The 144,179-nt window shown below is 41.3% G+C and overlaps 1 long non-coding RNA gene across 1 annotated transcript; it reads right to left on the bottom strand.

The window, feature by feature from the left end:
* Positions 1–26,421: 26,421 nt before the first annotated feature.
* LOC307100527 lies at positions 26,422–131,614 on the bottom strand. The gene is made up of 3 exons (XR_013813610.1): positions 131,595–131,614; positions 49,972–50,034; positions 26,422–26,489 (listed from the first exon to the last, which is right to left on the bottom strand). It is a non-coding gene; the product is annotated as an uncharacterized lncRNA (long non-coding RNA).
* Between the last annotated feature and the right edge of the window lie 12,565 nt (positions 131,615–144,179).

Raw genomic sequence — 144,179 nt, 5'->3', positions numbered from 1 at the left:
ACAATAAAGAATTTTTTTAAAAAAGAGGTAAACGAAAAAAAACAAAAAACAAAAAACAAAAACACAACACAGTTTGGAGAGTCTTTTGAAATCTTTCCACCTTCTCCCTCCAGCCTCTCAAACACTTCTCTGCAGCCCTTCATTAGATGTTTCTAGTAGCCTTCCAGGAGAGCTATCTTCAGAGAATATTTCAAATTTCATTACACATACAGCTTTAAAATATTAACTCAATCTGTAGGAGTTTATTAAAATGTACTGGATTGGAAAATGACACAAAAATAATATCCACTGGTTTTCCTTTATAATATCATACAACTAAAGTGACATATTTTGGAGTAGCTGAGTTATTAAAATGCAAACTTGTGCTGATATGAATGTCACTTATATTTAAAAGGAAGGTAATTTTACATGATTTTCTCTCTTATTTTCTGTCCTGGTGATGCCAAGAGATTCATGGATTCAGTGGCTTCATCAAATGCTCTTGTTCCTTCTACCAGAGTACTTTAAATGGAGACTTCAAGCTTTTAGAACCCTTCTTCCCAGGGGAAATTATGAAATGTCAAAATGGTCACATCAGCCCCTTGGACTCGCCTGGGAATGAAGACTTAATTTGGTCATGGGAATAGAAGAAGATTTCCTTGAGTTCTTTCATCCTCCTGGTCTTTCTCCTCTGAAAACATTCCATTAAGCTGTATCATTGTCCAAAATGGAATGCTCACAACCGAACTCAATTTATCAGAGATATCATTTAGACTCTTAGTATTCCAAGTGGCAGGAAATCCAACTTAAGTGACTTAAACACTGAGAGGTTATGAGTTCATGTAACCCAAAAGAAACAGGGTGGGCTTCAGATGAAGCCGGATCCAGGAGTTCAGACAATTCAGACAATGTCACCAAGCTTTCCATTTCCCTCTGTCTTTCTGTGCTATAAGCTAGTGTTAGTTTTATTCTGAGCGTGCTGTCTGGCAGGTCTGGATTCTATAGTTATGCTGCCATAGGACCTTTAGAGATCTATATCGCCCATCCTTACCCCACATTGTCCAGAGGAGGCCTGAGGGTTTTCTCTAGTAAAGCTAAAGAGCATCCATCCATCCCTGAAGGTAGAAGAGGCACCCATCCCTCCCAGATCACATGGTTGAGAATGGGAAAGGGTGTTTTCCCTCAGGACATTCCAGTGTTGTTTCCAGGACAAGGGAAGATCATTCTTAGCAGCACACAACCTGTGTCTGCTGTTCCAGGCAGGTTCTGAGCAATGCAGAGCAGCCGTGACCCTTCCCTCCTTTGTTCTAGAACAATGCTGTCCAACAGAACTTCCTGTGAGGATGGCAATGTCCTAAATCAGCGATTTTCAACCCTTTTCATCTCATGGCACATATAAACTAATTACTAAAATTCTACAGCACACCGTAAAATATTTTCTTTTTTGCTGATCTGACACCCCCCTCCCCCAAATAGGCATAATTTTGATTCATTGACACTGGATGGCTATTGCTGTGTTGGCTGTTATCATTTTTTTAATTTGACAATCTAAGGGAAAAGAGGTCAGTGCCCCTGACTAAACAGTCAGGTATTGCATGTGTTAGAACTTCTTGCAGCACACCCATTGAAAATCGCTGCTCTAAATCAATGCTGGCTAATACAGCAGCTACCTAAGCAAAGGTGACTTGAGCAGTTGAAGTGTGGCCACTGCGACTGAGGAACTGGGTTTCTGATAATATTTAAACCCAAGATAATTAAATAGTCACACGAGGCCAGGGGCTGCCATATTGTGTGGTGCAATGTTAGAAACTTACACTTCCATTACGGCAACTGAAGATCACATTGGTTTTTTGGCAGGCACATAATATTATTTATAGTACACAATGGAGCTTATTATCAACAACATTCCACAACTTTTTTTTTCTATTTATGAGGCCACTGAGTCATCTTTGTCATTCTGTACACTTGCAGTTAATTATTTAGACCTAAATGCATGAGATTACGTTTACTAAAGATTGAATTACCAGGGCATCCCACCTTTAAAGAAAGTTTTTATTCTGATGTTCCAAGCCACGCTATTACTTGGTCTACCAACCTCATGTTGGTCTGTATGGTGAAGGGGCCTGCCCTACAGCAGGGCTTTTGAGGTTGAGATTGTGAATGGCTTTTAAGAACCTGTGGCACTTCTGTAATTGCATGAAGATTTCAGTGTGCTTCTGCTAATGTTCTCTTTTTTTAAAGGAAAGAAACTAAAACCTTCATTAAATTTTCAAAGGTTAAAAATCAATAATCAATAATTTGCATCTTTGCACAAATTACTAAACCAAGGCAGAAACCTGTTGCCTACTGTTAAGCATGGCCCCCCAGACTAATACCGGGGTTTGCCCCAGGCTCTGTGTCTGGTCCCTTAGACCACAATGATAGTGAGCTTTTATTTATATTTTTGAGCTTTAGTTACCCTGCTCTGTGCTGAAACTCCACCCCACCCTCCCCCCCCCCCCGCCCCCGCCCACACACACACAACATAAGGCAAAGCACAGAAACCAGAAACTTATAGCTTTGACTTCTTTCCAAAATCTGCCAATTGTCAATCACTCTCTAGAGCCCTTAGGTAAGTGTTTTTGTATTTTGTCCACAGTTCATAGTTGTTATGTGTGAGAGGGTCATTCTTATATCACATTATATACAATTCCCTATCTTACTATCTCATTCTTAAGTCTTATTATCTCATTCTTATATACACAGAATTTATTTAACCAGAACTGTAACAACAAACATTTAGAATTTTACCAATTTTTTTTTTTTGCTGGTGTAATTATTGCTGCAATGAAGATCCTTGTTTGTGTCTCATTGAGCACATGTCTAAGTAAATACTAAGAACAGGAAATGTGGGTTATAGGGTACATGCATCAAAATTGTAATACATGGCAGCTGAAAGTCTAGAAACATTAATAGTATTTTATCATGAATTAAATCATATCAATAAACCATCTGATATATACTAAATACATAATAAAAATGCAAAATTTATCACGTGTCAAATGCACCAAAACATTTACAAACATGGTGGCCATCCTACCAAAATGTTTTCCAAAATGTTTATGAGTGCTGAATACTCTACTCTGACATAAGTAACCAGGGGAAATTTGAATTTTCTTTCTCTGGAAGATTGGGAAAAGAGGCCTTTCTATCTGAGGTCGGTTAAAGATGGCCATCAAAAGCCATGCGGCCAAAGCAACTGGAGGTAGACGGGCAATGCAAAGCACGTGGCTACCTTTGGTGCTCTCGCTCTCATCTAAAATTGGGGCTCAGCTCTGCCTTGTCTCACTCTGTGAGGCCACTGGGGAGACATATTTGCACAACCCTGGAGCAGGAAAGTTGCAGAAATGAGCACTACAAGAGCAGAGTGACGAAAAGGAGCCTGGCCTCAACTGTCCACCCCCTAACGTATGCCAGCCTTGCCCTCAACAAATAGAAGACTCCCCAAGGAGTAAACATGAAGGATTATTAAGCCTTAATTTCTTAATTTCCAGTTTGATTCAAAACAAACGGGAGACTATGATCTTACTTTGTGGTGCATCCTACCCCCCACCCCCACCCCCATGCAGCTGGAATAGGGAATCTGACATTTATTAGCTGGTAAAGGTTGGGTTTTTCTTTATGACATTAAATATTCTTTCTCATGATGGTGTTTTACTTTACTTTACAAATGGCAAACAGATCATGATGTGACCTGTGTAGGAATATTTTCAAAGGAAGTCTGAGAACTCAAATCTCGGCTTATTGTGTAATGGGTTGAAATCCCACTATCCTGTTGGATAATCCTATGCTGGCACCACACCACTCACCACAGTGGTAAGAGAAAGTTAATTGAACATGAAAAAAGATGTTGTGCGTCCATTTCACATTCAGCAAAGTTGTTTTTCATGAATTTTAAGAACATAACAACGATCTATTGCTATCAGGCTTTTTCACATTATTTTAATCAGGTGTTTACTTGTGAAATATTTACTAACCATCCACACTGTGTCTACTAGAACCTGAGGGGAATACAAACATGAACTATCCTGAGACCAGCACAGAGCGGGGTCCCAGGATAGTGTCAGGTGTCAAGTTCTTTAGAGAGACCAAAGTAACAATGTTGATATTTTAGAAGAAATAGAGTTTCTGTCCTCATGGAGTTTATAGTCTAGTAGAAAATGTAAATATTAAGTAAAAAAATTACAAGTTTATGAATTCACATGAAGTGAAAGTTCTAACCTTACATTATAACTTAAGCCAGCTAACTTCTCGTGCCTCCCTCATCAGATAGCCGACATCCTAGAAAAATGAGTTCCTTGCTTTTCAGTTCCTCCCTCTGCTTCATTCTTTCTCTTACTTCGTTCTCCCTTCCATGTGATATTTGTTTATGGAGTGTCTCCTATGTGCCTGTCAGTGTCAACAAGGAAATGTCAGTGTCAACAAGATACGCAGTGAGTGTGGAACGATGCCCACGGGCGCCCTTCTCATAGCACCTGAGAGTCCGAGGGTAGGTTTTCCCTTCATAGGACCTGCAAGTGTCTTAAGTATTTTCATTCTCAGATCAGAAACCTAAGAATAATGAGGACCATAAATCAGAAGGTTGTCCCACAACAAATACTTTACTGGGACATGAAGAAGCTGGACAGTATTTCCCATGAACTAAGGCTCGCCAAATGGACAAAGTTTACTGAAGCTCTTCATACCCTGCTTAAGTCTAGAATTTACAGTCAACTGCTTGGGGTGGCTCTCACTCCATCCTTCCTTCCAAGACCCACAGAGATGAAGTAAATGAGCCACAGAAAGAGGGATTTCTTCCAGGCTGGAGATATTACAAACCTTCTCTGAATATAAGAGCTGGCTTTACAAGGCAGCATTCACTATTGAGGGGATACCTCCGAAGAGGTCTTGTGGTCATAATGGTTTTATGATTATTTTGGATCTCTGTAAAGACTCCTGTGTTTGGGTAACTGATTCCACACTGGAGAAATCACACGAACATTCCTTAACACTAGTCTGTGGCTTTGTTTGACAGAAGTAAAAGAGCTCTGTGTCCATTCCAGTCCCCAGTACACCCCCAATTCACATGACTGTGGATTCTTTCAGAATTAGACGCTGGGTCTTCTGTATTTTTAAAAATCACATATGCAAAACAGTCTGGGGAAAGTCTACACTATGTTGAAAATAAAATATATTCAATGTCAGATTGCTCTCCTCCAAAAACCTATAGCTGAAGAAATTCTATTTGTGAGTTAAAATGTACACGCATACATACACATATATACAAACATACACATATACATACAGACATGCATATATAAAAAATAAACAGATTGGAAAAATACCTGCCCCTTTTCTTCTACTATCAACCAATTAATTAGGCATTATTGCCTTAGCACCTAGCCTTTAGGAGAAGTCTATCCTATATGTTGAAAATAAAAAGTTTAAGTCAGGTCACAATCTTCCAAGAGCCTTTAGTTGAAGAGATGAGATTTGTTAATTAAAATATATAATACATACCTACATACACACAAAGAAACAAAAAGTTTGGAAAAAAATATAAAGGATGACAAAAAGGAATACATTCAACAAATATTTATGAAGTGTGTATTTATTTACTAGGCATGCCCGAGGGCCAATACAGAGCTTTATTATATTGAGATAGGCAGGTAATAAACCAGTATAGATATAATTTCAGGCCATGGAAAAGTTCCTGATGAAAAAATAAAGCAGGGTAAAAAGAACTACGGAAGAAGTATGATATTTATGAAGAGTGTAGTCAGGACAAGGTGGTATTTGAGATTAGACCATGTGAAAACATGTACAGGAAGTAGCCATAGACCCAGATCATATAGGCCCTGCAGATGAGAGAAAAAACGTGGGCTTTCATTCTAAGTGAGAAGGGGACTCTTGAGCTGAGACTGGCATGATCTGAGGTGTGTCTCCTGGTTAAGAACAGACTGCAAGGGACAAGGGCTGAAGCAGGAGACAAGGAAGAAGGCTGGTAATGATAAGCAGTGATGACTGTCTGGACCAGGGTGGCAGTGGGGTGATAAGAAGTAGATGAATAATGACAACGTTCTGAAGGTAGAATTAACAGGAATTGTGGATACAACAGAAGTGAGGTGTGAAAGAAGGAAAGAAATCAAGGATGACACCGAGGTGTCTGGCCTGAGCTATTAGAAAAATTGCTAGTGGTAATAAAGACAAAAAGGTGAGCTATCATAATGCAAAGCCATATGTTCCCACTAGAATAACTAAAATTTATGAGACTGACAACATCAAATATTTGTGAGGATGTACCAGTAAAACAATGAGAATTCTCATGCATTGCTGATGGGTGTGTAAAATGGTATAACCACTTGGAAATCAGTGAGTACTTTCTCATAAAGTTAAACTTATACCTACCAGCAATTTATTCATAGATGTATAACATGAAAAATGAAAACATAACCTCAAAAAGATATACATAAGAATATTCACAGCAGCTTTACTTATAATAGTCCTAGAATGGAGACAAACCAAATTTCCATTAAGAGGAATGGGAAAGTCTGATCTATACTAATAAAAGGGTAATATGCAAATTGGTCATGATGCCCTCACAGTAACAACTGAACAGCAGGCTACATGGGGCAACCAGCCCGGCAGAGGGGGCAGTGAGGGGCGACCAGGCCAGCAGGGGGGGCAGCTGGGGGTGACCAGGCCGGCGGGGGGGATAGTTGGGGGCAACCAGGCCAGCAAGGGGGGCAATGAGGGACAACCAGGGCGGCAGGGGGGACAGTTGGGGGTGACCAGGCCAGAGGGGGGGGCAGTTGGGGGCGACCAGGCCAGCAGGGGGGCAGTTAGGGGCTACCAGGCTGGCAGGGGGGGCAGTGAGGGGTGACCAGGCCGGTGGGGGGGCAGTGAGGGGCAACCAGGCCAGCAGGGGGGGGGCAGTGAGGTGCAACCAGGCCAGTGGGGGCGGGGGTCAGTTGGGGGTGACTAGGATGGCAGGGTGGGCAGTTAGGGGCAATCAGGCTGGCAGGCAGAGGCGGTTAGTGGTGATTAAGCTGGCAGGAGGGGTCAGTTAGGGGTGATCAGGCAGGCAGGCAGGTAGGCAGGTGAGCAGTTAGGAGCCAGAAGTCCCAGATTGTGAGAGAATGTCCGACTGCCAGTTTCAGCCCAATCCCAGGGATCAGGCCGAAACCAGCAGTTGGACATCCCCCGAGGGGTCCCATGTTGGAGAGGGTCCAGGCTGGGCTGAAGGTACCCCCCCCACCTCACCCGCCCCCCCCCCACCTCACCCGCCCCCCCCCCCCCCCCCCCCGTGAATGAATTTCATGCACCGGGCCTCTAGTATAATTATAAAAATGCAGTCCTGCTCAGCAATTTAGAGGAATGAACCACTGTTATACACAGCAACATGGATAAATCTCTAAAATATTTTTCAGAGCAAAAGAATTCAGATGCAAAAGAATATAGGGTGTCCCACAAAAATGCATACACACATTTGAGCTGATAGCTCAATTGCTATTTCTTTCTTTTCAGATTTAATCCATTGGAATTAATAATTATTCAAAGTTTGTATACATTTTTTGGGAACATCCTGTATACATTGATTGGTTCCACTTAAATGAAGGTCTAGAACAGGCAAAGCTAATCTGTGTTGATAACTCAGGAATGGACACGCTTTGCGGGGAGGGGACGATGGGAGGTTTAACCTGGATGAAGCACAGTGCAGCCTCCTGGAGTGATAGAAATTGTCTCTGTCTTGATAGGGGTACAGTGTACATCCATGAATGAATATTCTGAAACTGATCAAACTGTACACCTAACTATATACTTCATTTCACTATAGAATTATTATACCTCACTAAAAATTTTTATATAAACATGAAATTTTTTCAAATAAATATTTTTAAATTAAAAATATGGATACCCAATAATACATGCCACTTATGTATAAAAAACACAAAAATCTATATATCCATATAGATATATATATATGTATACATGTATAACTAAAAGCAGTACTTTTACATTAAAAGAATATGGCTTGGTAGCATTTCCTGTCTGACCCAGCACTAATAATAATAGTAGCATTATCTTGTTTAAATTTTATGACAGGCTTTATAAAGTGGCTAATTTTACTTGCCCCTCTTCACACATAAAGCGACTGAGTATTAGAGAGGAACACAAGTTGCCCAAGGACCTATCACTGTGGAGCAGTAGAGTGGAACTTGAACCCATAACCACATCACACCAGAATTTATACCTTTAACTATTGCACTATATTTCTCTGCACAGCAAGGCCTTGGGCACTCTCTAAGGAATCCTTGGGTCTCTCTAGGACCTCAGATGATCTCTACGGGTGCTGCCCCTGCTTCCACCCACGTTTTACCAGCTGTCCTATCCAGCTCCTTCCCAGTGATGCCTCATTTAGAACATCTGCTTGGCTTTTGGCTTTGACTTTAGGTTTAGATGTTGTCTTTTAGCTCTATCATGGCTGAACACGCTGAAGCTCTAGGGTCAGTCATGTCCCACCACCGTAAGATACCCAGGCTCTCAGGACCCTACCTACATCTAGAACCCTAAGCCCAGATATGCCAAGAAGGAACTTAGGATAATTTATCTCATTTTGGAACTGAAACCTCTTGTCATTCAGTGAGGAAATGCTGGGAAAATCTCCTTGCTGAATTCATTTGATGAGACTGGACTTCTATTTCTTTTTCTATCAAGAAACTCTAAATCAGTTTTTAAGCCACAGAATAGAGATGATTTTACTATGAACATATACAAAGTAGTCCTTATCTGTTAGAGTTTTAAAAGTCTGACTTGTCAATTCTGAAAATTCGACCACTTCATATTTTCCAAAACTCAAAAAATGATTCTGAACACTAAGGCTAGATCTGGCAAGAAAGCAAGAGAAACAAGTAATAGGTTAGAATGTAAAACAAACAACCTTTCAGCAAGCTGTGCCTCTTAACCCTGGGAAACACTCTGGTGCCTTGGAGAACACAGGTCAATGTATTGGTCTCTCACTTGATTAAATTATTAGTATTAAAAAAATAACTCTGAGCAAGCAACAAAACACACCGCAGTGCTTTCCACAAATAAAATTTAATTTCCTATCTCAAGAGCTGCTGGCTTTTATCGCCAAAGATTGGAGCATGGTATTTTCAGGGAGAAAGTTTTTTTTTTTTTTTAAATCTAGTTTGGAGGAAACATGGCCAACATTAGCTCCAAATATTTTATTTCAAACATAAAGCACAGAACCAACACTAATAAACAACAGGCTCTTATGCCAACATCGGTGCATGTTTTTGTTATTGCATTATATTCCATGAGAGTTATTGTGCATAATTAAATAGGAAAAAAATCCTTGAACTTAGAATTATAAAACCGTCACCACAAACCAACAATTCCACTTGATGTGTATTAAGTCATTAAATTTATTATGAAAAAAAAAAGGAGGGGAAAATATCTTTTCCTTGTAAATCATTAAAAATGCATGAGGGTTGAAGGCAGAGCAAACAGCCCATACGTTTGCCTAGAGAACTACTGCGGGAAAAGGCACTGTGATACAGAACAGAAAATGAGGTTTTCTTGAAATCAGAATGGTCTGTTATCAAAATGACAACCACGTGGGCTCTTGAGAAGAGGGGATTTAGAAATCCTAAGAACGCGAATGTTGGTCTCAGTGTTCTGGATAAAGAATGTTTGGAGGACTGGTTGTGGTCTAAGGCGTCTCACCGCGGAGCAATTCAGGAGAATGGGCCACCCTGGGAACTGTGAAAGGCAAGAAGATCCAGGAAGCACATGCCGAGTTAGGACCTGGCTTCTGGACAAGGGTCAATCCAGAGTGCACCACATCCACACCAATGACTGACACAATGATTTAGCAGCCAGTTACTTAGGCATCAGGAGCTATGGCAGTCTGTTCATTCACTGCACAGTGCTTGTCACAATCCAGCCAGGCTCAGGATTATAAGTGTGCTTTAAAAGCTTTTTCTTCAAATATATTTTTATTAATTTCAGAGAGGAAGAGAGATAGAAACATCAATGATAAGAGAGAATCATCGATCAGCTGCCTCCTGCACACCCCCTACTGGGGATTGAGCCCACAACCCAGGCATGTGCCCTGAGAATTGAACCTTGACCCCCTGGTTCAAAGATCGATGCTCAACCACTGAGCCACACCGGCTGAATGAAAAGTTTTTCCTTTTTAAAAAAATAAATAAATATTTTTATTGATTTCAGAGTGGAAGGGAGAGGGAGAGAGAGATAGAAACATCAATGATGAGAGAGAATCATTGATCAGCTGCCTCCTGCATGCCCCCTACTGGGGATCCAGCCCGCAACCTGGGCATGTGCCCTTGACTGAAATTGAACCCGGGACTTTTCAGTCTGCAGTCGAAGCTGTATCCACTGAGCCAAACCAGCTAGGGCTGAAAGCTTTTTCTTAATGTGTTATAACTGAGGCATTAATAAAATGGGCAGGAGTAGAGAGAAGAGATCTAAGTCACCAGGAACAAATACCATTCAAACTGGCTTAGATAAGAGCATCTTTATGAAGGGAAAGTCAAAGTCATCCACAGACTGGAAACTGAGTTCAGTCAGAACACCTATATTGGAGAGTGAGGTATGCACGCTCCTCCCTCTGCCTCCCATGGAGTTACGTGTGAGAATTTTGCGAGAAGGGGCTGTAAGTGAATAGAGAGTTTTTCTATTTGCTCATCTATTTTTTCTGGTGCTCACTAGACATTCACTTTTCTTTTTCTTAATCCATGCCAGCTCTTTCCACTCTATTGATGGCTTTGCTGTCCATTACTAATTTAGGCATGTGGCATTGATGCCACCACCCAATACTGGCCTCAGCTTCACATGACCTCCCATATAAATGACTGCCTCTTTCTCTTTGGGTTCTTTTTAAAATGAATGAATGAATGAATGAATGAATAAAACTTACTGGCCTCATTTGAATCACAGTTTGTTGTTTATTCCTGGTCCAAATAGTAGTGACCAGAAGACTTGGTCAACTTCTTAGTCAATCACCAAAATGGGAATACATTCTCTGAGAAGAGGATGAGGACACAGCAAGCAAATTGAGTAGAAGATCCACAATCAAACTATTCAACTGGCCCTTGAATAGTCAAGAATTGAACCCATAGAAAATACATATGCTATCACAGGAATGTGTATGTATATCACTTAAACAACTACTGCAGTTCTGTAATTCTAAAACAAATGTATTTTTCACATTTTCACATTTTTCAAATTGAGATGCAGATTACAATCAGCCTGTACATGTAATGCAGAGGTGTTTTTTTTTTCCTCCACATAATAGCTGCTATTAGATTGATGATACATCTGAAGTTCAACTTTCTCTAAGAACTGAGGAAACATGGAAAACATGATTTTATTGGTTCATAGTGTTGTCAAAAGCTAAAATTCAAATCTCTTTATATAAAATTACTATTAAGTACCATCTTCCTAATTGTTCTGTTTTTGTCTCGCTCTCATTTGAAAGATGACACTTTCGTCATTTCAACAGGTAATTCCCCAATCCCATCATGTTATCCTGTCCTCTGATATCATGCCTAAATCATCTCCCCCTGGATTAACTCATTATTCCAATTAAAGTCCTTGATATATGTCAAAGACATGCCCTTATTTGTGACAGAGCCGTAAAAAATGTGTTGCTTTAGTTCCTTCTATAAATCAGTTTCTCTGTTCCATTTCCTTAATTATGTGCTGTTTGTCTCTGGAATCCCTCCAATGTCTAGGATTTTTTTTTTTTAACCTAGAAGTATTTTCAAAAGTAGGGGATGCCAATATAGTCTGACAAGCCTGCCCTTCCTCTTTTGTGATGCTGCCTTACAAACAGTTCCGAGTGAGGTCTTTCCCTTTGCCAGATGGTTCCACAAAGAACTAGACTCCCCTCTAGATTCATCCAGTGTGCTTACTTGGAGGGTATTTGCCCGCCAGTAAAGATGGCCATTTGTGATTATTTTTACATAGAGCATTAATCTTTCACATTCTCCTTCAATGGAATTTCCTCTCTTTTCTAGCACTGGAGTTTTTTATTCTGCCTAGTAGTCAGTAACAGATGCTGCAAGATGGCATAATCAGGAAATGGAATAATGTGATATGAACACCACTCCCACCAAGATAGTTTAGTTCTAGTAAATGGTTAAGATTATGAGCAGGACTAGGTGATTCCTAAAACTCCTCCTACTCTAACATTCTGCAATATCATTTCTTAATGGCCTGGCTAATATTTCTCTGAGTTCGTAGAGGCTCAAAATTATACCAAGTCCTTGACCCACACCTGTAATACCTCACCAACCCTGCTTCATTGCTCAATTCTGCATCTGTCAGAAGAGATCACGCAGGCTCTTTCAAAGTCCCATCTTCCAATAAATGTGCACGTGCACATACATATGCACAACACACAAGTGCACACACATGTGCACATATGCACACACGTACACATTTTGCTTTGGAAGTGGACCTTTACAGAATCCATTCCTATAGGAGTTTGGCTCTTTCCCTTTCTTTCCTGATGAATAACCAGGAGAACAGAAATGATGTCCCTGTTCTTCACCCTGGAAAGATTGCACACAGACTCCCCCTGATAACCTAGAGAAGGAACTAATGATCTGGAACGATTTCTGCTATTTTCCAATAACCTGATTATAGAGCTAGTTTCTATGTCATAAGCTTGCCTTAATAGCCATGGCCTGCCCTTTGAATTCCTTTTGTGTTTTTGTTTTAGGACATCCTTCCTTCAGGCCAATCCCTTTGATACTCACCAACCATGGCTGAGCTGAACCATTACCATTGTGTGCCCTCTCCCTGAATATAGGTTTGGAACCCTGTTTATCTGGCTTCTGGGGTCATTGCATATCATATTCTGCTTGCTAAGTGAAGAAGTAACTGCAAAAATTTGAGTAGGCAGGAACCCAACTTCTATAATCTCCTTGGGGGTAACCCCTTCTGACCTGCTGATTTGCACAGTGTGTTCCATAGTGGCTCTAAATTCAAATTACTAGAGAAATCCCTCGCCAGCCTTTTGTCAATAGTTAATTTTTTGCAAGGTCTTCATTACTTCCTAATTGACCAAATTTATTTTCTTCATTTCTCCCATTAAAGACAATTTTAGAATTGTATAGCTTTTCTAATGGTTTTATTCCTCCAAGCCTGTCCTCATTCCTAAACAGACCTTTGGTCTACCTTCAGTATCTATCTATCTATATCTATCTATCTATCTAGGTCCAATGTATTTGGAAAATTCACCAGTAACTAACTGTATGTCTAGCTTTATGACCGTGGGTGTGAATAATGTTCTTCCCAATAGCATCTCTCCCTCCCCAAGTACAATACGCGTAGAACAACTTGCCTAGCTTAGCAGGAACCCAGCCCCTCTATCTGCTGACCTTTCTAAGATGAACTCATGCTTGGTCTTTCTTGCATGGAGCCAGAATTCTAATGTGCCTTCCTGGACCTAGAAAATTCTCCTACTGCTGCAAAGCTCTGGTCATTCCAGAATGAACTACACCTGACCGGGCTCCAGGTGCTCCATAGTCACCGATGCAAATTCCTACTAAAGACCCAATAGGACTTTCATGCTACATTTGTTTTGTTCCATGGCAAAACTGTCCTCAGCTCCCAAATTACAGTTTGTGCAAAAAGCTGTTTCCCAAGCTTTTTGCACAGATGCTTTCCACTCAAGGCTCAGTACTGCACCCAGATCTGAATCAGGGTCATGTTCCAGCATCCCCTACCTTTTGGGCCCAGAAGAGCCATCCCATTCTACCATTGTAACAAGGGCTGGAAGTCCTGCATCCATGTACTTCAACCCTCTGAGCTATTTATTTCAAAAATCCCAAGGCCTCTCTTCCACCAAGTGAGCTGGAAGTCCAAGTCTCTCTGGCTACTCCAAAAGATTCAGATGGCTTAGAATTTTAGAAAAAAAGGAGGGGCTCAGTCCTGACTCTCTCCGAAGGCCTTGGGGCTCCCATGTCAATGTCCTCCCTCTTCCTTTGTGCCTACTTAACATTAGTTTCTTCAGTTAGATGCCAAAGCACACGCTCTAAATGTTCTCCACGGACATGAAAGCCTTTTGCCAATGGTTTCTTCCAGCGTTTCCCTCTGAGACTCTATCCACACCTGGTTCACCATTTTAACTGTCTGCTTGGCTGGCCAACTTGGCTGAACAACCACAGTGAGGATGTGGGTGTTTTTCATTGAATAAACTGCTTGTACTGTTTTTACTGGCTTGACTAGTCAAGCAGATGAAAAGAAGTTACATGTGCTTTTAACAAAATTAAACCATTTTTGGCACTTTGATCGATGGTTTGATGAAATCTAACTGATATTTACTTGAGTTTGATACAAGTTAAAGCTTATAATTTCTTTCACCTCTGGGCCTCCTCTCCTTTCTATGCATAACCCATGGGACTAGTCAACCCAGTACTGATTCCCAGTTTGTCAGTTTTCTCATCTGTTACTTCGCCATGAAACCTGATGCTTCCCACTCATAGCTTAAGATCAAGGCCTTTGAATATAGTGGGACCCAAGGGGTCTTTATCCTGGCTTGTACCCTCCCCCCTTCTCCTGGTTGCTACAAAATCTTGGGGAAATTACTTCATCTTCTTTGTACATTAATAGAACTTGCTTAATAGAGCTGTTATAAGGAATAAATTTTCTAATCCATGAACTATCATAGTAAACTATGCTATGTAATAAAAAGGTAATATGCAAATCGATCAATCAGCTGAACAACCGGTCACCATTATGCACACTGACCACCAGGGGGCAGACACTCAACGCAGGAGCTGCGCCCTGGTGGTCAGTGTGCTACCACAGGGGGAACACCGCTCAGCCAGAAGACAGGCTGACAGCTGGCAAGCACAGCGGAGGTGGCAGGAGCCTCTCCCGCCTCCGTGGCAGCGCTAAGGATGTCTGACTGCCAGCTTAGGCCCGCTCCCCACGGGGACATCCGCCGAGGGCTCCCAGACTGTGAAAGGGCGTAGGCCAGGCTGAGGGACCCCCTCCCCGAGTGCATGAATGTCGTGCACTGGGCGTCTAGTAAATGATAATTACAGCTAACAATTATAGAGCATTTTCTATGAAAAAAGCCCTGTGCTAAGATTATCCCATTCAATGGTATCTATTATTATTATTGGTTCAAGTTATTTAAATTCTACATTTAATCATTACTCTATTTTGTGACCATAAAGATTACTAAGATAACATCCCACAATCTATTAGTTTATATTATAAAAGAAAGACTAAGACAGAGACACAAAAAAGCATGTTGAGTTCAAGAGAGATTCAAGTGTTATGGGGCATAAAACAAGGAGAGATTACTTCTCTAGGGCATGGGTGTTACTAAGAGGCCTTCTTGAAGGAGGTGGTATTTAATGATGGGTTTGTTTAAACAGGCAGGAGTAAAAATAAGAAATCAGCAATAATATGAGCAGTTAACATTGCAGAGTGGCTCCTGCTTGCCAGACACTATGATAAGCAGGTGACTTACATTAGCTCACTCCATCAATCCCATGAATTTGATATTATTATATCCCTAATTTATTCGCAAGGCTGAGAGAGGTTAAATAACTTTCCCAAGAACACATATCTTGGAAGGTTGTGTTGGATTTGAATCTAGAGCCTGTGTTCCTGACCACTATGGATACACTCTTTCAGGTACTTAGGAAGGGGCGACTGCCACTGGCAGGACAATTAATATACACACAAGAGGGGCTGCTCCTGTGGCTGCAGGAGTGGGGGAGGGAAGGGCAGTGGTGGGTCCCTTGCTGAGAGTGATGGTCTTTAGGAACACTGTAAGCAGACAAAGTCACACAGTCAGACATGTATCTGAGGAAGACTCATTTGGGAAGGGACTTCACTAAGGCTGAACCAACAAGACTTGGTGACTGGTTGGGTTCAGGGAGGTGAAGGTGAGGCAGGTGTTGAAATAATCCCCAGATTCTCACCGGGGCATAATGTGGGAAAAGCATGGGGATAATTAATAAGTGTCAATAGGATATGAAATTTTCACTATGCTCTTCTCAAGTCGCATAAGTGTGGGGGTTCACTACCCATTTATCTCCCTAAAGCACGTTAAGATCCTTCACAGACTTTCCCTATGGAACAGGGGAAGGGGGAAGCTTCCCAATGTCCTTTCTGGAGGTCTGTGTTCATGCAGTTTCCTTAGTCGTGACCATAATGCACATTATGGTGACTGCATCCTTGCCAGGAAGGGGGGATAGAGGTAAAATAGGACTAGGGGCGAGACCTGAAACCTATCCTTGTCACCTCCAATTTATATCACTTTGGGCCAAGTCACTAATTTCTATGCACCAAATTACCTCATTGAATCTTCCTAACCACTCCAAGAAGCAAGTATGGTTGATCCCTTTCTACAGACTCAGTAAACTGAGGTTCAGAGAAACTAAGTAAACATGGTAGAGCTGGGGTTTTAACTGAGATCTGTCAAGTTCTAACATTTGGGGGTTATCAGTCCATTGAAATTAAAAAAAAAACATTTATTTCTCTGTAGTAGTAAAATTCTCTACTTTAACTGCTCTCAAGTATTATGTGCACCTTCTTGGGTGCCCTTCAAGTTCTTCCTAGCCTTTTAACAAGCAAGTTTCCAGAGCAATTTTCACAAACATCTTAGGTTTTGCTGAAAGCGGCTCTTGCATAATTTCAACCCCTGGCCAAACTCTCTTAACGATGTTATTTCACACCATATGCATTGAGGTTGGCCTGAGTCAGCCATTTTTCTCACTTTGGATTTTTTTCTTCCCCCACCCCCTTCTTTCCCAGTCAATATTCATTTTAAATGCAAGAAGTCAGCCTCCTTTTTAGCTGACAAGGCTGGTTGTTCACACACTTTTCGGGTGCATAACTGACAAGTGTCCACTTAGGTGTGGGGCTGACTCTAAACTAGTCTTCAGAAATGGTCGAGGGAGAGAAGGCAGGGGAAGCCAGCAATTTGCTGAGCAGAGGATGTGGTGATCATTAGAGCCAAAGTGATCCCTAAATGCTGTTCTGAAAAAGCCTCTTGATTAGGAGAGAGAAGATTGACAGCCTCCGAGCATCCCCACGGCAGCCCCTGTGGCCTCTGTCCTGGCTCCTTCCTGGAGTGAAAAGAATCCGCCCACCCAGGGCAGCCCCTCTCCCAGAGACAACACCTCATTCAGCCCTAATCTGACTCTCCTTTTCCCTCCGAAACTCAGGAACTCTCTCTTTCTGAGGAAAAATGCCTGCCCGGTGATCTTTGGATCTTGGTTACACATTTGAACCACCCAGGAGCTTTAGAAAAGGCCAGCACCTTGTCCTCCTTGGGACCAGTTAGTGTCTGCCAAGTGGGCCTGGGCGCTGCATTCTCAGGCAGTGTGCTGGTCAGGAACTTTGTGGAACTCCATAGAATTGGGGTCTGTCTGATGATTTTTTTCATGGTTGCACTGGCTCTATGGGTTTAAAGAGGAAGATCACAGAAGCAAAGTAGCTTTCTCATCATAGAGTAGCGCCATTCTGGTCACAACTTTGAGCCTTGCTTTTGAGAAGAGCTCTGTTGCAATGGTATGTTTGGAGTCATATAGCCTGATCTCACCCCTTGGCCTACCACCTACATACGTGTGGCCTCAGGCGAATAAGTTTTGCTCCTCAAGTCTCAAGGCTTTATTTGTAAGCTGGAGTGACAATCCTCTACCTTCTGCATTTATAGCATTTAGACTAGAGCCTGGCACATGGTATTAAATAAATGAGAACCAGTCTTATATTTATCATTATGAATCATTATCTTGGGCCAATTTCTTCAGTGTTTATTTAAACATGAAATATAGGAGTTGCACTTGGTGATATTTAAGGTGCCTTTAAGTTGTAATATTCATGGATTTCAGATGAACCTATTCAGATGGTTTGCAGATGAAAATAAAAATGGACCCATCACCCTAGCCAGTTTGGCTCAGTGGATAGAGCGTTGGCCTTCGGAGTGAAGGGTCCCGGGTTTGATTCCGGTCAAGGGCACATGCCCGGGTTGCGGGTTCGATCCCCAGTAGGGGGCATGCAGGAGGCAGCCGATCAATGATTTTCTCTCATCATTGATGTTTCTATCTCTCTCCCTCTGCCTTCCTCTCTGAAATCAATAAAAATATCTTTTAAAAAATGAACTCATTATTGTATGCTGCTTTACCAGTCCCCATTCTAATTCTCTAATTACCCTTTGTAACTGAAAGCTGGATTAACAGCTCTGTTAGTACTAGTTCAGTTAGTTTTTCTACATTTCAGAAGCAGCTACAATGTTTAGGAAAACCCTGGACATAAAACTAGGAGATAGGAGTTAAATTGGGAATGAGAGTTGGCACCACTAGTTGTTAAGTTAAGTTGGAGTTGTCCTGGAGCTGGGTTTACCTTGACCTGGCCAAACACTCTTGAATGGTCCCTGTTAGGACCACCATGGTAGATGGAGGGCTGGTTAGGGGTTTGACCTCGGATGGTGGAGATGACCAGAGTGTGACAGAGCAGAACGGGAGGGAACCACCTTGAGGGGAACTTGGCAATCCCACTCTAGCAGGTGGGAATTGGCCAGCATGGCTTCAGGGTTCTCTCTAAAGTGTGGCTGGCAGTTCAGCTGCAGGATCAACCTCGGATTTCTCACCTGTCAAGTGAGGATAATAATTTGCAGCTCCTGGAATTACTGAGCAATGTTAATGGAACCATATATTTGGAAAAACTTGGTAAGCATGAAAAGTGCTATGCAGATGTAATTCTGAAGATCACTGAGTATTATTTGTGAATGTCTAGGATGAAAAACAGAGAGCAGTGAGTGGCGATGGGCTCATCATCTTTATATAAGAACGTATGCTCATCCTGTCTCCAAAGGTCAATGTGTGATGTGACCCAACACACAAGTGTGGCAGAGGCGAGCCTTGCTCTCTGCCGTGTTTAGGAAGCATTCCTCTTAAAATCTTGGGGCCATTGGGGTAAACCCTGAACCAACTCAATCAAACAAAAGATGTATAGGGGTCTAGATTCAGTGTGGCTGTAAACTAATGGCAAACTTGCTTCTCTCAGATAAGAGCCTCTGTTAATTAACATTTTAAAATTTAATGTGTCAATAATTTAGAAGCCCAGTTTGCCTGAATTGTGGGTGTTTTTTTCTTCCTCCTATGAAGAATAATTTTGCAAGAGTAAAATCACTGAGTAGGGCATTCCTGCAAAGTTCATTAGGAAGGTGGTTCAAGGTTAGTCTGTCTCAGGATGTCCGTTCTTTTGTTATAAAGGCAGGTTCCTGGTTTTATTTTAATACCAGTCTTATGAGATTCCGGGGGATGAATCCGATCTCAAAATCTGAGACACATGACTTGAAATTGGGATGATCTCGGAAAACAGAGGCAGAATGCAAATAAGAGTTTTTGCTGTTCGATTGTTGCCTAGGTTAATGCATTTAGATTGTACCTAATGAACCAATGTAGTCACTTACATGGTGAAATGTCAATAAGCTCGTTGTTTCATCTAGAGCAGAGGTCAGCTAAGTCCAGCCCATCAGCCAAACCCGGCCCTCTGCCTGTCTTTATAAATAAAAGTGATGTTGGAACAGAGCTATGCCCAGTCATTTACTTGTTGTCTGGTCTGTTTTTGCAGAATAACAAAGTTGAGTAATTGTGACACAGACTGTGTGACTCTCAAACTCTAAAATACTTACTATCTAACCCTCTGAAGAGAAAGTTTGCCAACTTGAGACCTGAGATAATTTTAGCTATTTCAGAAGCAAAAAGTTTTATTTTGAAAGTTATGTGCTTATTTTATATCTACTAGGAAAAGATAAAACTGTCAAATCTGTATTTTTTGCAGACTTTTTTGTTGCTGTTAAGGACAAACTAAAGAAGACATATAAGAGAAACTCTCAGTCAATTTAAGGAAAAATACCAAATAAATAATACAATGAGAAAATATAATAGTAGTATGCAAAAGTCTAATATTTAAGAAACACAGACCCACTAAATATAAAAAAAGGTTGATTTTTATATTTCTCTGGCCTAAGAAAACTTACCCTAAGAGTAGTTTTAAACTAACATACTTTTAACTGATTCTCTATTTGAGTCTTAAAATAGTTTGGGGCAGAAATCGAACAGGTAAAGTGACTTTGCACTCAAACACATGAAGATGAGACAGAGATGAACCTTTCATTTGCAACCACATAGTCATTCGCTGACCTGTTTATGAACTTATTGACATAGGAAATTGTTCATGATATATATCTAAGAGGAAACCGCTATTAAATGGTATTCACAGTATCCTACTTATTAAAAATTATAAAAGTGAATAAACATGAATACTGTTTAAAAGACTTAGAAGAAATCTAAGTAGTGAGATTAATTTGGGTGATAAAATTTGGGGGATGTTTACCTTCTTTGTGTTAATATGTTAATATGTTTATGGTACAGAGTGGGAACAGAATAGAGCTATTGGGACAAAGCCTTAATTCTAATCTTTGCTCAGCAGAAAATGATCTTCCTGGAAAGCTCCGTAAGGCCTGAAATCACAGTCCTTTGTCATGTGACCATGGACACAAGAACTCCCTCTGAGCTGGCCCTACCACCTGTGGTCAAGTACATGGGCGTAAAGGAAAACAACATACAGCCCCATAATGTACCACCTTCAGCTTACTCTGGGTGGGTGGTTCTCTAAGTGCATACCATGGAATATATGTAGGCCTGGATGTTTGTTTGTTTTTTAGTAGTTTGGTGGCCAAATAACCTTAGGAAAGAAAACTGACTTGAACTTTCTCAAACTTACTGCGGGATTTGTCCAGATCTGCATAGAGAGGGAAGATGCACCTTTGCCCATGGAACACAGAACTCTCTTCTCATGGGACGCTGGGAAATGCCACTTCTAAGGATCTAGAGGAAAGTAAACATAATCAGATGGGTATCAATGTGATTTGGAATCTACACTTCATTTCATTTTGACATTTGTGGGGGGAATTCTTTCCCTTTGGGGTGTAACATCAACCTAATGGGAAATACGTTTTGTGATAGTAGGTGGCACAACTTCCAAACATAAGATTTGTGTGCAGAGATTATTTGGGAACTTTGAAAAACAGTCTGTGCTAAAACTTTTCAAAGCCTAACTAAAAATAAATAGCCAAAACTTTAAAAAATGTGCTTTATCTTTGAGTAAGCAATTCTGCTTTTACAAATTTATCCTTTGGAAAAATTAGAGACATATGCACCAGGGAATCCACGTAGAGTGATTTATAATACCGAAAAAGTGGAAACAATTTAAATGTCTGATAATAGAGGATTGTTGGAAGGGTTTAAACATATTAGAATACTAAGTAGGCAATAAAAATCATATTACAAAAGAGAACTTATTGACATAGGAAATTGTTCATGATATATATCTAAGAGGAAATCGCTATTAACTGGTATTCACGGTATCCTACTTTTTAAAATTATATAAGTGAATAAACATGAATAATGTTTAAAAGACTTGTAAGAAGTGTAAGTAGTGGGACTATTTTGGGTGATGAAATTTGGTAGGGAAGTTTACCTTCTTTGTGTTAATATGTTTGCAAACTTTCTTGCATTGAGCTTATATTATATAATTGGGGGAGGAGGGTAGACTCAATTATAGTAGAAAATTCTACAGAAAGAAGATTTCTTCTTATATCACTTTTTCCAGAAAAACCTATGACATGACACACTGTGCAAATGCACTAAGCTCTATATTAGTGGGACCAAAAGGATTTTCTCTCAGGTTCAAGTACATATAAGATGATACCAGAATCCTGGAGGCTTCATGACTAAAAATCACTCCTCTTTTGTTGTTCTGTTCAGAAACATGTCAACATGAGGAATAGTTGGGCCAGGATCTCAGGAAATGAGCTCTGGTTGCTAATCCAGGTGGGCCATTTCCCTGCAGCACATTAGCTTGTCCTACTCCACCTTCACACAGCCCAGATCTCCATGGCTTTGTCACTTCCTTCCCCATCCCCATCCCTCCCAACCCACCACACCCAGAAGTCTAGTATCTGAGTCAGAGTTGCTGCGAAAGGGATTTCCTTAGCTGGAGAGTGTTCCAGCCAGGACCAGGTTTGCATCACAGTTGCTTCTGCATGAGGTACTTAGCTCCTTCATGAACTTTTTGAGCATGATTATACCAGCATGCACAAATCTATTTTTACTGCATTTTCTACAAATTCCCCCAATGTCATAGATTATTTAAATTTGTATCTCTGCTGTGTGACACCTGCCTGAGGATCTATGCCATGACCTGACAGTGTGACCTTGGGTAAGAAGTCTCCTACTCTGGACCTCAATTCCCCTGTCTATCAAATAAGATGCCTCGATTTACTCAACAAATGTTTATTGAGAGTCTGCTCTGAGGTCAAACAAAGGTGCAGAAGACAGATATAGCCTTTGTCTTAATGGAGCATACAATTTTGTGGGATGGGCTATATATATATATATATATATATATATATATATATATATATATTATTTTTTAAAGCAAATTCAAAGGAATGTGGAAAGTCTTATAGAAGAAAAAGTGTGGAAATTCTACTGGATCCACTGGAGGGGCATCTGGGCCAGACTCAGGCATTCTAGGATAACTTCTCAGAGCTGGTGACACTTAAGAACTGACATCCACAAAACATACTGAAATGTAAGAGTTAGCAAAAGAAATGTGGTAGAAGAAAGCAATAGCTTATTGAAGTCCCAGAAACAAAATGATGAGTGATTAATTAAAGAAAGTAAAGGAAATTCAAAAGGCCAAAATACGTATGGGAGAAGGAGATGCAGCAGCCATATTCAAGACCTTCGACCAGCATTGTCAAGACACATCATGTGGGCCACATGTTTAGTTTCAAAACTTCTAGTTGCCACATTTTAAAAAGTAAAAGAGAAATAGCTGAAGTTCAATGTAGTCATATATTTTAGTTAACCCAATATTTATAAAATATTATTTCAACATGCAATCGATATAAAGTTACTATTAACCCTTTGCACTCGCTTGCTTTTTTCTCAATTCCTTTATTCTACTCGGGATTTAATTTTTTAAATACCCCATATTTTACAAAGCACTGCAGTAGAATTAAAAAACTGGAGTTTCTTTTCATACAAAATTATTTATTTGGATTTTTTTTATATTTCAAATTATTGATACATTCAAAGAGTATAAAAAGAGCTGCTACCGATGCTAACGGTGTGTCAAGTCACACTCGACATCCGAGTGCAAAAGGTTAAGATACTTTTCACCCTTTTTTCTACTCAGTCTTTGGAATATGTTTACATTTATGGTTTATCTCAATTTGGATTCATCACATCTCAACTGGTAAACTTCCCTATGTGCTGGTGGCTACCGCGTGGGACACCACAGGTTTAGAATTCATCTGTAAATGCAAAGCCACCAAGGGCTATAATGAGGAGTGGACTATGGTGATCACCCAGGCTATTCCATGGATAATGGGTTTGATGGGGAAACCAGAAAGGAGGATATTGTAGAATCTACGGGAAACATTAGGGAAATAATGGAAGAATAAATAGATAAAAGAGTCAAGAGATATTTAGAAATAAATGTAACTACTTTGACGTGCACATGAGTCCCTGGAGCACCCGGTCTCTATGCACAAGGCATCATGGTGCGTTTCTTTTTTCCTCTCTGGCCTCTTCAAGCTGACAGTCCCAGAGCCATGCGAAGACTCACAAAGGCCACACAGTTTCCTGGGAGCCACACAGAGAATTGTTTGGGTACATGGTTTGTGGTGCTGTTTTGACCTTTTCCCCTCTGTACAGAATGAAATAGAAGAATCACCCAGAAAGTCTGAGAGTGGTTGTCGCTTTTCTTTTCTCTCCATCACTAACACATTGAATCTACAGAGAGAGGAAGGAAAAATGTGGCAGATGGAGAAAAATGCTTTTTAGGGGTGATTACAGCCAGAGAGGGGCCTAAAGAGACATCCCTGGGCCCCATATTTCTTTTGCCACCAGTGACTTCCAAATCAAATGAGCCCAATCTGCAGATCACAATGAGATTTTTCTTATTGACTTCCCTGAAAGCGTGGCCGGCTCTGCAAATCAAGTCACGGGGACCCTGCATCATCATCAACCATCACCGATTTCAGGGATGTTGCAACTGGGCCGATGTTGGCAAATATGTCACTGATGCATGAGGCCAGGGAAAATCCAGTGCTTATTGGCCTGGCAGTGCTGACCTGGTTTGTCCATAAATGAAGAGTAAATGTAATTTGCAAAACACACAGAACTGATAAGGGATACAACAGGGCGGGGCTGGAGTCACTTTCCTAAGAGCAGGCATGCTGGGAGAGGAGACAAAGCAGATGTCAGACTCGAAATCAGACAGACGGTGTTTCTTAACATCTACTCTGTGCACCATCTTTGTCATAATAATCTGAGAAGTTAGTTAAAAATACACATACCTGGGTCTAACTCTAGGCCTGCTGAAACTGTGTGTAAGGAGTGGGGTCTGAGGAACCCCCATGTTTAACAAGCCCTCGGGTGATTCCTGTGCAAGATAAGGTTTAAGAATTCCTTTAGGGAGGAAAGAAAGACAAGAGGACTTCCATTTGTTTGTCGGAAAAAGCACTGAACTTGGAATTAGTCTGGCCCTGCATCTAAACTGCTGCTGGACTGGTGGGATGACCACATGGTGAGGGGAAAGAAATCCGAGTGTGAGATCAGAAAGGGCTCAGGCCTGCCTCCTTCACATAAGAGCTATGAGATGATGGGCAACAGCTAAACTGAGCCTTGCTGCCACTAGCAGCAAATGCAGACATGGGAGCCAGTGACTTTGAAAAGTCAAGTTCTGACATTCTAGCTTTGACATTTTATTTTTTTAAATCACCTAACCTCAGTTTCTTCATCTGTAAAATGGGCAGGTTATCTTTCATTTGAGCTTTGATCTTTTGGGGTCCAGTGAAACAATGCACATACGTATATTTTGAAAACAAAACAACAATTTAAAAGGTTAACACAAATATAAAGTGGCAATATCTATATATATAAAAGCCTAAGCAACCGGTCGACCAACCATTAGCTGTGATGTACACTGACCACCAGGGGACAGACACTCTCACTGGTAGGTTAGTTTGCTGCTGGAGTCCGGCCAATTGAGACTGGGCAAGACAGGCCGGACATGCCCTGGAGCCCTCCCGTGGTCCCTCCCCGGCCCCCAATCGTGCACCGGTGTGAGGGGCCCCACCAGTGCACAAATCCATGCACTGGGCCTCTAGTTAATTTATAATAGAGTTATCTCTACTTAGGCCATTATTTGTCATAAGACTTTCTACACTGATAAAGTCCCCTTCAAAGCACAGTACTTTATTTTTCTTAATGAAGCACAATATAAAGTGCAATAGGATATTTTTAGCTGTTTATTATAGTTCACACTAATGTGAAATGAGCCAAATTAACTTCTGCTGACCCTCTCTTTAACCCCCCACTAGCCTTGCAAAGGACAAAGAGATTCAGTCTGTGATATTCCAGGTTTTCTGTCTACATACAGAAAACAAAAAGCCCTCACTGATGGCTGTACTTCTACTTGGCATTCAAGTCTATCAGTAATCTGGCCACTGTCTCCTTACCATTGGCCAACACTAGCAAAATTTGATTATCTGATGACATGACTTACTTTTTTCTACTTCACAACTTTGTACTTATTTCATGCCATAGATTTGGTCAGAATCTTCTCTCTTACCAAATACCCTCCTATCAGACTCCTACCTACCTATAAAAATATCATGAATGTATGCAAATATTTAACTTCAAGGATGTTGAGTTTGATGCGGTATATAAAAGCAAAACAAACACAAACAGCATGGAAAATGGTCATGATGTATTGTTACCTGAAAGAATGAGTCTCATTTAAGAATCATGTATAGACATAATACAGAACAAAGATAAGGGAAGGTGCACACTATGTTGGATAGACTCTAATTTTTTGTCACATCATAGGCAGTTTTTTGTAAGGCCACCCAAAGAAGTAGGAAAAGCAGGGAAGGTCTAAGGACTCACACAGCCAGAACTCAGAGAGACCTTGACCCCTTTCTCACCATTCAAAAATTCAATACTGCCCTGGGTGAGGTAGTCAGGTCCTTCCATCACAGACATTCACATCATGTAGGCTCTCTCAGCCGCAGCTGCTCCCTCAGTTCCTTTCTACTGCCCTCTGTGTGTCTCAAATTCAAACATAAATGAGAGGGTCTGAGTCCATCATTTAGTCATCACCCAACAGGAAGCCTCTACACTGGGCAGAGCCATCAGGCCTGACCATTCCATCCCTGTGGTCTGCTCAGCCTGCAGACAGGTGCCTTTGGCCTTGGTCAAATTACTCACATGCAGGGTGGTGTGATCACATGACACATACCTGGAAATACACAGACCAGCAACTGCTGTGGCTGCCCCTCTCCGAAGCTCTACTCAAAGTTCATGTCTCCTCTCCGGTCTATTCATCAAACAAATCAAAGCTTATACCTGTATGGTGGGTGAGAAAGAAATGAGCTGGATTTGGCTCCATCTAACAAAACCCCCAAATTAAAATGATTTAAATGCATGAGGGTTTATTCTGTCAAGAAGTCTGGAGGTGGGCAACCCAGGACTGGAATGGCAACTCGCAAATTCATCAGGAGTCCAGGAACATTCTAACCTTCTGCTCCTTGTTCTAGCATGCAGTACAGAGGTCATTATTCTGTTCACTAATAGTCTTTCTTCTCTCATTTCAAATAGACAATGGGACCACGCTTTCCCCCTCCTTTGAATTTTGGTGTGGCATGTAACTTGGCTTGACAAGTGAACTGCTAGGGGAAGTGACGTGTGTCATTTCTGAGCAGAAGCTTTAAGAGCCAGTGCACAATTCATTATGTATGTCTTTCCACACACTATTTGATTCTAAAAGCACACATCAAGAGGAAGCCTCCATCAGCTCGGGTAATGAAGTGACTCTAGTTAGCACAGGTTCTTTGCTGAACTCTATTGAACATTTAGGTGAGAAAGAATTAGAAAACCAATGAGATTGAAGATTGTTGTTATTGGAGCAGAACCTAGTCTATCCTGACTCATAAATATGGGCATCCTCAAAGTCACTTCCTGGTCTATGTTGGCTGTTGGAGATTTAACCATCGTTTTTATGTGCCAGGTGTCCAAAAAGAAAAAAAAAAATAGTGAAGGAAAAAAAATGGGGAAGGGCAAAACCTCCCAATAAATTCATTCTATTAAGGAGCTCCACAGACATTCAAGAGGAGAAATGATGCAACACATGTGAAAATGTGTGGACTGGTTGAATTTAGGTCTGATCTAGCTCAGGAAGCACATGAACGGGTTGTACTGGTGGCTGCATGGCATGGAGGCTAGCCCATAAATGTCCTCTAGAGTGTGCCAGAGCTTCCTCCACACTACCTGGACCTCCGTCACCTTATATGTGAATCTTCTTTATAACTAAATGCACAGTGACTGTCAGTGACGAAAGACCCTGAAATGTCATTAAGAAAATATTCATACAAAATTCCAATATACAGACCTAGCCGGTTTGGCTCAGTGGATAGAGTGTTGGGCTGTGGACCAAAGGGTCTCAGGTTCAATTCCGGTCAAGGGCATGTACCTTGATTGCAGGCTCTTCCCCAGCCAGGGCCCTGGTTGGGGCGCATGCGGGAGGCAACCAATCGATGTGTTTCTCCAACATCTATGTTTCTCTCTGTCTTTTCCTCTCTTCTACTCTCCCTAAAAATCAATGGATCAATGGAAAAATATCCTCAGATAAGGAAGGAAGGAAGGAAGGAAGGAAGGAAGGAAGGAAGGAAGGAAGGAAGGAAGAAGAAAGAAAGAAAGAAAGAAAGAAAGAAAGAAAGAAAGAAAGAAAGAAAGAAAGAAAGAAAGAAAGAAAGAAAGAAAGAAAGAAAGAAAGAAAGAAAGAAAGAAAGGGAAAGAAAGGGAAAGAAGGAAGGAAGGAAGGAAGGAAGGAAGGAAGGAAGGAAGGAAGGAAGGAAGGAAGGAAGGAAGGAAGGAAGGAAGGAAGGAAATATTCCAATATACAACAAAGAGTGCTGTGGGAAGAAGCTGATGTACTGACTTTACCCTCTGGGCAAAAGTATTTTAAAGTAGCAGTCGCCAACCGGTGGTCTGTGAGGTCCAAAAGGTTGGCAACTGCTGTTTTAAAGGATAAATAAGAGGGAGTTGAAAAAAACTCCTGAATAGCAGGAGAGGAAAAAGGATCCTTTTCTGGAAGGATGATCCAAAGTAACAAGTCTAAGAGTTACCACCCCGAGTACGTGGTACATGTGCTAGGTACCAGGCATTATGCTAAGCACTTCACATGCACTGCCTCATTTTATCCCCACAATGTCCCCATGTGACGGACACTATTTTAACCCTTATTTCTAAAATGCAAAAACAACAGAGGACAGGGATTCTAGAACATCAATTACACTAATGGCCATTTAATGGTTTCCTTGCATGCACACCCTGTGTGAGGTGGTTTTGTGGCTCCTCTCATCAAAGGATGGAGTCTATTTCCCCATCCTTTAAATCTAGGCTGGTTTGTGACTTTCTTTGGCCAAAATGATTTCAAAGAAGTGACGATGTGCTGGTTCTGAGCCCACACCTTAAGAAGGCTTGCATGACTCTATTGTGTCTCTCTTAAAACTGGGCTACGGCCCTTGGAAAACCGGGGCAAGCCTGCTGTATTTTGAGAGGCACGTGGAGCAGAGCCCAGTCATTCTAGATGACTGGCCAACCCACCAGCTGACCGCAGATGCATAAACGAGCCCAGCCCTGATCAACAGAACCACCAATCTCTGAACTCTTGAGCAAAAATAGGTATTTATTATTGTATGCCACTGAAGTTCTGTAGCTGCTTGTTAAGCGACATTACTGTGGCACTAGATAGCTGGGAAGGGGGCAAATAAGCAGCTTCTTTAAAGGCACCCACAAGTAAATGGCAAAGCCAGGATCTGAACCCAGTATGTCTATCTTCAGAGCCTGACATGCAGGGGGAAGTCTTGAGAAAGAACAAATCACTTAGCACATATCTGAAGTTTCTTAGGATCTCCAGTCTTCAAGTCAGAGGTCCTGTGCTTAATACTGGGGTCTCATTAACTAGTCCAGGCTTCTGGACCTTGCTTTCCTTATCTTTCCAATGGGCAGAACAAAATTCCTACTAGGGTCCAATGAGACACCTCTGTGGAAACACTTCACAACTGGCTATGCAGACGTCGACCTCACATTCTCCACCTCAGAAAGGAGCTCAACAAGCCGGGGCTGCTCTGCCTACAAGGGCCTTTGCTAGGAAGTCCTCCCGACTTCTCCACACACAGACTGATTACGGGGTGCGTGCACCTGTAAAGGACAGCGTAGTGGACGGTTTGTCTTCATAGCTTTTCCCCTCCCATAGCAGGAAAGTTTGAGCTGAGTTGTAAACGGGAGAGAAAAAATAAAATAAAACAACCAACAACACTAAGCTGCTGTTAAACTCCCAGAGGCCTTTAATGGTGATTTAATGCTCAGAGATCTAGCTTGCCACAAGATTGTGACAGGGCTGTGTTTTTTTGTGTTGGGCTTAGGTGAGTGGTGGTGTGGCCACATTTAAAGGCAGTGGGGAGCGGGTGGTGTTAGGGCCATTAGTCATGTGCCTCGGAGCATGGTCTGGATTATGAGCAAAATTAAAGGGACAGGGAGAGTGGGAGGTGGCGGGAGAATGACATTGGGGGAGGGGGTTGTCAAGAAAACACAAAAAGAAGGGTCAGGATACACCTCACATGTACTTACCCCTCTCATTTTTCTAACTAAATTCCTCTTCCTGGTCGTCCCCAAACCCACCCTTAGCTTCCATGGTGGTTCCAGATGTGGTCTCGCAGAGGCAGTCACTATTTTCAGTTTCTGTCCTATTCTTTCATACATAGGTAAATCTATAGCTTTATTCTTATTTCTATCCATATCCATCTCCAGCAAGCTATATACAGGCTGAGGGAAATGAAATGGCAAAGTCTATTCCCTATCTCAATCCTTTCCTCACAAGAGGTGCATATTCGCCATGGAGCCTAGTCAACCTCAAGCAAATGCACGCACATGCCAGGAAATGCGAAACCAGTCAGGTAAGCCAAGAGCTGACACTGGTCATGCTCACAAATGAGCCAAGCTTGGGACCGAGACAAGAAAGCAGGCAGCCACCAGGTAGACCAGGAACATTTCTGAGGAAATGAGTGCATCCTAAAGAAGATGATGTAGCTAAAAAAGGATGGAAAGAGTGGTAGGGACCCAGTGGCTAGCAGGTTCCATGCATGTGAACTGCCACAGCATCACTGGGCCTTTGTCAGTAGGATCCTGTTGAGTCTGATAAGCAAAGTTAATAATTTCTGTGACTACATTCTGTTTCCTGCTGGAGTCTGTGACCATCCGTTGAAGCCAATATCACGGTCTTTCAGCAGAGGTGGAGAGATGATGAAGCACACACTTAGCCATGACATTCACCTCTGCTGCTGATGACAAACCATCCCTCCCCTGCAACTACCTTTTTAGAGAAGAGACTACTTCCTAAGAATTAGGGCTGTTATTTTTTTAAAGTTTATTTTCATTTAATTACATTTATTTTGAATGGGGAATATAGGCATGTGGTAAAAAATTCAAATGTCATCAAATATACATAAAAGAAACAGTAAACTCCCACATCCCTATCCCCTGGCTCTCCAGGCTCCCTCTCCTTCCCAGGGGAGCCACCACTGTTATCTGTTCCTTTCCTGTCCTTCCAGGGATATTTTGCATACACACACTCACACACACACACACACATACATACATATATAGACATTTTTAAAAATACAATAGTAGTACATTATACATAATTCTCCGCATTCTGCTTTTTTCACTTAATTATATATCTTAGTACTATGGTAGTGACTCATGTTTAATAGCTATGTAGTATGATTTGAATGTAATATAATTTATATAACCAGCCCCTATAGCAGATATTTAGTCTAGTTTCCATCTTTCGCTTTTAAAATAATGTTTTAATAAATTATTTCATACTTCACAATACCACTTAAATTCATAGTCCTTTTAAAGATCAGTAAGAGGTTATTTCTAATATAATCATGTTTTTTCTCTATGGATTTTCATCTATCAAAGAGCAGGACTATACTTCACAGCAGCTATCAAACTGAGGTCTAAAGCAGAGGTCCAAATTGATAGCCACAGGCTAAAACTGACATATAGACGTGTGTTTGGTCCACACCATTGTTTTTCTAAATGAAATAAACTGTCAGCATGAAAACTGTCAGAATTTTGATGTGATTTAGAGAAATCACATCAATTATAAGATGTGGGTGTCTCTTGAATAATTAAATTTTAGCAATGCTCGGCTCCCAATCTGGCCCAACAGTGGTCAACTGGAGCTGAGTAAAAGCTGTTCAATTCTGAAGTAGTCTGGGCTTCCTCTCACCCACATGACCACGAGGAGAACCAAGATTGCTCCACATCTTTGAGGTGGTGTCAATTGTCATTTATCATCGCACATTCTCTACTTTTACCTCTTTAGCAGAGTTGAGAAAAAAGCAAAACATTTTGTACTCAAATGTCCCATAATAGTAGAAAAAAAAAAAGAAAAGACTCACCACCACTCCCTACTGCCTTATACCCAGATGTTTCCTCACTTATTTATGTAACTAGCCTGGCACCTGAAAGCATTGGTGAGAGGGACAGAGGGAGAGAGGGAGGGATGGATCAGGAGGGAGGGAGAAAAAAGAAGAGAAAGAATACATTGGAAAACTAGAGTGTATCTGAATTTGACCTCTGCCTAGGACAGTGTCAACATCCAGATGAAGAGCTAGGCATGAGTGTCCTTACAACCACATATTCTAAGAAGTAGTAGCCAAGACAAAGGATTCTGAAACTTATTATGGTCCTAAGAAGGGAGATCTGGGAGCGGGAGGTCAGCAAGAGAGGAAGGAGTAATCAGGTCAGACGTCAGGCGGCCAGGGTATCAGCATGGCCTGGCAGTTCCTGGCTCTAGCAAGCGGAGAATCCCCAAATGTTTAAAAGAACCAGACCCTCCCAAGGGCAAACATTTTCAGAAAAAGTCTAGTAGAGCCCTATTTATCTCTCTCTCTCTCCTCTTTATTTAAACACTCCTTCCATTTGTCACCCCTTTTGGCAGGTTTGACCTGAAAAGGATTATTTATTTTTTTAATTCCATTTATATATAAAAAAATAAATCACCTTAATCTGCCCAGTGGACTTTGCAGCAAAAGTGGCCAATCCGTTGATTCTGGAGGAAGAAGAGCAGCTGGCAAAACTAATCAATGTTGGACATTTGCATATTTCCCCCTTTTTATGGTCTCCCCTGGTGCTGGGAAATTGGTTTTCTGTGTTGGAAGAGGAGCGTGGAGAGCAGCTGCTGCCTCCTGGTCCAGTGCGTAGTAAAGGAGGGAGCGTGGAGCAGAATTCATCTACCAAATATCCCAACAGGTTAACCAGTTCTGGAGCGAGCAAGTCACAGCTCTTGCTTTTGAAGGTTCTTTGTATTGAGTATAAACAAGTCTGTGTTTCTGGGAATAAGGTATCTCTCTTCAGATTCCCTCTCTATATATACTATATGCAGCAGGATGATGCTTCTGAGGCTTGATCCCCTGCTGATAAGATGCTAACCCCCCAAATAATTTAAATACAAGTGTAAACTTGGAAAAAAACAACAACACACAAACAAAAGAAGCTATACATGCCACGGAAATTAGGCAGCAATGCAATGCCCACTCAAATTACTGTTTCCTACCTGCCAGGCATTGTGTACTACACAAGCATTATTTCATTTAATTTTCTCAGTACCGAAAGATATGGGCTATTGTTAACCCTGTTTTATAGATGGAGAATCTGAGGTCAGAAAAGCATAGCGGTTTTCTCATGGGCTCTAGGCTTGTAAATGACAGAGCTGATACTGATCTAGGTCTTTCTGACTCCCTTGCATGCTTAGCTAAGTCCCTGGCAAGCTTCCTTCCTAGGACAAGCATTCTAGAAGGATGTTGGGGTTGCATTTTTAATGAGGTCCACTGAGTGTACTCCCTTTGGAATCTATAACCCTGCGGATGGTAATCGCTCAGGGAGAAGAAACCTTTGCATCCTATTTGTTACGTGATATTTTCCCTCCCACATCTTCTCCACAAGAAGCAGTCCATTGCTGAGCCCTTTCTCCTCAAACAACTCACAACTGAAGTAGCTACCCCCTGACCTCACTTCTGTTCTGAAAGAATATTTCTTCTATTGGCCACTTCTCTTCCTGGCAACTCCTATGTTCTCTTCGATGTCCTTAAAAGTGAAGTCATCGTTCACTAGCTCTTGCGGCTGACAGCATTCCACTCACTGCAATTTCCTGGTCAGAGAGCCACACCTAACGCAGGTCACCTGTCCTGTGATCCATGAAGCTTCAGGCTTCCCAGCCCATGTCTCTCCAAACAAATCTTTAGTGATAGTATTTTTTAATAATTCCTTTTCGTTTGCATACAATACAATACACTCTATGTGGTGTTTTTTTAATGTATAACTACATAACCACTACCTCAATCAAAATAAGAGTATTTCTATCCTCTCCCCAAAATTCCCTCATGGCACCCCTTGGTTGTCACCGACCCCTGACGCCAACCACTGATTAATCTCTGTGCCTATTAGTTTGCCTTAGAACATGCACTCATACATTGTGTTTCCCTTTGAGCCTGGTTTCTTTCATTCAGTATAATTCATGTGAATTCATCGTGTTTGTGCGTGTTAATAGCCCATATTTTTATTGATGAGTAATATTCCACTGTATAAATGTTCCATGGATTCTCAATCCCTTTATAAATTGAGGAGCAATAGGATTGTTTTTGGTATTTTTTTTAATTTTTATTGTCCAGATTATTACAGATGTTCCTCTTTTTTCCCCCCATACTTCCCCTCTACCCGGTTCCCACCCCACTCCAGGCCTTCCCCCACCACACCCCCAGCACTGACCTCGTCCATAGGTATAAACTCTTTGTCCAATTTCTTCCCGCACCCCCGACAACCCCTTCCCCCTGAGAATTGTCAGTCTGCTCCCTTTCCATGCCCCTGATTCTATTACATTCACCAGTTTATTCTGTTCATCAGGTTTTTTATTCATTTGATTTTTAGATTCACTTGTTGATAGATATGTATTTGTTGTCACTTTGTTGTTCATAATTTTTTTATCTTTACCTTTTCCTTCTTCTTCCTCTTCTTAGAGAATACCCTTCCACATTTCATATAATACCGGTTTGGTGGTGATGAACTCCTTTAGCTTTTTCTTGTCTGTGAAGCTCTTTATCTGACCTTCAATTCTAAATGATAGCTTTGCTGGGTAGAGTAATCTTGGTTGAAGGTTCTTGCTATTCATCACTTATTGTATATTTCTTGCCACTCCCTTCTGTCCTACATAGTTTCTGTTGAGAAATCAGCTGACAGTCATATGGGTACTCCCTTGCAGGTAACTGTTTTTCTCTTGCTGCTTTAAAGATTCTCTCTTTGTCTTTTGCCCTTGGCATTTTAATTATGATGTGTCTTGGTGTGGTACTCTTTGGATTCCTCTTGTTTGGGACTCTCTGTGCTTCTTGGACTTGTAAGTCAATTTCTTTCACCAGGTAAGGGAAGTTTTCTGTCATTATTTCTTCAAATAGGTTTTCAATATCTTACTCTCTCTCTTTTTCTGGCACCCCCATAATTCAGATGTTGGTACGCTTGAAGTTGCCCCAGAGGCTCCTTACACTATCTTCATATTTTTGGATTCTTTTTTCTTTTTGCTATTCCAGTTGGGTGTTTTTTGCTTCCTCATATTTCAAATCTTTGATTTGATTCTTGGGATCCTCTAGTCTACTGTTTAACTTCTGTATATTATTCTTTATTTCAGTCAGTGTATGCTTAATTTCTGACTGATCCTTTTCCATTTTTTGGCATTCTCACTAAGATCCTTGAAGGTCTCACTAAGTTCCTCGGAGGTCTAAGTTCCTCAGAGGTTTCTAGAAGATTCTTGAGTAATCTTATAACTGTGGTTTTAAACTGTCCAGTAGTTTGCTTTCCTCCATTTCTTTCATTCGTGACATGTTTCTTTGTCTCTGCATTTTGGCTGCTTCCCTGTGTTGATAGAGTGGCCTTGTGTGGTAGGTGTCCTATAGGGCCCAGTGGCTCAGCCTTTCCAATCACCTGAGGTGGACATTCTTGGTGCACCCCTTTGTGGGCTTGTTGTAGTTAACCCTTAATTGCTGTTGGTATCACTGGGAGGAATTGACCTCCAGGCCAACTGGCTGTGATGACCAGCTGTGTCTACACTGGAAGATCTGTTGCGCAGGAGACAATCTTATGGGGCAGGACTTGCTTCAGTGAGGCTTTGGTGCTCACCGAGTCTGCCCCTTGAGTGTGTCTCTTATGGATGTGAAGAGTTGTAATCCAGTATGGTCTCTCACTGACCACTGTGTACACTGGCTCTTGGATCTCCAAGGAGATGCAAGGTCAGCCACTGTCTGGGGCCACCCAGCAGGAGCTACAGAGACATCTGCAGATTCCTCCTCTTTGTATGGGGTTTGGAAGTGCCCAGACAAGGCCCAGCTGTGAAGCAAGGCCAGCTGCTGCTGCCGGGCCTTGGGCCTTTTTTTGGAAGCTCTGGGGCTCTCTGACCCAGCTGCAGTTTGACATGTTTTAGGTGGATAAAGGACAGGCCATTCATATGCAAAAGCCGATGTGCACAGCTTGGGTGGGGTTGTAAATTGGGTGGGGAGAGGTCTCTGGGAATCACCAGGGCGGAACAAACAGCAATGGCTGCCAGTCAGCTCTGCACCAGAGAGGTACCCGGGTCTCCTGTCCCGCACCCCCGTGCATAAACAATGATCACTGTGAGCACCTCTGAGAGAAAGCCACCCTCGCATTCCTGTCCCAATGCCAGACAGTCCAGTTTCTCCTTGTATGTGTCTGGGTCCCCCAGAGTCTCGCCGGGAACTGGAGTTCAGAGCAAGTGGGAGCTTGTATCTCCCTCCCGATTAAAAGAGCAGCACATCCAGGTGCCAGCACTTTCCGTGCCTCTGCACCTCTTACCAGTCTCAATGCGCTTTCTTCGCCTCTCTAGTTGTGGAACTTATACTCAGCCAGCTTTCCCATGGTTCTGGGTGCTAGTTGTTCTGCCTTTTAGTTGTAATTTTGATGTGGTTGTGAGAGGCAACAAGTATAGGTGTTTACCTATGCCGCCATCTTGGTTCTCCTGTTTCCAGTTTTTGATGACTATGAATAAAGCTGTTATAACCCTTTGTGCACAGGATTTGTATAAACATAGATCTTTATTTCACTTATGAAAATACCTAGGAATAGAATTGATGGTTCATATAGCAAGTTCATGTTTCACTTTATGAGAAACTGCTGAACTATTTTCCAAAGCGACTATAACATTTAGCATTTCTGCCAGCAACAAATGAGAGTTCCAGTTGTTCCACATTTTTGTCAGCACTTGATATTGTTAGGGTTTTTTTGTTCTGTTTTTAGCTATTCTAATAGGTATGTAGTGGTGTCTCATATGGGGCTGTTTAAAAATATGTTTTTATTGGATTTTAGAGAAAGGGGAAGGGAGAGATAGAAACATTGATGATAGAAAAACATCCATCGGCTGCCTCTTGCATGCCCCCTACTAGGTAGGGATCGAGCCTGCAACCTGGGCATGTGCCCCGACCGAGAATCAAACAAGTGACCTCTTGGTACATGAGATGACACTCAACCAATTGAGCCATACTGGCTGGGCATCATATGGTTTTAATGCAATTCTCATATGCTTCTTATACTATTCATATGTCTTCTCTGGCAAGGTGTCTCTCAAATCTTTTGCATATTTTTAACATTGGGTATGTATTTGGGGTGATATTCTTATAATTTAGGGATGGATTCATTTTAAATTGGTCCTCTTTAAAAAATTTAAATATCCTAGAATGGCAACCCATTAAGCTTTTATAGATCACTAATGTCTCAGTATAAATTACTTTATTTTTTTATAAATAAATATATATACATATATACATATACATAGATATATATATATATATATATAGATATATATATATATATATATATATATATATATATATAGATATAGATATAGATATAGATATAGATATATACACACACACACATATACAGCTCTTTGTACTAGGGATGTGAAATACAAAATAAGTAAACAGTCCGCTTTCAAAGAGACTTGTTTAATCGGATTGCTATCCACATAGCTAAGTAAAGCCAATGCTGGGGTAAAAGGGAATTTATAAAGTAGAGCTGAGATCAGCACAGTCATTTCAGAGCAGGGGTTCTTGCAGTGAGCTCACTGCACCAGCAGCATTCAAGTTACCTAGAAATTTGATAGAAACCTATTGAATTAGGAAGTCTGGGGAGGGTCCTTGTAATGTGTGTATCAACAAGCTCTCTGGGTTATTCTGAGGTACATGTGAGAGCAAGGGGAACTGCTGTAGATATCTAAAGGAGGAACTGAGTGGAGAAAAATTTTTCTTGAGGCTCAAGTTTCAGATTCATGTGCTATTGAGCAGTTTTGTTGTTTTCTGACTCTTATCCCTTAGTATTTAAACTTAAAAATCTGGTGGGTAAAGCGCCCCCTGGTACTTCTGAGTTAGCATCATACTCATGGGATAGTTACTTGGTCCTGTATGTTAATTCTGAGGGTAGTCAGCTGGTCACGTCCAGAGAGGTGTGATCTCTCCCCTCACCATCCTCTTTCATTTCCAGATGGATCAATCATATCAAGAGAAAAAAAAGGTAGTACCTGGTATGTTCTGAGTGAACAGAAACATAGCAATAGGTCCAAGCCTATTTTAAAAGATTAATAATCTTGCCTCAGTACTTCTCTCCTGATTCCAATAATTTTTTTCCATTATATTTTTGTTGTTGATATTGTTTCTCCTTCAGAAAATTTTTGAGGATTAGGAAGTTCTTCGAGGAGTTAGTCATTCTTACCTTGTACACACTGCTATAGAACGGTTTCAAGAGGATAAAATATTTTCGTAAGAAACAAGAGAAGTCAGAGACCACTTATCTTTTTGAAACATTTCATCTAACTCCAGTTCTACTCTTTCTCCGCTATATAATTTTGCTATTTTCCAGAATGACAGGCATCCACTCAACCTGGGGTATATGCTAAACTCTTGCTGTGTACCATGATCAGAAACAGGAGATGGCTTGCCAGAGTAACCTCACAAAAAGCTATAGCAAAAGGTGGAATTTGCTAAGTGCTTTGTGAGCTACATAAACAAATCATCAGAGAGATTTCAGGGTGCGGGGATGATGTCTGGTGGGGCATTTGGCCTTGACTGATGGATACTGTATTTAAAAATAGAGATATGAAGATAGCATTCCAGTCGTATATATATATACATATCCAACAAAATTAAATTTATGTCAACCAAAACCTGTCTATGAATGTTCACAGCAATATTATACAAATAGACCAAAAGTAGAATCACCAAATGATGGATGGATAAGCAAAGGTAGTGTCTCCATACAATGAATATCATTTGGCCTAGAAAATGATCGCATCCCACCAAGCCATACCAAGATTTTTGTCATGGAGTTCTTCTGCCACTGCTTATTCCACACTTGGTCTTACAGGCGAATGGGTGGATATACTCTGCACAGAGCAGGGACAGTCAGTGAAAGGACATGAGGAGGAATAATCCAATGGGCAAAACAAGGAGTGATTGAGGGTGAAAGACAGCAGAGACCCCTGCCCTGCATTCCTCTCTACTCTCTCAGCATTGGAATCTAAGTCTGTGTTTGTAGACAAAGCTCACACACGACTGAAACCACAGATGCAGTTCGCTTACTCAGTCCCAAAGGCCCCCATCAGCCCTCATCCTTGTGTAGGAGCTTCCAAACCCCTATCCACGGTTTAATTAATTTTCTGAAAAAAAAGTGATTGGTTGACATGACTACAATAAACATCAAATCTCATTAATTAATGCTGAGAGATCAGGGTCTGTACCGTCTCTCAGTCCTTGTGCCGGCATCGGTTTGGTGACAAAGCCCAGAAAGGGCCGTTACAATGGAAGGAGGACCAAAGGCCATGGCCGCTGCATCTGCACTTACACTGAGATAATCAGCTTGGAGGAATTCACACTCCAGAGCTCACTCCCAGGAGAAGGGTTTGGGAGGTCTCGATGAAAGGATTTAAATGTGGTTGGTGAGGAGGCATTATCATTTTGATGATGGCCTGGAAGGCAACTATCAGCTTGATGAACAGTGAGCTTCCCTGGGCTCCAAGGCACACTCTTCACACTGGTTTTCCCAGCCTTCTTCCCTTGCTTCTCTGTCTCTCTCTCTCTTTCTCTCTCTCTCATTTCCCCACCCATAACTACAGTCAACTTCAATTTCATGTTAATTCAGAAGAGAGTAAAAGGGGAACAAAAAGCAATCTTTGCTTCTTCCACTCAAGTTAAAAACCCTAAAGGGACTACTACAGCTCCCCACCGAGGCACATGCTTCAGGGCCTGGAGACAATGCAAAATGTTCTGTGAACACTCAGAGGTTAGGTCCTGGAGATAAAGCAGTGTGATTAAATCTTGATAGATTTTTGTTTTAAGAGTGAGAGAGGGTGGGGAGCTCTGTTTGCCTGGTTACGAAGAGTGCTCTTGGCAATCCCTAATTAATCAGGGTCTTGATGAGCACATTTTCCCTCCCAGGACCCAGACACCAAGCAAGAGTCTATCTGAGGCAGCCTCTGACCCACTCCCATGTAAATGCTCCATCCCCGCCACTCCACTGGACCCTGCCCTGAGAAACAGCTGTGTCCTGATTCCAGCAGTCTTAGGAAATTGTTTGTGACTCCTGAAAATTAAACCCTAGCCCCACCCAGCCCCAGAGGGCAGCAGGCAAAGTTGATTGTTGTTACATGTCCTTCATACCTTCATAAGGAAGTACTATTCCCTTATTAATAAATTAATCATCTTTTCTACTTCAAGGATGGAGAAATAGAGACTCAAAAAGTAAAGTTATTTGCCTAAGGTCACTCCCCAAATGGATGACAAGTCCCTAAATGTTCAGAACCAGGAGGGAGTAGATGGGCCAAAACGAGGCCATGCTTGCTGGATGTTGAGGCTGGGCCTCCAGAATCCAGGTTTTGAAATTGGTAGTGTTAATACAGGGAGGATTCTTTCTCTTTATTATTTTTTATTTCATGTCACCATATTTCAAATAATTGCAGCGGTGACAGCTCAGGACTGAAAAGCACAGAGATGCACCCAGAGAAATTAAATAGTAGAGGTCTTGATAGCATGATGTCCCATTCAGGTGTGTTCTGGTTACAGACAAATAAAAGGAGAGAGAGGTCCTAATCCAAGATAAAGGACTGGAATTAATGCCGAGGAAGGTCCCATCACCCGTTTCCAGAGCAATTGTGATTGTGTCCATTAACCTCTCTGCTCCACAGCTCATTCATTGGTACAGGGGTTTTCTCAGTTATACCTGCCGTACCGTCAGGGTTGGCATGAGGTTAGAACTAAATGGTATTTGTCTAGAAAACTTCAAATGGACCCCCATACGGGGTAGCAGCTAGATCCCTACCACTTAGAGAATAATGGCTAATGTTAATGAGTTTTTAATATGTCCCAGGCACTAGGATACTTTGTAAACTATCCCCATTCAATCTTCAAATGTCACCTGAATTAAGGCCTCACTTTTCATGGTCAGTAAGTTCTGTGACTTTAAGTGAAATAGTGTATAATGTATAATGAAACCAATTTTACCATAGGCTAATCGATAAAAGCAAGAGTTATGTTCCTATGGCATCTCATCAATGTTGTAACAAAAGGATGTTGAACAGAACGATGCTGTTTGAGGACCTACTGTCCTAGCATGGCTCTAATTTAAAGGATGAAGCAGCTGAGGCTCAGAGATGGTTAATTTGCCTAAAGGTCACACAACTAGTAAGTTGCAGATTCAGGAGTGAAAGCTAAATGTGTCTAATTCTGGAGCAGGAGCACTCACACACTAAGCAATTAATTCTACTGCACAAAAGCACTCCAGCATAATCCATACAAGCTGTACACACCTCCATGGAGCACAATCTGGGAAAGACCGAGGTAGAAACACACTCATGCAAATGGAATATAATTTCTGGTCCTGAAAAACCCCACCAGTAAGGCTCAGTGTCCCCTCTCAGATTGGAGCCTACAGGCAAAGAGGGTGAGTGGAGGGGCTTGTTGGACGAGGCAGGACTTGAGGCAGGCACAACCCTGCAACAGCCCAGCTACCCCACAAATCAGCGGTGGCTCCCTCTGCTCTAGTTCATTCCAAACAAATCCATTAAAAGCACCATCTTAATGAATATTTTATACAGTTATGACATAGTGAGTCCCATTTAGGAGGGGTTCTTACTAAAGGCTGAGATAATCAACTACTAAAATAGCCAACTAATCATCAAGGCCAATAGAAATCTGGTCAGGGGACACAATTTTACACAAAGAAAAAAATGAAAGTCATATACTCCCTTCTTGCTGATTTCAAAATCCGTTTTTAAAACTCTATCTAGCATGTTCAAATACAGCCTCTTCATAGTTTCTGAAGAGAGTTAATGTACATATTTGTGTGTTTGTTTTCCTTAAATTAGGTCCATTTCTGAACTCTGAGCAAGCATGCATGCACACATGCACACAACTTCATAAACACATCTTAATCTACTTCCCCTAGAAACAGAAAGTGAAGAGAAAACTCCAATTCTACGGCATCCCATGCACCTACAGCACATCACCTCTCCTGGGAAGGCATGGTATGGCTCAGAGACTTAGGGTGAAAAATAGAGCTCAGCCTGCAACACATAAAGCAAACCCATGTGTAAAATGCAACTTGCAGATGTGTTCAGTTTGCTCTGCCAGTGTTGGCTTGAGAAATTTGTATTCATTGTTAACATTTTAAAATCTGGAGATTTCACAAGCATTTCTGGGTTTCTTCTGACTTCTTTTGAATAATTGGGAGAGCTGACATTTGGGGCCTGCATTCCTGCACAGTGACAGCCAGCTGGAGCTGAGTCGTAGCTCACAGAGGGCCCAGCCTCCCCAGTTCCCAGCCTCCGTCACGTTTCCCTGACAGGAAGACAGGATCGATTGCCATCTGCCATTACCCTTGAGTGGCTGTTTTCCTTAGAGTTAAAGGAAAGCACAGGCATTAGACCAGGAACAGAATATAGAGCCCAGACATAAAAGCATGTATGGTCAACTAACTATTGACAAGGGTGCCAAGAGCACACAATGGGGAAGGGACAAGCTCTTCAATGTATCCGCATACAAAGGAGTGAAATTGGACCACTATCTTACCCTACTCATAAAATGAACTTGAAATTAAGTAAAACCTGAAACCATAAAAGCCCAAGAAGAAACAGGGAAAAAGGCCTTGACTTTGGTCTTGCCAATGAGTTCTTGTATAAGACACCATCAGCAAAGGCAACTAAAATAAGAGGAACTGCATTAAACTAAAATGCTGCTGTACAACAAACAAACATAAATTGAAGAGGCAACCTACAAAATGGGAGAGAATCTTCACAAACTATATATCTGATATGGGGTTAATATCCAAAATATATAAAGAACTCATACAACTCAACAGCAAAAAAAAAAAAAAAGGAAATAACCTATGGACACACAGACAATAATGCTGTGAAGGCATGGGGAGGGGATAGAAGCAGGGTGGAGGGGGTCAATGGGAGAATATGGGGTGCATCCTGTAACACTTTCAACAATAAAGATAAATATTTTTTGTATGGGCAAAGAAACTGAATAGACATTTTATCAAAGAACACATATAAATGGATATATGAAAAGATGCTCAACATTACTAATCATCAGGTAAATGCAAATCAAAACCACAATGAGATATGGCCTCAAATCTGTTAGAAAGGCTATAATCAGAAAGTCAAGAGATAATATGTACTGGCAAGGAAGTAGAGAAAAGGGAACCCTTACACACTGCTGGTGGGAAAGTAAAATGGTACAGCCATTATAGAAAACGTCAGTTCCTCAAAATATTAAAAATTGAACTGCCATATGACCCAGCAATCTTACTCCTGGATATATATCTGAAAGAATTCAAAGCAGTAACTCAAAGACATATCTGCACACCAATGTTCCTTACAACATTATTCATAATAGACAAGCTATGGAAACAACTAAGGATCTGTCAGAGGACAAATGGATAAAGATGTAGCATATATATATATAATGGAATATTGTTCTGCCATGAAAAAGAAGATTCTGCCATTTGTGACAATGTAGATGGACCTTGAGGATATTATGCTAAGTGAGATAAGTCAGACAGAGAAAACAAATACTGTATAATCTCATTTATCTGTAGGAACTAAGAAAAAAAGCTGAACTTGTAAAATCAGAGAGTAGAAGGGTGGTTACCCAGGACCTGGGTGGTGAAATTGGGGAGATGTTGTTTAAGGGTAAAAACTTGCGATGAGTGAATACATAAGTTATGGAGATCACCACATAGTGATTAAAGTCAACAATACTGTATTACAAACTTCTAAGTTGCTACAAGACAAGATCTTAACTTTTCTCAGCACAAAAATATGATAATTATGTGACGTGACAGAGGTTTTAGCTAACAGCACTGTGATATTTGTATTGCAGTATGTAAATATATCAAACAAACATATTGTACACCTCGAATTTACACAATGTAATGTTAATTATATCTCAATTAAAAATGAATTGACTAAGCATAAAGAAAGAAAAGCAAAATATTTGTTGTACCCCTGTCTCTATCTGAATTGGGAAAATGAATGGCAGACTGCAATAGCCACGCTTTGAAAGAAAAATGGGAGAACACCTAAAGCTTAATTCTGTGTAAAAGTGAAGGCTGGTTTAACTTAAGGTTTTCTCCCCTCACCCATGAGCATTTGAGATTGACATCCTTGCCTAAAGTAACTGAAGATCTTTGGAAATTGGTCTTCACCCCCATAGTTTTCATTCCCATAGTTCCAGTTGCCTTCCTTAGTACTTGGCACCGTGCTAGCCATAGAGTAGGTGCCTAAAAAGAAAAAGCATTGTGCACTACCCTTATATCGTACCCTTTCCCCACCCCCATTTGATTTCTATGGATCAACTACCCCACACCACCATCCTCTCTCTTGCTAGTTTAAGAATCCTTTTAGATTCTTTTTTTTTTTTTTTTTACTGTCAAGATTTATTTCATGATGACTTGATCGGGAAAGGACCTGGTAAAGAACCAAGTAGAGATTTTAGTCACTGGTTTGATAGAGAATTCACTGGGGGACCAGCCAAATGTAGGTTTAAATTCCAGCTTTACCACTCACTATTTTGGCTTGAAGTTTCCAATAGCAGAGCCTGAGATGAAGATGCATGTGCAGGGTACTTTATTGAGGAATATGACCCCCAAATGAGGGGCAGGGAAGGAGGAAAAGAAATCAATAAAATTGAGCGTTAACTGGTGCAGACAACTGGTTACTTCTCGCAGGACCTTCTGAGGAGTCTTATGGAACATGTGTCAGACCTGTCAGCCAGGGACAAAAGCCTTTATCCACTAGTTCCTACTCCCAATGATGGAGAGCTGCCCCTTGATGTGTTAACACCACAGAAGTGCAGCCTTGGCCGATACCAGTGGCGAGGCCAAGGAGATGTGAGGTGGTGAACACAGGGCCTCCTGTGCCATGACTGCGGTCAAATACTTCATTTTTGGAAACCTCAGTTTCCCCTTCCACCAAATGGGCTTACACTAGTCTTTCCCTTTTAGGAATATAGGGAGGATATACTGAAATAATCCATGTAAAGCTCACTGCAAAATGCCCAGCACATAGCACACACTGAAGAATGGCTGCTTCTAACAGAAGCTCTTACCTCCGGGATTGTGCATTATGGAGGGCCCTAATCTGACAGCACTGCAGCGACAATCAATGAGACCAAACAATTATGACTATAATTAGCAAGAGATTGCACACTGGCTGCTGCTAGGCTAGTTCTGACCCATAGACGTCTATTCTTTTGCCCTCCTGCTCCACACACACACACACACACACACACACACACACACACACACACATCAGAAACTAGTTGCCAACATTTAAAAATCAAACAAAGCGTTTTCATATACAATTCAGATTTCCAGCTCACCCTCAAAATATGGAAAGATCTGTCCCCACTCAGCTGGCATCCCTACTGTCCGCTGACACTGACTAGCGGAGATGCTATTAGGTAGGGCATGTTTTCTCCAATTTGCCACTGTCCCCTCCGAGTTATTTCACTTATTCACAGCATGCTACCCTAGTGGACATTTGTGTTTGAAACCCCTGGACTAAAACTTAACCTAGAAAGGCAATGCGTCTGGAAATCCTGCCAGGACCCGAGGAAGAAAAATTCTGAAAGTGACCAGGCCTTTGTTTTTCTGCGAGGCCCACGGAGCCCCGTGTCCCTGGTATGGAGGCTTCATGGAGCCTGCTAAAGTGAGTGTGTGGTTCCAGCGAGTCTGGCTATTACCAACCTGAGGCTGAGGTCACCCCAGATGCTCCCGGCGCCTGCAACTCTGTTTATTTCATTCTGGTTCATACCAGAGATTTATTTTTATGAACAGTGAACATTTTTTGTAACATTCCCTCATTTAACCTTCATTATCAAAGTCTCTGCCCAAAGCCCATATAAGCACCATTATTGCCCATATAACATTTTCCAACATAAACCATTTAAGGCATTTTTTTCCATTTTTATTTATTTCTCTTCTGTTACATTTCATTTGAAATGTGCATGGTGGAGAATGTATCTTGTTTTTATGTTGTTTCATATAGACCATAAGCCCTAATGGTGGGGCTGCCTATTTTGGAGGTTAACAAGCAATGGCGACATTCATCATATGGAACAAACAACCAGGAAATGCTGGCCTCTTAAAAAAAAAAAAAAAAAAACTACTAGAAAGGAGTTTTGTATGACTGGGAAAACCGAAAGGAAAATAACCCGGCTTCTTTGTCTCTTCTGAAAGCCAAGAAAAGCAGCATGGTAGCTCCACAAGAAGAAACCAAGAAGACTTAGAAGCACAGTGTTGTAATATCACTCCTCAAACCACCCGTTAACATGCAAATTCTCCGTGGACAGTGATAGCAATAGTACGCATACCCCTGAATCTATAGTACCTGGCCAGGGGCTGGTCAAAGTGAGCAATTTAACAAAAGTCTGAACTTGACTCTAAGAAACTCAACTCAACTGACTTAAGCAAAAATGGTAATATATTGACTCACATAGTTGATAAGTTTACGATCTTCAGGCACAGCTGTATGCAGGAACTAAAATACTGCCCTTACCTGTATCTATCATCTATCTATCTATCTATCTATCTATCTATCTATCTATCTATCTATCTATCTATCTATCTATCTTCCCTGAACAGTAATTCTGCAGGTTCTCTGTTTTTGGTAGTCAACTGTTCACCAAGCAACTCTAGGCTTACTTACAATCCTACAAGCTCAATAACAAGTAAGGATGAATAGATGAGTGAATGAATGAATGAATGAATGAAGAAAGAAAGAGAGAAAGAAAGGAAGAAAGAGAGAAAGAAAGAAAGAGAGAGAGAGAGAGAGAGAGAGAGAGAGAGAGAGAGAGAGAGAGAGAGAGAAAGGAAGGAAGGAAGGAAGGAAGGAAGGAAGGAAGGAAGGAAGGAAGGAAGGAAGGAAGGAAGGAAGGAAGAAAAAGATAGATGGAAGGAAAATTAAGGAAGGGACAGAAAGAAAGAAGGAAGAAGGAGTCAAGAAAGTAAGGAGAAGTTTTCTAATAGTTCCATCAATTTGGATCCCTGAACAAATCACCATGGTCAGAGGTAATGTTGACATTGATTGGAAGACTATCCTCCCCATGGGACTGAGACTGACCAACATGAAAGGCATTCTGGGTGGGCACAAGCTGTAAAGGTCCACTACAGAAGGGATGGGTGATGCTGTTGCATGCAGAGAACCACGGAGTCAGGAGCCCTGGGCACTTTCTTCCAGCTCTCGATTAATCAGCAAGGAAGACTTACAAATTCATTTTCATTAATTGCCATACACCATGTACTGCATTTATATGTAAGGACTGTGTGCTAAAGCCTGAAAGCAAAGTTGCAAAGCTATTAACAATGATCAACAAATCTATCAACCAGCAGAGGCCATAGCTATAAGAACAAATTGTTAGAAAATCCTGTGCTAGGAGAAAAAAAAATGGATTTGCAAGGCGCAGAGGTAGCTTTGAATTCCCCCAGAGAAGCAGAGCCTGAGATTAGGATTTGAGTGCAAATGATGGACATTTGGAAGGCAATCTAGGAAAACTGTAGAGTAGGGGAAAAGTGAGTCAGGGAGGGAAGGATGCCAATATAAAGGGGACTATTATACCACAATTACATATGTAATTACCATCTATAACAGGCGTCCTCAAACTACGGCCCGCGGGCCACATGCGGGTGTTTTTGCTGTTTTGTTTTTTTATTACTTCAAAATAAGATATGTGCAGTGTGCATAGGAATTTGTTCATAATTTTTTTTTAAAACTATAGTCCGGCCCTCCAACGGTCTGAGGGACAGTGAACTGGCCCCCTGTTTAAAAAGTTTGAGGACCCCTGATCTATAATATATAACCTATATTATTATATTTCCAAGGTACCACCATGAGCAAGTAGAACTTAATCTGCTAGGCTTTCTGGGAGCCAATGTAGAAAATATGACTCAGTATTATTTAACAGGAAAGGTGAAGGAAACTGGGGTACTTATATATGAATTCCTGTCTATCACAGGTGAAAGGTTACTGGAGTAGAGGGCGGTAACTCTCCAGGCATTTCTGCCTGCCCCGTGTGTGAACAGTGGGCTTCAAAGGCCAGGGAAAGCCCTCAGGTAGAGATGCAGTTACCTGGTTGGCAACCAGGCCAACTGCACTGAGATGGTAGGGCTTGGGGTTAGGGGCGGGGCAGCAGCAGGATCTGGTTTTCGGGTAGAAACCATTTTACTGCTCTTTCCTAAAAGAAGGAAATTGCACCAGAAAATCCCTGAGGGCCTAGCCCACTCTAAATAAAAAAAAAAAAAAATGCAAGATATAGTCTAACAATCTTATATTTTGTTGGTGTGTCTCAGGCTTTTTTTAAACAAATCTAAAAATGCATGGGAAATGGGTGGGTGGTAGAAGGTGGAGGAAGCTGGGAGGGGGATAATATTAATGATTGTGTGGTCAAAAAATCCAGGGCTTCACATAAAAAATCTATTCATCAAAACAGCCTCGCTTGCTTAAAAAGGATCTGCTTACATTTAACCCTATGACCTCAGGCCCTGCACTTGCAATGTGGGAACGCAGGCCTCGGACCATCATCAGCGGACCCTCAAGACTGTGGATCATAGAGAAGGCAGCTGAGGCTGCAGTGTGGTTATGAGCTCCTGGTTCTCAGACTCCTGACCTAGTTCTCTCCGCACTGCATGGCCAGAGACACGAACCAAGAAGGGGATGGAGCAAACCCGGGTTTATGGGCAAATTGGATTTTTTTTTTTAATATCCAGATGCTTAGTCCCATACCACCTTCACACTTCCAAAGCTTGTGCCCAAGGCAGGGAGTTTGGTTATGTATAGTTATATTATTTTTAGCATTTCTTACCCTTGGAAGTGTATTAGTGACTGTGATGTAAACAGGCCCCCCAATATTTTTGCAACAGGCCCATGGCTCTGTGGCTCCCATTCCAACTAAACCCTGTTTCTCAGAAATCTGCCTGTAAAACCCAACCCCCGATGAACCCACACTGGGACCTGTACCAGAGCATGTATGTTCCCAGGGACAGGTTTATCTTTTTCTCATTGCTTAAGATGTGCTCTAGTAAATTAGATCTCTTCTCCATTTTTTCACTCTCCTTTTCTCTTTCCATTTCATGGAACACCACTACTGTTGCTTCTAAATGAAGCTTAAGAATTGCATTTGATTGCAAAGGATGGAATGTTTTAAGCGGTGAGACTGGGGATGGAAAACATGAATATCATACAATCCAATAATGAACCACAACAACAGAGGGGAAACCTCCTGGAGCACTGTTGACCATGAGCGTCTCCAAACGCCTGTGTGTTCAGCTCATTAGAAAGAACCTCAGTCTCTCTTGGTCAAGCACAGGATCGAACTCCTTGAAATTAAATTCCTTGGTATGCACACAATACTGGGTGGCTCGCAGCTACTTCCTCCCTCCACTTAGGTAATTTTTCCTAGAAAAAGACTTAATTTAGCAGATTTGGGGGGCGATAGGAGCATTGCTGAATGCTGTATGTTGTACTGGACACAGAGAAAGGACACCCTTTTCAAAGACAAATTTCCTCCTAAAACAAACACCCAACTTCTATGGGCTTCACTCAAGTCCTAGCACTCCCTCCGGAAGCAGGACTGCCTCTAGAAAAGGAAGCTATTATTGTGACTTAGTAGCTGAGAGAAACTGGAGTGGAAATGATGTTTCTTTTATTTTTTAATTAAATTTATTGGGGTGACATTGGTCGACATGAGATGTTTTTTAAATTGGGGGTTAATATTGGTTGACAATTTTTAAAAAGCTAATTTTTTTTGAAAGTTTGTTATATATTAGCATGGATCCAAGTGTTTTACATGTATTAACTCATTCAAACCTAAAAAGAAATCTTATAGAAATCTATTTTACAGATTAGGAAACTGACCATATCTTATCCCAAAGAAGAAATGCTAAAACAATAACCCTACTATTTCCACTACTATTGCTACTATAATGAATATTAACAATGCACCAATTGACTCATTAATTTAACAAGTTACCAAGCATTACTGAACACCCAAAGCTTAAAATAGTGCTAGACATTATTATAAAAAGAGAAACAAGAAATTGTGTGTATATATATATATATATATATATATATATATATATATACACACACACACACACACACACACACACACACACACACACAAAGTATAAGGGTATAAGACCATACCTTGGGAACAATTGTAAGCAGTGACTTCCTTAAGCAAAATATGATTGCTGCTCAACGTTTTATCTAGAAGGAGAAAACAAAGAAAATAAAAACGGTGCATTCTTAACTAAATTCTTACCCAATATTGACATGTATTTAACACTAAAATGTAAGCATAAAACTCTTAGCCTCAGAATAAAGGCTCACTAATTAGGAATTAGTACCAATCTGAAGATATTTTATGTGCTATAGCAAATAGAGAATATAAAGTAAACATGCACACACACAATCATTTTCCAACAATTAAAGATATATTGATGCTCTCATAATGCATGTTTTTAGACACTGTCATGCCATTACTTTGACTATATAAAATATAAAAGGGATAATTGATTTCCTTGACATGTAAAGAGTTTTTACAAACCAGTAACAATAAGGTTAATAAAAAAAACACACAACCAGAATAACAATTTAAAAAACTTAATATAAATAAGACTAACACACAACCAATAGGAAATGGGCAGAAGACATGAACAAAAAGTTCACAATAAAAGAAATACTTTGGTTTATGACAAAGGGCTCAACTTCAGTTAAATCAAGTCATGACACAGCAGTTTGGCCTACCAGTTAAAAGTTGAAAGATACTATCATAGAACATATATTTTATTGGCCCAGGTCCTAATAAACATTGTAGGTGGTTCAAATGTTGATCTCAATTTTCCTCATGATGAATACAATTGTTCTTCCCATTTATTCTTCTTTTATCTCCAGGCTATAATTTTTTCCCCCCAACTTTGGCCTCTTCGTATTTTCCCTCCAGAAATAATGTTGGTGGTGATGGCTGCCCAGAATTCCCATTCCAAATAGTTAAACTAAAATATTGTGAATATTGTGGATGTGTCATCAGAGAACAAAGTCCCATGCATCTGGATCCCTATGTACAGAAAGGTACAGCCAGAGTCATCAACATTCTTTGAAAAGAGCTTTGGCTCAGTGGATAGAGCATCAGTCTGTGGACTAAAGGGTCCCAGGTTCAATTCCAGTCAAGGGCACATGCCTGGGTTGTGAGCTCAATCCCCAGTAGCGGGGCATGCAGAAGGCAGCCAATCAATGATTTTCTCTCATCATTGATGTTTCTCTCTCTCTCCCTCTCTCTTCCTCTCTGAAAGCAATAAAAATATATTAAACAAACAAACAAACAAAAAGAGCTGCCCAGATGAGATTGGCAAAGCTATCTTTTGCTTCTAAATACCAGTCAATAAGGGAACAAAAAGAGGAGGGGAGCGGCCATTTAAATGAGTTTGATTCTCGATTTGGATACATTTTGAATTTTGAAAAATATGTTGCTTATCTTATCATAAAAATTTTACCAATATTACCTTTTTATGTTGAATGTAAAGTTTCAAATATATAAATTATAATACTCCTTAATGATCCTTTACATGACTTTCTACATTTAATTCTCATAATAACACTATGACATTATGCTATGATTATTCCCAATGTACAGATGAAGTAGCTATTGTTTAGAGATATTAAAGAATTTGTCCCAAATCTCATGACTAGTACATAGTAGAGTTTTGATTCGATCCCAGGCAGTCTCCTTCTGAAATCTGGATTCTTGAACACTCCATCATGCCATCTATAAACTCTTGCTGAGTCCAGAAAATAATTGTGTTTGCCCTTATGCTGCGGATCAGGATGCGTTTCCACAGAGATGAATTTCCTTTCTTCTACTCTGCTGCTCCTTTGGGTGAGACTGCTCTTCAGTGGTGTTTAGAGAAGGCCAGGGGCATCTCCCTGAGCTTTCTTCACCTGTAAGTTCTCCCAATGGAGAAGCTCTAAATGCTTCTCTTGGTTGGATGTGCTCCCTAATGCTCTCTTTCATTTCTGCTTCTAGAATGCTAATCAGCCAGAATCATCAAGAAAAAACAAAAATAAAAACCTCAACTAAGTCCAGTGGTACCATCGGAGGTTTAACTAAGGCCAAAGGTCTGCTATGTGCCAAGACCTCTTCACAGATACTTTGACATGGCTCAAAATATACAATAAAACTAATGGGGAAAGATTTCAGAGATAGATTTTAGCTCCATTTAGGCTGAGCTTATTAATAATTGGAGCTCTCTCAGGAAGAAGTGAGACCCCTATCTCTGGAGGTAAGCAAGCAGTGGGGTGAATAACTACTTTGCAGAAATGTAAAAGGGCCTCAAAACCCATGTGAAGAGTTAGACTGGTTCAGAAGTTTTCAGCTTTGATTCCTGATACATTGCTATGGCCACAATCACTCATGTGGTACATCACAAGTAATTCATTACTACTAATATAGAATAATATCTGTGGTTAATTTTTTTAATATTTTATTGATTTTTTTTACAGAGAGGAAGGGAGAGGGACAGAGAGCCAGAAACATCAATAAGAGAGAAACATCGATCAGCTGCCTCCAGCACATCCCCCACAGGGGATGTGCCCGCAACCAAGGCACATGCCCCGACCAGAATCGAACCCGGGACCCTTCAGTCCACAGGCCGACGCTCCATCCACTGAGCCAAACCAGTTTCGGCTGTGGTTAATTTCTTAAATTTTTATTAAATTTATCATGATAACATTGATTAATAACATCATATAATTTTAAGGTATGGGATATGAAACAAAAAGCAACAAATGAACAAATAAAACAAACATAAACAAACAAAAAACACTAATTCATAGATACAGAAAACAGAATGGTACTTAAATTTTTAAATATATAAATTATATCTTTTTAAAATATATAATTAAGTTATATAATAACTTCTTGATTATAAACAATAAAGAATATTAGATAGATATGGAATAGCTTAGAGACTTGAAAGAAAAGAATTGCACATACCCACACACCAAAGTATCATTATGGTAAGTAAACTTGACTGACCTACATCAATGAGAGATTCTTATCGTTGTGTACATTATTCTTCCTTTTGTTGTGACAGAATGAAAATTGAGAACCACTGCACGCTTGGTGTTTAAGATTTCCTCCAAGCCTGAGACACTGATTCTTTGATTCTAAAGGACAGGGAACAATAGCAGAACTGTTGCAGCCTCAGACCCAAATTGCATTATTAGAGAGCACAATTAACTGGTCATGTTGCTCAGGCTAAGTCTCTGCAATGTATGGCCACAGGGGGCAGGGGGCAGAGCAGCAGCAGCACAGCCTTCGTGATGGTGTGTCATATCTGTAACTCAGGACCCACAAGATTGGTACAGAGCAACCAGCTGCACACCCCCAGTGAAAGAGGGTCAAAGCTATGCCTCAGGACCCAGGAGGCAGGACACAGTGCAGGGGCAGCTCCAAGAGGCAGATGGAAAGGCACTGTGGAATACCAATCACAGAGAGCAGGGCACAGCAGCAACTCGGACCCCTAGGGGCAGGTTTCAGCTGGGCAACAGCTCCAGCCCCAGGGAGATGATGCAGTGGCAGGGACTCCTGGTAGCCCCATCAGTTGAGTTCACCATTAGTGAAGATTTTAGGGGTTTTCAGAAGGCCACAGATGTCCATAAAGGTGACAAGAATTTCTGGGAGCATCCCTTATTCCTTCTTCTATGGGATGAAACCCCTCTGAACCCTTTTGGCACCAAGCTACCTCAGACTGGGATTTAGGCAAAGCAGGTAAAATGCTTCCTAGCTTACTTCTCTATGCCACCATCCTCAGTTCTCATACTCCACAGGGGTTTTGATGTTTTTTCTCTGCAATCCAGAGCTCCTCCAAGGCTGTCTTTGTCAGTTTTTAGTTATCTGTGGTTTCAGTTGTTTTTGTGAGAGGGACAAGTGTTTGAACCTCCTCGTCTGCCATCTTGCTCACATCTCACATTATAAAATTTCAAATACATATGTATAAGTTTTCAACTGCCAATTATATCTCAATAAATCTGGAAGGAAAAATGGTCCTTTAGGCAGAAAAAGTAGATCAGACTGAAACTTGAACCTACAGAGAGAAATGATTTTTAAAAATTGATGCCAGAAATGGAATAAATGAAGATAAAATTGAATTCATATTTTCTTATTCTTAATTGCTCTAAAAGGCAATTGATTAAAGCAAAAATAGTAGCAATATATTGTGTGTTTATGGCAAAAGTAATAGTAGAAATGAAGGGGAGGAGAAAAATTGGGAATATATTGTTATTAGGGCCTTATACTACATGTGAAGTACTATATTATTTGAAGCTAGACTCTAAGTGAAGATGTGTATTTTAAACCCTAGGGCATTCACTAAAATTATTTTAAGAGGAGGTATTACAAATAAGTCAATAGAGGAGATAAAATGAAATCACTAAAAGATGCTTAATTAACAACAGAAAAGGCATTAAAAGGTAAGAGGGGGAAAGAACTAAAGGGAAGAAAACATGTAGCAAGATGATAGATTTTAACCCAGTCATATAAATAATAACATTAAATGTTCATAGCCTAAACACAACAATTAAAAGTTACAGACTCTCATATTAGATAAATAAAGCAAGACCAAACTCATTCATTCTACAAACAACAACAACAACAACAACAACAACAACAACAACAAAAAACTTCTTTAAATGCAAAGACATAGGTGGGTTAAAGATAAAGGGTAGAAAAATGCCATGCAAGTACTACAGAAAATAAGCTAGAGTACTACATGAATATCAGGCAAAGTAGAATTTAAAATAATAAAGATTATGAAAAATAAAAATGGACCAATTGATGATAAAATGTTAATTTTCTAAAGATATATCAATCCTAACTTCAAATTGAATTGAGGAGTTTCAAAGCACATGAGGCAAAAACTAATAGAATTGAAAGAAGAAATAGACAAATTCAAAATTATAGTTGGAGACCACAACACTCCACTCTTGGTAATTGAAGAACAAGTAGACAAAAATCAGTAAAGGTATATAAGACCTCAACAACACTACTGACCAACTAGGCTTAATTGACACACAGAATATCCTACCCAAAAGGAAAAAAATACAGTTTCTTTTTTTGTGTTCAGAACCTGAAAGAAATCTCAACAAATTATAAAATAGAAATCCTATCTAATAAAGAGGGAATATGCTAACTAACACTCATGCCATCGCAAAGATGGCGGCACCCACAGCCAATAAGGAGGGAATATGCTAATTGACTGCCCCACCCTCAAAGATGGTGGTGCCCACAGCCACAGGATGGCAGGGCCCAGTCCCCTCAGCCCTGCCGGGGCCACTCCGTGTGCCTGCCTCTGGAGTCCCCCAATCCCCTCAGCCCCCCAGCCGCCCAGGGCTGGCCCAAGGCACAGGCAAGCCTCGGATGGTTGCTGCCCAGCTGCCTTGGGCCGCCCAAGGCTCAGGTAACCAGGGCTGGCCGAGGCTTGCACTGCTGGCAGTGGCAGCAGCAGAGGTGTGATGAGGCATTGCCTTCCCCTGATCTCCAGGTTGCCTCCCACCCCTGAGGGCTCCCGGACTGTGAGAGGGGGCAGGCTGGGCTGAGGGACCCCCCCTCCAGTGCATGAATTTTTATGCACCGGGCCTCTAGTCATACAATATATGTCCTCAGATTGTAACAGACTAAAGCTAAAATCATTAACAAGAAAAAGTCTGGAAACTACCCAAATGTTTGGGAATTAAAGAATACACTTCTAAATAACCCAGGTATCAAAGTAGAGGTCTCAAAGAAACTTTTAAAATATTTTAACTGTATCAAAATACAAAATATCAAAATTTGTGGGATTTAGCTAAAGCAGTGCTTAAAGGACAATTAATAGCATTTAATGCTTAAATAAGAAAACAAGATCTCAAATTATTCATCGAAGCCTTCACCATAAGAAATAAGAAAGAAAATGAAGAGTATTCTGTTGGCTGGGAAAATTCTAATCTGGGCAGAGTGCTATTTTCCTTCCTTCCTTCCTTCCTTCCTTCCTTCCTTCCTTCCTTCCTTCCTTCTTTACTTCCTTCTTCCTTGTATATATGTGTATGTGTAAGTATATATGTATATATATATATATATATATGTGTGTGTGTGTGTGTGTGTGTGTATGTATGTATATATATATATATATATACTCACTTGAGCCTGTTTAGAGCCATGAATCTCAGATTAAATATTTTTGCTCTTTGTGCTTTTGGACCCTCTCTGATATCTGTGATCTAAGCACTGCTGCACTTGGACCTTTTTCTAATTCCCACTCGTTTTAACAGTTTCCTTGTGCCAAGGGAGGAAGATTTGAGGGAATAAAGGAGATAACTTCATACAGTTTGGTTTTCTCAATGGGTTTCAAGAACAGCCTGAAGCCCAAGCTTCCAAATGGAGAGGGTAGGACAAGGCATGTGGAGCTCCATGAAGTAAGTGATTTCAGAGCTGGAGGGGCCCCTATCGGGTCACCTTCCTTCCTAAAGGGCTTGCCTTTTTCTACAAATTGTTCTCCTTGAACAGTATCTCAGTGTCAACATCCCCATCAATTAAATGTGAAGAAAGAGTCAGGTGTTGGGAGGTAGGGGAAGAGATGCTTTTTTATCATCCGTCTGCTTTATGAAATAGAACTTGGCAATGACCTGAGAGGACATGACTCTGACAGTTTCCCTGGCTGCAGAAGGAGAGATGTCTGCCCTCCTCTATGTCTTAGACTTGTGAAGATGAAATGGAATAGCTTAAATTAAAATGGCATGAAGAAATTGTAGACCCATGTTTTCATTGAAATGTTAGGATTTTCTTTTTCCTTCTCACTGCCCTCAGGGCAAAATGAATACCCTGAAAGTATTTAACTAAGCCCTTCATATCTAATTTCAACCTGCCTCTTGTTTCTAGACATTCCTCTCTTCACATCCCTTATCCAGTCACAGTGGACAGCGCCCCATTCTCTTCCCATATTATTGACTTTGCACATACTATTCTTCCCGGAATAGATCTCCTTGCTCTTATCATACCTGACTTCCCTTCAACTAAGTAATTCCCACTTGTCCTCCAGGTTTTAACTTAGATACTACTTCCAGAAAGCCATGGCCTAAACCCCACTCTCCTCTCGAAAATCCAGAACATAGTCCAAGTAGTCTGCTTAATGTATATATCACCACAGGGTCATAAAAAGGATTCTTCAAGGAAGAATCTGCCTTTTTCAATATTACTTGTATCTTGGACTCCTAATAGTGTTGGGCACACAGCAGGTTTTGAATAAATCCTTGTTGAATGGATGAATGAGTGACAGACAAGTTAAATAATACATGCTCTCAATACAAGTTCCTTGATTTGGGTCCTATTTAGGGGACTGAGATGTGGGGAAAGTATTCCAAAAATTCAACTGATGACAGTTGAATTTAAGCTCACAACACAGTTTCCTCTTGCACTGTCACCCTATGAATGAGTGATGGCCACAATACCTTGTCCTCTTGTCCTCAGCAGCCCTGCTCAGCTCCTGCAGATTCGTGCCTACAGCTTCTTTTATGAAGTCAATCCATCTCATGTTTGGTCTTCCTCTTTTCCTGCCGCCTTCTACTTTCCCAGCATTATTGTCTTTTCCAAATAACCCTGCCTCCTCATGATGTGCCCAAAGTAGGACAGCTTCGGTTTTGTTGTCTTTGCCTCCAGGGATGTTTCAGGCTTAATTTGCTCTAGGACCCACTGTTTGTCTTTCTGGTGGTCCAGGGTATCCATAAAGCTCTCCTCCAACAGCATATTTTAATTTTAATTTTCTAAATGCTGTGTACATATTAGTGTTTTTAATTTCCCCCCAAATCTTATGAAATAGATGCTGGTTTTATCCCTGTTTAGAGATAAGAAAACAAAATCAGACTGTTTAGTTTGCTTGTCCAAAGTCACAGCACTATTAAAGAGCGGAGTCACAATTAATTTTCAAGGTTGGGGGATTCCAGAGCTTGAACTGTTAGGAGCTACATTCTCCCATCTGACCAAGTCCAACTCCTACCTCCCCAGCTGGATAACCAACCTCCAAGGTGTTCCAGGTCCCCAGAGTGCAGCAAAACTGCTTCAAACACAATCCTGGATGAATTCTTGAGTTGGGGCTCTGCATTTCCCCCATCATGTTCTCACTCATGAATAAGGCCACCCTTATTTGCAGCTTCTCTCCACCCAACCAGGGCAACTATTCCTCTCACAGATCCCATCTGAGCTGCTGAGTTTATGCTTTAATATAAAGCTCCCCCTTTCTCACAGATCCTCTTTTTTTCTTCTTTGCTTCCAATAAAGAGACATTATTTGTTTGGGAGCTTTCCAAGGTAATATGAATTCATCTTTTGAAAACTAGTGCATGCATCTAGAAAACTGAATGATGCTTTGGTGTTGATTTAGTAAGAGAGTCAGTCTGTGGAAACAGCATTGTTATTTTATTATGGTTGATGCTTTTAAGCCATATTAAGCAGACTTAATCTCCAAATGTCTTTTTTTTGCCACCACACCCTTTTATAAATGGACAAGTCAGTTTCTACTTTTAAACTGGTTACCTTGAAATATGCCACTGAGCATTGATTTTGGCCATTTAGCCGAATTAACCAAAGGGCCCATCTGTACCTCCCTGCCCTTCCCCAGGAAAACAGGTGTTGCCTTTAACATAATAAGAAGGCTTTTTCTTATCTGACCACTTTTTATCATAAAATTAAATACACATACATCCCAGAACCACAAATCCATCATATAAATAAAAAGGCATACTCCCTCAGTCCACAGACAGCAGTTCCCTTAAGAAAGAGATGTCTGACACCTCCAATCCATGAACCAGAGAGATTTTCGATCACTCTAGCCTGCCCAGGACAGCTTTTCATTCTTTGCATCAACAAATGCTCTGAGGGTGCTCACAGTGCCAGCATGGGAGAGCTTCAGTCATCATCTCATCTACAGACCAAGGGACCACTCTGTTTCTTCACAACCCAGGTATGATGTGGAACCTTGGGAAAGCTAAGCACAGCTGGTGTCTGATTATTTACTTTTGTTCTCTATCCTTGAATAAAGCAAATGAAAGTATACTGCAAAGAGAAGACTTTTTTACTCCAAAGAAGAGAATTTAAAAAAAAGAATTTATTCCTTTATTTAAAAATACTAAGATCTCAGACCAGACATTGAAACATATCACAATAACTACAGGGCTAAGAGCCATAAAATGAGGGGTGGAACAAAAAGACCCTCATGTGTTCAATCACCTCAGTTGAATTTTCTTTTATCAAAAACCACTGCACATCTATTAGAATGGATAAAATCCCAAACTCTGACAACACCAAATGCTGACAAGGATATAGAACAACAGAAACTCTCATTCATTGCTAATAGAAATGCAAAAAAATACTACGGCCACTGTAAAAGACAGTTTGGCAATTTCTTACAAATCTAAACAAGTCTTACCACATGATCCAGCAATTGCACTACTTGGTATGAAACTTATGTCCACACAGAAACTTGCACATAAATGTTTTACCAATTTTATTCATAGTTGCCAAAACTTGGAAACAACCAAGATTTTCTTCAAATAGGTGGATGAAGAGACAAACTGTGGTACATCCAAACAAATAATTCATAGATTTTAAAAAAAAAAAAGGAAGAAAAGAAGGAGGGAAGGAGGAAGGGAGGGAGGGAGGGAAGAAGGGAGGGAGGGAGGGAAGAAGGGAGGGAGGGAGGGAGGGAGGGAGGGAGGGAGGGAGGGAGGGAGGGAGAGAGAGAGAGAGAGAGAGAGAGAGAGAGAGAGAGAGAGAGAGAGAGAGAGAGAGAGAAAAGAATGAACTATCAAAAGCCATGAAAAAAAACATGGAGGAATTTTGTATGCATACTGCTAAGAAAAGAAACCATTCTAAAAAGACTACATATATGAATGATTGCAACTAGGTAACATATAGAAAAGGGAAAACTATAGACAGATCAGTAGTTGCTAGAGAGGGAGGAAGGGATAAGTAGGTGGAACACAGGGGATTTTAGGCAATCAAATTTATTCAGTACTAGAGGACCAATGCACGAAATTCGTGCAAGAGCCTTGGCCCCGGCCCCCACCCGCCACTGCCAGGGCCAGGGGCCTCTGCCGCCTCTGCCCAGGCCCCCCGCCCGCTGTGGCTTTGTCCGAAAGGAAGGAAGTTCGGTCTAATTAGCATATTACGCTTTTATTATTATAGGTGATACTGTAAGGGTGCAGACATGATATTATGCATTTTTTGAAACTCATAGAAATGTACAACACTTCTTTGTAAACTAGGGACTTTTGTTAATAATAATGCCTCAATATTGGTTCATCAATTGTAACAAATGCACCACACTAATGCAAGATTTATTAATAGGGAAAATGGAGGGGAAGGACAGGAGCAGTCTGTGGGGACTCTATGTTCTCTGTGTCTTGATAGTTTCTACTCAAATCTTCTGTAAATCTAAAACTGTTCTAAAAAATATTAACAATGTAAAGTGCCTGGCCATGGTTGCTCAGTGGTTGAGTGTTGACCTATGAACCAGGAGGTCACGGTTTGATTCCCAATCAGGGCACATGCCCGGGTGGCAGGCTCAAACCCCAGTGGGGCACGTGCAGGAGGCAGCCGATCAATAATGCTTCCTCATCATTGATGTTTCTATCTCTCTCCTTCTCCTTCCTCTCTGAAATCAATAAAAATATATTTCTTAAAAATATAAAGTAATGAGAAAGCTTTTTGTGTATCTATATGAAAAGGCCTATCAGATGCATGGCTCAGAGAAAACAGCGAGAGCAGAACGGTACATAAAGTATAATTGCCTTTTATGTAAAACTGGGGGAAGAAATATAAAAGTACATTCGTATTCGCTTGTTGATGCATAAAAAGCTTCGGAAGAATACCTAAGAAACAAACAACGGTGGTTACCTGTGGGGCTGGTGGTTGAACGGGCTGCATGAGGGAGAGTAATAAGAGAATGAATACTGGATCTGTCTTGTGATGGAAGCATTATTTTAGTTTTTAATTGTATTTTTAAAAAACAAACTTAAAATATTTGTCCGAGTTCTAGGGGAAACCTGAAATTGAACATTCTAGAACTAATATTTTCATTTAATACTCTGAACCACCCTCTGGTATTTACCCTGTAGAAACACTTTCATGTATGCACAGTGTGCTCACAGAAACTTCAGAGATATCTGTTACAGCGTTTTTTGTAATAGTCACATTTCAGAGCCATCTAAACATGTGTCGACAACAGGAACTGGTTAAGAGAGCTGAGATATAGGCATACTACAAATTGCAATGCGCCAGTTAAAAACACTGGAGTAGATTTGTATGCGCTGATGTGGAGGATGCCCAGGATTATTGTTAAGGCAAACAAATAAAGTTTCAGAAAAATGTGGACAGAAATTTCTTTAAGCATAGTAGAATTTTGTTTGCAAATGCAATAAGGAAAAATCTGGAAGGATATACAACAAACTGAAAACAGTGCTTACCTTGGGGGAAGTATGTGGGATTTTAAGGGTTGGAGGAGAGAGGTTTACTTTTTATTCTTTCTACTTCCTATTAGTTGACTCTTTTCCTTCAACTATGATGTGTTGCTCCTTATACACGAATAAAAATATAAAGATCTTTTTTAAAACCTGGTGGAGTGTTTGTGTCCAGAGGCAGCAGCCTTCTCGGGGGCTGTTTGCCATTCCCTCTGTTCATTTCTCTCACATCAGGAAGGGCTGAAGGAACCTCCGTGTTCTCCATAGCATTGTTAACCGGGGCACTGAATCTAACTTGCCATACCCTGTAATTGGAGCCTTCCAGTAAAGCTGCCTCAATAAAATGTCCCAAGTGCTGCAGCCAAGTGTTTAGGAGGCACACAGGACCCTGGTGGCAGCTGTGGGGGCGGGGATGGGGGCCTGGGCTTGGGGCCTGGGCCTGAAATGTTGCAGGAGGCATGCATTAACGTCCCAGCTAGCTTAACTAGCAACAGAGGAGCACGTCTGCATTTTCCATGCAGACTTAGGGAGACTTGTTTGCAAGGCTCAGGATCCCTGGTGAGCAGTTTTCTGTGGCTTCAGTTTCAGCACAATTGCAAAAGTATTAATGCAGCGAGACTTTTATATAACTACATTAGGAAAGGGGAAAATTAACTCTGTGGTTTCTCCAGCAGGCATTCACAACTGCTCATAATGAATCTATCTCGAGAAGGAAATGATGGTTGATCGTTATCTCCTAAACCCCACCGTGTGCCATACCTAACATAGGCAGAGAAAGCCCTACAGCTTTCTGTTTGCTGGGTCTGGAAGAGCCGTGTAGGTGCCATTCAAATGGTCTTTCCTTTTATTGGTTCATCTCCCAGAGGCCCCAAACTCCCTTAGGATCTAAGGAATAAACTCTCTGTGCTGCTCATTTTTGTTTCGAGGTTTCAAAGCCCAAGAGCTGAATCCAGATGTGGTCTTGGAAGTCATGCCAGCTTGGAGCCACAGACTGTGCTTAACGCTTGTCTGTCTCACTTCCCCGTGTTCACACAAAGGGACTGGAGGTCTTCAAGGATGAAATGACGTGAAGGTGTCAGGCTAGAACTGGTATTGAAGTCAGGCCTCTGGAATTTTACTCCAGATTTCCGGAGCCATGTGTTCATTCATTCACACCTTCATTCATTTCTTTATTCAACAAACACTTATTGAACACTTAATATGTACAAAAGAAAAATGACGTTCTAGTTAAAAGTGCCAACTTTGGAACTAAATTCTGTGTTTTCATCTCAACTCCTATACTTTTTAACTGTGTCCATCAGAAAGAGCAACGATCTCATTCCAATACCCCCAATTGCCTCTCATCCACTGCTCCTAAGATAAGACTCTTCATCGTGACCGAAGGCCCTATAGGATCTGCTCTGTTGACCTCTGACCTCCACCCTTCGCTCTCCCCCTCCTCTCACTAGGCTGTGGCCCACAGTTCTTTCTGGTTCTCCAAAACACCAAGTTTCATTTCCATGGGGTCCTCTATTTGCTGACCTTTCTGTCCAGATCTTTGAATCACTGGCTTTTTCTTAACATTCAGGCCACAGGGAGACCTTCCAGACCATCCGATGTCAATTACTCTCCACCTGTCACCCTCTCTCATGGCAGTTGACTTGTTTACTTCAAGTCACTTATTCTCTGAAATGATTCATTTGCTTGTCTTTTTAATTGTATTTATCTTCCCTGGATGGACTGTAAGCTCTGTAAAAGAGGGATATTGCAAATTGGGGTGACGGCTTTACCCCTTGTGTTAAAAGACTGCCCAGTATATAGTAGGCACATAGTAAATTAATTCAGTGAATGAATGCAGAAATAAACATACATTTCATTATCTAATACAAGGGGGATTGCCATGTTGTCATCCCCCATGCTTTAGCCGAGCTGTGAAATGACCACAATTATTGCTTTGATTCACTTCCCAGTTGCTGAATTGTAATTCCCAAAATTCACAGCCAAGTAGTATCAGGTGACCATAGACCCAAAAAGGTATCATAAATTGCTTAATACGTTTTCTTCTGGGGCTTAGGCAATGAACTTGATATTTACTGTTTGGCAAAGCCTTTCTGTTTTTCTTTGTTGGTAGGTGTAAGTTGATTTTTGCAGCCAAAAACACCTCTTTCTGGCTGGATTTCCCATTCTCCCCCCACCCCCCGTTTTACTAGCAGACCCTGGAGTAGTATAACCAAGCTGAGGTGAGTTATGTGCAGGGAAATGGGCCTTAATGAATAGAAAATCCATGGAATTCATTTGATGTTAGCACATTAACACTCTCTTTGCCAAGCATTCCAAATTTCAGTTTTCTCCCACAGAAAAATAAAAATGGTGGAGGAGAGGACATTGCTCTCCAAACAATGATCTTGGACTTACATAAACAATCCTGTCCATTTTTTATAAATGAAATGTGCTCAAAGTCAAGTCAACCATCATCAACAAACCCCAGACTCAAATGTCAACAAGCCCCATTGGTATAATATACTTGGTATGGGTTAAAAGTTGGTGTGATGTCAGTCATACTTGGTGCTGTGGCTTACTAGCTATGAATCTGGGGCAAGGAACTTAGCATCTCTAAGTCTCAGGTTCCTCATTGGTAAACTAAGGGCAATAATAGCACCTGCATCATAGCCTTAAATATTGTTGGGATGAAATACATGTCAGGTACTGGCACAGAGTAATCATTCTATGCATGTTTGCTCAAAATGAACTAAGTAATGAAATTAATGGCATTCCACCCTCCCCGCCTTAGTCTCCATTTCCCACAAAGTCCTTTCATGCATGCTCCCCTGCCAGAATGCAGAATATTGGGATGGTTTGGACAGAAAGATACGTTGTGGCTGTACTCCCACTTTCCAGAGAGACTGTTCTGAAAAACAGCAAACATTTCTGCTTTAGAAATGCCTGAATATACTGTGGGTTACAGTCTCCCTCCCACCAAACAGAGATAATACTGCAGACTGCACGAGGAGTCCAAGTAGTCCTGAGAGTCTGGACCTAGGATACTTACTACATTAGATAAGACTCGGACCCTGCCTTCGAGGGTGTCACAGGCTCACTTCAGGTCTCAGCTTGGCCGCTCCCTAGGAAAATATGAGCGAGCTCCTCACGTGGCTGAGCCTCTGCCTTCTCCTTGACAAAATGTAAAAAGTGACATTTGGTGTCCCATCCTCTCAGTGCTGAAGTGGGACTCAAATAAGATCAAGTAGTTTTAATGGTTAGAAACCGACTGGTTAAGTTAAGCTGAAAGGTACTTTTAGAAGGTTGTCTGGTGACTCAAAGTACCATCCGTATCTAAGGGATCCACTTGCCAAAGGAATACCCAGGGAGAACATGCCCTGCTAGATACTAGGGCCATCCCCACGGAGAGTTGCAGCCACTGCCACAAGGTGCCACCACCTTGTATAACCACACACCACCCCACCCCACCCCAAATTTACATCCCTGGCACACAACCAAAGGCCTAGGCAGGTACCTCTGGTTGGCCTAGATCATTAGCCCACTCTAGCTGCCAGGAGTTGGTGGGAGGGGAAGCTAGATTCTACCAGCTTCCACTTGTGGGGCAGAGCCCGACCTTCCTGCAGGAGTTACACAGGAGGGGTCCCCCCAGAGGAGGGGTGCTTGGGTGCTAAGCATTCCCCCAAATGTCAAATACCCCCTGAGGCTCTGAAAGGACTGCCCAGAGTTGACAGTATCTGTTTGAGCCATGCTGCCTAGACAGAATCCCACCATCTAGGAGTGGGGTTGGTCAGGACTGCAGTCCTGAGAAGCGCATTCCTTGTATTTTAAAAGAAAGAAGGATGAATTACCCATTCATGAAAGAGATTTACTGGAAGGGCCCATGGGCATTTCCTAGAAAAATTCCCATAGTTTCCTGCTGTTAGGACAAGGCATTTTGTGTAACTTCCACAGGAGAAATGGCTTATTGCTTTATTCACTAATATCAACCTGTCACCCCGTGACTATGATCAGCGCTGGATGGCTGGTGGCAGGTTGGCAGGGAGCTGGCTCTGACCTGAAAGTACTCCTGCCCAGCTTTGGGTAGTTTCCCAAGGCCCTAGAAAATTCTCCAGCCAATGGATTCTTCCCCTATTTCTCCCTGTGCCTCAAGAAATAATAATAATAATAAAGAACTACATGTATGAATTAAGGGAGAGAGAGATCTTAAACATTGCTGGGAACTGTCTTAAAGGATACCTTCACTCAGTAAATATATTCCTTATGCAGTGCTAGAAATTTTTGGAAGGGAGGACAGGAGAGGGGACAAACAAAGCCAGCTTAGGGGCCTGAAGTCCTGCTTGGGGTCTCTCAGCACCCTGGCACCCTGCCAAAAAGCACGCACTCTCCCCACCATCTCAATCCTCCCACCTACCCTGCATCCTTCATAATAAGCAGCCCAGAGTGCTGTCATTTAATACACATACCCGCGAGCTCCCCAGAGCTCAGGAACCCTCTTGCAACTGTCTCCTTGATAGGCATCTAAGAAACAAATGAGGAGAGAGGATGTCTAAAGGCTCCATTAACATTGTTAGGTTAGAAACGTTGACAATAAGTCGATTCTTTTTGACACGAGTGTCCTGATAATGAAGGGACATTTCTACATGACTCTCCCTAATATAAGATAAGATATGGATGGCCTCTGATTTTTTTGACACATGTCCAGTATATCAAAGGGGAGGGAACTGGTATAAGAAAATAGGTTGTTTCAGTGACACATTAATAGGAGCCCTGGTGGGGAGATTAATGATAATGCTACCTTGCGCTTGAGTGTTCTGGCAGCTCACCTGGGGATGAAAGCTGGAGTTCCCACAAGAGGGGCTCCCTAGCATCCAGTTGGAGTTTCCTCGTTTGCCTGTAATCCCAGAAAACCACAGGGAGGAGAGAAATTGCTCAGGCTCGGGAATGTCACTTCTTATCGGCCCCTGGCTGGGTTATGGGTAGGGGTAATTGGATGGGCCTGGTTCTAACCTGTCAAAAATTTTAAAAAATGGATCTGCTGGGCTGGGTAGCAGCAGGAATGAAGCTGGTGTGTGACACAGGCTGCTCGGACAGGGAAAGCTGACCCACTGGAAAGCAATGGAACAGAGAATCAGGACAGAGTAGCTGAAAGATGGGTCCTTTCAGCATCTCATCCCACTCCCCAAACCCTCAGACCTGCCCTGCCAACCTCAAAGGGCTCTTAGGAGAGTCACTGGTGATTAAAAACAAAGCAAAACCGGCCTCTGGGCACCCAGCTTTCTTTACTCTGCCCTACCTTGTTTCTTTTTGCATAGTACTTACTACCTTCTAACATAAATATAATTTCCTATTATGTTATCTCGGGTTCATCTAGGCCTCACGGCATGAATCTCTGTTTTTGTGTACCCCACGTGCCTAGAATAGTGCTGGCACATAGTAGGCACTCCATAAATAATTGTTGAATAAATGACTGATTCAAGAAAATGGCTAAAAGTCGAATATTTCTCTTTTTAAAAAATCCTACAGCCCAAATAGCTCAGGCAGTAGAGCATGAGACTGCTTAAATAACTGCCTAAAATAAAGTTAGTTAATCAATGTTGGCAACTTAACCATGCTGTATGCATGAGAAAATATATTATTATTATTAAATCATCCACAAGATTCCAAGAAAAAAGCAAGCACTATGGAAAAGGTACACATTTTAAGGAAGACTATTAAAGCAAAAGGTTGATAGGTTTGCCTCTAGAAAAGTTGATTATTCACTCTCATGCATTTATTCCTGATAATAATATAAATAGTGTAGTATTAGTGAAAATAATAATGACCAATGACTATCAAGTCCTAACAATGTCCCAGGCCTGGGGGAAAACTATTTAGATGCAATATCTCATTCAATTCCCATAGCAACATACTGGAGTACCTGCCATGATAATCATTCCTGTCTTACAGATGAAGAAACTGAGTCACAGAGAACCTGCATAATTCCCTCAAGATCACACAGTTAGTACACGGCAATGCCAGGCATTAGAGCCAGAGTTCCCCGATTCTGGGCTGCAACATAAGGCCCTTAAGTCATTCTGTCTCTTTTTCATTCTTTCTTTTCTTTTTTTATGTATTTTATTTTTTTATTTTGTCTCTTATTCACTCCCTTTTCCTCTAGCCCAGTGGTCGGCAAACCGCGGCTCGAGAGCCACATGCGGCTCTTTGGCCCCTTGAGTGTGGCTCGGCGTTAGAACCACTTCTTCAAAATAGACTCGCCCAGGCCGAAAACCGACTTCTGCGCATGGGCCACGAAGTTTCAATCGCACTGTAGGTGCAGGCCCGCACGTGGTATTTTGTGGAAGAACCACACTCAAGGGGCCAAAGAGCCGCATGTGGCTCACGAGCCACGGTTTGCCGACCACTGCTCTAGCCTATACTGGTAAAAGGAAAAATTAAGGAAGGGGAAGCAGTAAGTTTTCCTAGGGATGGGGAAAGCAGAGAAAGTGGATATATTAGAGGACCCCAAGGTCTCCTCCCAGCCAATTTTCTCTTTATCCCTGGAACACACAATATTGCAGATGCAGTTACGAGATTTGTATGAACTCAGATATGCTTACTTGATTCTTCCTTTCTTTAATCAGTGTATTCTCAATGGGTTAAGAAAAGGCTTCTTTGCAAATAGCTTGTCCCACCTGTGCCCTGTGCATGGGATGCACCTCCCTTCTCATGCTGCCTCCTAATTCAGTCACAGCCCCACCTCAAGACTCCCCAGGCAGATGGTGCCAGATGGTTAACTTACAACAAGGCGCCATCAAACTGTGGAGCTACTGCCAAACTATCCTCCTCTGAGCCCTAAGAGTTACTCCAAGATGCCTCAGGTGTCCATGAGGGATGAGGTGCGAGGGGGGTGAGTATACTTCATCCAGAAGGGCTCCGCTTTTATCTATTTCACACCTGAATTTCTGAAATAAATCTGATTCATCAGCAATAACAGAGAAAAGTATGAAATCACAAGATACACAGACACAGTTTACTAGGAAGAGCCCTTGGCTGACGGTTGAGGAAATCGGATCTGGGGTCCTAGTCCTCCCCTTGCCGTGGTTGGGGGCAAATCACTTAATCCCTGGGGACTCTGTTTCCTCATCTGCAAAATGAGGGGATTTTATATCGATATTGGTTGACTCATTGTGACAAATGTGCTTTAGAAATGTTAACTATCCGGGAAGCTTACTGCAGACTATCAGGGGTGCTTGTAATTATTGCAACCTCTCTATAAATCGAAAACTAATGAGTACTCTAAGAGTTTATTTAAAACTTTAGAATGGAATTTCTAAGGTCTGTTCCAGCTTTTTTAAAAATCCACTTGAAACTATCCTTTAAAGAAAAGTACCTTGGTAATTAATTTCCATTTATTGACATTCAACCAGACCTGAAAATTCAGATGAAAACTGTAATTTCTGAAACTGTTTCTAATCTTGGTTGATCTTATAAATTAAAGTTCATCTGGGTCCTGAAGTCACCTACTTTGGGTATCTTTGCTGTGAAACCTTGAGTTTTTCAGCTACCCTTACTTCCCTGGTCCTTCTCTCCAATACTGGTCTTCTAGCTGTCTTCCCAGTTTCAATCCCTTCACCACTATGTATAAAATAAGTGCATTTTATATACATCTACTGTATTGGTTTACAATATGAGCCACAACTAAATATGATATATTTAAAAATAGATATAAACTTAGATATAAACATATAGAACTCAATATAGATCAGTGGTTCCCAATGTGGGGCACATGCTCCACAGGGGGGCAATTTTATTTTTAAGGGAGGCAATTCGAGAATGAGCTATTAACACTGATTTTTTTTGCATTTCTTATGGTTCTAGGAGCCTCATATACAGTATAAAATATGTATTGTGACATATGCATTTCAGTTCTCTATTATATGTTTTGAAACTTTATTTGCTATTTTTTCATATCACTTCATATTACTATTATTTTTTTTTAACAATTTCTTAGTGATTTCTTCCTCAGCACTTCAACTGTCCTTTTGTTCTTTTATTTTTCTCTTTCATGGATGCCATGTTCTTTGGAAGCATGTTTAGACCAAGTTAATGGCCTTTTAGGCTTCCTCGTTATGAATAGGAGTTCACTTTTTGAATAATTATATGTCACAGAGGGCAGGGCATCAGGATTTTAGAGATGCTTTAGTGGAGGATGGCCAAAAAAAAGGTTGGGAACCACTAATATATAGATAGATAGATAGATAGATAGATAGATAGATAGATAGGTATAGGTATAGGTATAGATATAGATATAGATATAGATATAGATATAGATATAGATATATAGATATATAGATATATAGATATATAGATATATACAGGGTGAGGTAAAAGTAGGCTTATAATTGTTCATATAGAAAATAATGCAAAAATTAATAAATACAAGAATAAACTCTGTGTTTTGTATACTCACAACTGTGAACCTACTTTTGCCCTATCCTATTGTATATTTAGTTTTACTGTCCTAATATTATAACCCCTTAAAGTCCTGCTGGTATCACAATGAAGTTGACAGTTGAAGACATAACCAAATTTAAAAAAAAAAAAAAAGTCTCAGCCATCAAAAATAAACTTTTCCACATCAAATTTCAACTTCTGGATTTCACTATCTCTCCTTTGTTGTTTCCAAATCCTTCATTGATGTATAATTGTGTTTTGCTGATTTCCAATTCTCCATTTATAAAGCTCTTACTGACATTCACAAACAAGTTTAATTTAATTGGGGTTTTGAGAGCACAGTATGAAAGGAGAGTGTGGTGGCCCCGTGCCTCATTGCACTGAATGAAATGAGAATGTGTTTGCTTCTCAGTAGAGCTTCCTGCTCCTCTGCCTGACCCCAAATTCCTGAAAGATAGTTAAACACCATGCCCAGGCTTCCAAATTCCCTCAAACACAACCCATGCCACTGGGGCTTAGGCCAACCTATAAACTGGGTGTTTGGAACCAAATTGCACAGATATCACTGATAAGAGTGGCCCTAATGAAATCGTAGCTACTTGACCTGCTAACTGTAGGGGACGTTAGGAAAAAGAAAATCTATTAATCAATTTGTTTCTTGAGGCAACTTAGCGACAGGGAATCCCAGTGGTAGATTGGGTGCTTTTGCTAATAAGCAAGTTCTATTGAACAGTTTGTTTCATCAACTTAATTTAATTTTAGGCGACTGATTTTTATTAGGGATAGTCAATGAAACCTTCCCACCTGTATCTAAAAGAGATACAGCTATCGCTTCCCCTTTTGGAACATGCTATACTTCACGACTGTCCCAAAAGAATATCTCCAAAGCCCATTACAAATGGGAAATTTTCTGAAATTTTGTCTGGCACCCAGAACTCTCTATTCTTAGGAAACCAAGACAGAATGATTTTCAAGTCCCATACTTCAAAGATCAACCCCCAACTTTAAAAAAAAAAAAAAAGTTCATACCCACTGCAAAGCTCTCTCATTCTCTCATTGTAGCTTCACTACCCAAGAATATTTTATTTATAGTTTTCATTTATCTATTCATTCATTCACTTGTTCAACAAATATTTATTAAGCATCTAATATCCAGGTACTATACTAGGTGCTGGAGATACTTTGGTCAAGAAAAGAACCTTGTGTAGCTTCACTCTAGTGGGGAAGACAGATAATTATCAAATAAATAAATAGCAATTGCCTTACGCAACTACCATACATAAGTACGGTAAATGCTACAATGGTAACCAACAGAGAGTCTAACAGAGAATAACAGGAGTATTAGATACGATGGCCAGGGAACAGTAAAAACTGTATTCATTGAGCACTGCTCTAAATACTTTTCATATATTTTCTTATTTAAATCTCCTAACAATCCTAGGGGATAAATGTCATAACAACTCCCATTTTTTAAATGAGAAAACTGGTTAACAGAGAAGTTAGGAATGTGCCCAAGATAAAAAAAAAAAAAAAAAAAAAAAAAGCCAGCAATTAGCAGATGTGACTGTTGTGATCCTGGCAGGCGGATGTGATGTGTTGTCCGGAATCTATACTTAAGCACTACCCGCTCCTGCCTCCCTGGAGAGATGTTATTTATGCTGATACCTGGAAGCCTGTAGTGAGGCGCCCATGAGGAGCAGGAACAGGGCCTTTGGTGAAACTGGAACAGCGTGCATGAAGATCTAGAGGCCACAGAGCAGTGGCAACCAAGAAGGCAGGCAAAGCTGCAGAATAATCGGTATGAGATGAACTGTATTTTCTGTATGTGTACCGTAACAACATTTTAATGTATTTTTTAAAAACTGTATGGCAGTCCCAAACCAAAGATTCTGAAACACCCCAGTGGAAAGTGGTCATAAATGGGTTCATTAAACCACTGGCAGGATAATGCAGGACTCCAAATCACATCAGTACATACAGAGCTTCTCTCTCACCCTGCAGAGTGAGCCCTTGAACCATTCTATTTGGTTTATAAGCCTGTTTCATATCTACCCATGACACTGAATTGAACTTGAGGGTAAGTCACCATCAAATTCACCTTTCTGGCCTCAGTCCCTAGCAGTGGATGGCATAGAGGAGGTGCTCCCTAAAGAGGAATAAACGACGAGTGAATGAAGGGATGATAGTGCCTGATACACATCATGCAGTCTAATAAGTGTCTGAGAACGTTAGAAGGGGAGAATAGGGAAATGCTTGTTTGTTTCTCAATGAAGTGAGGGGGTTGGGGGTGGGGGTGGAGAACCAGGGCACAGAATTAACTGCAGGTGCCGGATTGGGGGGCAGGGGGGCTGAAATCATTAGAAGTTCAAGGTAAACATGCCCACACCTAACTGTGGTCTGGAATCCCAGGGGGAACCTCCTTGGTTCTTGGTTTCCCTCTGCCCAGAGAGCACTGTGTTTATGAACCAAGTCAGCTGCTGGGAGTTCCAGGGGGAGACGACTTCAGAAGTGTGATATTTAAGAGCAAGAGGAAGCAACAGCTCCATAAGGATGCCGGGCCTCTCTCTACTCCACTCCGTATGCCAGGCTCCGAGCCTTCTCGCTGATTCCCATTTGTCTTCCTCCTGTGGAATAGTTCAGATTTACAGTGCCATCTGTTGAGGAGCACAGGCCCAGGACGTCACGGTTCAGCCTGCAGCCCTTCTGCCGCCCAAGGCGGGAGGCAGCCTCGGAGCGCAGCGCTGGTGCCAGGCGTGTGACTTCCCTGCCCGCGCCAGGCTGAGTGATGGATTAGGGCCCCAGCCGGGCCCCCTCCTCTTGTTTCTGCATCTGGATTGGTGGCGTGGGCGGGATTTCTGGTCCTCCTTGTTTGTCTGAGTCTCTGAGTCTCGCACGCGCTTCCGCTCTCATTGTTGAAACCAGGCTCCTGGCTCGGATCTGGGCTCCCTGGGCCTGTGCCCTTCCACACCGTGTATTAGCTCCTCTCTGTTCTGGCATTTTCCGGAACTGCCTTTGCCAGGGCTCCAGGGGGTGGCTGCTGAACTCTGCGACTCCGAGGAAGGAAGAGACTGTCACAGAAATACTAGGTATCGTTAAGACCTCAAAGGGCACACGCTTCAAACATTTGGATGGTGTTTTAGAGAATTGGGGGTCCGCCCGTTTGTCCCATTTCACCCAGGAAAGCCTCTTTGTTTCCAAAGCAAGACTATCTGTCTGTCTGGAACTGACACATAAAACTGTACCCCGGGTCCCTTTGCACGGCAGGCGCCAGGGCGATCTACAGGCCACGTGTGCCCTAGAATTTGCAGGCGGGCCATCCTCCAGCCTCGCACACCGGAGCAGTCACTGCGGAAGCGCGGAATTGATGAGCGGGAATCTGCTCTGTCATTCAACTTGCACCGCTGGGCCCGAACACCACATTCGTCCTTGAGATGCTCCCTGTGCCATGCTCCTTCTGCCCGGATCCCATAACAACCCTGGGAAACAAGCAGGGAGGGTCTCCTCACGCCCATTCTCGTTCGGCTGATGAGATTCAAGAAGGACATGTGATTTGCCCAAGGTCACACTTTTATTGGTGGCACATCTTCCAACTCATAACCTGTGTTCTACCCTCAGGATCGGATTTTCACTCCACATTTTCCCTTTCCTTAACCGTGAGATAACTGTGTTTACCCGATACATAACCAAATGCTTGACTTGACAGTTTGCCTGTAGGTGGTCTCGGAGCCTTAATTCCGGAGTATTTTAGCAATTCACGCTTAACCAGGTTGGAATCATGTGAGCCTGGGCTTGCCTTGTTTCCCTTAAACTATCCATGCAAAACGTTTATGCTGAACAATTTGATAAATAACAAAAGTAATCATAGCTGCAGCAGCTAACATTGAATAAGTGCCACCCCTGCGCCAAGAACTCTTCTGCTTTCCTTGTAGTCAAGTCTCACAGTGGCTCTGCATGGCGGGCAATTCTGTCTATATTATGTACAAAGAGAACTGAGGCAAAGGGAAGGCCAAGTAGCCTGCCTAAGATCAACAGTTAGATTGTAGCTGGGGCAGGATTTGAACTCTTCATTGCAGAGACCATGCTCCTAATTGCTTTCACTACAAATTAAATAAGATGATCAGCAGGACAAAGGCAAATTGAGGGAGCAGATATTTAGACAATAAAAGAAAACAATAAAATGTCAAACACTCTTAAACCAGACTTCAGTACATGATGAGCTAAATATAAAAGATGCATTTCCATTCTTGGCATCAGGCCCCGAGAAATGGTGTGTCATTTCTCTTAAATCAGAGTATTAAAGTAATAACAAGCTAAAATGAGTGAAGAGATTAGATTTTTTTTTTCTAATCAGACCAGTGTTACAGAATTACTGTGTTACTTACTCTCTACTGAGATTCTCGCCATATTGTCGCCCTACCTGCCACCCAGTTTGTGTCATGTATTTTATTGCAGCCATGGAATAATAGATAAACACCATCAGTCAGTCTTTTTACAAGTTACCTCCACCTCCTCTCCATTTGCATGTTCAAGATTATACTTTATCAGTACAAACAAAACATCATGTGCTAAAAAAGCCATGAGATGTAATTAAAAGCCAATGGGAAAAAGAAGATGTGGTACATATACACAATGGAATACTACTCAGCCATGAGAAAAGTCAAAATACTGCTATTTATGACAACATGGATGGAAATGGAGAATACTGTGCTAAGTGAGATAAGTCAGACAGAAAAAGCTAAGAACTATATGATTTCACTCATATATGGGATATAAAATTGAAACTCGTGAATACAAACAGCAGTGTGGTGGTTACCAGAGGGAAGTGGAGGCGGGATTGGGGTCCAAATATATAGGGACAGGAGAAGAGCTGACTTTGGGTGGTGGGCACATAGTACACTATACAGATCTTGTAACATAGAAACTCACACCTGAAACCTATATGATCCTATTAAGCAATGTTACCCCAATAATTCTTTAAAAAAAAAAAAAAAAGCCAATGAGCCAGGGAAGGGAAATATGGCAATACAAGTTGCTCACGTCCACAAAAGCAAAAATTTTAAGATGTAACAAAGTCAGCATTTCTTTTAGTGACAGCAGAGATGATATGCCCTCTTCTTTGGCACACAGACCAGCTACATGAAAACCCAACTCTGAGACACGCAGCCGGGTGTCCTACACCAGAGCCAGAGCCACGGTGTAGGAAGAATGAAAAGAGCAGCCAACCTTGGCTCAACAGCAAATCTTCCAAACTCCTAAAAATTCACCCAAGAAAACTGAGCCAACCAATTCCTAGGAGCCTGAATTTTAAACACATAAACTTATGGCCCCACTCAAAAGGCCCAACTTCCCAATTATAAAGAAAAAGGGGATGGGAGAGACTTAATAAGCAAGGTGACTCAAAATTCAATTTTGATGACTAACATAAACAAATCGGCAAGCTGTGAATTATTTTTTTTTAATGTACAGCTATGTTTAAGACTACTACAAACAGGAGATTAAGAAAAAAAGTGCTATCACAAAGAGAAATTAAGAACACAATCCCACTTACCATTATATCAACAAGAATAAAACACCTAGGAATAAATTTATCAAGGAGGTGAAAGACCGACACAGTGAAAACTATAAGACATTGATGATAGAAACTGAAGAAGACACAAATAAATGGAAAGATATTTCATGCTCATGTACTAGAAGAATTAATGTTTTTTAAATGTCCATACTACCCAAAGCAGATGCAATTCAATTCCTATCAGAATTCCAATGACATTTTTCACAGAACTACAATAACAATTCTAAAATTTGTATAAAATTGCAAAAAAAACAAAAAACAAAAAAAACAACCCAAATAGCCAAATCAATCTTAAGAAGGACATAGCTAGAGGGAGGCATCATGTTCCTGATTTCAAGTTCTATTACAAAGCTGTAGTAATCAAAACAATAGCATTGATATAGAAACAGACACATAGATCAATGGAACAGAATAGAGAACCCAGAAGTAAACCCATGCATATATGGTCAATTAATTTATAACAAAGGAGACAAGCATATACACTGGGGAAAGGACAGTCTCTTCAAGAAATGGTGCTGGGAAAACTGGACAGCCATGTACAAAATAATGAAACTGGATCCCACTATCTTACACAATGCACAAAAATTAACTCAAAATGGATTTAAGATTTGAATGTAAGACCTGAAACCATAAACCTAGAAGAAAGCATAGATATTAAGCTCCATTGCATTGGTCTTAGTGATGATTTTTCGGATTTGACACCAAAGGCAAAGGCAACAAAATAAAAAAATCAACATATTAGATTAAAAAGCTTCTTTCTACACCGCAAAGAAGCCATCAACAAAATGAAAAGACAACCCACTGAATGGGAGAACATATTTGCCAATGATACATCTGATAAGGGGTTAATATCCAAAATGTATAGAGAATTCATACAACTGAATAGCACACAAAAAAAAGGAAAGGAAAGGGGAAAGGGGAAAGGGGAAAGGGGAAAGGGGAAAGGGGAAAGGAGAAAGAAAAGAAAAGAAAAGAAAAGAAAAGAAAAGAAAAGAAAAGAAAAGAAAAGAAAAGAAAAGAAAAGAAAAGAAAAGAAAAGAAAAGAAAAGAAAAGAAAAGAAAAGAAAAGAAAAAGAAAAGAAAAGAAAAGAAAAGAAAAGAAAAGAAAAGAAAAGAAAAGAAAAGAAGCAATCTAATTGAAAAATGGGAAGAGGATCTGATTAGACATTTTTCCAAAGAAAACATACAGATGGCCAACAGGTACATGAAAAGATGTTCAACATCTCTAATTATCAGGGAAATGCAAATAAAACCATAGTGAAATATCACCTCATACCTATTAGAATGGCTATTATCAAAAAGACACAAAATAAGTATTAGCAAAAGGGTGGAGTAAAGGGATACCTTGTTCACTGCTGGTTTGAAATGTAAATTGGTGCAGCCACTATAGAAAACGGTATAAAGTTTCCTTAAAAAATTAAAAATAGTTCTACTATATAATCCAGCAATTTCCACTTCTAAATATTCATCTGAAGAAAGCAAAAGCACTAACTCTAAAAGATAAATGCAACCCATGTTCATTGCAGCATTATTTACAATAGTCAAGATATGGAAACAACCTAAGGATACATCAATGTGGTATATATACATATATATGCATGTATATACATACAATGGAATATTATTCAGCCATAAGAAAGGATAAAATCTTGCCATCTGTGAAAACATGGATGGGCCCTGAGGGCATTATGTTAAGTGAAATAGTCAAAGAGAGACACATGCTAATGTATGATCTCACTTATCTGTGGAATCTAAAAAATAAAATAAAATAAAGAATCCAAGCTCATAGGCACAGAGAGTAGACTGGTGGTTGCCAGAGGTGTGTGTGTGGGGGGCGGGGGGGGGGAGAGGGGAGGCAAAACAGGTGAAGGAAGTCAAAAGGCACAAACTTCCAGTTATTAAAAAAAGTCATGGAGATGTGATGTACAGCATGATGACTATACTGCATATTTGAAAGTTGCTCAGATAATAAATCTTAAAAGCTCTCTCCACAAGAAAAAAAATCTGTAACTATGTATGTTGATAGATGTTAACTAGACTTATTGTGTTGATTGTTTTGCAATATATATAAATATGAAATCACTATGTTGTACACCTAAAACTAATATAATGTTATATGTCAGTTATACCACATATTTTTAAAAAGAAAGAAATGTGCTTTATATTTCCTTCTCCAAAATGCTTGAGTGAAAAGGTGTCTGAAGATATTTTAAAAGTAAAACATACAACCAAAAATTTACTGACCCCTCAAACAGATTTTGTTCTTGCAAATATCTGAAAGGTAAAAAGAGAAGCTTGTGGAGGGGAAAAAAGAAAGGAGGGGGTAGGGAGGGAAGGAGGGAGAGAGGGAGGGAAGGGATGGGAGGGAGGGAGGGTAAGGAAAGGGGAAGGGGAAGGGGAAAGAGATGGGGAAGGGGAAGGGGACGGAAGGAAAGAAAGAAGACAACTAACTTAGCGCTCCACTGAAATCCTACCTTGGACTTTGAGAGCAAAGGAATCTTGACACAAGTATATTGTTTTCCTCTGTCATCACCACAAATCTGTATTTCAAGCTAGGAACCAGCATATTGTTTCCATTGAGAGGAATTAGCAAAATTTGTTTCCAGGAAAACTCTAAAACTGGCCCCAAGTTTAAGTCTTCACCAGGCAGGTCATAAAGAGCGGCAATCAATTCCAAACGGCGATGGCTGCTCAGGGCGTCATTTGCTGCTTCACATCTGTTGAACTCGGAAGTGACGTTCCCAATTGAGTGTGTTTTCGGCAAGTTCCCCATGAAATCACTTCAGTTTTATGTATAGATCATTGGGTACATTTCATGAATACACAGAGAGCTAGAATGGACACTTAAAAGCTTCCCTGTTTCCAATCTGATATTTTTCCAAATACAGAAGAAAAAGAAGTGGGGGGGGGGGGGCAGAAGAGAGAAATGATTGAACATCATTGGCTCTGAAGAAAATATGGCAAAAAGTAGAAAGGATTATTTTTAAGCTGTAAAAGTTATGGACAAATTCCCTTTATAGATCATTATAGCACAAACTACTATTGTTATTTTTACAGGGACTGGCTCATTTTACTCTCTCCTATAGATAACTCGACTGTTGGGTTCCAGAAGTCCCCAATTTCACAGCTTCCTTGCCCAGCCAGGGCAGATGCCATAACTCTTTGTTGCTTTCCTAAACACGAAAGTAGGACTCTCAGCCTTTCACCAACAGATGGGGCGAGGGGGAGCTTGTCTTCCCTCACGGGTTATTATCATTTCTGCCCAAAGAGTGAATTGATTCTTACTCCACTCCAGAGTTCAGCCTGGTGTGGTGGGAAGTCCAGGTCAGAGGTAAAAGTAAATGTTTCTGGAGACACAGAGAGGGGGAGGGGGGAGTTTAATCTCAGCCCTCCTGATTTAGAGTCCTGGGGTAAATGCCACTATAACAAGGCTCCCAGCCAACAACAGGATGACATAAGCTCTTCCATTTCTAACCCAGTTACCCACTAGAACCCAAAGCATCCTGAAGCTCATGATGTATAAATTTAATTTCTCTTTTATGGCCCGAGCAGTATTTTCCATGATTTATAAATCATTTGGTCGGTGATTTCTTTGAAATCTTTGCCTCATTTATGCTCTTGACCTCTTGACCTCCTGATACATTTATTTATGCCAGAGATCTCTCTGCAGTGGTGCAGTTTAATGTCATTTGCCCGAGACTGTGTGGCGGAGAGGCAGAGAAACAAAGACAAACGGTTAGGGAGGTTTGTGATACAAAAATGTGTGTTTAAAAAAAAAAAGAGGATAAACAAAGGAAAATGTGAACACTTAAAACATATTATTCCTGCACTATTGATTTATTGCAGGAACCCTCTATTTATTGAATACTTTACGGGTATCTGATTATATGGCAGTTGATGGGGCAATGAGAGAATACTGATCCTCACAGCAAAAATATTTGCTGTAAATGTCATGACATGCCTTGTCTATAATGTGATTCTTTCCAGATGGTTATTTTTCAAGTTTCACAAAATGGAAAAATATGCCTTAAGACAAGTATACATAAAAATGATGCCTTTCTCCTTTGTCTCTTTCCGATTTTCGCTTATTAATACTCGGCTATTACCATGAAGCAATGTGCTAAGGAAATCTGGTCAGAATGACATCTGATTAATTGGGCAGGGCACTTCCTACATCGCTCTTTGCTGATAACCCAGCTGTCCAAGAACCATTTCATTATAAGCGATGCAGAGGCAGGCGACAGTCACAAAACCACTGGGAAGCCGGGTCTGCTCTAACAGATTGGCTCCATTTGTATCGCTGGTGCTCAGAACCCACAGGGCTCGTAGCCCAGGGCCAAGGACAGGCTCCGCACTCGGGACAGCCTGTATTTTTCTCTGCCATTTACTCGTTGAAACATGGTGAAGACTGGCCTGCTGCAGACTTAGTTACTCTGGTTTTACACATATAGTGAGAAACACATGCACGCACACAAACAAACACATAACCAGGTATCATTTTACAGACATAATCTACAGGTAAAGCGTAATATTCTTAAAATCTTCCGTTAGCTGTGACAGCTCAAGTTAACAATGCACTAATGTTGAGCAACTGACTTTTGATGTTTTAGAAGGTTGTGTTTTAGCTCTGCTGGCTGCTCTGTTTTACCCAGAAAGTATGTCATCTGCACATTCAAATTACATAAATTCAACTTCTGTGTATGAGCTTGGTGGGGGGGGAATAATAAGGCGGGCGGGGGGGGGCGGATTTAAACAGTGTGTGTGTGTGATTTTGTCCTTCATTCTACTCACAAGACACACGGATCACAGTGATCATGCATCACGCAAACTGAGTCTGCAGGTACCCCACCTCAGGTTTGGTTCCCTGGCGCCGCTCCCATTGTGAGCCTCTTGCTGCACTGAGCCTGATTCAAGGATGAAGCTGACTGCACCATTTCTCACCAGATTTGCCCATGCCACACAGGAGCGCTTTAAAATTGCAGCCCACGTCACAGCTCAGGATCTTATGTAAACAGGCAGAGTGAAAGGTATTGAGAAACATCAAGTAACAAATCATGGAGAAAAAAAGTCTAAAGGTAAAACAGAGGCACCTACTAGGAATCAAGTTCAGGCAGTCAGAAACACAAAGGTCAGAATCAGCAGGGGACAAAATCTTAGCGCCAGTTATTTCAGAGTAGCAGCTATTTTCTTCTTCATGTGTTTCTCCATTTTACAACTCGTCTGCAATACATATAGACTAGTTTATGATGAGAAGAAAATAAACTATTAAGACACTGACCGTGAAAATGAAAGAGGGCAGGGAGAGAGATTGGATTAGCACAAAGCCTGGATCTGGAGAGTACACGACTTGGGAAGTCACCAGACTAGGCACCAGAAGCTCAACTTCATTGTCTCCTACTTCTCAGTGAGATCCTGGCTCAGAGCAGAGAGTCTGGAGTCAGAGAGGCCTGAAGTCAACTCGGGACTCAGCCACCTTCAGTTCATGATCTAGAACGAGTCACTCAGCCTCTCTGAGAAAGGATGTGTTGGCACACATTTAACACCAGCTCTGGATAGACAGATGGAATGTGACTTGCAGCGTTTTTCAGTTCCCACCAGTGCAAATGTTCCCACTGTGGCCAATCTCAAGCTACCAACCTGTGGTCAACCAGATCACAAAATTCTGAACAATTTAACAGCTGGCTCTCTTAAGCTGGACCAGACAGGCCAGCACACCACTGGCCTGAGGCTCCATTCCTCCTCTACAGAGTGGGCATGCTAATAATACCTAAGTCCCTGTCCTTAGCTATATTGTGAGCATTGAATGACCCAAAGCACATAAAATGCTCAGCAGAGTGCCAAACTCAACATGAGAATTTAAATGTGTAGAACGGCATAGATATAGAAATTTGTTCATGGATGCATAACCTACCTCTGGAAAAAACAAACAAAAAAAAAACAACGCACAAGAAATGAGTAAATAATTGTCACGGAAGAGGAGAGCTGAAAGGTGGGAAGCAACAGAAAGGAGAGTTTTCACTGACTTTCATATTCTCAAAGAATAAACAAGGTAGAAGTGATTTTACAAGCTATCATAAGAATTAGGTAATTTAGGCTCTGAGGGCTGACTGCACTCACCACCCGGCATGCTCCCCTGCTGAGACCTGCAAAACCACACAAAGGACTGAGTATAAATTAAAACACAAAAAACTCCCACCTGGGACATGAAAAACTTCAATTAGCAGGTTTATGTGAAGGAGATCATTACAGATGACACCCTCCAGTTTCACCTTGGACAGTAGTTGACTGAATTAATGTCCGATGTGAACCCCTTATATAGGGAACGCCACTGTAGATGGTAGAGTGATAATAAGAGTGTCACTGTGCATCCTTGATTATGATAAAAACTATAATAAACTATAGAAATTAAACAGTGAAACTAATTCTCTAGAATTCCCTCTTTGTATTTCTTCTTTTCTTTTTCTTTTACCATCCCTTTCTTTTTTGTTTTTTACAAATGTGTTTGCCTGCCCAGGTCTCCAAGCCTTACCAGCTTGACTGCAGATTGTAGCCTTTACAAGGTTCCCTCTCCTTTTGCGTCTAGGAGAACGGGGGAGCGGGGAGGAGGGGGGAGGTTGGGAATGGGAGCTGGCAGGTCCATGACTTTTGCTGCAGCCTTCCGCTCTTGCAGTTCCAGGGATGGAGGTGTGGGCTCCATACACTGGCCTCAGAGGGAGAGGAGAGGTGAGCCTCCTCTCTAGTCTGGAACCCCCCAAGTGAAAGAATCCTTTCCCTTGATTCTCCATAGCAGTATTAAGACCAGGCTCTAGCTTCTAATAAGATTACATTTATAGGCCGAGAAAAATACAAGGAAACTACAACAGAGAAAAACTTGCCTCTAGACCTAGATTGAAGCCCACAAATCGTTCTCTGTGGGCCCCTTATGGAGACATCCCTTGACCTGGCCTCAAGTGAAAGTGTAACTAAACCCACTTATACTCCATGTCTCACAACCATGTCTACCAAGGAGTGTCTTCTCATTCCAGGCCATAATCTCTACTCCCAGTCGATGCACTCTTTGCCACGGTGACCGACATAGGCACTAGAAGCCCTCCCAGCCCAAACCCCTCACCACAGGAAGGTGGCCCCACTCTTTGATCCCAGCGTGAAGTTAATGTAAGAAAACAACAATCTAGAATCAGGGCACTTCTTAAAGTCAGATCTCCAATAGATCATCAAAAGTCCAGTCCAAGCCCCACCCCCAGCCCAGTCTGATCCTTCTAGCATGAAATGAAGACCCTGTCTGCTTATCACTTCTCTGGGAGGCAGCAGCTCAAATAATAACCCCCATGGCACCCCAGACACAGGTAACCATAGTTAGTGTACAATGCGGTCCCAACCCACACAGGCAAGAAACATACACGGCCACAATGCAGAGCACTGGGTTCCTCAGTCAAAGGTACCTCTAGAATTCACAAGCTTCTCAATAACAGCTGGCATCTTGCTTTACATTGGATAACACAGAGCCAATTCGGTGATTTTCCTAGACAAGGAAGCAGTCTGACCCAGAGGGGTTCAGAAAGCTGACTTTCTGAGGAGACAGAAAATCTTTGCAGCTCTTAAATGGCAGGATGTGTGTGGTGTGTTTTTTTGTGTGTGTGTATGTGTGTGTGTGTGTGTGTGTGTGTGTGTGTGTGTGTGTGTGTTTTTCAGCTTCTACTCATAAATGTTTCAAAATCTTCAGACATATTTTCAGTTAGGTCATCCTATTACACTCGTATAATTTTTACATGGCTATGATCATACTTTAGATAAAACACTGTGTTTGACCTTTCTTTACTTAGTATGAAGCATATGTATTTTCATGTGTCATCTCTGCTGTTTGGAATCAGAATGGTGGTGTGAGTCTTGTAATACTAGAGATACAGAAGAAAGCGAAGTCTGCATGTGGGAAGGGTGGGATTCAGTGCATGCACTCTTTGCCATGGTGGAAACTCTGTAAGTATACCTTTTCTTTTCAGAGCTACTCTCCTCCCACCTGAAACCTTCATGTGAACAGGAACCTTTAACCCCAGCATTTGGCACAAGGCCCCTAGAGCAAAGTAGGTACTTAATAAGTCTTTGTTGGATACATGAGCAATTGAATAAAGAAGTGAATGAATACTATTCCCTCTGCAAAAACCACTCTGACTTCTCTTCGCTGTGGCATCTCATGCCCTGGACTCATCCAAGCTCCCCTTGTCATCAATACAGCCCCATTCTGTATCCCCCTGATTTTAAGTTAGCCTATATAATAAAAGGCTAATATGCAAATAGACTGAACGGCAGAATGACCAGTCGCTATGACACACACTGACCACCAGAGAGCAGATGCTCAATGCAGGAGCTGCCCCCTGGTGGTCAGTGCGCTCCCACAGGGGGAGCGCTGCTCAGCCAGAAGCCAGGCTCATGGCTGGTGAGTGCAGGGGAGGTGGCAGGAGCCTCTCCCGCCTCCATGGCAGTGCTAAGGATGTCAGACTGCCAGCTTAGGCCTGCTCCCTGCCAGTTGGACATCCCGAGGGCTTCCAGACTGCAAGAGGGTGCAGGCCAGGCTGAGGGACTCCCACCCCAGTGTACAAATTTCGTGTACCAGGCCTCTAGTTTCCTAATAAAAGCAAAATGTACAACCTCCTCAACTTAGGAAATACTTCAGGTCCCTAAGAAGACCCTTTACTAAATAAGCCAATGCCTTTTGAAGAGCCAGTGGCTCTACCTGACTTGGGAAATGGTAACTAGAAGTGTATTCCAAAGTCGTTCCTGGACTGTGTTTTACATTTTCTGTTCTCTACACTCTTACTCAATGTTCCCCTGGTTACTTGGGAGAGGTGTTCTCCCAAAATAATGAAGAGGGGCATAAATGGCCTCACTGGAAGCCCACAGATTATGCCATAAAAATGTGAGCATTAGAAGCACAGAGTCCATAGGACCTTGGTTCAATTACTAAAAAATTAGTTTCACTGTCCACATCTGTAAAATAGGACTAAATAACATATGTGTAGCCCTGGCCGGGTAGCTCAGTTGGTTAGAGCATCATCCTGATACGCTAAGGTTGTGGATTTTATCTCCAGTCAGGGCACATACATGAAGCAACCAATGAACACATGAATAAGTGGAACAATAAATCAATGTTTATCTCTCTCTGTCTCTCTCTTCCTCTTTACCCCCTCCCTCTCTTTTCCTTCCTCTCTCTCAAATCAATTTTTTAAAAAGATATGTGCCAAGTGCAAGTACTATCTTGCATGTACTAAGAAACCAATACTTGTTAGCTTTCACTTTATTTTTTTTAAATAATGATGTACGCCAAGCAGCAAATAAGAGGCAATTGTCTCAGGTACAGAAGTAAAGCAGTGAAGAAGCTGTTGTGGGTGGGGGATAGGGAGAGGAGGAAGTGGGGAACACAGCCTTTGCTATAGCTCAAACCAAACAGTTTACATCAGGAATATTAAATATATCGTATCCTTCCAATATTCCCAGCTACACCTATGACAGATGTCACTAATCAAACCCTGAATTGGCCTCAGTCATCTTCTCATAGCTGACTCTATCAGTCAGTAGAGTCAGAAGAAAGGAAATCTATTGGCCATTCCATATTTAGGTGATTCCCTTCTTTTGCCTGTGCTAACATTATTATTAGCCCAGGGAAGAACACTCTTTAATCAGACAATTGTGTAAAAACATTTTAAAAGAAGGTATTAAACTAAACTATTTAATTATAAGCCACCATTTGCCTCATGTTATAAAGTCACAGAGAGCCAACACATTTCTAGCCCCAATGCCTTGTATTAGTGCTTTCCGCTGAGGAGGTTCTCACTGAAGAGCTGCCGGATTGCACAGCTGCAAAGCCTGACGCAGTGTGGAAATTCACCCTGTTCAAATGCCGTTGCCTTTGTTTGCTTTCCTCGTCACTGTTTCTCTAGACATGCTCTTTGTCATTAGCTAACTTCCCAAATGAAGACTCCGTTTCGGGAACTGAGTATGTCTTCAGCGCTGGACAATGCTCCTTCAGAGAGGAACCTCAGATTTTACTGGGCTACGCACGGTCCCAGAGTGGGGAGCCAGTGAAATAATATGCCGTTCACTCTTTAACAATAACAACAGCAAAAGTAGCTCAGATTCCTAAAGAATAAGTGTTTTAAGGGACTCTTATTTATTGATATAAGTCTTTTGAGGTCACAATTCGAGGTCTTTTCTTCAGGTTATAAAGGAACCATTTAGATGAGCGTGTGTTTTCTTTTTCAAGTTTATGCCAAATAAATGCATGGTCCTAAGGCAAGGTGGCCGGGGACGAGATGATCAGCACAGCTTCCAGAGTTCTCTTGAAGGACTTCCATCCTACCTCTGGACCCTGGCATGCCGAGGAATGTGCGGGTACCTCACAGCTGTGTTTACACAAGAAAAGTGAACTGGAGAGTTACCATCCAGCCGGTGAAACTGATCCAGTCTGGCTAATTGGGGCCCCTAACTTATCTTTCCTCACTAATATTTATTTTGGGGGGAGCCTGCGTACTCCCGAAAATTGCTATAATTATATTACCCCTGTAAACACAGCTCAGGCGACCTGTTTTGACCATGCCTGAAAACTAATCAGTTTTATTTCATACTAGCAACAGGGATTATGAGAGAGTCCTGATTAATCAAATCTGGAGTGGGAATTCCTAATTTCATGTGAACAAAGAAATCGATTCAAACCAATGATCCAAAGAAGGCGCTCCAGAGTGAATGAGGCCAGAGTTCAAACCCTGTGGGACTGTGGGAAGTTCACTCTGCCACTCTTACCCTCAGCTCCTCACACGTAGGACGTGGACGGTACGGCCCTATCTTGTGGGAGGGCTGTGAAAATTAAATGAGGTAATACATTAATCATTTAGTGCCTGCTGTTGTGCCCAATAAATAGGAAAATGTATTGCTGTTATTTTCTTTTTTCTCACCTCTGTTTCTTTTACTGGGTAAGAAGATACACATGCAAAGTTCAAACTAGTTTCCGACCCCCATAGTAATAGGAAAGTCCCATTCTTCTTCCTCATATACTTGCACGTTCCTAAGCAGCGGATATCTAGGCAGAGTTCAGGTCTTGGGACAGTGTGGTTTCTTGCTTGAAATTTGGGGTATTCTCTTCTTGCAGCAAAAGAAAAAAAAAATTAAAATGCTGAATTACTTCCAGGCAACGCTTCAGTGTATCTGCTGCATCTTTCCTAAGTGAACCATGGAACACGCATTCTGAATATGAAATTGGGGAACTGTGCCGGCTTTGATGAATGCAATCCTGCGCTTTAGCAACCCCTTGTAACAGGCCAACAAATTATGCTTCCTCTCTCCCTCTGTGCCTCGCACAGCCCCAGGAGGATTGCACTGTCGTCAGCTGAAAATCCCCAGAGTGGCTGGCTGGGAAGCACGCGGAATGGCATAGCAAGGAATAGCAAGACTATTGATCGGAAGACCACCTTTCTAATTAAGGGAACACCAGGTTTGTGATTCTGAAAAGCTTACAGCACCAATTTCCCACATCAACCTGACGTACCTACTTTTCTATGTGATATCCCCTGAGGTTCTACCAAAGGCTTTGTGTTCGATGTAGGAGAAACCAGTCCGGCTACTGCACAGGGTCAGATTTCCATTTGGGTTTCTGAGTGTGGATGATACATACTGAGACCCCGTGTTTCAAATTGCTGTTCCCAAGGCCCAGGCCTGACAAGCTTGAGGCAAGGGCAGCACAAAGTTCTACCTAGGGTGGGTGTTTACTTTGCCTACATGCTCCACTATTAGAAAGGCCACCACCTTCTGACCTGAAAGAAAAAGGGGATGGCTGCAGTCCAAGACACAAGACAAGCAGTGTGGCAGAGGGGTTCCCGGCACAGTCCAAGAGTGGCATGTTGCAGTGCCAGCTGTGCTACTGAATAGCAAGTTTCTTACACTCTCTGTTCCCCACTGTCCTCAAATGCTAAGTAAGGGTTATAATAGTATCTGTTTAAAATTCTGCTCTTGAGAATTGAATGATATAATTCAAGCAAAATGCTGGTGCTATCGCCCAGTAAATAGTAAGTGCTCAAAATATGTTAGCTGATAACTAACTCATCACTGAATGTGGTGGGCAAGAGGATAAAAATTATCTACTGAGATCAATCATGATCTTAGTCTAGCTAAACTGGAGAATTAAACTGCTGAAGAGTGTTAGAAATGAGGTTTATTTGGCCTGAAATTATATATAATATTATGGCCAAAGAGCCTTAAAATACCTTAATCCTACCCCAAACTATAGGCATCCTCCCAAGTGAGAGCCCAGGGGATAACTATGCTCAAGGAATAATGGCAGATGGCAATCAAAGCAACACTATTAGCAGAGACTTTGGCTCCAAACCTCAGTGCAGAGAACTCTAGTGGACTGGACTGGACCATATGGAACACTGCTTTTGCCTAGTTAGACAATCTATCACACCTGCCAGCACCAAAATGAGTAAACCCAGACATCCACAGACTACAGAAAAGGGTGTAATTGCTTGCAGTGCCTGGCATCAAGCTGGCGTAAGCCATGGTCAGTGCAGTAGCCACAGGCCTACCTGCCACCTGAGAGAAGGAAGAGCAGAGAGATAGCTCAGCTTGCTCCTGAAGCAAAGATTCTGGTCAGTGCCACTACTTTGGCTGCATGGAAGGAAGAAGAGGAAAGGCAAGAGGGAGAGACAAAGACAGAGAGAGAAGCAGATTCAGAAAGTGAGCATTTGAGAGCAGCATTATGACTCCAGTGAAGAGAACTACCTAGATATCTAGACGGAGAGAATCCCCCACTGTGCACTTATCACTATGTACATAGTGACTCCACTCTACATTAACACTCTTGGCCCCATCATGGTGCTTGATCTTCACCAAACCTCACTGGCGGGAAGAGAAAAAGTAGGCCTACAAATATTCAACAGGGCCAGGAAGATTTAGTGAAGAGTCCACTTGAATAGAAGCCAAAAATCACTGTGATCCCACTTCTTCTGATAAGATATTCCACTTATTTTGTGATTCCACTTCTTTGGCTAATTACTATCTCAATATCTTCAAGCCAAGGTCATTTCTACCATTTCTGTAGAGCAGCATAGTGATTTTAGAATATCTGTGCTCGTCTATCAAGCCATTTACCCTACATCAGGGTTTCTCAATGTCGGCACTATTGATATTTTGTGCTAGATAATTCTGATTTGGGTGGCGCTGTCCTGTCCATTGTAGGATATTTAGCAACATCCCTGGCCTCTACCCACTACATGTCAGTAGCACCTCCCCACTGAGTTGTGACAACCAAAAATTTCTCTAGACATTGTTGAATGTTTCCTCAGGAACAAACGTGCACCCTGCTTGAGAATCACTGCACTAGATTATGCTGCAATAACAAACAATTGCCATATCACAACCAGTGATCTTTGTTTCTTGCTCATACCACATGTCCACTGTATCAGGCTAATGGAGCAGCCACCAACCAGAGCACCGCTGTCCAGCATGGCAGAGGGAAAGATGGAGTTCTGTAAACCATGCGCTAGAAACCAAAACTTCCACCCAGAAATGACGGTGCTCCGTCCACTCACACTTTATCAGCCAAAGCAAATAACAGGGCCGCACATTACTCTGAGAGCCGGGAGAGTGTCATCCCATTAGCCCAGAAGCAGAAATATTTGGTGGACAGCCCTAGTGACACTCAAAGCTGGCATGGGAATAGTTCAAAGAAATTTTAATTAATTATTTTTACTCAGTTCTTGCTTCTATTTTGTTTATTCTGTTACTGTTTTCCTAACTTAAATGGGATGTTTGCTTACTAATGTTTAGCTTTTCTTTTTTTCTGCTATATGCAAATATAGCTTTGACTTTGCCTCTGGCAACACCTTTCTTATATCCTATAAATTTTAATGGGTAATGTTATTGTTCAGATCCAAGAATTTTCTAATTCCCACTATAATTCACCTTCTGACAAAAGAGTTACTTAGAATTATGCTCTTTTAACTTTCTATATGTAAGGTATTTTTGGAAGGTGGATTCATTTTATCTCTTACTGTGGTAAGAGAATGGGGTCTTTACAAATCAGGATCCCTATGATGCTGATTTTTTGCTCTCTTTTTGATGCTGATTCTTTTAAATTTGTTGGGACTTACTTTGTAAAGAGTAAATTCTCATAAAATATTATTTGTATCCTTGACAATGAGTATCTTCTCCTTGTTAGGTGATAGTATGATATGTGATAATTAGATCAAAGGGTTAATTGTTATTCAAATAGTCTCTATTCTGACATTTTATCTGCTGATCTGTCAGTTTTTGAGTAAAGTTATGATGAAGTTCCTGTACAATGCTTGTCAGCTTCTTTTGTAATTCAGTTTTTAACTTTATAAAATTCAAAGCTATATTATTAGGTGCACACAAATTTAAGAATATTATTTTTCCTGATGAGTTGAAACATTTTCATCTAAATGGTAACTCTATCTTCAATAATGCTTTTGCCTTAAATCCTATTTTATCAGATATTAACATAGCTACACAATCTTTTATTTGCCTGGTATGTCTTTTTCTATCCTTTTATTTTGAACCTTTCTGTATCTATAATTTTAGGTGGGACTCTTTTAAACAACATATAGCTGGGATTTACTTTGGTTTTAATGCTGTGTTGTTGTTTTTTTCAAGCCCTAAAACATTTGTGTTTTAAAAGATTTTTTTTATTCATTTTAGAGAGAGGAAAGGAGAGAGACGCAGAGAGAGAGAAGCACTGATTTGTTGTTCCACTATTTTACTCAATTTTTGATTCTTATAGGTGCCTTGACCAGGGATGGAACCCACAACTTTGGCATATTGGGATGATTCTCTAACCAATGAGCTACCTGGCCAAGCCTTAAAACATCTGTCTTTTAACTAGACTATTTACACCATTGTATATTCAATTACTACAATTATATTTGGATTTATTTCTACCCCCTGTTTGTGCTTTGTATTGTCCTAATTGTATATTTGTGGATTTCCTTTTCTTTCCTTTCTAGCCTTCTTTTGAATTGCTTATATTATCTCATTCAATTTTTTTCCCTGAGATTATTTTCCTTTCTTCTGAAGCCCATCCTTAAAAGTGATTTTATTAGAAATTGTTAGTGGCTTAAGAATATTTTCAGTTTTTGTTTGTCTGAAAGTTTCCTTTTTCAACCATTCTTTTGAAAAACAGTTTAATTGGATATAAAATTCTAGGTTGACATATTTCTCCTTTCAATCTTTTTGTGGGGAGGGGTCTCAATAGCAATATTTTTAAAAAATCTTTATTGATGAAAGTATTTCATTCTGGACTCCATTGTTGTTATTAAAAGTCAGCCCTCAGCCTGGCTGCAGTGGCTCCGTGGATGAGCATCAACCTATGAACCAGGAGGTCACAATTCAGTTCCTGGTCAGGGCACATGCCTGGGCTGCAGGCTCAATCTCCAGTAAGGGGTGTGCAGGAGGCAGCTAATCAATGATTCTCTCTTGTCATTGAAGTTTCTATCTCTCCCTCTCCTTTCTTCTCTGAAATCAATTAAAATATTTTTAAATGTCAGTCTTGTTTAATTATCTTTCATTTGTAGATATAATAATTAAATGTATAAATAATCTGGGCTTTTTCTGTTTGCTTTTAAGATTTCATTGCTTTGCTAAGAGGTTTTGCTATTATGCATTTGGTACAGGTTTGTTTTTATTTATCCTGTTTATTATGCTTTTTTAATCTGAGAATTCGTGTCTTTAATTCTAGAAAACACTACCAGCCATTATATTTTCAAATGTTGCCTCTTCTCTTCTCCTCTTCTTCTGGAACTCTATTCAGACACAATTTAGACTCTTACTCTGCTCTCCATTTCTCTTAACATTTTCCATTTCTTTGTTTTTCTGTATTGCATTCTGTGTAATGTCTTCAGGCTTATCTTCCAGCCCACCAGTTTCCTCTTTAAGTGTATCTAATCTGCAACTTGATCTATCTGTTCAATTTTTTATTTCAATAATTCTATTTAAGAAATAAAATTATTTATTTCCTTTCTTTTTCAAATCTGCCCAAGAGTTTTATAGTCTTTTATTTATTACTCTCAGCATTATTCTCTCTATGGAAGATTGGCATAAAAAGTAGCTATGTGTAAAACATCTAATAATTAAATGTATAATGTGTCATGTCATGATGCTACTGATATATATAGAGAGTTTGCAAGGCAAACTCTCCCCTGAATTCAAATTTAGGAATATAAAAGGTTGTCTCTTATAATGCTAGATTTCATTGGGTAATAGAGGTATGCAGACATATTCACCTTTTGTCCTAACGGCTTGAAAGCTTGGAGCCCATATTTATGCCCAAGTTCAATAGTTTTCCTTAGCCTAGGAAAAGTCTGATTCAAAGAGATTTTAATTCAATCTTGCCATCTTCCCTTTAAAAAAAAATTGTATGCATGCCCTGACCGGTTTGGCTCAGTGGATAGAGCGTCGGCCTGCAGACTCAAGGGTCCCAGGTTCGATTCCCGTCAAGGGCATGTACCTTGGTTGCGGGCACATCCCTAGTGTGGAGGGTGCAGGAGGCAGCTGATCGATGTTTCTCTCATCGATGTTTCTAACTTTCTATCCCTCTCCCTTCCTCTCTGTAAAAAACCAATAAAATATATTTAAAAAAATTGTATGCATATATTCACTTCTATTATATCAGTATTTTCTAGTATAAGCCTACTCAGATACATGAAGAATATGCAAGGCATAAATAAGAATAATTAAAAAACAACAACTCACAGACACAGATAACAGTGTAGTGATCACCAGGGGAAAGGGGTGGGGGGTTGAGGGGCTGTAGAAGAGGGTTCAGGGTGGATAAATGGTGATAGAAGACGACTTGACTTGGGGTGGCGAACATACAATACAATATACAGATGATGTATGATAAAATGGTACACCTGAAACCTATAAAATTTTATTAACCAATGTCACTCCAATAAATTCAATAAAAAAGAAAAAAATAAATCAATATGAGACAGATTTTTAAAATATGTCCCTTAGGCTTCAGTTTCACCATCTGTCAAAGAAAAGGTTGCACTGGGTGATTATATATGGCTCTAAAATTTTCTAATAGTGTGGTGTAAAGAACAGTAAAACTTCTAGCAAAACACAGTGAGAAAATCATGGTAAGTCCTACAAATGAAGCTTTTTAACCCAGAGAGAAAACCAAACTGTTAAGAACATGCTTGTTATATGTGCACCTGTTAAAAAACACTGTTTCATGAAAAACTCCCAATGTCTATGAAATCAGAATATCATTGGAATGGGGAAAAATGTATATATTTTTAAGTGCTACAGGTGATTCTGCTGTATATTTCTTCTTAAGATCACAGATATAAGGCAGAAAACAAAGAGAATTCTGTAACTAACTCTTAAAACATAGTCCAGGAAAATATCAATATTTAGTAAATATAGTAACAGAAAAAAAGATAAAGCAAATATATGAATAAATATTAATATATTTTCACCACAAAAATACAACATCATCTTAATATACCAATATCTTCTTTATTTTGGAACAATCATTAACATAATCCAGATTCAAGCATTCTGCAGCTCCCACTAATAGATGGAGTCTTTCTCTCCACTCCTTAAATCGGAATCAGCTTTGTGATTTGCTTTGATCAAGATAATCTAACAGAAGTGACATATCAATTCTAAGTGTAGGCCTTAAGATTTGCCACTTCTGTTCTCATCCTCTTGTAATCATCCCATCACCATGAGAAGGAGCCTAAGGTAGCCTTCTTGGGGGTGAGAGATCTCATGGAGCCTCATCCAACAGCTAGTACCAACCCCCAAATATGCAAATGATGGCGTCGTGTATCATCTAGCCCCTCCTGAGCCACCAGCTGATGTGAAACCATAAGAATGAGCCCAGTTAAGACGAGCAAAAGAACCCAGTCCAAATTGCTGAACAAGACAATCATGAGTTAATAAATAATTGTTTTAAACCATTGAGTTTTGGGATGGTTTGTTACACAGCAATAGCTAACTGATAACAGTTATTCTAATCACTATTATTTCATTTAATGCTCTTCACAACTCTGTGAGATAAGGAGGAATGATACTATCCCCCATTTATTAAATAAGAAAATGGACTGTCTTATTCTCTGTTATAGAGGACTCTCAAATGGGATGTGTGGAAAATGACTCAAATGAATATGAAAAACATCACAAGTTATATTTATCCTTGTTTTTGTTTTAAAAGAACGAAATAAGTACAACTTTACTAATGTTAATACTCAGCAAGAGAGTAACATGCATATAACTTATAACAATTGTGCATACATTATAGATGCATGCTAAAAATATTTTATTGATAGTGACATGACCTTAAAAAGTTTGTAAACAATTGCTTTAAGTGAAATGGTAAAAAAGAACAGTTTTAAATACAGATTTATGAACATTGCTATCCCTACCCGGGCTATAGGGCCTCCAAAACCAAATGAAAAGAATTGAGCAGAATTTTAAAATGAACAGGAGATTTACTACAACAAATGAAAGAAGTTCCAAAGACTAATTGCCTTCCTTTGAGGAATTAAGATTGACAGTTAAAAATCCAAATTATATAGTTTCTTAAAGAATAAATAAAATATCTCAGTGTGGGATGAATGCATTTTTAAAAGGCAGAATAGATTAATTTAAATTGTACCCTGGTGGACATTTCATAATTAGTTTTATATATGAGTGCATCTGGAAAACATCATTCTTCTCAATAGGAAAATTATGCAATATGCATTGTATTGCAGGAGAATCACATGAAATTATTTTGCTTCTCCCATCAGCATGAAGGTCCCAACATGCTTTAAGGATAATTATGAAACTATCCTACCATATATGTGAAATATGGAATAAAAAATAGCATGGTTCCAAAATTCCAAATATAGCTGATAGGGACTCTAAACAATGTTGACAAGGGAGAGACATTGGAATTCAGTTCTGTGATTGGCTAGCCAGGCATTTTTACATGGCTATGTTTACTATCAGGATTAGAAGATGATGTGAGTTAATACATATGAAACTTTTTAAAACAGTGTCTGGCACATAGGACGTGTCCAATAAAGGTTACAAATTATAAGAACAGTACTGGGAATAAAGATGTCATCTCTGGGGAACCCTGGGTTGGCCCATCCCTTTTGTCTTCACACACATCAGTAGATCTAAGTAGAAGTCATCATCAGTCTTGGTGCTTCAGAACCAATCATCAACCAAGCTTCTCTTCCCAGAATCCCTGATGTTATAAATGAAGAATTTAATGACTTGTCCATGAATACTCACTTCAGAGTTTTAAAGGTCTCCTAAGCCTTTGCTCTTTCCATACATTAGGCTGCCTTCAACCACCATTCTATGACAATTGTAATGTACTATCAGAGCTAATCTATTTCCCCGCAGGAACCTCCTAGACACTTTGGGGTCCTCTCCCTTCTTCCAGGTTCCACGCTGAACCCCCGGTTTATAACCAATGTGCAGTGAGCCTGAGCCCATGATGTGACTCCTGGCTGAGCTCCCATTGCTCACACACTCATGATGAATACACCCAAATGGCTATACAAAACACCCCATTAAAGCTTCATGTTTGCAACACCTTCACCTTCAATAAGTGTAACATACACACCATCATTCATACATACTCTGAAGGGCAGGCAAAATAAACCGTCTTTCAGAGTTCAGCTCAGCTTAACTTCCCAGTACAGTGGCTCTCAATTAGGGTGATTCTCCCCCGCCCAAAGGTATATTTGTCAATATCTAGAGTCATTTTTAATTGTCACAATGAGGAGGAAGAGGTTTGCTATGACTTCTAGTGGGTAAAGGCTAGGGGTACTGCTAACATTCTGTCAGCCCCCTACCATAAAGAATTATCCAACCCAAAATCTTAATATTGTCATGGTTAAGAAACCCTGCTTTAGTAACTATAAAATCAAGGTGCCTCCCAGAATACTACAGACACTTCCTGCTGACCTTAGGCAAGTTGCTTTAACTCTCACAGCCATCTTTTTGATTTGTAAATATGGAGGTAATAATAGTACTTACCTCACAAAATAGTTGTGAAGATAGAACAAGAAGGTCTGTGTTAAACCCCTAATATGGTGCCTGTGTTGCAATAAACAGTTGATTCATTCACTCAGTACATATACATATTGAGCACAAGACACTGTGGACATAGGGGTGTGTGAAAATATTTACTGTCTCTGTGCTTGTGGAGCTACCGTTTAGGAAGGGAGGGACCAACATCAAAGAGGCACACAAACAATAAAAATTAGTTGTCGTTGTTATTATTTATAGAGAATGTCTTCCTTTTGTGATCTTTCCCATGCTTCTACTCCTAAGCCTTTTCTGTGATTTTCCTGTTACAATCCAAGAAGGGCTAATACCAAAGGTGAATGGGCTAAAAGTCTTCCATGCCTACACGAGATGGAAGAGAGGAAAGCTCTTTGCTCATCTGTCAGCTCTTCAACCTCCAAGAGAAGTCGCCCCCAACTACTCACTGCCTGCTCCAAACTCCAGTGTCTGGGGAAGGAGCATGTGACCACAGGCAGCCCTGCCACCGTGCTGCGTTGCTATAGTAAGGATGCCCTTTATTGATCAAACTTGCCTGGAGTCATGTACCTCCCCAGCCTGCTGCTGGGCTCCCCAAGGGGCAGTTGGCAGGCAGCAGTGTCTCTCTAGACCAAGGCTGAACCCCAGCTCTGCCCTCTCTCCCTCCTTGGACACATGAAGGCTGCCCACAAAAGCACCTAATGCTTCTTTGTAGTGTCTTGTCATTCACACACTAATTTGAAGTCACAGATCAAAACAGGAGAGAGACACCAGGGAAAAGAGATTTGAAGATTCCCTACCTTCCCTAAAGCAACACTGCGGTCCTGCTTTGCAGCCAGCAAACCCACTGTTTTCCCCCAGAGAATCTATTTCCCTCCTGCCCTTTAATTTCACCACCTTTTAGAGTCTCTCTCTTGCCAACATTTTTACTATAGGAAGTCTGACACTGAATCTTAGAAGAAGCGCAATATGCCTGCTACTAATTAGAAAGCCATGCCCTGAGAGGTTAATGAACTTGCTCAAAGGTCAGAATGCTGGTTAGTAACTGCACAATCCAAAGAGATACCCCGTTTGGCTAGTACCCTCAGAAAATGAGGAGCCAGAAGATGTTTCCACATGGGCTTTCTTTGTTCTTTTTTTAAATGTTTTAAAGGCCAAGTTTAATTGTTTCTTCATATAAATATTTGCTTAGAAATAGAGGTAAGGGACATTATTCATAAAAATAAGGCATTAGATTTTTCTTGCTTCCTCAAGAACTCCAAATGTCATAGAATATTCATGTTTATCTGTTGAACATCCACCTCCACCCTTATCACCACTGCTCACATATATTGGTGATCTATATGCTCTCATTGTCAATACCTGTTAATGAAGTAGCTCAGGTAGAGTGGTCACATGGCTAAGTGAAAAGTCATACAGCAAGTCAGCAGCACAGCCAAAATTCAGGTTTTGAGTTAACGCAACATCCTTTAAGCCAAAGAAGGAAAACACACAGGAAGGATTCCACAGTGCTCCATCCCACACCACACATCACTAATTGATCTTTCCTTTCAAGCCTAGATTCAGCCTCAGAACCCTTCTTAAGACCATGATCCGAACCCCTCAACACGTTCAACATAATATGTAGCGATTTGGGAAGACCTCGGCAAGGAGGGTCCATTTTAAAGATGAAGTGAAGACAGACATGTGAAGAGTCAGAGGTAGAGGAACAGCACATGAAAAAGTGACAAATATGAAATAATACTGACATACTCAAGGACATAGAGAAAGATAATTGTGATCATGCTGCAGTGATCAAGGAGAGGAGTGTCAGGAGGTACAGGTGGGCTAAGTGAGAATTCATGGAATTGTCCCTAATCATTCAATGACCTTCTAACTGACACCTTAGTGTGAATTAATTTACCACATGGATGGATAAAGGATAATATAAAGAAGACAAAAGTACATGGAGTTTCCCCAAGGAGTAAAGTTTGGCTTGGAGATCTGGAAACCAAAAAGAAGATTGAAGCACTGGGCATCCTACAAGAAAGAAAGGAATCACTGTCAGCTAGGTGAGAGTACTGATGCTCAATTGTACCAGTCAGGATTCAACGGAGAAACAGGACCACAAGGAGGGACGTGATGTGTACATATATGTACATGTGCATGTTGTAGGATTTGTTGCAGGGATCTGACTGCACACAATAGTGGGGGCTGGTTAAGCAGTCTCCGTAAAGCTGTCATCTTCATATCTCATGCTGGATCTTGGAGTCTGTGAGGCAGACAGTGAAGAAGGGAAAATGGGTGTAAACTCAGGAAGAAGCAGGACAAGCTAGAAGCCACTGCATGAGCTGAAGCCCGTGAGAATGCTAGTTCTCAGAGCATCTGATCTTGAACTTCCTGAAGAGGTCAGGACCTTCCATCTTGGAGCTAAACACACATATCACCCACGAGTTGGAAAGGCTGAAGGAGGGTCCTCAGGAAAGAGGAACTGAGGGGCCCTTCTGTTTCTCGGGGTTACAGAATCTCTCTTGTTCTTGCTTATCTCTCTGCTCCAGCCCTCTTGGCTTGCACAAGATCGGAATGGACCCTTCAACATCTACTTAGCCTCTAGTCCACTCACCCTGTATAAGTCCCCTCAGACACCCCATTGAATCTCTGTGTGTTTCTTGGTTTAAGAACACGCAAACACACACACACACACACACACACACACACACACACACACACACACATGGAAGGAAGGAAGGAGGGAAGGAGGGAGGAAGAGAGGGAGGGAGGGAGGGAAGGAAAAAGGGAAGGAGGGAGGGAGAGAGGAAGGGAAGGAGAAAGAGAGAGAAAAACTGATGGATCTGTGAGCCCAATTGTACTCTGTTCTCTGTGTAAACATGTGGTGGCCAATTGCCATAAAAACTCCACTTTCACCCTTACTTTTGCCAGCTGGGGTGGGTTTCTGGTTTTTGCGCCGAGTTGCCCCTTAGTCGGACAGCAGAGTTTAAAGATGATCTGTACCTCCTTCCCTATTCTCCCTAGTTTCCACAGTCAGTGATGTGCACATTGGATGGCACAAGGTAGAGGCGCTTCTGTCCACACTCACAGGACATGCCATGAAGTCACAGTAACTTAGAGGACAAGGCAAGAAGAGCAAGAGCCAAAAGAATCATGGAAACATCTCCCTCCTGTGCTGAGCGCTGGGCACATCACATCATGTCTGCAGAGGACTCACGAGGTGGTGGGGCAGGGTGGGGACGGGGGAGGGGAGCAATTTCAGCGCAGCTCGCTGCTACTCCTAAAATGCACACCTGAGAGATGGCGCTCTTCCCAGAGCTGTCAATCTTCCAGCATTCACGATCCTGAAAACCGATTTAATAGAATATTTTACAGTAACTTTTTCAAAACTTTCTGCCAAAAAGAAAAGGGGAAAAGAAAGAGAAAAGTGCTAATTGCACTTTTGAGCTTCAGGTGCTTTTCGGGCCAGACTCTCAATGAATTTGATGAACTCTCATGTCCCACAACCTCGCCTCACCCCTGGGTGGGAACAGATCAGTATTGTCGAGTTCAATTTACAATATGGAGAAACTGAGGCCCTTTTAAGAAAGATGAGAATACTACCAGCAAAAAAGGATCAGCCAAGACAGATGCAGTTGCCTGAGCAGCTATCCCAAACTGTGTCTTCAAGAAACCTTCCCCCTCAGCAAAAAGAGGTAGCCAAATGCACACATCTTCTCCTCTCATAGAAAGGTGACTTGCAGCTAAATCTCTGTGCACATGTGCCCTTGATTCCTTAAGGTAAGTTTTTAGAAGTGGCACACCTGCTTTTGTGGTAAAGTGTGGTTCTCTCGTTTTTTGAAGGTTTTTATCCTCTTTGCTGACCTACTTTTCAGAAAGAGGGTACAAATGTACATTGCCACCAGTATGTGAATGCATTATCATTATTCTTCGTATCTGCTTCCTAAGGAAAGGGTGAATATACACTACAATGGCCCATAGCAATGGGTACAATAGAAAAGAGAAGAAGGAAAGGACCCAAATAAATTACCACTTAGACCATCAGGGTCTGAACAATTGAGAAGTATTATACTGACGAGGCATGAATGAAATCGGGCGAGATGACGGATTACACTGGATCCCATGCATGACCATGGGCCGGGGCCTTCCAGAATAGGGCAGCACCATGAACAGGAAAGGGTCCCTCCTGGCAGGCAGCTGAGCATTAAGGTAACTGGCTGTGTATAGCTTACTTCCCAGCCTCCCCTGACAAAGACGAACTCCTGGCAGCTTGCGGATGGGATTACATCTCTCATGGATCACGGCCTCTTGAAGCCAGGGCAGTGTACCTGTCAGAGGCAGAATCTGCCCCTTAATAGCCCTGAAGCACCGTGGGCTAATTGCCACTGCTGAAAATAATCTCCAAAGATTACAGCAGGCGTCATAAATAACGAGGGGCTCTGCGATGCACATTATGACAAGGTCTCCATTGGTCTTATCTGTTACTGGAGTGCAGCTCGTGCCTTCATGTTACTAATGAATCTTAGTCATTTGTGCAACTGATGTTTCCATTTGACAATGACATGAACATAAAGTGGAGGTTAATTTACTCCATTGCAAGAGGTTCATTATTTAACCTGACGTTGAGGACAAAACAATGTAGCTTAATAGATGACAAATAGAAATTAGTTGTGATGAATTTTGCCATTTAATTCTAGCAGGCTCACTGAATGTTTGCCATTCAACATGGCTAGAGAGTCAGAGTTACCTTCTCTGTGGGTGGCAGTTGCTCATTCTTCTATTCCCAGGGTGTCGCCCAAGGATTAGGATACTTCCACTGGGAAGTTTCACAGGAAGCAAGCTATTTCTAGTTACACATAGGACTTTGAAGACTAATGGCGATATACTATCATTGGGTCAAATTTTATTGGACTACTTTCCTTTAACAGCAGATAAATAATGGATTTACAAGGCTAGAAACTAGAAGTTGTATCGAGTTTTGATAACTGTTGGCATTGTCGTCTAGAACCCTACATTTGTGCCTTTTTTTCTTCTACATGGAGGTAGCTAAGCAATAGCAGAAATGAGCTCTAATTCTAGAATCAAACAGAGCTTATGAAGTGCTTTTAGGTTAGTTATTCAAATTCTCCTAGCCTCAGTTTCCTTACCCATAGAATGAGGCAGTATTTACCTCATATATACATCTATAAGTGACTGAGCTTGTAACATATGCTCATGTGTATGCAGTTATGTGTGTGTGTATGCATATACATACATATATATATATATATATATATATATATATATATATATATACACACACACACACACACACACACACACACACACTGAGTGGCCAGATTATGATCAGTACTTCATTGGGCCACCTTTTGCCTTCAATACTGCAGCGATTCTTCTTGGCATTGACTCCATGAGATGTTGAAAGGTGATGCGAGGAATCTGACACCATGCCTGATGAATAGCACTGTCCAGTTCTGTGAGATTTGATGGTTGTGGAACCAGCTGCCTGACGGCTCTTTTAACTTCATCCCACAAATGCTCGATTGGATTGAGATCTGGTGATTGTAGGGGCCACCTAAGCAAGGTAAAGTCTCCCTCATGTTCTTGAAACCACTCCTGCACAATACGAGCACCGTTTCATGGCGCATTGTCTTGTTGGAAGAAGCCATCTCCATTGGGATACGCCATCAACATCATAGGATGAACTTGATCAGCAACGATACTTAGGTATGTTGTGCTATTCAGACGTTGTTCCACACAAATTAAAGGGCCCAATCATGCCAGGAAAACATGCTCCAAACCATAACACTGCCACCACCAGCTTGAAGGGTTGTACTCATGCATGTGGGGTGCATGCTTTCATGCTGTTTTCCGTGAAATTCTCACTGTGCCATCTGCATGATGCAACTGGAAACGTGATTCATCAGACCACATGACTTTTTTCCAATGTTCGACTGTCCAATCCTTGTGTTCCTATGTGAATTGGAGATGTTTCATCCTGGTAACTGCAGACAGCAAAGGTGTTCGAACAGGCCTTCAGCTTCCATATCCCATACGATGCAGTATATGGCTAATTTGCCTACAGACATAAGGTGATCATAATAACCTGGCCACACAATATATATATTAGAGGCCTGGTGCACGAAATTTGTGCATGGGGGGGGGGAGCAGGGGAGGGGGTGTACCTTGGCCCAGCCTGCACCCTCTCCAATCTGGAACCCCTCGAGGGATGTCCAACTGTGGGATCGGGCCTAAACGGGCAGTCGGACATCCCTCTCACAATCCAGACTGCTGGCTCCCAACTGCTCACCTGCCTGCCTGCCTGATTGCCCCTAACCGCTTCTACCTGCCAGCCTGATCACCCCCTAACCACTCCCCTGCCAGCCTGATCGACGCCTAACTGCTCTCCTGCTGGCCCGATTGCCCCTAACTGCCCTCCCCTGCTGGCCTGGTCACCCCTAACTGTCCTCACCTGCTGGCCTGGCCCCCCCAACTGCCCTCCCCTGCCAGCCTGGTTCCCCCCAACCACCCTCCCCTGCAGGGAAGCCCCCCCAACTGCCCTCCCCTGCAGGCCTGAGTCCCCCTCAACTGTCCTCCCCTATAGGCCTGGTCGCCCCTAACTGCTCTCCCCTGCTGGCCCAGTAACCCCCAACTGCCCTCCCCTGCAGGCCTGATCGCCCACAACTGCCCTCCCCTGCTGGCCATCTTGTGGTGGCCATCTTGTGTCCACATGGGGGTGGCCATCTTTGACCACATGGGGGCAGCCATCTTGTGTGATGGAGTGATGGTCAATTTGCATATTACTCTTTTATTAGATAGGATATATATGTGATATATATGTATAAGAGAGAAAGAGAACCTGGCCAGTGTGGCTCAGTAATTTTCTACCTATGGGATCATGTGGGATTCCAAGGAAGGATCTTATAACCTGAAACTGTGGAATCCCTTGTCACATCCTGCGTGATTCAGGGTTCCCATTCAGGTCCGGTTTCTGGAGAAGGCCGCAATCAAAATGAAAAGAAGCTAGAAAAGAATCAATTTGGGTAAATGGGGGGCCAGGCGGGAGCCCACCTCTAGTGGGAGGACTACCCACTGCTCTGGCCTTTGCCATCCCTTTTATTGGAGTTCTGAGATACACCCATATACTTTTGGCAGGAAATTCCAATAATAGACAATCAGCAAAAATTTACATATGATTAACAGGTGAGAGTTGCTTTAACTACCAATGTCTCAACTAAACAATGAGTGACTAGCTCTGACCATTCAGAGCGATTAAGGTTGACCAAAGCATTCCAGATTGCCTTTTCACATTTAACTTCCAATGTCTCAATGTTCGGTTTCCGGCATGAAACTATTATAGAATCAATTAATGTCCTTAAAAATGATTAGAAATCCATCAAGACATACTATTTGTAAGAAAACAAGGATATATTATTACACCTTCATACAATCAGTGTGCTCCTTGCCCCAGAGGTATTTGCATTGCACATGCTTTTTCACTGTAGAGAGAAAGACTTTGTCCCCAGGTTAAGGAATTTTAGGGCCAATTGATTATGTAACAATTGCAAGAAAGACAGAGACCATTTTAGGCAGAAAATGGCAGCTTCTGCAAAGGCTCTGTGTTAGGAAGGAGTATGGGAAATGCAGGAGACAGAAAGAAATCCAGGCTGTTTATGGAGCAGAAATCCATAAGGCCACGGTAGGAGAAATGGGCAGGGCCAAGATTTTGCAGACCTTTGAAGGCCATGGTGAAGAGTTTTGTTTTCATCCAAAGAGCAATGACTGGAAGGCCAAGGTCATAATAATGTTTAAATCTCATTTCAAATAGACAACTATGGAAGTAGTGTGAAAAATGGATTTGGAGGCAGGCAAGAGCAGATAGAGCCAGAAGCTTCTGCAGTGGCCCTGACCAAGGTGGCAGCAGCTTTAGATGAACTAGTGGGAGATAAAGAGATGCAAAAAGGTTTGAAAAATATGTCAGAGGTAAAATGAACTGGACTTGGCAATGGGTTAGATATGGAGCTAAAGAAGAAGGGTATCAGTGATGACTTGCATAAGTCATTGTGCTCAGAACCGTTGTTTAGAAATTAAAGAATAAGGCTCAAGAAGAGTAAATTAATTTCCCAGAAATCAAACCTACATCTAGAAGTGATTGAGCTTGTAACATATGCTTATGTGTATGCAGTTATGTATATACTAGAGGCCCAATGCACGAAGATTCGTGCAAGAATGGGCCTTCCTTCCCCTGGCTGCCGGCACCGCCTTGGCTCCAGCCGGAACCACCTTTCCACCTTCCCATGCTGCCCAGAGGCTCAGAGCAGCTGGGACGGAGTGGAACGCCTGCGTCGTCACCATGGCAATGATGCAAGCATCCCACCCCGCCCCCAGCCACACAGCACCTCTGTATGCAAATTAACCTGCCATATTTGTTGGGTTAATTTGCATACTCACTCCCGATTGGCTGGTGGGCGTCACGAAGGTACGGTCAATTTGCATCTTACTCTTTTATTAGTGTAGATATATGTGATATGTGTGTATAAGAAAGAAAGAGAACCTGGCCAGTGTGGCTAAGTAATTTTCTACCTATGAACCAGGTCGGTTCCCAGTCAGGGAATCTGGTTGCAGAATCCCAGTAAGGGGCATGCAGGAGGCAATTAATTAATCAATGATTCACTCTCATCATTGATGTTTTTATCTCTCCAATCCTCTCTGAAATCAATAAAAGTATATTTTAAATAGAGAGAGAGAAAAGGTATTTGTGTTTATAGTGTGTGTTTATACACACATATGCAGGGTATACTATTATTATTTAGATAAATTAAGAGTTTGAGTACTGTTTTATCTCTAAATAAAAGTTAGAAACCCTGTGCCCACCTCCTACCTCTATTAACTGCATCCCTGTGACATATTACTCATGTTCTTTGCTTATTTTTCTAAACTACAGAATGTATATACTACCCTCTTTATACTTTCTTTTATCTATCCACTGTGTGGCACCCCATTTTTATTGTTATCCTGGCTTCTATTCAGTTTACTAGTTTGTGGCCCATGGAAGCGTATTTTAATAATTTTGAAGGAATCTTTTCATCACTGAAGCTTGTCTAAAGAAGGCCTGAAATAATCAGTATTTCTTATTTTTACTGCTCTCCACCCCCCTCCTCCACCACACACACACACACACACACACTCATATATGTTTTGCTATTTTAAAGAAAGAGATTTAACAGCCATAAGGCACTTTTAAAAATAACATTCACATCTGGGCTGACCACCTGTATGCCAAAATTTAGCTTGATGTTAATTAAAACAGGCATGTTATAAACCTCAGGAAATGGCAGCTGACCCCTAACTATGAATGTAATGCTATAATAATACGTAGTAAAAATAAGACATTTTGAGGCTGTTGCCCAAACCACTCATGCATTAAAATTCTCACCACTGTATACACTTGTGTGAGGACGAGTAAATCAAGTGCAGAAGTGATCCAACCAAAAAATAATAATGATAACAATTCAAGGGGTAAGAGCCATTCATTCAACAGATGGCTGTAAATTCCTGTCCTAGACAGAGAGTGGTGTTCTGCCTCTTGAGAAAGATTCTGCATAAAGTTTGGAAGATTAATTAGCTCTATCCTGCCAGATATGACAATTAGATTATCAATGCAGCTGATATTTTTTTGAACACTTTACTATGTGTAAGCATTTCACATAGATAATTTCAGTTAGTCCTCCTAACAACCCTACAACATAGGTGCTATGATTATCCCCATTTTACAGATGAGGAAACAAAGGTTTAAAAGATTTAGTTACCCTTTGTGGGTGGTACAGTAGCAGGGCTGGGAATGGAATGCAAGCCATCTGAGCCCAGGGCCCAGGTGTCTCACGATGGCTCCTCATGGCCACAGAATCCTGCCCTCATTCCCATTCAGATCTTGTTCCATCTGCAGACTCACTCCATTCTCTGTGGATCCAACTGCAAGTGACCTCCTGCATTTTCCACCACCTCCTTTCCTGCCCCTTTCCTTGTCACTTTACTCCCATGTGACCCCAGAGCTTCTCACATTTCCTTTTCACTTTCCCATCAGCCCCACTCATTTGAAACCACTTCTCTTAACTACCTCTGACACTCTGGCATTTGGCAACTCAGCTTTGGCTCTGCTTTCCATTTGATCCAGTTATGTGCCACTGCCTCTGAACTCTGAAATTGTCTTCTTTGTCCTTGCACCTTAAATGTTTGCTTCATAAAGCAGAGTATTAGAAATTTGCATTTAAGGGCATGTAAATATATAAGGCAACTAGGTAGAGTAATGTATTTGTATTGCAACTGGACATTAAAACACATAGACTTTAAAAAAAACAAGTTCTCGACTATACAAACAACACTGTCAAGAATGTCCATTGGCGCAGCAGTGAATAGCACCTGAAGTTACAAGTTTAAGTTCATATGTGAAACCTCCATATTCACTTCCAAATGTGTACTTTTAAAAGCATTAAAAATTACTCTAAAATTCAACTGTATTACAGCTCATGAAGCTACTCTTATAGGCTGTGCAAGAGTCGCTGAATCCAGTGGAGACATAATATGCAACAAGACTTGACTCTATTCCATCCCCCAGGACCTCAAAGGCGTTATGCATACTGGTCAGGACACCAGCTTTAAATCAGAAAGGGCAAGGTTTTGTCCTGACTTCTACATTTATCCACTAAGTGACCTTGGACATATCATTTAACTTCACTGCTCCTTGGTAAATTATCTTTAAAACGTGAATGCCTACAGGACCCTCCCCCTAGAATTATGATGAAAATCAAATGAGAGAATAGATTTAAAGTGCCTAATCTAGTGTGTACTCAATAAATGATGTTGTTGCTGTTAATAGCAATTCTTTTGCAGCAGTTGTCTTTATACTAGAAGCAGTGGTAGCAGTCGTTGTTACAACAGGGCATCCAAGTTCTTTCTGTGCTATGGAAATTCCGACGGCTCCTTCCCTCTCCAGCTGTATCTTCAGCCGTGCCAGATAGTGTGTGGTTATCCTCAAACCCCATACTGCTTCATCTCTCCTCTGCCTTTTTATACATTGTCTTTCCTGGAAATGTTGGTTCCCTATAAATTGGCCTGGTCAAGTCCAAATAACTGCCCAAATCTCAGGTCAAATACTATTAACACTATTGTGAAATTCACCCCCACTCCCCAAAACAGCCTTAAACATTCTGCATCCCATTTTTTTTACACTTAGTTTCTAAACTGAACTGGGAGAGAACAGGTACAACGTTTATTTTGTTTTTGATGTTACTGTATTCCCAACACCTGGGAAAGTGGCTGGGATACATGGAGACCTCTGTAGCCAAGGAACAGAACTGGATTAGCGTGAAGGAAGTATGTTATCTCATACACCATGGAGTACAACGACAGGATGGGGTCCAGAGCTCATTCAATGATTCCACACCCACATCAAGAACCTGGCTCTTCACATCTTCCTTCCTCAGTGAGGCAGCCTTGCCTTCAGGTAGAAGTCTTCATGGGCATAAGATGGCTGCCACTGCTCCAGGCCCCTCATTCAGGTGCAACAATGACAAAGAAGGAAAGAAACTATGTTTTCCTGTGTCTCCTTTAGAGGAGCCAGAAGCCTTTCCCAGAAAGCTCTCAGAGGGCTTCTGATATTCCATTTCTTAGGATTAGGTTTTATGTTCATCTGCAAACCATTCATTCACTGGGGAAATGAGATTACCAGAATTACTATAGGCCAGGGATCACCAAACGTTTTCTGTAAAGAGGCAGATTGTAAATACTTTAGGCTTAGCGAACCATACAATCTTCAGTGCAACTACTCAATGTGCCCTTATAGCACAAGAGCACCCATAGACAATGTGTAAGTGGATACAGTTATGCTCCAAAACACTTATTTATGAACACTGAAATGTGAATTTTATATGATATTCACATGATGCAATATTCTCCTTTAGAATGTTTGCAACCTTCTGAAAATTGTAGAAACCACTCAGCTCAAAGGCCATGCTGGCAGCAGGTTGGGTTTGGCCTAAGGAATGTAATTTGCTGACCCTTGGCTTATATTTGGAGTCAAATGTATGTTGAAGTGCACGGCTAATATTTCAATTTATCCACAACAATTTCTGAAGGGCACAATAAGTATTTTTTTAAATTAAAGAAATAAGTGACTAAAGAGAACACAGTTCTTGCCAATGAGAAGTTCACAGATATGCATGTATATGATTTCCTGAAAGATATGTTTTAAATAACTGATTTGCCTAATAATGGTGGAGTTAGCAAAACTAAAACAATTAAAAAACTTGTGGTTTGTGACAGCTTAGATATTGAAATGTGAAAATGGAGGGTAAATAATCATTTGTGTTAGGATGTATGAGAAATATAGATTTGAAAACTCTTCAGGAATCCAAAGTCATAAAACATTTGCTTTGATGGTAAGTAGGTGAAAGAGATTACTTAATGGGTGTTTTCTATGTTAGCATCTACTGATTTTACAATTTCCCAAACATAATGTTGCAAGTATCTGGATGCAGGCAGAGAGATAATTATAGAGTAACTGCTTGCACTCAGTGTAAATTAATCAAATGTAAATTAAATAAACTGTAAATAGAAGATACTCCTTAGCTGATACAGCAACTGAATCACCTCCATTATAGACTCATTTTTGCAAAATTACATCTAATCATAGTATTTTAAGATAGTGTTTGGCAAAACATCTCTAAATCTGTCAACAAAAGCAGCGATTACTTCTTTGTGGCTGAATACTTTTGCCAACAAACACCCATCTGTCTGGAAAGATTTATGTATGGTTCTGCCTAAAGGCATGGCTAAAATTTCAATGACCTCTGGAGGTTTCTTTTACCTTTGTGCTCTGAGTCAATAAAAATTCATTTTAGAGTAATCTCACTGTGATCTTTTAAAAAACAAACAAACAAACAAACAAAAAGACTACAAACCTGCAATGTAATCAAGTCTATTCCAAGAATCCTCAAAATAAATATTCTTGTAGGTAATTATATAGCTTATTCTGTTTGATCAACACTTGAATCTTATTTGTCAGTGGCTGCTTTAATAGAATCCAAATTCCTTAATATAGCTCATAAGACCCAGTGTGGCCTCAGCTGCAGTTGGCACCACTGCTCTTTATGGGTCACTGGACTTTCTCAGTTCTTCATGCACATGGTGCTTGCTTCCTGGCCTTGAACCATGCACTTCCTTCTGCCCAGGCCATGCTTTCCCTCTCCCTATATCACTTACTCCTCGTTAACAGGTTCTTTCCCATAAGACCTTGGCTTAGATTGGGAGATCTGGAAGCCTGCTCTGCTTCCCCCACCCATCATGGGTTAGGTGGCCCTTCCATGTGCATAGCTACCCTGTGCTTGCTTCCTCCCTTGTAATATTTATAATCCAAGTATTTTCTGTGTATGTGTTAGTCTCTTAAAGGTTGAGGACAGGAACTGTGTCTTGTTCACTATAGCAAAAATTAGAGGAGGCCAGTTCATAAAGGGATTTATGTCTTGCTGAAAAGTTTATTTAGACTTTATCCAGAAGGATGTAAAAAGAAGCCATTGGAGACTCCTTAGCTAATATGGCAACTGAATCCCCTCCATTATAGACTCAAGCTCATATGTGCTTTTCAGTAAGATAACTCTGGAAGTAATATAAGAGGATGGACTTCCAGAAAGCAAGGGGGAGATGGTGAGGGATCCACTTTAGAGGCAGCGAGATCATTTAGTTAGCAGTTGTTCTATTCCAGGTGAGAGAGGACAGAGGACTGTCCCAGGGCCATGAATACTGTGAATGGAGAATAGTGATCAGTTTAGAGAGATATTTAGGAGGCAAAAATCTATACAATTTGTAACCAACTGTGTAGAAAACTGAAGGACTGGGAGGGAAAGAAATCAAGGCTTGAATAACTCAGCAAATGATAATGCTAGTCACTTGAGAAGAAATAAAGGATGAGGAGCAAGTTGAATCTGGGAGAAAGGGATGCTTAATTCCATTGCAGACTTGCTGATTTATAGGAACCTGAAAAGCATCTAGGAGGAGATGACCAGTCAGACATCTGTACAGTTAGTTGTATTGTTCAAGCGTCTGTTTAAGCTTTCCTCTATTTGTTGGACATCCATTTTCCTTGAGTGACCTACAATACCCTTTATACTCTGATGACTCTCAAATTTAACTTTTGGTCTAGACCTCTCTTCTTCATTTTCAAATCAGCACCTGCAATAATAGCCAAGAGTTCCTGGGCCACATCACAGCATCCCTAAGGGACATCCTTTGCTGCCCTTCAAATTTCATTTTACAAATCTGATTCCCAGCCAGGCCACACAAATAATAGACACCTGTAGTGTCAGTGATGTGGCTATCACTGCTCTTTGCACAGAATTTGAAGAGCATACATCCTTAGGTGAATCACAGGGAAGATAGGCGTCTCTCTTCTCTGATCAGTTATCCAATGAGCACTGAGAGTTTGTGTTCCAGATGTGCTTAGAACTGGGTCAGACCTAAGGAGAATGATATCGCTGGAAATACAGAGCACACTAGAAGCAATTACAGAACAATAGAGAACAACATATAGTCAAGGATCAAATGAGAGAGTACAAACGACAGTTCAAAGAAGGCAAGGTTAAATTAGCTAAAATCATGGCAATGGGTTAAGGAATAAAGAGAGTATTGAATTTGAGCTAGCCCCGAGGAACCAGCTATTATGGCCATTAAAAATTCTCCAAAGTACTTCCCTCTTCCCTCACTCTTGAAAATAAAGCTAAATAATAATGTATAAATAATGATTTGCTTTAATTTTTAAATAAACATATGACACACCTGTTACTTTTAAAAGTGGGGGGAAAGGTGTTAGCAAATCAAACCATAAGGTGTCACAAATCCAAGAAAGTTGAAAATCAACACATTCAAGTCCCTCTTGGGTTGGGAGAGATTTATGCTTCTTAACGGGCATCCAGACATTAGTAGCTCAGACCCCCACACTCTATCCTGGCTTCATTTAAAGGACCCATAGGTCAGACCAAAACACAACAGGACTTTATATGCCAATTTTTCTTGACTCTCTGTGGGTCAGGGGAAGTTAAGCTCATGTAATTAGAGGATAAAGACAGAGGCTGGGAGTGGGGGATGGAAGCATGATGAAAGTTCCAGAGTTTAAAGGCTCAGTAGGAAGCCAGAGGAAAAGTCGGTAAAGTCACGTCTTTATGAAACATGTGTTTTCCATGGCAGAGCAAACATACTTGCCATTACACCCAGGGACTCTCTCTGTGACTTGGCACTCTCACCCACCTGTGTGGCGAGGACCATTCAAATTCAGTATGATGATCGAGAGCCTGCTGTTATCCGGAGTTGCCTTCTCAATTATCAAATACTGATTCCGTTACTGTTCAGCCTAATAACAGCGCTAAATGCATTTAATTGCATTAAGTGTATTTCACAATGGATAATCTAGGTGACTTTTTATGATAATTCTCTCTTAAGTAAAAAATTAATTGGTTGAACTATCGATAAATGATGCCAAAGAATAAAGAGGCTCCTATAAATGACATGACCAGGCTCAAAAGCACAGTCTCAATGAGTCATCACCAAAAGAGGTAAAGAAACAATGACTGGCAGCAATAAAAACAGAGCAGTGGAAACTAAGAAGAGCCATAACTGAGAAAATAATGGAGAAGGGCCTATAATCCTCAGAGTGAATATAAAAGAATCTCGGGCTGTCCCAGTGACAAACATCAATACTCATATTAATGACTAGACCCCAGAATCAGTCTCCTAGATTCTAGCTGTGCTATTCAACCAAGGAAGCCCACGACTCCTTCAGACTGGAAACCAGTGTTAATGGACTCAGTGATCCTCTTCTGAAACTGGGTATCACATTGAGAGCCATTCACCATACATACTGCCACGATTCACCAGGAAGTATTACCAGTAATATTCTTATGACAACATAAAATTTCATGTGCTGGTCAAATAGTGTTTATCGATTAGAAATTTTGTCAACTATCATTACAAAGAAAAATATTTTTTGTTGTTGTTGTTGTTAATCCTCACCAGAAGATATTTTTCCCATTGATTTTTAGAGACACATCAATTAGTTGCCTCTTGCATGGGCCTCAACCAGGGCCAGGGATCGAACTTGCAACCCAGGTATGTGCCCTTGACCAGGAATCGAACCCACAACCCTTCAGTGCATGGGCCAATGCTATCCACTGGGAAATACTAGCCAGGGCACAAAGAAAAGAATTTTTATGTCCATAAATTTTTTCAGTCTTTATTCATTATCCATCATCCATTGATCCTTCCACAGATCCTTCCATACATTCAATCTTCTTTCCCTTCTTCCTTCCTTCCTTTCTTCCTTCCTTCTTTCCTTTCTTTATAAGGTATACTGAGCATCTGCTAAATGCCAGGCACTGCTCTGAGCTTCAGAAAGAGTTTTGCACAAGATGGACAGGTGCTTTCTCCAGTGTAGTTTACATTTTAGAGAGGGAAGGCAAATGAGAAACAAGTAAACAACTACATAAAGAAAGAAAACTCCAGATAATGCTGAGCTATAGAGGAAAGAATACAAAGTAATGGGAGCAAGTGAGACTGCTTTGGAGAAGATGGTAGGGAAGGCCCCTATTGGAGGAGAAGTGACGTCTGAGCTAGCACTTAAACGTGGAGAAAAAGCAGCTATAACTCAGGCTTCCTCAAATTGCTCAGTCTCAGCATTGTTGACACGTTGGACTGGGTAAGTCTTTGTTGTGGGGGCTGTCCTGTGTCCACGCCTCTTCCCACTAGATACCAGTAGCAACCCCATCTCCAAGTCATGACAATAAAAAATGTCTCCAGGTATTGCCAAATACCCCCAGGGGATAAAATCACCCCTGTTAAAGAACCACAGGGCTATGTGAAGATGTGGTGGAAAATCATTCCAGAGAGAAGAATCAACACAGACAAACCCCACAATGGGAATGAGCTTGATGTGCCGTAGGGAGAAGAAAGCCGGCCAGTGTAGATGGAGTGCAGTCAGCAAAGCTTAGAGTGAAACGAGATGAGGTGGGGAGGGTGCCAGTTCAGGAAAGACCTCAGGGCCATGGTAGGGTTTGCATTTAAGTCATGAAAACACATGCTTGATATAAAAGCTGTTAGAGCAACGGAGCAAAGAAAAAAATGTGTGAATCCAAATTATAAAACTGTCTATGCTTCAGCAATTAACCAAAGGCTATGGAGCTAATCCATACTTTGAGAATTTATTCTGCATCTGAATGCCCATATTTATAGCAACATTAAAGAAGAATCACCTAGGTACCTATTTTATCTCCACTTCAGTAATTGTCTCCTCAGTAGGTTATTGTATTTCATTAATTCCCCTTCGAAAAAGTGTTCCAACTAATTTTTAAAAGGTTTGCATTGAACATCACCAGTACTAAGTGGAGATGCACCTAATTTATCATCCTTCGTTCCTTTGTGGCTTTGGACAGTACCAGGATTGTCAACAGTAAATAAATCATATGTCACCTTTGATTTGTGTTCACTTTACATGTTATTTTATCAGAGGTAAAATAAATAAATAAATAAGGCCTCAAATTGCCAGCACAGGAAACTCTTTGGGAAAGTTTATGCTGAGACAGAAACAATAAAATCCTTCTCTTTCTTTTTCGCAAAAGAGAGATGTAATTAATGATGACAATCCTCTTGAACATTGAAATAGACACACCTTAACATGGGAAGTAAAACAATTTCTCGGCTGGGTTATATCTTGGGAGAGTAGTGCTGAAAGCTGTTAGACCAACTCCTCAACACCTTCGAATTTCAGCCACACAGAAGTTGTCTTCAAAATTACTCAAGCATGATTAATTGAGCTGCAAGCTAAGAAATTGACTGCATGTCAGAAATAACAACAAAAATAGAGTTTGGAACAATTTGTAAATGGTGTGGTAGATACAGACTTCGGGTCATTGACAACAACAAAAAAGGCAAGGAGATTTTGCAGATCAGCAATATTGACAAAGTGAATAAGAGTGTAAAACACCTGTATCCTCCTCTCGGCTCCATAATCATAGAAGCTACGTGATCTAGTAAAGAGAGTTTGGGGCAGGAAATGGAGTTGCATGGCACCAAACCACTGTCTGACTTTGACAAATCTCCATGCTCTGCCTCAGTTTCTTACCTGCCCAACAGGTAAAATAGGAGCAAGTGTACTTAAGCTCACAGGGTAGGTAAAATCACATAACATTCCAATGTGCAAAAAATTACATAGAGAGTATAAAATCTTATAAATATGTAGAGAATTATGGTCAGCAAATCACCACAAGGTCTGGGGCTTTATCCTATGCATGGTCTTCTTATGGCTAGGAAGAAGAAATCCCAATATTAAATTCTACTTCAAGTGGCCCACATAATCCCCAGGTCCAGATGGTCTGTGGACAGTGTTCAGCTCATTTCCCTGCATGGAAGCTGAGACACAGCAGAAAGGCATCTTCTCTAGGCCTGTCCCCAATAGTCAATTTCACTGATTCACATGAATCCCCTGTCCATTCATTCATTCATTCATTCAAAGCATAGCATGGAATGCCTACCATGTATAGGGACAATACTAGCCTCTGGGATATGGAGATTAATGAGTTAGGTTCCTGTCCTTAAAGAGTTCACCCTGTGGTTGACAAACAGAAGAGAGGGAGCTTCTGGCATATTGAACACAGGACTACACCAGGTACTTTCTATATGATATTATACATTTTATGACCATATTCCAGATGGCAAACAGAAAAGGGTGTTTCAAAGATCTCACATAAAATCCCAAAGCTTCTAACTAGGAAGCAGGATCTGAGCCTGTTCGTTCATTCACTCACGTGCCTTACTGAGGACCTACTATGTGCCTGGGGCAATGCTGGGGCAAAGCAGAAAACAACACAGGCAGAATCTCTGTTCTTTTGGTGCGCACACAATTGTGAGGAGAGACTGATAAAAAGCAATAAACACAAGTTTGCCTGATGCCAAATCCCAAGGCCCTTCCACATGCTGCCTTCCTCTGAGTCATCCCTTGGTGGGGACAAAAAAGGACAAGAGGGGAAACACCGGCACACAGACAACAAGGCCAAACTGAGCACCCCCCATTAACAAGAAATCGAGAAAGAATAAAGCCAGATGAAAGAGGCTGCCAGAACACTGAAATGCCCTCTTCCAAAGTCTAAATTGAAAATATGTGCATTTGGTTTGAGTGCCTATAAAGCCAAAGGCAGGCGGCTCACAGACCATCCACAGCACAAAGACCACCCCTATCAGGGCACAGGCATGGAAACCAGCTCTCCACCAGAAGGCCTGAGGTTTAGAGAAATTAAAAGGCCTGGGTCCCTGGCTCCTGGAAATGGCAAAACAAGACGGCAGCATATGCCTCCCCGCCTGGCAGCAGCTCCCCCTGGCCTGGAATGAGTGTCTACACTGGCCAAGGGAAGCTGGCAGCCACTGTGGCCTCGGGTGGAGAGAAGCCGCTGCCAGCCAGCACCAGCACGGGGCTTCCCGACAGGCGCCTCTGCTGAAACAAAGAGGGACGAAGGGAAGAGCTGTGGATGTCCAGCCTCCGGGCTCGCATCTAAAAATTGAGAGCAGGGCTGTGCTAATGGAAGGTCGGATCTGCTCCAAAAACTTGGGCACGGTGTCTGGGATGCAATCTGAGTAATTTCCTGATGCCTCTGCTCTGAATAATGGATTTGAGTTATAAAGGAATTTATGCCCCCAGGACCAAATTACCCAGATAATTGAAGATACAATGAAGGGGAGGGGCGAAGTGGAAAGAGAGAGAGAGAGAGAGGCCTCAATTACGCAAATTTCTCCTTCACCCTGAATGAGTTCAACATTTGAATTCACCAAGGAATTTAATTTTTAAAGCCAGGTTATATCCACAAACTGCCCTGGGTTGGATATTCGGATTCCATTGCTCTAAAGTACAGGGAAGTAGCCTGGAGGCCTCATTGAATGTAGGCTTGCAGACTTCAGAGCCCGGACCCCATTCTCCCCCCTCAGTGCCCCTCCCCAGACCTCCAAGAGGAGGCCCCACTTCCTGGTTTAAGCCTCACAATCACAAATAAATCGATGACACTACATTAAGAGATGCTTACTATTAAAACAGGGTTGATTAGAGCCTGTAGGGCCGCTATGGGAACCCCAACCCACCCCTCAGTCACCCTAAGAATTTGATGGTACTTTAAAGATAGGATGGTTTAAATTCCTCAGAGGTGCATGCCCAACCTGCCCCTATTCCTTTCTGCCCTGGTTCTCACACTTGGGTGTTCACATAATTATTGGCAGAGCTCTGGGCACAAATCACTGTCTTGTATGCATGCATTAAAGGATTTTCAAAGTTAATTTTGTCACCTCTGGGCTGACTTAACACCCCAAGCGCAAGGAAACTGTGTGCCCTGAACATTGCTTATGGGCCTATCTTCGGGATTAATGACTATAAGTCAAGTGGAAAACCTTGCTCCATTACACACGGAATGGAAGAAATTCATGAAATGTCAGTGTCCTAAATAAATAAATAAATATATCAAAATCCCATAAAATACTCCTCTCCATGTGTTCTCTGGCATTGGGTTCCCTTTGCTCTAAGGGGTGGGAAAAGGACACGAAAAACTACATTAGTCAAGTTTCCCATAATTTAGTCCAGATTTATTGAAAGATTAAGGAATCTTCATTACAGATTTCTTATGTACCTGAGCATACTGTATTGTATTTATGGGCCTCGTTGTTGTCAGTATTACATAACTGGATGGACGAATGAATAAAATCAAAGACACTGAAATATGACTGGAGTCTTGAAGCCCGGGAGCCGGGGGTGTAACAGGTAGTGGAATACATTAGTGATTTTGGTACCTTAGGCGCAGAATTTGCAAAGCACCCACCCCTTGCCAGCTCACACCAAGTCCATCATAAAGCACCGAAGGGCTCGGGGGTGTGGGCAGGATGGATGGTGGTGAGGAGTCTGTAAACAGGTGTTAAACCACTTATTCAAGCACTCCCACAAATGGCCTGAAAGATTTTCCCAGCATCCTCCTGCTCTCTATGAGTCACTGTGGGGAATAGCAGTGAGGTTTGGAGTTGAGTTATAACCATTCAGTGAAGCATTTCCCTCCAGACTGTACAAAGGAAAGGGGCCGTGTTAGTAAATTTATTGACTATTTCATTAGATCAATATGGAATATGATTTAAAAGGCTCTGCCCGGGCTCTTTAAATCTATTTAATCAACCCAATTAATAAAAAAAAAGTAAGAAGTTGAAGCATATCCTGTAAGGTGCATCATAAATATATTCCCTTACTTGGGCTTTTGATCTCACCCAGGTAATTAACAGCTTTGGTTAAGTTCAGTCATTCCTACATGCCTGGCTATGGTCATAAAAACCCCCAGGCTATGTGTAGCTCTTGGATTTATTATGTTTTTCTTACTGCAAGAGCGTCTCTCACATTCCACTTCCTCCCCCTTGAGAAGTCTATGCAGCCATTGCTTTTGCAGCTGTCACGAAGGCTACTCGGGCTGGGAGCCTTGTGCTGCTTAAGAGGCTGGGTGCACTCGGCTGTTGGTTTCCATTTTGGTAGTCTTTTCACTCCCCGATAACTATTCCACACTCTCTCTTTCCAGGAGTGGGGAGATAAACAGATCCCGAAGGCCTGACCTTCCAGGTCCTCCACTCCCACTGTCTGTCCATTCTCAGCTACTTTCCATTAAAAAAAAAAAAAATGGCCTCTCCCTGTTACACAGAATATGGTTTTTATTATGGAATTTGAGGTAGTTTCCCTCCCTGTAACCAGGGAGGATGAACCATTCTCATCAGCTGCTCAATGACCCTACTCCCATCCACCCTCCTTCAAGTCCTCCTCCTACCAGTTCCTCAGATCCAGTCTTCCTAGCGGTGAAGCTCAGAGATGCCTAGGTGAGCCAAACGTCGCCCAGGGGTGGGAGGGAAAGTTAGGTGTCTGCCCAATGCCAGAGGGGCTGACATCAGAGGCATGGCTGTCCTATTTCACTTTTGCCTGCCTCTCTTTACTTTGGTCCAATTCAATAAGTATGTACTGAATCTCTATCATTCTAGACACTGTCAGAAAAGACACAAAAGAAACACAAAATGCATAGTGAGCACAAGGGTTTTGTAATCTTTGTAGGAGGTAAAAGCAGGCTGACATGAATGCTCATGTTTAAGACCCTCTTCCTCTTAAACTGCCTATTTACACAAACCATTGGCCATCATTCACTCAACATTTATTGGGTAGCTGCTACTCTACACTACACAGAGTGTGTGTGTGTGTGTGTGTGTGTGTGTGTGTGTGTGTGATAAAAAGATAAGTGAACACTTACTAATCTCTATGGGTTTACTGTAGGATCAAAGAGATATAAGACACAAAGAATTTCGTGGCTCCTCATACAGCAAAAGTTACTTGAATAAGACCCAAAAGAGTTTAATTAAAATCTTCATACCATTTTAATACAGCCTACACTTCCTATTCTATTGTACATTCGCCAATTTATTCAAAATATGTAAAGATCCCTTTGATTTACATAAACATGTGGACTAGAGAACATATTTAATAAAGTAGTATTTTTTAAAGTATAGTAACTCAAATTAGAGTGGACAGGATATTTAGCAGAGGGTGTACTTGGATAACTAACTACATATAATAAGTGGTCTCCACGTCAGCTGCTTGCAAGCAGGGTGTCTAAAACACCAGGGGTGGCTTCAAAACAGTTGTTTAACCATTGCAATCGTTCCATTGTCCTAAATAGCGAATTATTTTCAAATAAACCTTACTTCCTAGACCAGTGGTCGGCAAACTGCGGCTCGAGATCCACGGTTTGCCGCTCTGTTGACTAATGAGCTAATGAGTTTGCCAACCACTGTCCTAGACTAACATTAATTTACGAAGAAACACCCTCTTCCAACACTACCTTTTAGCTCAGCCTCTATTTAAATAATCACTAATACTGAGTTGCAGAGATTAACCGTCATTATTATACCTGAAACTGTTTTGAGCCCTTGCGAAATGTCAGATACCGGACTAAGTGCTGTAAGTACTAACGTTATCTCATCGATTGTCACAACAACCCTTTAGGGTAGGTCGTCTTATTAGCTCTCTTTTACGGATGAAAACATTGAAGCCAAAGGTCCCATAGCTGGTGAAGACTGTCTGAATTCACAGCTCCTACTTTTAAATGAATCTAAAATCAATGGAGTTGTGTCACATACATGCAGTTCAGGGTTAAAATAAGTAAGTAGGTTGGCAAAAGTCCCAAAAATATCCACGAGCACAGAGGGAACAAATGTGATTTTTTTTTCCCTTCCAATTTCCTTTTAACCTCCTGATTTCTAGAGGGACCATTTTTGCTCTGCGCCTCCTGTTCTTTTGCCTGCCCTCCAATCAAAGATGCTCAAGTGGCCAAATCCACTTAAAATATAGAAACTGTTCCTTCCTCTTGCTTCAGGTGCTTGTCTGTGTGAGGCAACTCTGGGACGTGTGGTGGAGAGGGAGCTCGGAGAGCGGGGGTAATTCCCATCACTAAAATTAAATTATTAATCTTTTATCAATTAATTGGATGAGGATTGGTGGGAAAGACAGGCCCTCAGCTCAGCAGAGCTCTACTGGGTGCCAGATAAAACAAGAAATCTGCCAGGGTGAGATGGTAAGAGGGGAGGAGAAGCCACAGTAGTAATAAGTGTGAGAATCCCCTGGTTTCAGGAGCGGGAGAACACACCAGCTCCCAGGAGGGGAGACGCGGAATCACTGAGATTTCTCCAGGGGGGCCTTGACGGAATCAGCCCTCCAGGCCTTGTAAAAAGAAACTCGACTGCTTGCCCAGGAGTTGCTTTTCTTAATTCTCTCACAGACTGAGGAAGATCAAATCCCAGAGAAGGGAGGTTTCTAGCCGCCCTTTGAACAGATGGAAAGTATTCTTACTCAGAATGCTGTTCCTTAAAAAATCAAAATAGCTTATATAAATAAATCACATTCATTATTAAAATATCAAACTGTTTCAAATACATATTTTTTAAAATGCTTTTTTTTTTTTTTACTTGAAATTCCACTACTGAGATAACCATTGTTAACATTTTAGGAAGCATCATTCCATGCATCTCTTTTGGCTCATGGGGAAGTATGGACAGTTACAAAATTCCAGTTATTGGTTTATTGAACAAATATTTACTGAATACCTACTATGTACCACAGATCATAATACATGCTTTTCTTTAACCATTTTATTTTCATTTTGTAAATATATTTTTATTGATTTTTTTTAAAGAGAGGGAGAAATAAAAACATTGATGAGAGAAACATAGATGAGCTGCTTCCTGCACACCCCCTACTGGGGATTGAGCCTGCAACCTGGGCATGTAACCTGACCAGGAATTGAGCCTGCGGGAATCGAGCCTACAACCTCTTGGTACATGGGACAACACACAACCAATTGAGCCACACCGGCCAGGGCACTTTAAGCTTTTTTAAACTCAATAATATTATATGAGCTTATTTGCGTATCAGTAGCTGTCTACATTATCATGAATCATAGCATCATGTTTAATTGTAATTCCAGTGATGGACCTTTACATTTTTTGCAACTTCTTGCCATCAAAAACAATGATGCAAGAAGAAGCCTTGTAACAACATCTCTTTGATTATGTCTTCCAGATGACATCACTGGGAATTCAGAACACCCCACATTATATAATACTTCACTATTCTACTTGGCATCCTATTGATTGCATGACGATAAAGAGACTGGTTTCATATGGGGACAGGAGATTTGACTTTGGGTGGTGGGCACATGATGCAGTAAACAGATCTTGTAACACAGAAACCCACGCTTGAAATCTATATGTTCATGTTGACCAATGTCACTCCAATACATTCAATAAATAAAGTGAAAGACACTGGTTTCAGGAAAACTGACCTTAGAATTGGTCTCATTGCATCCCAAGTAATATTGTATATATCTGGCTTTCACTAACAAATTTGAGAGAGCAAGGTTTGACAGATGAGGAAACAGAATTACAAAATATATGTGTGTGTGAAAGAGAGAAAGAGAGGAGCCTACAGATAATTCTCTGAAACTAGAAACCAGGTATCCCAACAATACCAGAGTGAAGCCCAGCAGGTATGTGTCCACTGGACCAAAAGAAGACTCTGGTAGCCCCACAGAGCCTTCTAGATAAAAAGTTCCCTGAGGGTAGAGGTTATACCTGTATTTCCTGTATCACCGATGTGTTTCCAGTGTCTAGCTTGGGGCTTGGAATATGAAAGGTACTCAATAAACAGTTCTGGATTTCATGGACAAACCACCAAACAGGTCTTCCTGAACCACAACAAACCATGGTCAGTTTCCCACCCTCATCCCCACTCAGCAATCGAAACTCTGAAATGAAGCAAAGAATCCATAGCTCTCTGTGTGTGTGTGTGTGTGTGTGTGTGTGTGTGTGTGTGTGTGTGTGTGTGTCGCTCTTATCCTACAATAAATAGAAGTTTTCTCCAAAGCAATGTCAGATCCTTGAACTGAAGGACTTAAGCTAAGGGAGCTGGGAAAAAAGTAAACGAGGAAGAGGTATTATCCCAGAGTGCTTTATTTATCCTTCCTGAAAATTTCCTCCCAACTTCTATTAGCAAATTCTGTTCATCTCTCCCATCTCTGCCCCCCCTCCTCCTCCTAACCCATATTACCTCACCCTCTGCCTCTGTCAGAAATCTGTCTTGCGTACTAATTCATATATATACATACCTTATATATGTAAAGGAGCATTACCAAGTGGGTGGTTCTTGAACACCAGCCATTCATCATGCATATTGATCACTGGGGTAGTATGGTATGAATCAGAGAGCAGCAGTCATTAAATCAAAGATTTATACTAGTAAAAGAGCGCCAGGGCAATTCATCAATTCCCTACCACCCTCGGTGATTAATTAGGTCCCATTCTGACAGCTCAGAAGCTGGTTCACAATTAAGGCTATTACAGCTCTGAGGTAGGCTGCTTTTTTCTTTTTCCCTTTCCTTTAGGGAAAAAGGGGGTGGGGGGACACTAGTCTGTTAGGCTTATGCCATCCTATACTTTTCTTTCATAGCATTTATCACGGTTTACAAACACAGAGTTATCAATGGGATTATGTTTAAATCCTCTTTCCATTAGTCCATAAGGTCCGCAAAGCCTTAGAGCCACTAGCACAATGTCTAGCGCGTAGTAGGTGCTTAATAAATGTATGTTGAGCAAATGAATTATTAACCAGATGCTTCTGATGCTTCAGGCCCAGATGTAGCATCCCTTACAGTGATACTTCCAACGTTTCCCACTGGTTCTTATTTTTTTTAGAAGTTAAAGTGAATCTTCCTAGACTAGGAAACCACACTGGAAAATTGTTTAGCAATCTTAACTGAAGCCACCACATGCATACCTACTGACCGAGCAATTCCAATCCTTGGTATATACCCAACAGGAAGGTGGACAAATGTTCCCCAAGACACATACAAGAATGTTCATTCACAGCAGCACTGTAATTAATAGACCAATCTGGAAACAATCAATTGCTCAACAGAAGAATGGAAAAATAAATTGTGGTATGTCCATAAGTGAAAAATTGCACAGCAATGAGTCTGAACAGACCATCGCCTCATGCAGCAACATGGATAAATCTCTCAAACATTATGTTGACAACATGAAACCAAACGCAAAGGGGTAGATGCTGTGTGATTCTACTTACATCATGGGCAAAAATGGGCAAAACTGATTTGTAGCATCAGAAGTTGAGATAGCAATTGCCTTTGACAGGTTAGTGACGGGGAGAGGGCATGAAGGAATCTTCTGGGTGCTAATAAGGTTCTAATTCTTCTCTGGGGACTGGTTACCCAGATATGTTCCTTAGTTAAAATTCATCCTGTTATTTTCTAGTGTTTCATTTTGTGATAATAAATAGAGTTATATGATTAGTGTTCTTTTCTGTGTGTGAGAGTTCAATCAAAATAAATTTTTTTAAGATAACCTGGTCTGTTGGTCTCTGTGTGCTGGAAGAGTAAAATGAGGCTGTGAGAGAAGACTGCCTTTCTGACTTCAGCTCATGAGCCTGCATCATCTTTCACAATTTCCCCGGCAACACGTGCAAAGCCAAGCCTCCTGTAAGTTGAGAGGGTTTAGAAGAGGTGGGTGTGGTAAGAAATGCTGCACTTTGGGGATATTCAGAGATTTGTGATAATCCCTAGCATTAGACTGGAAAACTAAGACCTGGATTTATAATAACAAAGCCCTCCAATGTTTTGAAGATTTCATATATATTCAAACACTGGTTTTGTGCGCTTTTTACATGTTCACTCATTTATTACTTAAAACACCTTATGAGATAGCTAAGAAGTCCCCCAACTGTAAAGAGGGTGAATCACGTCCACTGTCTGAGCCTCAGATCCAAGTCTGTACAATTGGAAATAAAATGTCATGCCCATATAGCAGTGGTTATGAGAAGAGGCTCTGGAACAAGACGATCAGGGTTCAAATCCAAGCTCTGCAATTTACTAGGTATATAACCTTAATAAAATATTTAACCTCTCTCTGCCTCAGGTTTCTCATTTGTAAAATGGGATTACTATTATTTGTCTACCTCACAGGATTATTACTAGTACAAGGAATAATGGATATCTATATCTATCTATCTATCTATCTATCTATCTATCTACCTACCTAACTTCTTCTATCTCTATTTCTATCTCTACATCTATATATAGGTGTTGAAAGCTACCCATTGCCTTCACTAACAGAAAGAGGTGGACAAGGAACCCGGAAGGCTGGTCAACCTTGAGGCTCTGGCAAGGGTCAGAGCCATACACCCACTGTCTGGTGGAGACAAAGGTAGCTGAAGCAACTTCAACCTTTTAGTCTCATGTAAATCGTTACTGATAAGATAGTTTGCCTGGTACTGGAAATTGCCTGCCTAAGGGCTATGGGTGTATCCCAAACCTGAATAAAAGGGATCGCAAGGCCAGAGCAAAGCGGAGTCCTCTCTTGGGCTTCCTCCTGGCCCCCAATTCCCAAATTCGTATTTTCTTGTCTTGTCTCTTTCATTTGTGTGCAGCCTCCTCCAGAGCCCGAACTCTGAACCTGAACCCTGAACCACACGGGACGTGAGGGGTACACTCGCATATAGGACTTAGTTATCTACTTCATAGGATTATTATAAGGAGCAATGGAAATCTATGTTTATCTATATCTATATGGCATATATACCCTATCCTAGATAATAAAAGGCTAATATGCAAATTGACCGAACAGCAAAACGACCGGTCGCTATGATGCACACTGACCACCAGGGGGCAGATGCTAAACGCAGGACCTGGCCCCCTGGTGGTCAGTGCGCTCCCGCAGGGGGAGCACCACTTAGCCAGAAGCCGGGCTCACAGCTGGCGAGCGCAGTGGAGGTGGCAGGAGCCTCTCCCGCCTCCACAGCAGCACTAAGAATGTCCAACTGACGCAGCTGGACATTCTTAGTGCTGCTGTGGAGGCGGGAGAGGCTCCTGCCACCTCCATCAACTTAGCTATCAGTCAGACATCCCCCAAGGGCTCCTGTACTGCAAGAGGGCACAGGCCAGGCTGAGGGGACCCCCCTGAGTGCACAAATTTCATGCACTGGGCCTCTAGAGTGTGTGTGTGTGTGTGTGTGTGTGTGTGTGTGTGTGTGTGTGGCATTTAAAACTATGCATGGCACATAGTAAGTCCTTAATCAATGGTAGGTATTTATTAATTAGAGGCCTGCTGCACGAAATTCGTGCAAGGGGCTCGGCCCCGCCACCACAGCTTCATCCAGAAGGATGTCTGGTCTAATTAGCATATTATGCTTTTATTATTATAGATATCATTATTTTTATATTATTTTACTTATATATCTACTCTTCAAAAGGATCAGCAAATAATACATATTCAATTAGTATAATTTTTACTAAAACAAAACTGTCACTAATTGTTCTACACCTATTTAAGATCTATTATTTTCTCTCAACCACAATGACCACAGATATCTCTAATGTTTTAAATTTTAAAAAACTATTTTATAAGACAAATAAAATATAGCATTCTTTTCAGAAGGATTCATTGTGTGTTCTCCCGTGCATTTAAACTATGACTCAATATACCAAAATCTGACTTTTTCTTACTTTTTAAAAATTCGCCCATCCTAGTCAGATTCAATACAAGACTTTCATCCTTAGAACATAAACCTCCAATTACTTCATTTGTTCACTCATTCATTTATTCATCAAGTGTTTGTCCAGCACCTTTTGTCAGTGTTTAGTGATCTCAGTTGTAAATAACAGAAACCTCAGGCAAACAGATTTTGTAATGAGAACGTATGGCACATGACAGGAACCTCACAGGCAGTTGTGCAGGCTGCTTGTTTGCTTGGACTCAGCAGCTCACTATGTCATCAAGGACCCATATTCTTTCCATCTGTCCACTCTGTCATCCTCGGTGTTGACCTCATTCAAACCTCAGCCTGATGACTGCAATCGTTGCAGGGTTGGCCAACCCTATTGGTCCTCTATCTCACAGCCATACTCTCCCACAACTTCCTTTCTCACAGAAGCCCAGTTTTGTTCAGGCATCAGTGTACATCATTAATTCTTCCTGAATGTAGATGGTAATTATCTAAGCCAATTATGGTCATTCCATTGGTCTTCCTACATTGTTTGAGGCAAGCACATGTCTTGGCAATATTAGGGGAAGTCAACATTGACCCTTTTAGAAATGTTTTCCACACTCATATAAAGGGACATGAGTCAGGAACTTGCCCCTTTTCCTGCTGCTAGACTCTTGTCTCTCCTGTGTGAGATGATTTCTAGAACTGGTACAGCCATCTTGTTACCACTTAGAAAGCTACCAACACACACTATAAGAAGATGCTAGGTATCTCTTGCTCCTGGAATTAATCAACCTTAGAACTGTCCTACCTCTGGAATTCTTGCTATGTGATAAATTATAAAATAAACCCATATTCTTTAAGCTGATTTTAGTTGAATCTCTGAGAAAATTATAAAGCACTGTTAGACACATATAGTTATCACTACACAAACACACCTACTACAGGAAAGAAAAAGATAATCTCTCTCTGAGGATTTCTCTTACAATAGCAAAAAAATTACCCAGATGTCTCAACCTTTCTCCCTTCTCCCCCCACTTCTTCTCAATTCTAATTGGCCAGTAGCAGATCAAATGTCCATTTTGAACTAATCACACACTAGAGGAATTGAATTACCCTAAATACAATTAGGCCCATGCCTGTGATCTGGGACTGGGATCATCTGTGTCAGAGGTAACTGGCTGCCTGGAAGAGGGGTGACTGACTGAATAAAATGAGTTCTGTTAGGAGGAATGGGCTGGATGTTAGATATGCATCCTGCATATTACTGTGTGCATACTGTGTACTGGACTTGGGACTCCCCAGTAATAGGAAGTGTTAAGAACAGTTCTACTTCAATAGTCAAAGTCTATATCCTATTTTTAGAATCTCAAAACCTCTTAAATCTAAGCCAAGTCATAAGATTTCTAACAACTCTACTTGGGCTCAGGTCCAAATGTGGATTTTGCTAACAGAGATCTTATCTGAAGTAAGGTCGAAGCAGGTTTATTCCCACCTCCCACTAACTTTACAGAGCTGTAGAAACAATTTGTAAGCATACTGGTATATTCAGGAGTACTTACTTGCTTCCAGGCACGTTTCTAATATCCTCATTTCCAATCAAACTTTTCTGAACCTAGGTCGTCAGACTTCCTGGAGCCAAGAGAACCATTCCCCACATTCGAAAGAGCTTTTCTCCTTTGGAGGTGGCATGATACACTGGTTAAGATGGGGTTCAAATCCGTGATCAACCACTAACTAGGTGGTCCTTGGAGAAGGTGCTTAACCTCTCCATGCTTCAATGTCCTCAACCATAAAATGTGAATGATAACCATAGTTCCTACCTCTTAGGGTTGTGAATGTACCAAATTAGTCAGTGCATGGGAAGAGCTAAGCACAGTACCTGGGAAATAAAAGTTCTCTTAATAAGTATTAGCTGTCCCTATATTTCTCTCTCCATGTCCATCCTTCTTCTCTCTCTTATTGCATCATCCTAGAGCTACATCATCATCATTAGCAGAGCTAACTGATTGATCTTTCTGGTTGGGTGTTGTCAGTCAAACAAATAACTTGAATTTTTTCCCCATTTGGTTAGACAAAGTCACTATTGGGTATAATAGTGAACTTGGCCAATTAAAAAATTTTAAAACATATATTTACATGGTAATTCTCTCCATCCTGAGCTTTCTCAGAGGTCCTAGCACTGGCCTCTCTAAGCCAGGCCTCTGGAGTCCAAGTGGTTCCATTTTCTTTTGGCTGCTTTCCTGGCTTTGAGCCAGCTCCTCTCCACAGCCTCAGAAAGCCTAAGCTTCGACAGTGCCTTGGGGACCTAGCTTCATTGACTCACAAAATCAAAATATACAAATTCCCCTTTTAAACTATGATATATAACTGGGAGAATATTGCCTCTGCACTGCATTAGGGCCCGCCCTATTACCTTATGGAATTACCCGCAGTGGCAGAAATCCATTCACCTGATCCACTGGTACCCTGGGGGCAGCTCAGATAGCATAAAGCCAATTGATAGATGTATATTTGATATATATTTTATGCCTGGAATTTATGTCTTTTCGTGTTTCATTTGCCATTCTCACTTCATGCCACAGGAGAACTAGGGAAATTTTGAGAGGAACGGAGAAAGAAACACCAAGGAAGAACAGGGTGGAAATCAAAACAGCCATTTTTCTTCCTGATCTAAAATCTTACACCTGAGCAGCCTGATCAGTTCTAAAACAAAGAGGAAGTGTTCCCTGCCCTCCTCCTCTCAGGAAGGGGTTATGAGAAGAGGAGGAGCTAAATCTGGGAGAACAGGAAAATGCTTTCCCTACAAACCAGCAGCTGAGCCAGGTCCCCATTACAAAGTATATGTGGGAGCGGGGAAGGGAAACCGAAGATATAAACAATCATAGACCTGAAGGTATGCATTTTATTCCATACAGTTACCAAGACCCTGCCACACATTTCAGGTCATTTCACTCTCAAGGTGGTCAAAACAGATATTTTCAGCCCCGTGTTTCTGACGGTCCAAAGAGGAGAATGACCTGCCCAAGATCATGGCTTGTGGCAAACTAGACTTAGATCCAGCCTTCCACCTCTTGAATGTGTGTACCAATGATGATGCATAAGCTTCTACGTACAGGGAGAGAATTCATGGTCATGCACGTCATTCAAACCCCTACTATATGTCCTATATTTTCCAATAGCTTAATTTTTAAAAATTTATACCAGTTTATAACAACATCTTCCCCCTTCCCCCCCCCCCTCTCTCATCCAATACTGACTGTAACCCTGTGAAAGTAACACAAGGGAGTCTGACTCCAGGAACCGTGCTCTTAGCCACTCCACCACACTGCTTCTCTATCAATTCATGAGTGAAGAAATGAAAGTCTACACCTAAAAGATAAAGTTGGCAATAAGACCAGGTCTCCTATTGGCTCAATAAGGATAGGACCCAGGGAGAGACAAAATCAACTGACCCAGTCCCCTTGATTAATTCCTTCTACTCCATTCATGGGCTACTAAACTAGCTCCATTGGCTTTGGCTACCCAGGATGGCAACTGTTCAGTTCACTTCACAGAGTAATTACTGAGCACAAAGCTCTATGCCAGGCCCTGGTAATTCAGTGTGAACAAGATAGGCATAGTCCTCCTTCTCGCAGAGCTTACAGCCGGAAGGGTAAAGTAGATACTACGCCAGGAACAATGAGAGTAGCTAGCCTTTTTCATAGACTCTCCATTGGAAGAGATAGAAGTCATGCAGTCTGGCCCACCTAATACAGAAATCTCCTCCACAATCTCTCCTGTAGAAAGGCATGCAGCTTCTGCTGGAATCCTCAAATCCAGAAAGGCCCTCTTCCAACAACAGTGCATTCCAGTTTAATCATGAAGTTTTCCCATATATTTAGTACACATCTTCTGCCCTACTATGAAAGTAACCCTGTGAAAGCAACGCAAGGGTTACTTTCAGCCCTACAACATTGTTCCAAACATCTCTTCTGCAGCTCACAGAGCAAGATCTATCCCTCTTCAACATAGCAGTCCTTCAACACGATTGAGGACAGCTTCAAGTGACCCTTGAGTTTTCTCTTTCTGAGACTATATTTCTCCTCTTCCCATCAAACATTATCTTAGGCCTTGGCTTCCTAAATTCTTCCCTGCTGGGTGTTATTGAGTTTGCCAGTGAAGTAACAAAAAGAATTCTTTAAATGGAGTCTGACCAACAGGGTTAAGTAGAACTATGATGTACCTTGAAAAGGATCCTGCAGTCCTATTAGTTACTGTATTCATGGTTTTAGTTTTAATACTGATCACACATAATTGGTGCATGTTGCACTCAAATATTTGCCAACATTTTCAAAGACAAAGTTATCAAAGTCACTTTTCTCCCAAACCTCTACTTGGGCAACAGTATTTTGTTTTTTGGGTGTTTTTGTTTGTTTGTTTTTTTATTATTACATGCAGGGCTTTCCACTGTCTTCTGTTACACTTAAACTTGGTGAAAGTCAGATGGCATTTTTGTACTTGTCGAATAACCAATCCAGTCTTAGGTTTAAAAAAAAATTATTTTCATAAGAAATCTATTAAGACTAAGCACTTCATGAGCTGAGTGGTCTTTGCTGAAGAGTTCACTTATGAAGCAGGATCCATTAATAGGGCGTTTCATATGGAAAATCTCTTCTCTGAAGCTTCTTATTCTCCTCACCACCAGTTCTAGAGTCTATGCCTTGGCTTCCCTCTTGCCCAGCCTTTGTAAACCCTGCCCACCTGCCCCTTCTCCACCATCCCAGCTCCAACCATATGTCTCCCTCTTCAATTATGAAAACAACCCAGTGCACCCCTAACTCCAACCAACAAATTTGTTATCTCAATATACATAGTCGGAAAATAAAATTTTAAATTTTCTTTTATGCAACAGGCCTACCCTTCTCGGAAGTAAATGCATGTAGTGAAATAGTACTCAGTATTCAGAAAATATTTATTGAGCACATACTATGGGCCAGACATCCATCCTTGAAGGATGCAGTGATGTGCAATATCAGACATGTGGCACTTACCGTCTAAGATAGACAGCAATCAACTAAACATACAGTCAATGTACATTACTGGCATAATAAGCGCTGTGAAGGAATGACAGGAGGATTTGCTGCCAGTGGGTCAGGGAGGGGTTCTCTTAACAAGAGGTAAATGAGCTAAGGGTAAGGAAGAGGGAGGATTAATGAGAGTATTCACTTATTTACAATTCTGAAGAACTGGAAACAACATAAATGCCTACATAGAGGGATCAGTTGCGGCAGATCCACATGACAGACTACTACAACTCCTTTAAGAATTAAGTTTTTGATGCTAAAATATTACAAAGATTTAAAAACTTGCAAACCAACCTAACTTTAAAAATATTACTGTAAAAAACCCTTAAATATAATGTTAACAATGAGGATCCACAGTACATTATGCAAATTGATTCATTCCAGGAATTCAAAAGTATTTCCATCTTAAAAGCCCATTAATAAAATTCATCATATAAATAGGTCAAAGGAGAAAAATATGATTACCAAGAAAACTATCAAAAGCATTTGATAAAAGTCAAATGAACTTTATTCTTCAAAAAAGAAAACCCTTACTTTTTGAAAAAGGGCATATATTCCCCCAAATTAAGAATCATACTAATCAGTGAAACACTAGAAGAATCCCCACTGAAGTCAGCAATATGACATGGGGACGGTCTCTCATATTTGTTATTTAATATTATTCTAAAAGTACCAGCCAGTGTATGTAAAATCAACAAAATGAGGGATGCAACTTTTGGAAAACAAATACACAATTATCATCATTTGCATATTATATAGTGATACTTGGAAAACACAAAAGAAAAAATAGAAACAGAAAAGCATGATAAAGTGGCCATTTACAAAAAATATATACAAAAGTCAATACTGGTCTTATAAACTAACAATAACTACTTACAGAATATAGAAGAAAAGAATACCATTCACAAAAGCAAAAAAAAAAAATGTTAGAGCCTAAAACATGAAATAAATATAACAAAAATGTAGTGTGACATAAAAAAATATAAAAATAAAATTACTGAGAGGTACAAACAAACAAACAATGAAGAGACATAGCTTGTTCTCGGATAAGAAGTCTTAATATTATAAAAATACCCACTATCCACAAGAAATCTGTAAAAAAATCAATGCAATCCCAGTAAAATTGACAGATGATTACAAAAGTAACTATTGAAGAGACTATTCACACAAAAAGTGAAACTAGCCCAAAAAATCTGAAGAGAAAAAAAAAGTAATGAGGAGTGATTCGTCTTATAATGTGTGTTATACATATCAAATATATTAAAAAGCTGCAAATTAAAATTTTTGATCTAAAAAATAGACAGATAAATGATACAGACAAGATAGAACAGAAATAGATTTAAATATGCATGAAAATTTAACATGTAATTAAGAAAACATTAGAGTGATCATTTTTAGAAACTAAATACCAAAATCTGAAGGGTACAATTAAAGCAGAGATCAGTAGTCAAGATGAAAGGATGAAAATAGATTAAACATGCCCTGGCTGGTGTGGCTCAGTTGGGTGGATGCCATCCCGTGCACCCAAAGCGCACATGCCTGGGTTACAGGCTTATTCCCCAGTAGGGGGCGTTCAGAAGGCAGTCAATCAATGTTCCCTTTTCACATTGATAATTGTTGTTGTTGTTTTCTCTCTCTCTCTCTCTCTCTCTCTCTCTCTCTCTCTCTCTCTCTCTCTCCCCCGCCCCACCTCACTCTCTAAAAATCAATTTTAAAAAATCTTAAAAGAAAGTAGACTAAACCAAATCAAAAGTTTGAAAAAGAACAAAATAAACCAAAACAAAGCAGAAGGAAGGAAATAAATAGCAAAACCTAATGCTTTAGAAGAAAGAAAAAGGTAAAACTAATAAATAAAAAGCTGGATCCTTCAAGAAATCAACAAAACAGACAAACCACTAACTCACTTAAGAAAATAGTAAGAGAAAAGTACAAATACATTAAATAAGAAATAGTAAAAGGTAAACGGAAAACATCATTAGAAAATGTTTTGTATAATTCTGCACAAAAATGTGAAAGCCTAAGTTAATGGATAATTTTAAGAAAGTACAACTCACCATATTGGTTCCAGTAGACAAAGCTTGAATAGGCCCATTTCCTAGAAGAGAAAAAGAAAATTATCAAAGATCAACCACAAACCAAAACAACAAACAAAAAAGCAGTAGACCTCAATGACTTCATCCAGAGACTGAACCTTCACAGAAAGCATAATCCCAATGCTATTTAACCTGTTCCAGGGAATGGGAAACTTCCCAACTGTTTTCATATGGCAACTATAACATTGATAACTGAATTGAGAAAAGATTGTACCCCAAAACTACAGATCAATCTCACTTGTAAATATGGATACAAAAATAAATAGACTTTTAGCAAATACAATCAAATAACCAATTGAAATAATGTTCCTGCCCTGCAAGGAGAGTTCAATAGGAGAAGACTTATTAATAGAATTCACCATGCTAATAAATCAAAGGGGAAAATCATATGAACCATGGACACTGAGAAGGCACTTGACAATTCAAATTTGTCTGAAATTTGCAAGGCTGTGAATTAAGAAAAAATTCTTTTAAAATATAGGCATCGCTAAAAACATTGGCATTCCTGGGTCTGCTCCCCTTGAAGACAAAGCACATTCCCCCAGGCAAACAGACAAAAGTAGCCCTGCAGTGAAAGCACTGGCTGCAGGCGACTGCCCAGGTGGGCCCAAGGGACCTGAGCAGGTTAAGGGCAGCTGGTACGTTAGGAAACAGACTATGGTAGCAAAGTACCGCTGCCTCAGACTACTTGCAATATGCAAAGGAAAAGGGAAAATATACCTCTTCAATGTTGAAATATGGCTAGATATTTCTACATGCATCATCTAATTTAACCCTCCTCATTACCACCCAAGAAATAGGTAGAATCATCCCTGTTTGTTTTGTTTTGTTTTTTAATCTTCACCTGAGAATATGTTTTTAATGATTTTAGAGAGAAGGGGGAGAGAAAGAGAAACATTGATTGATTGCCTCCCATACCAGAGATCGAACCCACAGCCTACGTATGTGCCCTGACTGGGAATGAAACCCACAACCTTTTGGTGCATGAAACGATGCTCCAACCAACTGAGGCAACTGGCCAGGGCGATCTCTATTTCACAGCCAAAATTTTGAGGAGCAGAGATGCTTAGTGGCTTACTCAGAGTGAAAAAGATGGGTTTGCATTCAAACAGTCTAGTTCACTCTCTTCCTCTCTACCTCTAATTTCCTTATCAGTAATCTTCACCGGCCAAACCCAAAGGTAAGCCAGAGGGTAGGGAACAGGGGGGAGAAGTATAAGGTACACATCTGGAGTTCCTGCCACATAAGACATTCAAGGCTTGAATAAGATATTGCATATAAACATCTCAGCACCTTCTTGGCACCGCTCAAGTTCTCAACAAATGTTGGCCTCGTGAAAGGCTGCTATTACCTTTCATTGGTGAAATGCCCTGAATCAAACAGATTTTATTTTTCAGTCAAAAGCTTGGCTTTTATATTTAAATTTTAAGAATAAAGAGCCACAAAGAAACGACACAGCTGGCCCCATTTATCAATATCCCTGGAAAACTGGTTAAATATTACAAACAAACCAACATCTGGGCAGAGGAGGATGCCGGTAAAATGAGCAACATTGATTTCCCCTCAAAACAACACATTAAAACCATTTTTAAAAGCAGTGCTGACAAGGGACATTTTTACTAAGGCAATATCTTTTGGAGCTGTGGTCTTATTCCGAGAACATGCTCACTGCCCCATATTATAGATAGTAAAGTTCACACTTAATCATTTGTGTCACAAAGACCACCTAAACATGTCAGGAATAATTTCGCATCTATGACCCTTACAGCTGAAAATATAGATGAATGTAATTAACCTACTTCCAAAGTTAAAAAAAACATCCACTCTATTCTCTCCTAACTTGGGAACATATGGTGTCGGATTACATGGTTGGCACCTGGCTGACTGCTGGGTCCATGTGTCGCCTTCTAGCACAAACAGGCAGAGGCAAAAAGCCTGCCCAGAGGCGTCACCAGCCAAATCCAAAATGGGCAGCTCAAGCCACAGGCTTGGCCAGAAACTGCTATTAACATCCTGGTGGAGGAATCAGAGCTCTCAGCACCATGCTTTGAGCCCAGTTTCCCCTCTTGTCCCCTGGCCTCCTCCATAAATGTATTGAGAGGGACCCAGGCGGTTGGTTTCTCCTTTGACACACTTTGTCAACACTCCTGGCTGTATTTATCAGGGAGAAGCTGAATTGGCCTCACCTTTGGGGTTGGCATTCTTAAGTTCGGGCATTTTGAAGCAAGTGAATCAAACCAAATGCTTTCCATCCTAATTAAAGGTGTGCATCATTCTCCCCACCCAAGCTCCCAAATCCTGGCTTGTTTATATGGAGTGAAGAACATTCACCTCCAACCTAGTGTGCAAAGAGCCAGGGGAGCGTCATCAGCTTCCTGGCCTCACTTTTCTGTCCTTCTCTCCCTGGTCTTACTGTAGACCCCCGCTCTGTCTCTGTGGATCAACTCAAACTGCTGATGCACCGTGAGGCTAGTGAATATGGTCCTTCACATCCAAGTCCCCCAAGCTGCCCATTGCAGTACTGAACATCCCTGAATTAAGTTATTCCTCCCTTCTTGTGAATAGTTTGCTCCTCTTTTTTGCTTGCTTTTTTTAAATGCGCCCACCCGTTTCAGGTTGAATCATGGATAGAGGGCTTACCCATGTCTGCTCTGGGAATTAAGAAACCCCAAGGAACTGGATGGAGCTAGTGCAGTCAGAATGAGAAGCAGCCTCCGGAAGGAGACCAAGGGTGGCAGATGTGTGGCCATTTGGGCTCTCCTGGGCCATCCCCTCACAACAAGCTGGGAGGTGAAAGACATCAAGGAGGAAAGGTCACTAAAGGGATTAAAAATGGGTCTTTTTAATCAACTAGAAGGATTCCCCCTAAGACCAAAAAAGAAAAGACCAGCTACATCCACTAGTGAGAAATGGACCCCTCCTACCACTTACCGGTAGAGACTATCCGGCCAGGACAACATAGTGGGATGGAGGACTGTTTTCTTTCCATGACCCTGACTTGGTTGTGGGAGATATCTGCTGTTTGTCTGCCCAGAGTCTGTTTCCTGTTTCTTCTGTTAATAACACTCCCATTTCCTTAATGGAAGGTTTCTTTCCAACTCTAAATGGTTGTGATGGGGTTGCCGATCTTAATCCCTTGCCCCCACCCCCGTCACCACTGATCCAAGTAGGTGAGACAGTTTTCTCATTTTGCTGACATAAGTGAATTAATTCTACGAAGTGGGCATGTACCCAAGCCAGATCAATGAAAACATTCTCTGAGATTTATATAAACCTGGAGTCTAGGAGAGAAAGCATTCTTTTTCCTCTGGAGTCACCAAACTGGGAATATGTCAAAATGGAGCTGCTGGGACCATGTCCTCAGCCATGTAGAGGAAGCCACTGCACAGTCTGTAAGAAGAGGTCCAGAGATGGGAAAGGTACGGAGGAGAGAAAAAGAGATGAGGCCGAGGGGAAATGAGTTGTAGGAGAGATAAAAGAGAAGAAAGACAGGAGAGAGGTTGGGGAGAAAGATAAGGTGGGGGGGATAAGAGACTACAGAGAGATGGGGGGAAAGCAAGATATGGGAAGATAGAGGATTGGAGACAGAAAGAGAGGGGAGCCCAACCAGTGTGGCTCAGTGGTTGAGCATCACCTATGAACCAGGAGGTCACCATTCAATTCCTGGTAAGGGCACATGCCGGGATTGCAGGCTTGATCCCATGTGTGGGGCATGCAGGAGGCAGCCGATCACTGATTCTCTCTCATCATTGATGTTTCTATCTCTCCCTCTCCCTTCCTCTCTGAAATCAATAAAAATTTATTTAAAAAAAAAAAAAGAAAGAGAGGAGAGACATATATAGAAATGGGTGAGAGAAAGGTGAAGGAGAGAAAATGGAGAGAGTGCAATGGGAGAGAGACAGATGGGAGAGGAAAAAAATGGGAAAGAGAGAGATGAGATACAGTGTGATGGGGGAGAGAGAGAAAGATGAGGAGGGAGGGATGAAGTGAGAGGTGGAGGAGAGAGAGAAATGAGGGAGAGAAAGAAGTAAAGATGGGGGTGAGAGAGAAAGACCTGGGGAGAGACAGATGTGAAGACAGAGATGAGAAGGGGTGGGGGAGATGAGAGACGAAGGAGAGAAGACAGAAACCTGAGGACGTCTCTTGAGGTCTTGCTTCCAGGTAACTCTTTTTTTTAAAAATATATATATTTTTTATTGATTTTTTTTTACAGAGAGGCAGGGAGAGGGATAGAGAGTTAGAAACATCGATGAGAGAGAAACATTGATCAGCTGCCTTCTGCACACCTCCCACTGGGGATGTGCCCACAACCAAGGTACATGCCTTTGACTGGAATCGAACCTGGGACCCTTCAGTCCACAAACCGAGGCTCTATCCCCTGAGCCAAACCGGTTAGGGCCCAGGTAACTCTTGTAGCTACTTGCATTCTTATATATTCTAGTTTATAACCAGGTTTGAGTGGGATCTTATTGCTTGCAACCAAGAATGATACCTCTACTGCCCGTAATCAAATCCAATTCTACTGAAAACTTGGCTCTCAACAGCTGTATTATAGAACCCAAGAATGAACCAGAGGTTTCTGATCACCTCAAAACTTAGAATCTACCCAGCCGAATTCCATATTTCAAATATGAGGGAAAATGTAAGTTCCCTTCCTCTGCCTAAAGAGAGCCTGTAAATGTCTTCATTTCTTCCTTCCTACGTCCCAATCTAGATCTGGCTATTAGCAACAAATCACCCACCAGAAGTAGAAAAGACACTACTTGGAGGTTAAAAGCGGCATTCAGGCAAAAATGATGGTGCACATCATACCAAAATTTAATATGTCCTCATGCAAAATAACAATGTGTCTGGTAATACAAAGATTCTTGCAAAGTAGATTAATAACAATCCAATATTATCCTCCTTTAAAAATGAAAATGATTTTTTTTTAAAAAAACAAGCCTAAAGTAGCTAAATCTTGTACCCAATGATGGAGCTGATTTACATAGATAGCATTTAACATCCCATCATCATTATCCTATCAGTCTCCTGTCTAATGTGCAAGCCTAAAAACGTTCAATGTGCTTAGAGGTTAAAAAAAAAAAAGCCCTATATCCACCAGCCAAAATGGTGGTAAATGACAAAATAAAAAAAAAGGAAAAAAAAATTTAGGCAGGCAGATGAATATCAACTGGGATGAGAAAAAAGCCTGTCTCCTCCCTCCCTCCTACTAATATAGTAACCTAAATGATTGAATAAAAGAAAACAAAATATTTAAGGGTAAAATGTTGTTATCAGATGGGGGAGAAGGGAAAGAGAAAAGGAAGCTCTATGCTAATAGTCAAGTTTGCCTCTGCTGGAGAACGCTGCTTTGAGTGTGCCCGCCTTGACTTAAATGGAAAACAAATGTACATGAAACACAATGCATCCTTTAGAGTCAATTGTGCAAATATCTGCAGATACTTTTTCCTTTAAATGTTAAGTGAATTTAATTCTGATGAGAGGAACCAGAGCGTGCTCTGGGGTGACTCATGTGTCTGTGTGAGAGGGAAGCGAAGGGTGGCCTGTGCACATACCGTCCTCATGTTGAGAGCTCCTTCGTGGCCACAGACTTGGCTGTGACCTTGCAAATCCTGTGGCCACTTAGTGCCCCTGCCAGCATATCACGAGGGATGGGAGGCAAAATGAGCCTGGGGGTTTGTAAAGCTGTTGACATCGTCACCCTAACCACTAGGTAGGTTTGAACAGCATCCAGATCCCCTGAGAAGAGCCAGAGTTATGCCAGATGTGTGCAGCCAGGGTGGGTGTGGAGACTACTTTTTAAATCAACTGAAAGAGAGGCTCCTGGAGGCAGAGGGAGAAGAAAAAGGGAAACAGTGGAGCATGAGAAGAGCAGGGAAGTAGAAAAGAGGAGGAAAGAAGGTAATGATAAAAGAGATAAAGAGGTAGCGAAAGGAAAATGAAAACTTTCTTAGCCCGACTGGCGTGGCTCAGCGGTTGAGCGTCAACCTATGAACCAGGAGGTCACCCTGGTCGGGGCACATGCCTGGGTTGCAGGCTCAATCCCCAGTGTGGGGCGTGCAGGAGGCAGCTGACCAATGATATTCTTTCATCCTTGATGTTTCTATCTCTCTTTCCCTTTCTCTCTGAAATCAATAAATAATATATTTTTTAAATAATAAAAAATAAAAACGTTCTCAGCCTCCATACAGCTGGTTCCTTGCCCTGAACAATTAAGGAACCCAGTCTTTCAAATATGTGCTGTAAGGCCCCATACCCACGCCCCTGGGCAGTTGTCACTCACATAATCCGCTGCTCCTTCCTACCGTGCCCAAGTACACATCAGAACCTTTCCAACGCAGCATGGCAGACAATCACTGCTATTGAATAGGACTATGCCACTGATACATAATGCCTGCCCCCGCTCCCGACTTTTCCCAAGGCCTTCGTGTGTGCCTGCTAGCAACTGGCCCATCAACAGCAGGCCTCGCCTGGAATTGTTCCTGATGAGACTGAATTTCATTTACAAGAAAAAGGGACAGAAGTCAATTAAATAGAATGTGATGCCAAGAGAAATATGCAAAAATGTCCCCCCACCCCCAAATTTTTAAACTAACAACCTTGGGCCATGTCTCTTTTTGTCCTACCCCACAGTGTGACAAGGCTAAACCAGACACCCCAGGTTCTCACAGCCAGCAGTCTAGTCGACTAAAGAACAAAGATAAAATACAGTGACAGCTTTTGAATATTAATAGGGCATATCAGCAAGGGTGAGCAGCAAACAGTGGAAGTCATCCACAAGTTCTAAAAGCAGTTCCTAAAAGCCCGAATTCAGCTCGTCGCGCCCCACTTAAGAATTCCACTAAGAAAATGAGCCTTTATTTCAGAAATAAACTTCTGAGATGATGAGAGATAAAAGCAGAAGAAGAAACACGGAAGCACCACAGGACCATCCTTCACTCATCTTCTCCCCTCGGGGCCCATCATGATGCCAAGCACATTATAGATGCCCAATAAATGTTTGTGGCATGAGTGAAAAGAAAAAGAATGCTTTAAAATCCACTTCAGGATGGGAATGGGCCCTGAAAACAGGCCGGCCCCAAGCAGGATTACAGAAACAGAAAATAGAGTTTGAGGTTATTGAGTTTCACTCCAGACATCACCTATAGAATCCTTGGAGAGCTTTCATTACTAAAGGAAAGTAGCCAAGTTTCCCGGGGCACCACAATCCTATCTCTTTTATTCACTCACCTACTATTCAATAAATGTTATTGGTGCCTACTGTGTGCCAGGCACTCTGCAGGGCTCTGGGCTCTGTGGTAAAGAAAGACAAGCAAAGGCCTTGCCCTCATGAAACCTGTATTTGCTTTGTTCCTTCTCCTCGCCCTAAACTATGCCTGGGCCCAACCATCATATGCTTAAGCCATTTCAACAGCCTGAACCACATCCCTGTCATAAATGTCCTCCACCGTCCATTCCTCTTGCCTACCTACTCTGCATTAATTTTCCTATAAGATTACCATCATCATGTTGCTCACCTGCTCAAAAATCTCCAGGGGCTCCCTATCACCTATAATTCATTTTTAATACCATTTATCAACCAGGTACTCCTTATTAGGCATGAGACTAGGATTGTAAGATAAAGTCTGCACTCTTCAACATAGCACTGAGGTCTGTACTGGCTATTTACTGCTGGATGGCAAGTTACTCCAAAACTTAGCAGCTTGGAACAATAACTGAGTATTGTCTTCCAGTTTCTATATGTCAGGAATCCAGGAGGAACCTAGCAGTCAAGTTGCCAGCCAGAGCTACAGTCATCTGAAGGCCCGACCAAGGCTGGAGGATCCTCTTGCAAGAAGGTTCGTCCACATAACTGTTGGCAGTTCCCCACCATGTGGGTTTCTCCATAGGGCTTCCTGATCATGTTCGTAACCTGGCAGTTGGCTTCCCCTAGAGTGACACCTAAGAGAGACAGAGGAGGAGGAAGCCACAATGCCTTTGTGACTTAGTCTTAGAAGTCACACACCATCACTCCTGCTATCTTCTATTAGAAGCGAGTCACTAATCCAGCTTATAGTTAACTGAGGGCAAGCAAGCCCCACCTCTTGAAGAGAGGAATACAAAGAATTCATGGGCTTAACCTAAAACCACCACAAATGCATAATCAGATTATATCATATTGCATCATACATACATATCCTATTATAATCACCACTATCTATAATTGGACCCTACCCCACATTTTCTTATCTCTATGCTGGTATTCTCAGTATTAACTTCTATCCTGAAACCCATATGGCTCTCTGGAATACACTGTACCCATTGTAAACACCAACTCTTTCCTCATATGTTGCTCATGCTCGTGCCCCTGTCCTCTGCCCTCCAAATTCCAGCATAGTGGCTACGATTTTGGACACGGCATTGCCTGGATTCATATCCCATCTCAATTTTTGGCTAGTTATTTAAGCACTGTCTACCTTGATTTCCTCACCTATAAAATGGTGATAACAGTATCTACTTTATAAGCTTGTTATGAAAATTAAATGAATCAATACTTATAAATTACTAAAAATAGAGCTTGCCATGTGCTGTGCTATTATAGTATTTGTTAAATAATACCAATAGGATTCTTCCACTTCCAGTTCTAGTTCCATACTACAGCCCAGAGTGAACACCTTCACGGAACATCTAATGTTGTAATTGTGACCCATTTTAACCCTGGTCAGATCTACAAATGATCACTTAACTCCCTCACTTGTACATGTCTTGCCTCATCTCCCACTTGTTGGTTCCTGGTGGTGTTTAAATTCTGTACTGCTTTAGAGTGCCTAGAAGAGAATAAACATTCAATTCAAAGGGAAGAAAGGAATTAATTCACATTAGCCCCTAGAAAAATTATTCATGCTATTTTTCTAGTCTCTGCATACACCAAGAAACCACACTCTCATTATTTCCATGTGACCATCTGATATTAGAGAGCCAACCCAAATGAGGCTTTCCTCAAGATCAGCCACTAAGGGGAACTTGTGGAAACACCCAAAATGGATGTGGTAGGATCCCCTTAGCCCGGGAGGTAGGGGAGGACAGGTGTGAGCCTCAAAGAGAGGGGCATATTCTGCTATAACCACAGGTAAAGTAAACTTCAATTACAAGGTCATTCATCTTTAAGAGCCTAATTTTTCAAATTCATCACCAACAAATGCTCCTTCTCCATCCTTGACTCAAACACTATGGAATTTCAGGGCTCCCCACCTTCACTTTTTCTCAAAATAGTGGCATTTCCTCCCCCAAGAGTTTACGGCTTCCAGTCAAAACTTATGTGGGGCCCGTTTTATACTTGAAACCTGCTGGTACTCCCAGGTGAACATATAGAAGATAGCAATTCATAGTTACAGGGGGGCTTTGGGAGAAAATGTACCCCTGATTCCCATCACAGATAGAAGGTAGTAGTGGACCTAATTCAGCCACTAGAACCTTCATTAATTTCTTCATTCATTCATTTTTCAACTAATGCTTATTAAGCATTTACTAGGGACAGTAGGTAATACCAAGAAGTAGAACACCAGTTTCAAGTAAGTTACCTGGAAGAAGTCTCCCACTCTGGTATCAATTTCTTTTCTATAAAATGAGAAGGTTGGACAGTCTCTAGGGTTCTTTCCACTTTTAAAAAATTGCTGTTTTTCTGATTCTAATGCATGATATGCTTTGCCAGGCAGGGTTGCTGTGAAGATGAAGTTAGAAAATGTGCATGAAAGTGCTTTGAAAACTGTACAGCACTGAGAATATGTGAGGCATTATCCTCATTGTTGCTGCCATAGCCCCAAAAGTCCTTATAGGAAAGTGTTCAAAGACCTGCTCGATAGCATCCCACTGGGACCCTAACCAGGAAAAGCTCTTCCTCATCTCACTGGGATCTCTCCTGCTGCTGTGAAGCCCACAAGGTTGTTTCTGTACATCAGCAGCTTCTCACAAATAATGCTTTTCAGAGACTGCAACTGCCCCCTGGACAAAAGAATGTACATGTTCTCATCTTGAGGTCTAGTCTAAGTCCAGAAAAAAACAGGGCTCTAATCAACTAGTGATGTCTGTTCTGGGCAGGGGACGAAGAAGTGGTCACCACTGATTGCATTCCTAGACTAGGTCCTTCAGTAGTTATGATGTATGAGCCACAATATGTGCCAGGAATTTTACTATGTGCTTTGCAAGAATTATCTCATTTTTGGAGTAGATACTATTATTAATCCCATTTCACAAATGAGTAAACTGAGACCCAGAAGGCTGACTTGCCCCAGATCACACAGCTAGAATATGTCAGAGCCAGAATTAGAAACAAAGGCTGAGAGAGGCCAGTATACTTTATCACAACATTACACTGAACTTTAGCTTGGATCCTAAGATAGTATATGAATAGGTAAACCAAAGGAACCACCTTACATTTTTTCTGAATAACAGACGAAATTATTAGTATCACCTCAAGGTTATTGGCAGCCTCTGGCTTATCGTAGGAATTAAATCTCTAAAGCAAGAGTCTGTAAACTTTCTAATTGCACATTCCATTAGTTAAAAGTTAATAAATTGTGTCATCCAATCCAATATATAAATACCTATTTATATATGTATTTATTTTCAAAATGCATGCATATATCACAACACTAAGGATACATATTAAAACATATCAAAAGTTAAAAGAATTTTTAATAATAAATCTATATAAACAACAAATTTGAATATTTTCTACCCAAACCCCCAAGAGACTGTTGTGCCCCGTCACTAGGACACACATAGCCACTTTCTGTAATACGGAGCAAAAATGAAGCATTTTCCTTATTTTGCCTCTGTTTCTTCTCTGGACTCAGGTTCAAGCATTGCTCTAGGTAAAATGTCCAAGAACAGGACCACTTCCTTTCCCACCTTCCATGGATGCTCCACACCTCTTTCCCAGGCTCCCAGCTATACAGGCACCTTCATGCCTTTCATACCCACTGCCCAAAGTCTCCATCTTTGAGTTCTTGTCCCAGACTGGCATCTCCTGCTATGGCCAATACCCATATATTCATTCATTCTTACAACAAGCAGGCGCTTACTGAACCCTGTTACATAGACATATACTGTGGGAGCTTGAAGAATCCAACAATGAGCCAGTCTCAGGCCTGCCCAGACCAGAAGGGGAACTAATGCACACACATAAATTGACACAATAATGAGTTGAAAGTGATAAGTTCACTAAAAGAGACATGAGAGAGATGGTTTCCAGATGGAAGGATTGGGGAATGAGTGTGAATAAGGAGGCCGTGAGCATGGGCAGGACTCGGAAATGGCAGGAAGCGCACTGCAGGCTCAGGGGGCAGAGGGAGGAAAGGCAGAGAGGTAAAAGAACTTTCTAAGTGGAGCAGAGGATGTGGGCAAGATAATAATCTAACAGGCAGAGAGCTGGTCCTGTGTTATGTGAACTGTGCAGTCCAGGCAGAAACAACAATGTTCACAACAGCGTAAAGAAGGAAAACAGGCCAGAGCGGCTAGAACAGGCAGTGTAGGGAGTGCAGGACCTGATGAGGCTACAGTGGTGGGCATGACTCACACCTGAAAGGCTCCCAGGGAGAGGTAAGTCCGGAGTGGAAATCGTGCAGAGCAGCTGTGATCAGATTCACCTTCAGGAAAGACTGTGCCGGCTGCAGTGCACGGAGTGGTGGAAGGAAGGCAGGTAAGGGAAGGTCATCATCCAAACACTTTCCAAGACCTCCACTCCGCAGAGCACTCCTAGCCTGTTCCTCAGCTACTCTGGAGCCAGCCCACCATCAAGACTAACCACAGAACACAGGCTATAAAAAGACAGCAGAGCCCTAGCCGGTTTGGCTCAGTGGATAGAGCAATTGGCCTGCGGATTGAAAGGTCCCGGGTTCGATCCTGGTCAAGGGCACATGCCTGGGTTGCGGGCTCTATCCCCAGTAGGGGGTGTGCAGGAGGCAGCTGATTAATGATTCTCTCTCATCATTGATGTTTCTATCTCCTTCTCCCTCTATCTTCCTCTCTAAAATCAATAAAAATATATATATTATTTTTTTAAATGACAGAACTCCTGATCCAATCCCAGCACCTTCCACTGACCAGCCCATCTCTTTAGAGCCCAGTGATTTCCGAGGGGAAATTCCAGCATCTTGCCCCTTTATCACCTGGGGTAGGCCTCCTCCTGGCAGTACAGATTCTTCTCTTGGTCAATCAGAAGCTCGGAATCAGATTTCCCATTGAGCTCCCAGGGTGCTCCGGCCTGAGCCAACACACTGCCTCTTTAAGCACATTATGAAGATTATCAGCAATGTATCAAGGTGTCTTTGCAGAACGGTATAAACTTCGGCTGCACTACTTATTGCCATAAACCACACTTCCAGGTTTTTATTTATATGCGCATTAGTTCAATATGATTGGATCTGTAGGCAGCAGAGGGGATTGGGGTAATTTATATATATATCAATAAAGGTCTCCAGCCAGCCACTGGGTGCTCTAAGGGGAACAGTAGTTCCATTTAAAACATTAGGAACTGGAGAAATTGAAAATAACTCTCTATTT

This window comes from Cnephaeus nilssonii (genome assembly GCF_951640355.1).
Source record: "Cnephaeus nilssonii genome assembly, chromosome: 5".
Lineage (NCBI taxonomy): Eukaryota > Metazoa > Chordata > Mammalia > Chiroptera > Vespertilionidae > Cnephaeus > Cnephaeus nilssonii.
The sequence above is the reverse complement of the archived record's forward strand: the minus strand, read 5'-3'. Positions and strand labels throughout refer to the sequence as shown.